The 144,179-nt window shown below is 41.4% G+C and overlaps 1 protein-coding gene across 1 annotated transcript; it reads left to right on the top strand.

Moving 5' to 3' along the window:
* The first annotated feature begins 23,893 nt into the window (after positions 1-23,893).
* LOC126106457 (zinc finger FYVE domain-containing protein 1-like) lies at positions 23,894-137,686 on the top strand. Its single transcript, XM_049912744.1, has 12 exons — positions 23,894-24,543; positions 31,462-31,746; positions 33,118-33,346; positions 40,965-41,176; positions 69,228-69,394; positions 87,749-87,886; positions 88,322-88,439; positions 97,207-97,380; positions 99,102-99,264; positions 110,933-111,097; positions 116,177-116,417; positions 133,987-137,686. The coding sequence occupies exons 1-11, from the start codon at positions 24,277-24,279 to the stop codon at positions 116,398-116,400; spliced, it is 2,142 nt and encodes a 713-aa protein (XP_049768701.1). The 5' UTR covers positions 23,894-24,276; the 3' UTR covers positions 116,401-116,417; positions 133,987-137,686.
* The last annotated feature ends 6,493 nt before the right edge of the window (positions 137,687-144,179 follow it).

Raw genomic sequence — 144,179 nt, 5'->3', positions numbered from 1 at the left:
CGTGCGTGTGATCATTGCTTGTACAGCCCTCTCGCAGTGTCAGTTTAGATTTATCTGTATGCGCGGTAACTGTTCGTTGCACATTTTAGTATTTGTTTTCACATCTTCGGAAGTACAACTTTTGACTACGTTACGATGATTTGAAAATGGGTCTCGACCTGAAACTAGTCATTGAATGATTAAAAAAATGGAAGATTTGCAACTTTGGACTGGGTTTTTGTTGTACTGATTAACAGAAGTTGTTGATCGACAGCTATTCCAGCGTGGTGGAAGTTTGTAAATTTAAATTTAGTAAATTATATTTTACTACTACATATTTCTCTGAGGAAAGTGGTAACTCTGTCGTCAGAAACTGTTGCCCTCTCGGTACCTGCTGGAGAGAATTGCGTGGACTCAAATGCTGAGGATGATGAAGAGGATAGAAATGTCGCCGCGCGGGATTAGCCGAGCGGTCTGAGGCGGTGCAGTCATGGACTGTGCCGCTGGTCCCAGCGGAGTTTCGAGTCCTCCCTCGGGCATGGGTGTGTGTGTTTGTCCTTAGGGTAATTTAGGTTAAGTAGTGTGTAAGCTTAGAGAGTGATGACCTTAGCAGTTAAGTCACATAAGATTTCACACACATTTAAACATTTTGATAGAAATGTCAGTGAGCAATGAGGCGAAGGAAAATGCACAATAGGAAAATATTAAGAAGACTTATAAAACTTTCCATGTTTGTTACTAATATATTTTTTATGTAATAAAGACAGTTTTCTAATAAAATTTGCCATTAAAGTTCCAAATGTTCACCGAAAAGGTTTTTTGTCCACTTCATTAGTTTCCTTTTGCCATATTGATTGCACCATTTTGAATTTTTCAGTTTTGATATAAAAATCATGATCAGAAGGGTCAGTAACCTGTGCAGCGTACTAATCCCCCCCCCCCTCAATTCTTCGTGAGAGCCGTGCGGGTCACTTTCGTTTATGTGCTGATAGCTGCTTCGCATTTGAATCTACATTAGGACGCTGCTGGAAACAACTGTGAAGTGCAAGGTAGAGAACGCTTCCCATTTTACCACTTCCCGTCCTGTTTGTTTGTGCGTTGGGCGACTTGTAGAGAGAGGACATTGTGTGACATTGTTGTAAATATTTCATCCGAAAATTACCTTCAGTAAAAAATGGTTCAAATGGCTCTGAGCACTATGCGACTTAACTTCTGAGGTCATCAGTCGCCTAGAACTTAGAACTAATTAAACCTAACTAACCTAAGGACATCACACACATCCATGCCCGAGCCAGGATTCGAACCTGCGACCGTAGTGGTCGTTCGGTTCCAGACTGTGGCGCCTAGAACCGCACGGCCACTCCGGCCGGCTTACCTTCAGTAGTTAATTAGGGAACCGACTTGTGAAGGTAACACCTGAGATCTGCTGGTGACAAACAGAACTGGACTTCGCAACTCAGTTAACGTAGAGCAGGCACTCAGTACTCACAAGGCCGTTACAAGTCACTATGGCTGTTAATAGGAATACAAATAAAGGTAGAAGATCTTTTTGTTTAGCAAGAACGACGAGAGACAGATTTCAGGTTACTTGGTAGGTCAACATGAAAATTTTATATACAGCACTGACAACGTTGAGCATCAATGGACAAAGTTCGAGAGCGTACGCTCTAGGCATGTATGTACCGGGCCAAGTTGTAAGGGACGGAAAAGACCCATCGGGCTTCGACAACTGTGATAGCAAGCTGCTACAAAACCAAAAAGAGCTTCACTGCAAATTTAAACATAACCAAAGCCTCACAGACAAACAAAAACCAAATGAAGACAAAATTAGCGCAAGGAGGACTATGCGTGAAGCATTCAGCGAATTCGAAAGTAAAATTCTGTCCAACGACTTGATAAGAAATCGTAAGAAGTTCTGGTCTTTTGTTAAATAAGTAAAAGGATCGAAGCTATCTGCCCAGACACTCGTGTGACCACAATGGAAATGAAACGGAAAATGCCAGAAGAGGCCGAAATACACTCCTGGAAATTGAAATAAGAACACCGTGAACTCATTGTCCCAGGAAGGGGAAACTTTATTGACACATTCCTGGGGTCAGATACATCACATGATCACACTGACAGAACCACAGGCACATAGACACAGGCAACAGAGCATGCACAATGTCGGCACTAGTACAGTGTATATCCACCTTTTGCAGCAATGCAGGCTGCTATTCTCCCATGGAGACGATCGTAGAGATGCTGGATGTAGTCCTGTGGAACGGCTTGCCATGCCATTTCCACCTGGCGCCTCAGTTGGACCAGCGTTCGTGCTGGACGTGCAGACCGCGTGAGACGACGCTTCATCCAGTCCCAAACATGCTCAATGGGGGACAGATCCGGAGATCTTGCTGGCCAGGGTAGTTGATTTACACCTTCTAGAGCACGTTGGGTGGCACGGGATACGTGCGGACGTGCATTGTCCTGTTGGAACAGCAAGTTCCCTTGCCGGTCTAGGAATGGTAGAACGATGGGTTCGATGACGGTTTGGATGTACCGTGCACTATTCAGTGTCCCCTCGACGATCACCAGTGGTGTACGGCCAGTGTAGGAGATCGCTCCCCACACCATGATGCCGGGTGTTGGCCCTGTGTGCCTCGGTCGTATGCAGTCCTGATTGTGGCGCTCACCTGCACGGCGCCAAACACGCATACGACCATCATTGGCACCAAGGCAGAAGCGACTCTCATCGCTGAAGACGACACGTCTCCATTCGTCCCTCCATTCACGCCTGTCGCGACACCACTGGAGGCGGGCTGCACGATGTTGGGGCGTGAGCGGAAGACGGCCTAACGGTGTGCGGGACCGTAGCCCAGCTTCATGGAGACGGTTGCGAATGGTCCCCGCCGATACCCCAGGAGCAATAGTGTCCCTAATTTGCTGGGAAGTGGCGGTGCTGTCCCCTACGGCACCGCGTAGGATCCTACGGTCTTGGCGTGCATCCGTGCGTCGCTGCGGTCCGGTCCCAGGTCGACGGGCACGTGCACCTTCCGCCGACCACTGGCGACAACATCGATGTACTGTAGAGACCTCACGCCCCACGTGTTGAGCAATTCGGCGGTACGTCCACCCGGCCTCCCGCATGCCCACTATACGCCCTCGCTCAAAGTCCGTCAACTGCACATACGGTTCACGTCCACGCTGTCGCGGCATGCTACCAGTGTTAAAGACTGCGATGGAGCTCCGTATGCCACGGCAAACTGGCTGACACTGACGGCGGCGGTGCACAAATGCTGCGCAGCTAGCGCCATTCGACGGCCAACGCCGCGGTTCCTGGTGTGTCCGCTGTGCCGTGCGTGTGATCATTGCTTGTACAGCCCTCTCGCAGTGTCCGGAGCAAGTATGGTGGGTCTGCCACACCGGTGTCAATGTGTTCTTTTTTCCATTTCCAGGAGTGTACTAAACCTCTTTTTCCAAAGCTGTTTCAGAGAGGAAGATCGCACTGTCGTTTCTCCTTTGAACTTCTGTATGAACAACACATAGACAGATATCAAAAGAAGTGACGGAGAAATAGAAATGGAACTGAAATTGCTCGACAGAGCATAGACCACTGGAGATGATGGGATACCAATACGATCATACATTGAAGCGCCAAAGAAACTGGTATAGACACGTGTATTCAGATACAGAGGAATGCAAACGGGCAGAATACGGCGCTGTGGTTGGCAACGCCTATACAGGTTGTTACAAAAAGGTACGGCTGAACTTTCAGGAAACATTCCTCACACACAAAGAAAGAAAATATGTTATGTGGAGATGTGTCCGGAAACGCTTACTTTCCATGAGAGAGCTCATTTTATTACTTCTCTTCAAATCACATTAATCATGGAATGGACACACACAGCAACAGAACGTACCAGCGTGACTTCAAACACTTTGTTAGAGGAAATGTTCAAAATGTCCTCCGTTAGCGAGGATACATGCATCCACCCTCCATCACATGGAACCCCTGATGCGCTGATGCAGCCCTGGAGAATGGCGTATTGTATCACAGCCGTCCACAATACGAGCACGAAGAGTCTCTACATTTGGTACCGGGGTTGCGTAGACAAGAGATTTCAAATGTCCCCATAAATGAAAGTCAAGAGGGTTGAGGTCAGGAGAGGGTGGAGGCCATGGTATTTGTCCGCCCAATCCATCGGTCACCGTATCTGTTGTTGAGAAGCGTACGAACACTTCGACTGAAATGTGCAGGAGCTCCATCGTGCATGAACCACATGTTCTAGCAGCACAGGTAGAGTATCCCGTATGAAATCATGATAACGTGCTCCATTGAGCGTAGATGAAAGAACATGGGGCCCAATCAAGATATCACCAACAATGTCTGCCCAAACGTTCACAGAAAATCTGTGTTGATGACGTGATTGCACAATTGCGTGCGGATTCTCGTCAGCCCACACATGTTGGTTGTGAAAATTTACAATTTGATTACGCTGGAATGAAGCCTCATCCGTAAAGAGAACATTTACACTGAAATGAGGATTGACACATTGTTGGATGAACCATTCGCAGAAGTGTACCCGTGGAGGCCAATCAGCTGCTGATAGTGCCTGCACACGCTCTACATGGTACGGAAACAACTGGTTCTCCCGTAGCACTCTCCATACAGTGACGTGGTCAACGTTACCTTGTACAGCAGCAACTTCTCTGACGCTGACATTAGGGTTATCGTCAACTGCACGAAGAATTTTCTCGTCCGTTGCAGGTGTCCTCGTCGTTCTAGGTCTACCCCAATCGCGAGTCATAGGCTGGAATGTTCCGTGCTCCCTAAGACGCCGATCAATTGCTTCGAACGTCTTCCTGTCGGGACACCTTCGTTCTGGAAATCTGCCTCGATACAAACGTACCGCGCCACGGCTATTTCCCCGTGCTAATCCATACATCAAATGGGCATCTGCCAACTCCGCATTTGTAAACGTTGCACTGACTGCAAAACCACGTTCGTGATGAACACTAACCTGTTGATGCTACGTACTGATGTGCTTGATGTTAGTACTGTAGAGCAATGAGTCGCATGTCAACACAAGCACCGAAGTCACCATTACCTTCCTTCAATTGGGTCAACTGGCGGTGAATCGAGGAAGTACAGTACATACTGACGAAACTAAAATGAGCTCTAACATGGAAATTAAGCGTTTCCGGACACATGTCCACATAACATCTTTTCTTTATTAGTGTGTGAGGAATGTTTCCTGAAAGTTTGGCAGTACCTTTTTGTAACACCCTGTATAAAACGGGTTGGGGGGGGGGGGGGGGCGTGAGACACAGCAAACAGTGCAGTATTTGGTGTAGCGAGGAAATGAAGCGATTCATTTGACATCCAAAAGTGCTTGATCATTCGCTTTCAGGCCAATGTTGGAGACATTTCCAAAACGGCTAAGTATATAAACCGTTTGCGTGCAGCCATGGTTAGAGTATATCGTATATGAGAAAATGGCGCTACTCAGAACCGACACTGAACACAGTTGACCGTCTAGATGAACCAGGAGGCTACCAACAGTGTCACCTCAACGACTGTTCAGCAATAACTGCTGCATATGGGCATCTGTAGCAGGTGCCTGATTCATCTGCCACAAAGGCTTGAATTTACACGCCAATGGGTGGCCTTTTCATATGAATCACGTTTTCATACTCCATCTGACAGATGGTAGTTAATGTGTATGGCCCTCCATCAATCGTTTCAAGGGTCCAGACCTGAGTAGGGTGTATTATGGTGTATTATGGTCTGGCCAATGTTTTAATGGCATTCCCTGAGTGGTCTTCTCATTCTGGGAGGCACAGTCGATCAACATAGTTATGCAGTTATCCTTGAGGACCATGTCCACCCCTACATGCAGTTTGTTTTTTCCTCAGCATGATGGCACCTACCAAAAGGACAGCATAACATGTCACAAAGCTCACAGTGTAATGTGCATGATTCGAACAGCACCAGAGTTAATTTATACTACTCACCTGGCTGCCAAGCTCCCCAGATTTAAGCCCATTCGAGAAGCAGTGGGACCACTTCGATCAGGCCTTTCACGACATGGATGGTCAACCGAGAAACATAGCGCAGCTGGTCGAAGCACTGGATTTTGCAAGGCTGCACATCCCTGTCAGTACCTTTCAGAACCTCACTGAATCTCTTCCTGCACATCTGGTGGTCACATTAATGTGACCAGACCATATTAAAACAACAAATAAATATTTTAATGAGTTAAAAAGGCACATTTCAGGACTGTGCCATGCATCGGTAAGGGGAAACTGCCCACTGAGGCTGAGAAGTGCACACGGAAAATACCCACTTAAGGGTTTAAGCAATATAGGGGAATCACCGGAAATCTAAATCCAGATGACTGTATGTGATCTGAACCTCGGTACCACCACTCATCAGTCAAGCCACTGTTTCTGTGTGCTTCGAGCATGCGATGACAGTGTTCCAGCACTGAAGGCAACATGCAGAAAGTGTCAAACTGGCATGCTTTTATCTGCAGAATTTTAATATTTCAGCGTTTACACAATAATTAGGAAGAAATATCGCTATCAACATTTTGTATATTGATCAGTAGTGAGCATGGTACAACATGTAGAATGTACTAGATTGATTCTGAACAAATTACTCTTTTAACAGTTTATTACAATAACAGTAAACTAGTTCAAAATTTGACACCTGGTTCAAAGGTTCCCTTTATAAAATTCAAATAGCCAAAGTTAACAATCACAGAAAAGAAGCTCACAAAATAACACTGCAATTAATCCTAGGCAAAGTTCGAGTCATATACTACCCTCACAAAATTGATTCAATACATAACCTCAGTGATATACTTTTAAGTTACATCCACAAAGTTTGTCAGCATATATGTGTATTTTTTAGCCTCAGTTATTCTGACATAAAAGAAACTTGTTTTTCTTAAAACAGCATGGCTGAAAATGAGAAATCTTAAACTGAAATAATATATGATGCCAACAGTAGCGTACAGCATTGACGTTATAATTAATAGCAATATGTGGCCACCTTCCATAAATTATGTAACAGATTAAATATTACACTAAAATACATATAGTAACCAGTTAATAAAATCTTACTGTATCTTGGAAGTACTCAGAACAGGTCAGATCCTTTTATTCTTAGCCAGGTAAAGAAACAATGAACTTATAATAAACATAAATGGTATTAAAAGAACATTAAGATACAATGTGATATTATATTCCAGGACACAACCTTTCATAACATGCACTGACAAGTAACACTGATCAGAACAGCCACTATGAAACTCAATGTTGTGACCACACCAAAATTTCTTCAGAACAATGCCCTTCAAATATAGCTGCAAATATCCTGAAAGACGTTTACTGAGATTCGCAGTCCGCACAGCTGTTCACTCACAAGAAAGTTCTGTCAGTCTCGGCTAGCAGCTATGTTTTCTTGAATCCGTTGCCACACCAGCTAGCCGTAAATGTTGCTTTCATGGGGAGCCCCGACAGAAGTCACCGACATAGCTCGCAGTTGTGCGCTGTGCTAGATACACAGCCCAGCAATAGAGGGAAGTGTGCACACACACACACACACACACACACACACACACACACACGTGTGCGCAACAGAAGTGAACTACAGTCCATGACATTCAGGATATCCGAAGCTGTATTTGAAGGACATAAGGACATTGTTCTGAATAAATTTTGGTGTGGTCACAACATTGAGTTTCATAGTGGCTGTTCTGATCAGTGTTACTTCACCAGCAACAGAAGTTAACCACAGTGCATGATGACATTTGGGTGCATGAGATTCAGGATATCTGAAGCTGTATTTGAAGATTGTTCTGAAGAAATTTTGATGTGGTCACAACATTGAGTTTCATAGTGGCAGTTCTGATCAGTGTTACTTCATCAGCAACAGAAGTTAACCACAGTGCATAACATTTGGGTGCATGACATTCAGGATATCTGAAGCTGTATTTTAAGGACATTGTTCTGAAGAAATTTTGGAGTGGTCACAACATTGAGTTTCATAGTGGCAGTTCTGATCAGTATTACTTCATTAGCAACAGGAGTGAACCACAGTGCATGGCATTTTGGTGAATGACATTCCTGCTACAAGCAGCAGCATCGGGCTACATCCTCCACTATCCTGTGTGGGAGCTACGAATTCCCACTACAAGATGTCTACAATAGCCAACCAGCTGTTTGTAAAGAGCGGTGCCTATAGACCATAGAATATTGTAGCTTGAGATTAAGGCAACAAAATTAGGGGGGAATCAAATAAGATGATAAAGGAGCACTGTGTATGTAATTCATAATGGGAGGAATCATCATGGAGAATTCATAATTTATTTGATCAACTATGAAGATCACCAGACAAGTATTTCAAATATGTGCAGATGAGCACAGATACATTAGAAATGGCTCTGAGCACTATGGGACTTAACATCTATGGTCATCAGTCCCCTAGAACTTAGAACTACTAAAACCTAACTAACCTAAGGACAGCACACAACACCCAGTCATCACGAGGCAGAGAAAATCCCTGACCCCACCGGGAATCGAACCCGGGCGTGGGAAGCGAGAACGCTACCGCACGACCACGAGCTGGGGACTACATTAGAACATCAATGAGTTAAAGATGAGTGTTTCTTATATGACTGCGTTATTAACCTAAATAGTCTACGTAAATAAACCATACAAAACTTTTGAAACAAAGGTAAAATGTTCTGTGAAATGATTTGTCTAAGAATAAGAAATAAAACAGATCAGAAAAACATTTGATGCATCTTATTTGCTGTACATGATTTCGAGCATCATTTACAGGCACATCAAATGTTTCTCTAATCTATTTTATTTCTTTTAGACAAATCATTTCACAAAAAGTATGATCGATTTCTTTTTCGTTTATATTTTATTTTTATATTTGATTCAGAAAGCATGATCTTATTCATACTTCATTTGCCTTCCTAGAATCTTATGTTCTCGAAATGCACTAAATTTAGTATTTGATTCAACAGAAGTCTTTTTTACAGTTAAATATCACACCAGTGTATCTTTCTAAGCGCAGAATTGCTAGGCCTTGAGGGAATGAACTTCTTGACACTGCATTTACATAGTTAGCAGCAGCTGTTCATGAAATATTTCAGTTTTCCCTGAAATCACTAAGCGTTCCTTTATTACCCTGATTGCTTTCAAATAATTAAATATTTGTTTGCAAAACTAGACATCGTGTTGATCAATTTTACATCCCATTTGTCCATTACCCACTCTTTGTTTGCCTATGAAAATTAGGACATCAGCGCATTGTGCAATTTATGGTGGGTCTTGTTTTCGCTCCACTCGGATATTGACCCAAATCGTTTCTTGTATTAACCATACGACAAAATACGTCCTTATCTTCGATATCTTGAACCGTTCATGAAATAAGACAATTTTAACGTCTACAGATTCCCAATGCATAGGGAAAGAACTGGGCTCAATGGGCAAGACCCATCCACCACGTAAACACTCCAAACTCTCGGGAATTATGAGACACGTCGTTCTCTTCTCAACTTGAAATACAATTTTGATATGTTGGCTACATTTCATACGTAGGAAATATGGCCAAAAGTGAACTATACACAAAATCTATGCCATGCGATTTTAGCTCTGCAAACTCTTAAGAATTTCGCGTAGTCGTTTACTTAGTTTCGTGCAGCACGAAACTGTGACAAATAACAAAATAAATTCTGTCCTTCGTCGAGTGAAGATATCGAGCTGTAAGATGCGAAATAATCAATTTTTTTCACCAAATGGTTTTCTTAAAATCGGATGATAAGTATTTCATAGCAGCCGTCGCATCTGCTCCAGCACTTTGCCTAGGAAACTCAAGCTGTCGCTGTTGTTTTCACTGTCACGGCTGCTGTATAGTCATCCGTTGTGACTTCACGAGGTTTCCTGCCTCGGTGGGACGCAGGTTAAGCAGCTTGTACTGCTGTTCCTACTGCTGCCTACGGTGTTTATTTCTTCTCATTTCGGATTTTCTTCTCGGTGTCACTGATTTTTGAACTTCGTCGCTTCTTTTGCTGCTGGTGCGTGGTCGCTACTCGCGCAGCATGTCCGGCCAGCGTGTGTGGTCGGCCGCCAGTACATCTGGTTGCCCAGGCCACTGACGAGTTGATTCTCGGACTCCCGCGTTATCGCATAGAATCGCGTTGCTGTTTGCCAGGTGCGTTGTTTTAGCGGCTGTATTCCGGCGACTTGGTGCAGTTCCCTCGTGAGGAAATCTCGTGGCAGTCGCAGTGGCAGCCTGAGGGTTTTGCTCCGCACGGTTTGGAGCATCTTCAACGACGTGTCGGCCGCGTTTCCTACGGCGACGTAGGACAACGCAGGCCTGATGAGCGTTAGGTACAGCGCCCTGCTGCAGTCTGGTGGTAGTGTCGTCTCTGGAATGGACAGCGAGTAAAGAAGTCCCATACTGGCCAGCGGCTCTGCCCACGCCTCCTGGATGTGCGCCTTCCCATCTGGCCAGTGTAACACCGAGGCACCGACCAGTGCGTGACCACGGGATCAAGCCTCCTATGATCTGCACTGGCCAGATGAACGCTGGCACCTTCTTCCACATGAATATCACCGCCGGGCTCTTGCTTGCGTTGAATTTGAGCCGACATTTGCTGGCCCAAACTTCGAATTCGTCGGAGGCGAGCTGCAGGCGGCGACACAGTAGTTGGGCGCTCGTGCTCTTCGCGAACAGCGCGGTGTCGTCCGCATAAAGCGCCAGGTTTACCATCGGCGTCTTTGGAACATCACCTGTGTAGAGGCAGTACAGTTAAGGGCTGAGGATGGACCCCTGTGGAACTCCCGCGTAGATAGGACATGCTGCTTACGTACCATCGACTCGCACGTGAAATGCGCGTTCTTGTAGATACGATTGGAGCAGGCGGATGTGCGACACTGGCACCCCGAGCACAAGCAACTTGTACAGAAGGCAGTTGTGCCACACACAGTCCAGAAGCACCTATGTACTCGTGACGTTGCAGCACCCACATCGTCTGCCTCACAAGCCGCAGCAGCTGCTACTGTGCCTAGTGCCCTTTGCGGAACCCGAACGGCTCGTCTGGAAGCAGGCCTTCTCCCTTGGCGGCGCAGTCTTCTCGCGCAAAGACGTTCGAAAATCTTCGATGATGATGATGATGATGATGATGTTTGGTTTGTGGGATGCTCAACTGCACGGTTATCAGCACCCGTACAAAGTCCCAGTTTTTTCATAGTCCAATATTTTTACACAGTCCAATCCAGCCACTGTCATGAATGATGCTGATGATCAGATGATGAGGACAACACAAACACCTAGTCCCCAAGCAGAGAAAAATCCCCAACCCAGCCAGTAATTAAACCTGGGACCCCATGATCCAGAGGCAGCAACGCTATAAAATCTTCGATATGGATGGCAGCAGGCTGATTGGTCTGTATCTGGGCTAGCCAGGTGGCCTGCTGTATCGATAAGACTCAAACACATTTTAATTCGAATGTCGCCAGTGGTAGCGCACGATAGCCTGTGATGTCGCCAACCTAGGACATTTCTGAAGTTATATCAGCAGTCCTCTTTTGTCGCCTGAAGCTGTCGTGTGCTGTCGGTTGCTTCTGTCGCTCACATAGGACGTGGCCTTAGCTATTTGTCAACGCAGCTACTTGTGTGTCCAAGTGATAACTGCAAGACCTCCCTGAGATCAATGGCTGTACCCAATGTAATAACGGCTCGTCTATAGGGATTGATTACGCAGTCGGAATTCCATCCAGAAATCACATTCTAATCTCCATCAACGTATACAAACATACTCCACGAGTCACCACATGGTGCATGGCGGAGGGTACCTTATACCACTAAAAGTCACTCCCTTCCCTGCTCCACTCCCAAATGCTGCGAGAGGAAAACAAATGTCTATGTGCCTCCACACAAGTCCTAATTTCTATTGTCTTTGCGGTCCTTACGTAAAATATACGTTGGCAAGTGTACAATCGTTCTGCAGTCAGCTGCTATTGACATTTCCCTAAATTTTCTCAATAGTGTTTCGAAAAAAATACTTCGTCTTTCCTCCAGGGAACCCCATGTGAATTAATGGAGCATTTTAATGGCACTTGTATTTCAACTGCACCTGACAGGAACAAACTTAACACCTCACCTCTAAACTGCTTTGAAGTCTTCCTTTAGTCTGACCTACTGGGAATCTCAAACACTGGAGCATTACTCAAGAATGGGTCACACCAGTGTTCTATATGTGGTCTCCTTTATAGATAAACGAAACATTACTAAAAATTTTCCCAGTAAACCGATGTCTACACAACTTAGATCACAGTAAATGAATGATCTTACAAAAAACCGTTAAAAATGAATTACAGTTAAATGGTTCATGCAATCTAGAAAACAAGGTACTGGATAATAGCTTAGGAAACTACATAGCTATAATCACTGAAATCCACATACACATTTACACATATTTTATTTATTTATATTTTATACATTTTTTTAAAATTCTGTAACTGTGTCAGATCATCATATTGTCCACAGTTACATAGTAAATAAATGCAGCATAGCAGTCCTTTTACCTCTCCCTGCTTAATCATGTAACATATCTCTGGCTTATTATTTAATTTTTAGTTTGTTTCATTATATACTAATTCAGCCAACATTAAAGACACTCATCATTTGAAAGTGGTAATTTACATGTAACCATCACTGAATAGTGCCTAAAAAGATGCTTCTCTTGAGCAGCAAACTATGTTGTTTTATTTGTTTTAACAACTTTTTCTTTGTTTTTTGGAATGAGTGTGCATGCACGAAATTCATGTTTTAATTGATTATGCTTAAACCTTTAAGTACAGAATGATTTGTGTGGTCTGAGGGAGACCAGAAGTGAAAGGCCTTTCATATAACATATGTGTCATATTTGTAGCTTACAAATATTTTGAATGGTGATTTATTTTATATATTTTATAAATTTTCGATGATAAACTGAGTGCTTAAAAAATGAGTGAGCAGTCGCTCCTGGTCATTCAACATCTGGCAATCAGTATTTATGGATTGGTCTTTAGGTTACATGTTGGCCAGTTGATAGTCCAATTTTGGACTTGTAAAATTGATATATTTTAGTCATCAATCAGCCTAGAGAAATCTTCCTTTCTTATTTAATAAAATTGCGAGCCAAGTGGCACTTACACTCTGAGAGCTGGCTGGAACTTAAACGTATCGTGAGCATAAAATGATGTGCCACATTGAACTTCAACTCATTTTGGTTCCATTTTGAAGTTAGTACTGGAGAGAGTGTAGGAGTCTACTAATGATTTTGTGAATTTTAATGTGTTGCTCACCATAGTGAACTTTACATATTTACAAGCTGGAGAAAATTTTTGTGTTTTGTTCAACAACATGGAACTCTATTTCTTGCATATTGGTGATGTTTAACTAGCATTTGTAGACTTTTGCTACCATTCTAATTATGCACTGAAGCGAACTTTTCTGTGGTCGAATACTATTATTATTTTATTTTCAGGCTTAAGCTAATTATTCCAAGACCATCATTTTAATGTTTTCATTGCTTTGAATGACTGAGTAAATCGCCAGTTCACTCAACTTAAGCCTATTAGTGTCATTTACATCAGTTATCTCATGCAATATAACCCTTTTTATTATTTTTTCCTTTCTCAGACGTTATGTCTGGTTAAAAATGGAAAGTGATGCAGACCTTGATCAAGCGTGACTTCCTTTTAACTATACGGTATATGTTACATTGCATTTAGGAACTTTCGGGTAATTGAACATGTATCAATAATTACAGATTTCTGTAGTTGTATATATACGTTTGGATGTAGCTGTATTGCCTTGATGTACTGGTGGATATTGTGTGGTATGACTCCTGTAGTTGATAGTATAATTGGTATGATGTCAACTTTATCCTGATGCCACATGTCTTTGACTTCCTCAGCCAGTTGGATGTATTTTTCAATTTTTTCTCGTGTTTTCTTCTGTATATTTGTTGTGTTGGGTATGGATATTTCGATTAGTTGTGTTAATTTCTTCTTTTTATTGGTGAGTATGATGTCAGGTTTGTTATGTGGTGTTGTTTTATCTGTTGTAAAAGTTCTGTTCCAGTATAATTTGTATTCATCATTCTCTAGTACATTTTGTGGTGCATACTTGTATGTGGGAACGTCTGGTTTTATTAGTTTAAGTTGTATGGCTAGTTGTTGATGTATTATTTTTGCTACATTGTCATGTCTTCTGGGGTATTCTGTATTTGCTAGTATTGTACATCTGTTGTGAGGTGATATACTGTTTCTATTTGTTGTTTGCAAAGTCTGCATTTATCTGTTCTGGTATTGGGATCTTTAATAATATGCTTGCTGTAATATCTGGTGTTTATTGTTTGATCCTGTATTTCAATCGTGAATCCTTCCATCTCACTATATATATTGCCTTTTCTTAGCCATGTGTTGGATGCGTCTTGATCGATGTGTGGCTGTGTTAGATGATACGGGTGCTTGCCATGTAGTGTTTTCTTTTTCCAGTTTACTTTCTTCGTATCTGCTGATGTTATGTGATCTAAAGGGTTGTAGAAGTGGTTATGAAATTGCAGTGGTGTAGCCAATGTATTTATATGAGTGATTGCTTTGTGTAATTTGCTAGCTTCTGCTCATTCTAGAAAGAATTTTCTTAAATTGTCTACCTGTCCATAATGTAGGTTTTTTATGTCGATAAATCCCCTTCCTCCTTCCTTTCTGCTTAATGTGAATCTTTCTGTTGCTGAATGTATGTTATGTATTCTATATTTGTGGCATTGTGATCGTGTAAGTGTATTGAGTGCTTCTAGGTCTGTGTTACTCCATCTCACTACTCCAAATGAGTAGGTCAATATTGGTATAGCATAAGTATTTATAGCTTTTGTCTTCTTTCTTGCTTTCAATTCTGTTTTCAGTATTTTTGTTAGTCTTTGTCTATATTTTTCTTTTAGTTCTTCTTTAATATTTGTATTATCTATTCTTATTTTTTGTCTGTATCCTAGATATTTATAGGCATCTATTTTTTCCATCACTTCTGTGCAGTCGCTGTGGTTATCCAATATGTAATCTTCTTGTTTAGTGTGTTTTCCCTTGACTATGCTATTTTTCTTACATTTGTCTGTTCCAAAAGTCATATTTATATCATTGCTGAATACTTCTTTATCTTTAGTAATTGGTTGAGTTGTTGATTTGTTGCTGCCAGTAGTTTTAGGTCATCCATGTATAGCAAATGTGTGATTTAGTGTTGGTATGTTCCAGTAATATTGTATCCATAATTTGTATTATTTAGGATGTTGGATAGTGGGTTCAGAGCAAGGCAGAACCAGAAAGGACTTAATGAGTCTCCTTGGTATATTCCACGCTTAATCTGTATTGGCTGTGATGTGATATTATTTGAATCTGTTTGGATATTAAGTGTGGTTTTCCAATTTTTCATTACTATGTTTAGGAACTGTATCAATTTAGGATCTACTTTGTATATTTCCAATATTTGTAGTAACCATGAGTGGGGTACACTATCAAAAGCTTTTCAGTAATCAATGTATGTGTAGTGTAGCGACCTTTGTTTAGTTTTAGCTTGATATGTCACCTCTGCATCTATTATCAGTTGCTCATTACATCCTCTTGCTTCTTTGCAACAGCCTTTTTGTTCTTCATTTATAATTTTGTTCTGTGTTGTATGTGTCATTAATTTTTGTGTAATGACTGAAGTTAATATTTTGTATATTGTTGGTAGTCATGTTATGGGGCGATATTTAGCTGGGTTCACTGTGTCTGCTTGATCTTTAGGTTTCAGATAAGTTATTCCATGTGTAAGTGTATTATTATTATTATTATTATTCAATTGAATTACAACTTGTTTTTATTTAAAAATTCATATTACATGCCAATGCTTCTATAATTAGACTACAGCATTTTAGGCTGTATCTTTTGCAATGAGTTAAGGAGCTGGGTATGAATGCAGGCATGTACAATTTGGCCCTATGTCCACGTGAAGCCAAAATTATAAAAGAGCCATATGTTATCCACTGTCTCTAGAGCTTAACTCACCTCAGGGATTTTATTTAGTAAACAGTATTAAGGCAAGTCCAGTAAAGAGAGATGAGTTGTTTGGAATCAGTTAGAAAATTTGTATTTTATCTGGAAAAAAATACTTTTTTGCCACTCATTTCACCAATTGAAGGGGTTGGAGATGTAGTCATAAGCCACATTCATCTAGTTTTGAGATACAGCAACTTGGAAGTTTCATGTGAGCATAAAAAAGTTGAAGGCAAAATAGACACTTCCTTTTTGCTTTTAATTATACTTTACTACATTGCAAACCTTGTGTAAAATACACTATATTCTTTCTGTTATGTAATATTAATTTGAGAATCATTTTAATTTATGATGTGGTCGAAAATGGCTTATGACTGTGTCTCCCTGAAAATAATTTGGAACACAAAATATGTTTTTAAGGTTTTATTTTTAAAATTATATAGCAGCTAGTAAATTTTAACAATTTTTGCATTTTCACATACACAGATAAGTCAGTCTAATAACTTATTTTACACTGTGAATGTGAAATCAAGGAAGTTCTTCTATGTCATCATCATTCACATTATTTACAGCACATGACCAAAACAAGCTTTGATATGCTGTAGGTATGTACGCAATAAGAGACAGTATGTCATCAATCTTTTTCTGATTAATTTCAAGTGGCTTTCTACATTTTGTTGGCAGCTGAAATATATCTGGTTCAGCAGGTCTTCCTTTCCTCTTGCTATGTAGATCCACTGATGTGAAGGTTCCTATATCTGAGGAGCAGTACTTCACACTTAGCGTGAAGGCATCTTTATACTCAAACTTAAATTGCATTGCTCCACTAAAACGAATGGGATATCCAGATCTGAATAGAGCATTTACCGAGACTAATAACTTCAGATCGCTCAAGCTTCTGAAGTCTTGTCTGTTCATTTTCGTCACAATGAAATTTTTTGGACTAGCAAATTTGACTGCTTCCGCACATTCATCTGACGTGTATACTATTACACGTCAGTTTCTTGCATAAATTTCAATGCGGCCAAAATCACAATCGCAAGGATGTCTAGTATGACCTACCATGGTAAAATAATGCTGCAGAGATTCAAATCTTTTGGTGGCAATGAGAGTCCTTTCCAGGGTAATAAGAGACCAATTCTTTGCCTGGCCCTTGCAGTTATTTGTAATTATGTGGAGATTTGTGGCGTGAGTATTAGTTACCTTCAAGTATTTTGATAAACAGCTCCCAACTTCATCTCAACCCCTTCCTCTGTCCATAACAGAAACAGGTGTCCCTTATTTGACCCACAATCATGGATACTGTAGTTACACATCCATATTTTTCTCTTGTAGAATGCTGGGCCAACTGTTAGATTTGGCGTGAGAAACGTTTGTTACATGTCCATTGCTATTACGTGGTGCTCTTTCACATTCTCTTTAGCCAGAGAAGTTAAAGACGCAATCATATTTTGCCCACTAACAGCCTTTCTTAGATGCAACTCACGTTGTTTTTTCCTTTGTGTAATTTCTTCTGCACATAATTTTGGGTTACTTGTCGTTGTTAGAAGCGCATCACATGTTGAACAGGTGTCGCTTTTCTGCCGTTTGGAGCCTGTGTTAAATTCGGACACAAAAATTGCCCTGAATTTGCTTTGTGATACAGTAGGGGCACCATTTTTCTTGCAGTATCCAGAGTATTTGTCCCGAAATAAGAATGTAATTGTGAGATCATATCCAAAATATACTTTTGGGGTTCTGCTGCCTGCTATAGTGACTGCTATATTTTGGTACAGCATTGAGGAAGTCTCTGACAACTTGCACAGTTTCATGTTGAAATTTATTTAGTTGATGGTCATGTTCGCCAGAAAGAAAAGATCACATGAGTTGATATTTCGTGTTATTATTATGCATCAACATTATTTTATTTGCTTAAAATGTAATATACAAACCTCTTCCATCTTCTTTTGGAACTGCGTGATCCAACTTCATTTGCTGTTGCAAATTCCTCACTCTTCTTCTGTGGTTCTGTAAGCCATGAACCCTGAGGAAAGCTTGCTTGCAAATTATGACTTCTATTCCATTTACTTTTACATTGTATGAAAATGTCACAACTCTAGATGAAATTTGCTTTGTAGTCTTTTTTGGATAGCTGTGAAAGAAAGAAATGTGAAGCAGAACAAGGTAAAGTAAATTTATGAAAAGTGATCCATTCATGTTTTAAAAAAGCGAAACGAATCTTCGCTTTTTGGTGCCATTTTCATACAAAACGTCAGGTAAGTATTCTGGGCATTAAAGTTTTCTATCTCCCGAAACAAGTGGAAAATATTTTCTTCTTCTCTGAATAGTTTCGTATAGCACTTACTTGAACAACTACAGGGACATCCCATAGATGCTGTCTTGTTGGTTTTAGAAGACACATACTGCTGACCGGCATTATGTAAACGTTTTTTCCGCTTATCAATATTACGCTTTCTTTTCCTTGAAGAGCTTGGTTTCTAGGACGACACTTCATTTGCTCTGCTTATTTCAAGCTGTAATATGAATAGAAAAATAGTCACAGGACTTCTGTGAGATATAGTCACAAGCTACAGAAATCATTACATGCCGCTGAAATGCCATTGATAATAAAAATATTCTTGCAAGTTTGTAGCCATGAAAACTATATTATTACCGCAATCAGTGTTCATTAAAATTAGACTCTAAAGTTTCTCATTAACGCAAAAGACGACGATCAACCGTGACAGCTATGTTACGAGAAACAAAGTCACAAGCCACTGATCAGTCATCACCAGGAAAAAAATATTTTTGTATACTTACCGAAACATCTTCTGAGCTAGTACTGTTGCTTGATGGACACCAAGATTCATCACCATCACTGTCAAAAGGATCAGAATCCTCATTTACACCTAGAATGTGTGAAGCACCTTCAGACGTTCATGAGGACTCAGCCATTTTGATGTGGCTTGTGACTATGTACCTTCTGAAAAACACCCCAGGTGGCAGAGTATAGAACTACAGTATGTTATCACCTGCCTCCTGTTGGAGAAAGAACTTCTTCAATCCAAGATGAGAAGTGCATCGTTAAGAACGTGATAGCGTGAATATCTCAATTTCGACTACAGTGTGGCTTATGACTACAGCTCTCTGAACCCTTCAGTTGTTTATTTTTTCAGTCTAGGTTTCATTTTATAACCGTACTATCCAGCAATACTGACAAAGATGTCATTACGCATAATGTTAAAAACTGAACCAGCAAAGAATTTGAAAATTTCAAAGAAATTAAGTCGACGCTAAATATATAAAATAATACATTCATAATTATATGACACTAAAATAAATAAATAACTAAGATGTCGATTTATAAATCGAGTAAAATTTAAAAATAAATTGATTGGGTAACCAGTCAGGTTTATCTGTTTCAAAATGTAAATAATTAGCAAAACACATGGCAAAAGTGTATTTTTCTGTCTAATAACATTTCATCAAACCCAAACTGTAATCAAAGAATATTAGTGTTTCATGCTGTTTGTTCGATGTCAGAGTTGAATTTTTATGAAAAATTAAAGTTTTGTGTGTTTATTTAATTCCTCTTGGCCAACATGAACTGGTATTTGTCCTCAGTTATCTTTTGGATTTCACTTGCTTGGAATATAATGTTAACACATCTAAAGATGTTGAGCAGATTCAACATACACTGGAGCAGCAAAAAATTGCTCTATGCAAATGCCAGGAAAGGTTCCTGTGACATGGGCAGGATCTGTTTCTTTCCCCATCCTTGCGATTCCGAGCTTACACTTCTTCTGTAATGACCTCCTGTCGATGGGACATTAAATTCTAATCTTCCTTTATTCAAACTCAACATAAGCAAGGCGAAGCAAACGTTTTTGAAATGATATGGAGCAAGTGTGATCATAACACAACCAGAGGACCGTCGCAGGGGGCTCACCACTCTTTGATGAGTTTGTGCGTGGCTACCACAGGGCCTTATCCTTTGTACCACCTCTTCCCTCTCCGTGCTGTATGTCTATCATTCTGCTATTCTTTTTCCCCTTCCTTGGGGAACATGTATGGGATGTCTCTGGGAATGTGCTCTGGGGTTTTAATAGCCTGACAGAACAGCCCCTTATCTTGACCTTTGCATAGAACTTAGTGGAAGTACCTTTGTGAACACTGATAGCTTTCAGTCTGCTCGTGGTGTCGGGTGTGCCTTCGTCATTGGGACTGACGATTTTCGGTATTGGCTTCTGGAACACTGCTCAGTATTTATAGCAGAGCTCTTCACCCTGTATCAGGCCATGCAGTACATCCAGCGATGCAGGCTTTTCAATTGTGTCATCTGCTCCAATCATCTCAGTGCCCTTCAGCCTTTGTGTGCTGTACACAGTCCGTCCCTTAGTGCGACAGGTCCAAGAAATCATCCACTTGCTCACTCTTGAGGGAGACACTGTGATGTTTATGTGGGTTCCTGATCACATCGGTCTGATGGGAAATGGAGGCTGCTTACACTGCTGCCAAGGCTGCAGTCCTCCTACCTCAGCCCTCTAGTCCTTTTATTCCTTCCAGTGATCTCTGTGTTACTGTCTATCAGCAGATGGTGTCACTTCGGCATCACTACTGGTCTTCCCTTCATGGGAACAAGCTCCAGGGAATAAAACCTCTCCTAATGGTTTGGACAACCCTCTCTTGGCCCTATCGACACGAGGAGATCATTTTAGCTAGTTAAATGTTTTCCATTCCAGTCTTTGATCACAATATAAAGTCCTTTGACAATGACCGGTTTCAGTCAGTAATGACAATCTTCAGATCTACATTATAAAAATATACATATAGTGGGCAGTCTATCTTTCAAAACAATACAATATTTCCTATCACGATATACTCTGATACAAACTGGGAATGTACAGATAAAATAAAGTAAGACATACTTGTTATACACCATGTCCTAATGTGATAAAGCCACAATGGCATCGTCAAAACATACAAATACACTCAGCGAAACATCGACATGTAGAACTAAAATATCGTGTAAAATAGGCCACATCGTCCACACAGTCATTTTGCAACTGGCGTTACTGTACAAACATACTGAAATGCAGTAACTACCAGAAATATTCTCGCCTAGATGCGTCATAGATGTCGCTGATGTGGTCTCAGATGTATTCTTCATTTACGTAGAAACCATAGTATGATGAAAATACAGTAGGTAAATTACATATAGCAGACTTTGTATTCACGACTGTGTCGCAGCTTGTGAAACATTTTAGCTAGGTTGTGTACTGGGCATTGTCCTTTTAGCCATCCCCAATTGCTAAGTGGTGATCCCCCACCACTCTGTGCTCATTGTCATTAACCTTTGACTGTTCGCCATTCCCTGACCGAAAACCCTTTTTTTAACCACTTACGTTCTTATGTATGTTTGCCGTCTGAGTTTCGCCCGTTACAACGAACGGCGCGCCAACTGTCGATTCGTTTTTAAGCCAGGTTCACACAGACGTCTAATGTGGCGCCACAGCTTGTGGCTTGTTGTAGTGATATCGTGAGCTTCCGCTCACACAGGATGCAACAAATTCTACATAGATGCAGATGAGAATTTATGAATGTTATAGGGCAGTTTATGGCCTTAGGGCTGTGACATGAGTAAAATGCAAGGAAGACAAACCCACATGTTGGACACGAAAATAGATTTCGGACAGTGATAAATCAAGGGAAAAGAACACATTCATAAAAGAAATAACACTCAGAGATGAAAGTGCTGCCTGCAATGGAAAACTAACTGACAGCTGGCATGTAAATATCATCTTAAGACACACCACCCATCCAAGATTTCAGAATCTTACAATATCCGTTGATATAACTAATGTTTAGTTTAACAGCTGTCACATCGCACTCTGGAGCTATTTCCTGCATATAATCCACAATTTGTACAATGTTTGGTCTCACAGATTACGAACTTCATATGACTCGCCTTTTTGGTTACATGTATTAACTTTATTTATTTATTCCTTCATGGGATATGTCATTGGTTTGTAAATATTGCTCACACACACACACACACACACACACACACACATACAGACACTCGCGCGCGCACACACTGCTGGAGAATATCACAAAAAAATGGTTCAAATGGCTCTGAGCACTATGGAACTTAACTTCTGAGGTCATCAGTCCTCTAGAACTTAGAACTACTTAAACCTAACTAACCTAAGGACATCACACACATCCATGCTACCGTAGCGGTCGCGCGGTTCCAGACTGTAGCGCCTAGCACGTCTCGGCCAACCCGGCCGGCAATATCACACATAAGCTGCTATTCTTGTAGTTCTAAAAGCTGTGAAATTGTAACTGCCGACCACTGTTTTCACTTTTTTCAGAAATAAAACAAAACCACATCGAAATCGAATGGAGTACAGGAGCAATCACTGCACGATATCGGCGACAGAATGCGCGTGTTTCGCAGTACTGTCGCCAGGGCTCTGTGATAGTAGGAAAGTGGAACAACAAAGTACAACCAAGCTGAACTTTTTGTGGTATGACAAAAGTTGCGTCTCTTACGTTGCGCCACTAAAAACTGCGAGTTCACACATCCAGCTGCAATGCGACTGCAATATGCCACTAGCTGTGGCGACGCTTTTGTTGAACCCGGCTTTACTTTTTATCCGTCGTAGCAATATGGCGAAGGACATTTAATCCTTAGTGCTGGACCTCTGTTGCATGTACAGTGTATTTTGTGGACCTTCCTCCATAAGGAAGTTCTTGTTGTTAGCTCTCTCTCCTTCCATCGATTGGACTTAACGTGTAGTCGCTTTTAACTCCTTTTCCGTGTTAGTGTCCTAAAGTTCTGGTATGGGCGCGTTGACCTTAATTGTTTTTGCGCCCTACAACAAAACAAACCAAATAAGCAGACGATATCGTAAAATAATGCATTTTTTCCTCCGCGTACAACGTTATCTCCAAATACGCAAAGTTTTCCTAATGGAATGCCCTGACGTACGTTTACCCGTAGTTACCTGATCTCGAGGATGTCATTAAAGTGTCGTGCTGTGGCCGTCCAGCTCGCCTTTTTACCAGATTTACTTTATTTTGTATATCTCAGCCGTAAATACGATCATAAATATTATCATTTTCATTTTTTAGTTGGTCATTAAATAAAGTCTCAAAAGATATTCGTAAGTTTATATAAATGTTTGTGGACAATTGTCATTCAATTAATATTGTCAGATTCATAAACGTAACTATTCGCGACGACAAGACCTGTTGTGTAATCACATCTCGATCAGTGAATTCGATTGCTCGATTTGGCGCCATAGCGCGAGAGCGGAAATGCCGAGTGGATTGGCTGACAGCTCGAAAATTCTTGTTTTGTTAGCATCTCATGAATGATCCACAGGCATGACACAGTCTTCTTTCTGCTGGTTTACATTATCTGATGAAAAGCTTCCTTTGATCAGGGAAATATATTTAGCATTTTGTTGAATATGAGCTTCAAATAGCTAAAGACAAATTCCATATTTTTTGTATTCCTGAACTTAAGCAGACACGTCCCTCAAATGCGAAATACGTTCGCAACAGATAAGTTGATGATGTCACATCAGTACAAAAACAGCCCTGAGATTCTCACATCTCTGTATTGGTAATGGGTGTATTTTCACTTGAAAGTAGTTCACAAGCTTCAATACTGCAGAAAACATCTGTTCGTCTTATTTCACCTTTTATTATTCTCTCGTACACACTTAATACAAAAATTGCGATTTATATCGTTGTTTATCCACTATTACGGTCGATTTTCATGTCGATCTGAAACACCGTGTTATTTTTCTTTTTCTCGCCACAGTTATTCAAAAACACATGATCGGACACAAGTCGCAAATAAAGAAATTTGATTATTAAATTAATTCGAAGATAGTGTTTAACCTGTCGTGACCAGAAGTTTCATAAGTATCCAAACCAATCTAAAGATGCTTAATCGCGAGGTGACAGGATACTAGCGACAAATTATTGCGCAACATAAAAGTAATATTTGATAAGGTGGAACTTACGGCTACTGCGCTTTAGACAGTTCAGAAAGACTTGAAACTCAATGGTGCTTGAGAAGTGGTCAGTTAGTGGCGTTATTTCTGAGAGGTGTCGTCACTAGTGAAAGTGTCTTGGTGCGGCTGGTTCCGTGCCAGGAATTCTGTTGTGCAAGTTACAGTCCTTGCACGCCAAGCCGCCTATTGTTTTTGACGGTGGCACATGGATGTGTTTGTAAATAAGCCGTCGATGGCGCTACAGGGAAGGCGAGGCCCGCTACCGGCCATCATGCAGTCTTATGACAGTCTCTCTGAAACTCAGGTAGTGGGAAACACGGTTAACCACGATAGCATAAAACTGTATCATCCCGGAACAGACGGCGTCACCATCACAAATCAGTTTACGAGCTTAAAATTAGGATCGCAGAACGACGATAATGCCACAAACGGAAACAGCTTCCTGCTCATCGACGACCAAGAAAATCTTCAGGTGAGAATTATGTTGAGTTACGTTATTTAAAAAAGAACTGTTTAAATACAAAACCTAAGATACCAGTTCAGTTTCTGTTAGCAATGTTTGCGTTGTTTCGTAAGCATATTCCTGGCAATCAACTTGTGAGAGTATCTGTAATTTTGTATCATCCTCTTTTTGTTTTCTCATTTCATCATTTGACCCAGGTAAACAATGTGTTCATGTGATGTGTCTACAGTAGACTTACAGTTATTCAGGAGGTGTGTACAGTAGTGAATGTTTGTATGTCTTCTGTTGCTATTGATAAAAGTAGGCTTATATACTATGTTCTATGTATTCATGTACAGGGTGAATCAGAAATGAGGAAAAATGTTCCTAGGAATGACACAAACCTTGAAGAATTTGTCCCCTCTTGGATTGTTTTGTCTACAGAATATGTAAAAAACATAAGCATTTAATGTAACACTCAAGGTGCATTACATTATGTATCAAAGTCCTTGTTTGCATCAGCCAGCAGTTGAAACGTATGGCATAAAACTCATCACATTGTGGAGTATCGATAATTGTTAGACAACTTGTGAGGAACATATTGCCAGCTGTGGCAGAATGAACTGTGTGTGGGGTCTCCTTTACTCCTTAATTATTTATGTCCTACCAGAACTGTCCTTACCATATTTGTATGAATGTGAGTAAAACAATATTTTGTTTGTAGTTTAGTGTGTGACATTTAAGTGTTTGACACTATTCATGAAGTATTTTCCCTCATTTATTGCTCGCCCATTATGCTGCTGCCTCCCTTTCATGTACACAAGTATCATGTACACCTGGATCATTCCACTGCCACTCATACCATTAGTTGATAGTTTCACATTTGTCTTTTTAATCGTGAATAAACTTAAATGAAGTAAATGCTAGGCTTCAGTGAAATAACCTTATTACTGATCAGGTTTGCTTAATTTTACTTTGTATTTTGTGTAGTTTACTTGTACCACATCGCGAATAGTATTAGAAAAACAAAACTGGCACTCATGTAACAGAAAAAAGATGTATGAAATCTCTTCTCAAACATAATCAAGTATTTCTGTTCTTGAATAATCTTTAGACATAAAGCTTTTTTTCCCTACACAGTCACAATGAAATACAGATTAATTAAATAGTTTTATTTTAAGTCCATGTGAAATAAACAGAATTGTATAATGTGTGTGTCGCTCGCATAACATAATTGAGAGAATTGAGGAAAATGCAGATATTGTATTTCCCAAATACAACAATTTTTTAGGAAATCTGTCCTTTTTTGAGTTGATCTTCCCCCATATCACTAGGCTTTGATAACGAATAAATTTCAGTTCATTTTTAAGAAAGGTGGTATGTATTTTTTATATTGGGTGCTTATTTAAAAACAAATTCTCAATTCATGAGTTTGTTCCCTTCTATATGTGTCTCAGAAATTTCAGTCGGTTTTACAGAGCATAAAATGTTGCCAACATAACTTTCAAACAGTTCTTTACGCACACAGACTTCCTTTTGTGCTGAATTTGGTAGAGGTTTTCATGCCACTGGCTGTGCCTTTACCAATAGAACATTGTTTCTTTTAAGGAAATAAAGTTTGGCTTTGCTCTGGTACATTCATTCCCCTTTTTTCCCTACATTCATTTTGCGTGGTGTTTGTTTTATTTGTACGTTTTGTAGTTTCCCTCTTCTTAAATTTGTCTCATTTTTCTCATTCACTAAGCAGAAGAGTATGACGTATTGTTAGCTTTTAGCTGAGGAAGAAAAACAATTGCTTAATTTTGTTTTCGTATCAAATTTTCCAATAGAACTCACAGAAATAGTATAGCTAGTGACTGTTATGCCCCTAAGGTTAATACAGCATCACTCACATTACATAACTGCAGTTTGCCATACCATTTAATAAAGATCATAAAAAGGTAATTATTTACGCAGATCATAAAAGATTACAGAAGCGTCCGATTCCACATATCTGCTTTGACCCATGACGTCACCAGTATGGAGGAAATGACCATTCTCAATGTCTCCAATATGACACCTATGACGTCATTAGATAAACACAACAACGTATAAAAACAAGAAACACATCTCCCTCCAAAAATATAACCAAACTAACAGGATTAGCTGGGAAATTGGGAGTTTTTGGGTGGGAACAAACTAAATTTAAACACACAAAATGACGACAAGAAACACACAATTCCCACATTCCACTACACTCACAATATCTACAGGAATCTGTCACTTCCCTACACCTACATAGCTCAACAGGAATTGTCGATACCACAAAATAAAAACCAACAATACCTCAAAATTATAACCAGACTGCAGCTCTTGATACCACAAAACCATTCTGGAAACATCCCCCAGGCTGTGGCTAAGCCATGTCTCCGCAATATCCTTTCTTTCAGGAGTGCTAGTTCTGCATGGTTCGCAGGAGAGCTTCTGTACAGTTTGGAAGGTGGGAGACGAGATACTGGCAGAAGTAAAGCTGTGTGTGAGGACCGGGCGTGAGTCGTGCTTGGGTAGCTCAGATGGTAGAGCACTTGCCCGCGAAAGGCAAAGGTCCCGAGTTCGAGTCTCGGTCAGGCACACAGTTTTAATCTGCCAGGAAGTGTCATATCAGCGCACACTCCGCTGCAGAGTGAAATTCTCATTCTGGTCCCATGAAGTAGTTTAGAAATTTCCTTATCTCTTAAAGTTTAGAAAAGAATTTCCCTAGCCCATCTACCATCCATTTAGCTCACCACATATCCCACCCACCTTAATTCTGCTTTCAATGCAATAATAAGTATGCCTTCCAATCCAGAGTATTCCCTGAGTCACTTGCTTGTTTTCCTGTGTCTCCCTAGAAATTCCCAACAAGAACTCTTCATTGCTTAATTAGCGACTGTCAGTTTTTGAATGGTTTTTGTACTAATATACCATATATTTAAATTTAAAATTAATTTTTGATAAACTTACTAAGTTTAGTGCAACAACTTCAAGCCATTTTTGCTGTTCTCTCCATCCAATACCTGTAACATTGGTTTTTTGTGGAATTCTGAGATTATTCTGAGTTTTAATATAATAAATTTCCTTGAGAAAGAAAAACTTCTGCCCACAAATTGGCATGGATTTAAAAAACATTATGCATGTGAATTTCCCTTCTTTCCACACGAAGCACAGATGAAGACCAATAGGCAGATTCCATATTCCTAGATTTCCAGAAATCGTGATACCCCACTGTGGCTGGTTAATGAAGGTTCAAACATACAAGAGTAGGTTCTCAGGTGTGTGAGTGGCTCGTAGACTTCTTAAGCAATATAGCTCAGTTTGTTGTACTGGATGGCGTTTGTTCATCAGAAAAAAACGTGTTTGGTGGAGTACCCAAGGGGATTGTTATAGGACTGCTCTCATTATTTATATAAATGATATGACAGACAGGATGAGCAACAATCTATGACTGTTTGCTGATGACACTGTAATGTGTGGGAACATTTTGATGTCGAGTAGCTCTGTGAGGATACAGGATGACGTAGATAGAATTTCTATTTGGTATGATGAATGGCAGATTATTCTAAATGTATAAAAATGTAACAAAAAAGAAATCATTTATTGTTCTAATACAGTATGACTAGTTTCGTGCTTGGCACAGCAACATCATTAAGAGATATGAAGTGGAATGAACGTGTAAGGTCGGTAGTAGGAAAGACGAATGGTCAACTTTGCTTTATTGTGAGAATTCTAGTAAAGTGTAGTTCATCAATAAAGAAGACTACATATAGAACATGTACTGCTGGAGTGTTTGGGTTCATCATCAGACCGGATTAAAGGAAGATACCAGAGCAATTCAGAGGCATGCTGCTAGATTTGTTACCTTTGGGATCAGTCATCGTGAGAGTATTGTGGAAATACTCTATGAACTCAAATGAGAATCCGTGAAGGGAAGACGAACTTTCTTTTTGTGAAACAGTGGAGAAAATTTAGAGAGCTGCCATCTGCAGCTGACTGTAGAATGATTCTACTGCCGCCAGCATACGTTTCATGCAAGGACCATGAAATCAAGATAAGAGAAATTAGGGCTCATACGTAGGCGTACAGTCAGTCGTTTTTGCTTCATTCCATGGGTGAGTGGAATAGTAAAGGGAATGACAAGCTATGGTACAAGATACCTTCCACTGTGCACCATACAGTGGTTTGTGTAGCATGTTTGTAAATGTAGATCAAGTCATTGTCTACAGATGCCAAAGTACAAAAATTATTGACATAGCCGTGGGACTGAATTGTTAATTTGTAATAAAATTTAAATATTTTGGCGATATCATAACATATGATTTCAATGAAAAACACATTTGGTGTAATAGAATAAACAAACTGATGAAACTACAATATATCAATAAAGTACATACAACAAAAAAGACCTATGACCAGCTGCAAAATTAAATCGCTAAAAACACTTACACAGTCAGAAATAACATATTTGAGTGAGGCCATTTTTGAAAAAACTAACACTGCTAAAATAGACATATTCTTCAAGATAGAAACAATGATAAGCAGAACATGCTTAAGCAAAAAATACCCAAAAATTGGACACTGGAAACTAGTTTCTAATGAAGCAGCGTACATAGAAATGGAACTATTAATGAGTGAAATCAGGAAGAAATGCATCTCAGTTTTTGGGTGTTAAAAACAGGACCACAGTAAACAGAATTATCGGTAGAATGACAGAGAAATTATAAAACTATGAAGACCAAATTAGATAGACTGTGGTAACAAGGGAGATATGAGGAAGCTACAAATTGCAGTAGAAGATTTAAGAAACAAATCAGGAAAATAATCATCTTGTGGTGCAGTTCTTCTTGTTGTCTCCGTGCTTGCTAAGAAAATGGGATGAGAAGTTCCGCCTTATGCAATACACCTTATTTCTTTTGTTTCACCCATACATGTTTCAGCACTTTTGTGCTATCATCAGTGGGTTCTATTTATTTTTAACTTACATTATATTATTGTCCTCTTGTTTTGGTAGCTGTTATGCTACACAATATACAACATGTCATAGTTTTGAAGTTGTGGTAGGTTTTCCTGTTTTGTTGGCGAAGTAAATGGGCTTACTTCTTTGCCTGTGTTCGTGTGGCAATGCAGTTTATCCAGGAAAAAGTAAAGTAACTGAAAAATAAACGGACTAGATTACACATAAAAATCAACATACAAACAATGGGAAGGATGATTTCAGACAATGAATGAAAATAGGTAACTGCAAAACACTGTGCATAAAACTAGCTTAGATATTCAAGAAAAGATCTTAGTTCCACATATAAAACTTGTAAGATACACTGTTGATACATTTTCGTTTTCAGACACATGACAAGCTTGGTTTTGAAAATCTTATTTATTTAATGAAAAACATTTTCAGCCGTTTTTAGTGTCCTGTTTTTTTTTCTCTGTTAGTCCAGTCATTGTGCACAACTTCCTCAAGTACAAAACCTCATCAAAGGGTTCCAAGGCCCCATTGGTAATTTGTACGATCTTCATTTCAATGTGTTGATTACACCACTATTTTTTCCTACTGAGGACCACATAAAATAATTATGTCTTCTTTCTTCTCTCCTCTCTTTCTTTCTTTCTTTCTTTCTTCTACCTATATAGGATTAGACTCTTCCTTTGTTTTATGCTGGAAGCCCATGAAACTTTTTACTTTTGCCCTGAACGTTTTCTTTCTTGTATTTCTTCCTCTGTTATTTCCGTTTTCTGTTTTAATGTCTTTGACCTATGTCATTGATGTTTTTTGGGTTTCTATCAAGGAAAATTAAAAATTCTTTTTTCCTCATTTTGTCAAAAAATTTTCAGTTCTTCCATAAATTTCTTTATTACTTCTGAATAGCCATTTCCCTTTGCCATATTTTGGTCACAAGATTTCCCTGATTATTGTCCTTTTTCTCTTTTTTATTACACCTAATTGTCTGTCTGTAACAAAAGGCATTCTGCAGCATAAAGTCATTCTACAGCATAAAGGCATTCTGGTCTAAAGACAGTGTCATAGTGTCAGAATTTAGCATTTATGCATATGCCCTCATTGGCTGAGTGGTCAGTGCAACAGACTGTCAGTCGTAAGGGTCCGGGTTCGATTCCCAGCTGGGTCAGAGATTTTCTCCACTCAGGGACTAGTGTTGTGTTGTCCTAATCGTCATCATTTCATCCCCATAGATGTGCAAGTCACCGAAGTGGCATCAAATCGAAAGACTTGCGCCCGGCGAACGGTCTACCCAACGGGTGGCCCTAGTCACACAACATTTACATTTTATTTTATTTATGCATAAAAATTTCTTGTTATACAGGTTTTCTGTTAATCGAGAAGCCACTTCCGTTTTCCTTGCCCTTGGTAAGTTAGCTTCTTTCTCCAAAGCATTTGGTCGTATATTTAAATTTTGTAGCCATTTTTATTCTTCCATAATCAATTTCCGTGTATTTCGGTACCTCCTTCGCATCTGTCATATACTCTGTTTATTTCTCCCAGAAGCTATACATAGTCTTGCTTTTGAAGCTCTCTTGCAGGAAATTCATCTGCATTATTGCATCTTGTATAGATTCAGCTAAAATAGCAAGGTCACCTTCAGAAGCCCATCAATTAGTTCTCTGATTATTCCTTTTTCTCCCAGCTATGATTCCTTAAAATTACTTTTTCTAATTTTTCCTGATTAACTTTTGCACTACACAATTGAACAGTGGGCACAGTCCATCTCCTTGTCTTACATCAGTTTTGATCTTGAAAGCCTTGGAGGTTTCATCTAAAAATTTGATTTTGCTTTTTGTATTTGTTTATAAATACTTTAGTTTTATTGCAATTGATTTTCATGTTTGTTTTCAAACTTGCTCTGTTAAGATATTTCCTTTTCTTATTGTATGCCATGTCTGCTCAGATTGCTTTTCATTGCAAAAATTGTCTGTTAGGTGACGTCCGCTGAACAGTTGGCCGGCAGATTAGGTTGTGGTCCTCAGGCAAGACTGAAGGTAGTGTCTGTCCTGGGAAATGCCGGAGATGGCAAATCTCACACGTTAAACCACACCTTCTTCTGTGGTCGAGAAGCATTTCGGACGTCGGAAGGACAGGACTCCTGCACGATGGGGGTGTGGGCAGCTCTAGAGCCTTCCGGCACAGCCATCTGCCTCGATACGGAGGGGCTGCTGGGAGGATCGGGCATGGATGAAAACAGGAGAACACGACTCCTCCTTAAGGTATGACGACATTGTATGCTTTCTTGTACTTTTTTTAATCAAACTTTTACAGTGTAGTAGTCTAATGCAACCATCTGATTACTTGACACAATAAAAATCATTGTTTGACAGTACCAAAAATTAAGTTTGAGATTTTCAAATCATTTAATTGGGAAAGCAAACCAATGAATATCACCAAGAAACTGAACTTCTTCATATGATATGCAGAATTACTTGATATTTTAAATGCTTAACTTTGGATGTAAATTGATTGGATTGTAGGTTTTTGTATGTTAATTAATAACCTGAGAACTATTTGTACTTGATCTTCTTCTTCTGGTTTCCAGGAGCACCAGTTACTAATTATGCTTTGGTATAAACATCATTTCACTCTCTATTCCGACAGGAAACACAATGGTTCTTTCAACAAGGCTGTCTGTCCTGTCCTGTCCTGTCCCTCTTTGTTAATATATACGTTTGTCACTGTAGTAACTGACAATTCATAGATGAGAGCAAAATTAACCTTGGACAAATGACTTACTAGCCCTATACTAACTCACTGTGTTGTTTCAATCATTATTGAAATTTTTTAGTGCCTGGTTCCAAGCCATCTTTATATGGTACTGTATCTGTACTAGTTCATGAAATAACAAATGAGACTAATGCAACAGGCTTACAACTGGTTCAAAGCAAACAGCCTGTGTAATACAGAACAAATAAAAATTACATAACAGATGCTATAAGCAGTGATCAGTTGCATACACCATGTGGAATTCCACATTTAAAGTTCCTAGGCATGCAGATGGGTTGTAACCACCACTACACGAGTAAGTTAACCAGAAATACTCAGTTCTGTATTGATACTTGGAAGTGGCTCTCATCATGTTGACATACTGAGAGGATTGTTAGTATAGTCTACAAATATTTAATTCATTGTGTAATCTTCTAAAACAGTCTTCTGAGGTCAAAAAAATATTTCTTCTGCAGAAGTGTGGAATAAGAATTATTTAATGAAGACCCTCCTCCATTGTGATATTTATGGAATACAATGTGTGAATGAGTGAATTAATCACTATCCACATTAGTAATAAAGTGTGATCGCACAGGGTGAAGAGATTTCTTATTAGGAGGCTATTATATAAAATTGTTGCAGCAGTGGTGTGAACTTGTTAAAATATGAGTATGCTGTGACCGCCAGTGAGGTAAGTAGTGGCAGTAGTCCATCAGAGTAATGTGTTTTTGACCAATGTTTTCTCTTTCTAAAAGTAAATTAATACACAAATTAAATGTCCATTTTGAAGTTTAACCAGACTAGGAGCACTGTCAAGAAATTTAATTACATACATGAAGTGAGCAGTGTGTACTGTTGAGGCAAATTGCGGTTCTCCACAGGTGCTGGCTGTCTCGGACATTGTGATCTTCCGGACGCGGGCCGAGCGCCTGCACAGCGACATGCTAGTCTTCCTGGGCTCCGCATCACGTGCCTACTCGCAGCACTTTTCCACCGCCCTCCAGGCGGTCAGTGGGAAGCTGCGCGCCCTGGGGGGAGCGTCGATGCCCTCCCTGGGACCGTCTGTCATCATCTTCCATGAAACTCGACACACCAGGCCCCTGCAGCAGAGTGAGTTTCAGAGCTCTGTAAGACTCAATGTATCGTCACCTCAGTGCTGCTGAGACAAGAGATGTGCTCAGAAATATGCAACATTTAGTTGCTTGTATAAGCAAATACGAGTACTATGTTAAGTAGATTTTTCAGTAAAAACAAAAAGGTAAAGCTGGTGTCAACACATTTTAGTGTTCCATACCCCTATCGGTAAATATGGTACCCTTGTAGAATCTCTTTGTTGTCTGTCTGTCTGTTTCTCCATCCGTCTGTCTCTTTGGCTGTTAAGATTCCTTCTCAGAAATGGATAGATGTTCCAAGCTGAAATTTGTCACATACTAAGGTATATTGTCCCTTGATAGTGTAAAAAATTTCGTCTTCTATGTCACTGTAATCAAAAGATAAGATAATTTATGTCACATAATTTTGATACTTCCGAACTTATTTGTTGTTGTTGTGGTGGTGGTCTTCAGCTCTGAGACTGGTTTGATGCAGCTCTCCATGCTACTCTATCCTGTGCAAGCTTCTTCATCTCCCAGTACTTACTGCAACCTATATCCTTCCGAATCTGCTTAGTGTATTCATCTCTTGGTCTCCCTCTACAATTTTTACCCTCCGTGCTGCCCTCCAATACTAAACTGGTGATCCCTTTATGCCTCAGAATATGTCCTACCAACCGATCCCTTCTTCTAGTCAAGTTGTGCCACAAATTTGTCTTCTCCTCAATTCTATTCAATACCTCCTCATTAGTTATGTGATCTACCCATCTAATCTTCAGCATTCTTCTGTAGCACCACATTTTGAAAGCTTCTATTCTCTTCTTGTCCAAACTCTTTACCGTCCATGTTTCACTTCCATACATGGCTACACTCCATACAAATACTTTCAGAAACGACTTTCTGACACTTAAATCTATACTCAATGTTAACAAATTTCTCTTCTTCAGAAACGCTTTCCTTGCCATTGCCAATCTACATTTTATATCCTCTCTACTTCGACCATCATCGGTTATTTTGCTCCCCAAATAGCAAAAATCCTTTACTACTTTAAGCGTCTCGTTTCCTAATCTAATCCCCTCAGCATCACCTGACTTAATTCGACTACACTCCATTATCCTCGTTTTGCTTTTGTTGATGTTCATTTTATATTCTGCTTTCAAGACAGTGTCCATTCCGTACAGCTGCTCTTCCAAGTCCTTTGCTGTCTCTGACAGAATTACAATGTCATCGGCAAACCTCAAAGTTTTTGTTTCTTCTCCATGGATTTTAATACCTAGTCCGAACGTTTCTTTTGTTTCCTTTACTGCTTGCTCAATATACAGATTGAATAACATCAGGGAGAGGCTACAACCCTGTCTCACTCCCTTCCCAACCACTGCTTCCTTTTCCTGCCCCTCGACTCTTATAACTGCCATCTGGTTTCTGTACAAATTGTAAATAGCCTTTTGCTCCCTGTATTTTACCCCTGCCACATTTAGAATTTGGAAGAGAGTATTCCAGTCAACATTGTCAAAAGCTTTCTCTAAGCCTACGAATGCTAGAAATGTGGGTTTGCCTTTCCTTAATCTATTTTCTAAGCTAAGTCGTAAGGTCAGTATTGCCTCACGTGTTCCAACATTTCTATGGAATCCAAACTGATCTTCCCCGAGGTCAGCTTCTACCAGTTTTCCCATTCGTCTGTAAAGAATTCGCGTTAGTATTTTGCAGCTGTGACTTATTAAACTGATAGTTCGGTAATTTTCACATCTGTCAACACCTGCTTTCTTTGGGATTGGAATTATTATACTCTTCTTGAAGTCTGAGGGTATTTCACCTGTCTCATACATCTTGCTCACCAGATGGTAGAGTTTTGTCAGGACTGGCTCTCCCAAGGCCGTCAGTAGCTCTAATGGAATGTTGTCTACTCCCGGGGTGTTGTTTCGACTCATTTATCAAAGCATATATGGTACTTTCTGTTGACATAGGGTCATGAAATTTGGTAAGAAGGTAAGTTTTACAGCACAAGTAAGGAAAAAATTGTTAATTTGTAATTATATCACATGCAAAAAATATGTTTTGTGGTATGTTAAAATTTAAACTTAAAATTGAAATATTCTCAAAAGTCTTGGAATTCTTAGGATTGGTGTCTTGCAGGTGTCAATATTGACAACAGTAAAAAACGCTCTAGATCCTCGATTTTTACGTATGCGGTTGTCAGTACCTGTAGGAAACCAGCAAGTCCTGCTGACACATTGCACCTGATTAAATCTGCGATCGGCCCGTTGCTGCCCGCAACACTCGATACTGACAACTACTCTTTGACTGTACAGTTTGCAGCCCGAGAACAATGACTTACATAATAATTATTTATTTTAGTCTTTACATCTTAAAATATTATCCTACATAGTTTACTGCATTACTTAAACATTTATTATTATTATTTTCTACTAATTGAGTAATGAGAAACATCTTCAGATATCAGAATAGTTGATAATTGCTCAGTGCAAAGTCTGAGCTCTGTGGCAGTTGGTCTGCTTGGTCCCACCCATAGGATCTGAGTAACTTGTGAATTCGAGCAACGGAATGCAGGGAAGTGCGATAGGAGCGCTGTTGTTCTCTATATACATAAATGATTTGGTAGACATGGTGGGCAGCTGTCTGCAGTTGTTTGCTGATGATGTCATAGTGTAAGGTAAGGTATCGAAGATGAGCGACTGCAGGAAGATAAAAGATCATTTAGACAAAATTTCCAGTTGGTGTGATGAATGACAGCTAGCCCTAAATGTGGAAAAAATGTAGTTAATGTGGATGAGTAGGAAGATCACACCTGTATTGTTCGGATACAGTATTAAAAGTGTGCTGCTTGACACAGTCAAGTCATTTAAATATCTGGCCATAATGTTACAAAGCAATGTGAGGTGTAATGAGCATGTTAAAACTGTGGTAGGGAATGCAAATGGTAGACTTCGGTTTATTGGGAGAATTTTAGGAAAGAGTGGTTCACTTGTAAAGGAGACAGCATATAGGATACTGGTGCAATCTATTCTTAAGTACTGCTCGAGTGTTTGGTATCTGTCAGATTGAAGGAAGACATCAAAGCAATTCAGAGGCGGGCTGCTAAATTTGTTACTGGTAGGTTCGAACACAACATAAGTGTTACGGAGATGCTTCGGGAACTCGATGGGGATCCCTGTTGGGAAGGTGACATTCTTTTCGAGAAACACTGTTGAGAAACTTTAGAGAACTGGCATTTGAAGCTGACTACTGAATGACTCTACTGCTGCCAACCTACATTGTGTATAAGAACCAAGAAGATAAGATACGATAAATAAGGCTCATATGGAGGCATACAGACAATTGTTTCTTCCTCACTCTATTTGCGAGTGGAACAGGAGGGGAAATGACGAGTAGTGGTGCAGGGTACCCTCCATCACGCACCAAACGGTGGTTTGTGGAGTATCTCTGTAGATGTAGATGTGGACTGCATTGGCTGCTCTGTTGTTTTCCCTGATTGTGTCTTCAAAATCTGACTGCTTCAAGACTTTACTGTTTTTGATGCAGAGTTATATGTAATCCTGTGGGACTGGAGGAAATGAGATGTGTTCAGAGTGCTGAATTCCTCATCTGTTCTGGCTCCCTATGTGCTCTGAGTATTAAGGGGAACAAAAGGGTGGATGTAGCAGCCAAGGAGGCGTGTCGCTGTTCCCAGATACTTCAGCGTGCCACAATCCTGCATGCTATTGCCTCAATGCTGAGTTGTGTGTTAATGGGAAGAAGAGTGGCTGGAAGTGGCAGACAATAATAATAATAATAATAATAATAATAATAATAATGGTTTATTTGTCCATAATAACTTTTACAGTCGTGGACATAGTCAGTCAGTACATACAACATTAAAAATGCTTGATAGAGTACGAACATTTAGCAATTAACACCTGCTTTAATTTTATTTTAAATATTTTTCCTTTTAACATTTTTATGGTATTTGGCAGTCTGTTGTAAAAAAATCTTCCAGCAGAAAATGCATTATGATCGGTTGCTTTTTTTATTTCTGAATTTTATGTGATAATCCTCTTTCTTCCTTGTTTATAACTATGGATATCACTATTTATTATACTGTGCTCCATATTTTCTTTTACAAACAGTGTACTCCTTAGAACATATAATGATTACACTGTTAGGATATTATACTTAATGAAGTATTCTCCACAGGATTGACATTTACTAATATTCGCTATTATCGTAACTGCTCTCTTCTGGGCTTTAAAAGCCCTATCCATGTATACTGTTGGTGCCCCGCCCCAAATCTCAATACCGTGTTGTAGGTGGGAGTGTATAATACCAAAATAGATTTGTCTTAAGACTGGTGACGCTATTATGCTAGAAAGGCATTTTAGCAGGTAGGTATTACACAAGATTTTTTTTACAAGTGTAGCTGATGTGCTCCTTCCATGTAAGATGTTCATCAACTATAATACTCAGGAATTTATGTTAAGTATCCACTTGTCTTGATTTGTAATTTAGCATAAACTCCATTAGAATTGTCTTTTCCTTATTTAATGCCAATTTATTTTTAGTCATATATTCTGTGATGAGGCTGGTGTTCTTCATATTATTTTGCACTGCTAGCTGTTTTGTAGGGCCCCAGCTTATGAAGGAGATGTTGTTGGCATAATTCACAAGGTCTGCATTTTTTGGAATTATTATATCATTGATGTACACAATGAACAGAAAAGGCCCAATAATACTTCCCTGATGGACTCCATAGTTCAGAATTTTATAAGATGATCTTAATGTTTGTATAAGTCACCCGGTTGTATGATACAACTTAACACATGTCTCCTGTCAGCAAGGTACGATCTTAACAAATCTAATGCCACTCCTCTGACCCCATAAGTTTCTAACTTATGTAGAAGAATGGAGTGATTTACAGTATCAAAAGCCTTAGATAGGTCTAGAAAGGTGGCAATAACTTTGTTTCCATCATCAAGTTTATTCAATACTGCTTGAATAAATGTGGCTATGTCTGTTGTTGTAGACTTGCCCTTCCTGAATAAGCTGCATCTTGTAAAATCCATGACGTGGCCATGACGTACCTTCTTCCAGCCACACAGTCAGGATGAGGTCCTCGTCACTCCTCTTCACATAGGCCAGAGTCATGACCCATGACTTCTTGCCCCCGTGAGAGGATCCTCGTCCATATAGCTCTGAAATCTGACAGTGGTAAAGTTTGCAACAGATGTGTTCTGTGCTGTGAAAAACTGCACATCAGTCTATGTGTCATGGTTGATGGGAGTTTCCTGTGTCTTAAACGTTTTAACCTTAGAGTGTAAACAGCAGAAAGTGCTGCAAAGATTGCAGCCTGTGCACAAGGTATGACAGTAGCTGTCTTATGTGAGCATTTCTAAAGCGATGCGAAATTTACACATCTGCAGCCTGTCGGTCCATACTTATAAGCTGCCATTTATATCTTATGCTATCTTACTTTTGTGTTCTGTGTGATTACAGTTACACGACACACAAGAATGCAGCACACTACAGCATTAACTGCTAACCATCCTTTCACACACATGGAATGAACTGAGGGAAATCAGAAAAGCCAAATCAGGATGGATGAACGCAATACAAATATTGTTACAGAAAAACATGTTGTACATTATAGTAACAAAGGCAGTTGGTCTCGCATTCATCCCATCAGCCATTTGACACCCACTGTTGGATAAAGGTCTTCTGGAGAATTTTCACGCATTACAGCTTTTCGCTATGTGCGTTTGTGTTCCCTATACGTATTATTTATATTATCTGCCTATCTTCGGTTAGCTCATCATCTCAGTCTTTTCTTATCTCTTGGAATCTTGCAGAGGATTTCAAAGTTATGGAAAGTTCAATTTCCATAACACAGTCATTTTAAGTGAAGCGTTGCTGGCTGATGATATGTGCTCCACGATAATTGGTAATTAATGGATCTGAGGGTGACCTAAAAAGTGTCTAAAACTGTTATCCACTAAAATAGAAAGTGACCTAGACTGTGCTTATCTTTCTATACATTGCAAGGGGGTCATGGTACCCTATGGACATTCTCTCTCCAGTTTGGATCTAGAATGTGACTTGAGCGTAAGACACCTTTCTTTCCTCTTGATTTTTTTTTTTTTTTTTTTACCCTCACCCTCAGGACAAAAAGATAAAAAGGAAATACTGCCTGCTCCTCTGTTATCAAACAGTGGCTACACTGACTGGTGTAGTAATGATGTTACAATAGATTTAAAGTTAGATTAGCTGCTTTGAAGATGATTAGTTCCAGCTCAGGCCTATAGGCAGCAGATAAACAGCACACTGAATTTTGTGGTCGCACAGAATTTACAGCGATCTGTGTCTGCACAAACTGACCGTAACTTATGGACTGACATTAAGAACTGTTCCTAACAGAAAATTGGAATTGGGCAGTGAGCTATGATTGGTCAGCTCAGTCAATACAAGTGTTGCTGATAAAGTGTGAGGGTCTCACTGTTGAGAAATGCTAGGTTTTATTTCTTTGTAGAGTCCACATTGAAGTGAAATTTTGTTCTGGAGTTATGTCCTTCATAAAACTGGGTAAAAGCCAATTCACACAGAATGTGAACAGAACTTCAGTCAACAGTACATCAAATTATGGAGTGTTCACACTAGACAGAACGTCAACACATCAGTTCATTTAGACCAGCACCAAACCAGTCAGAAGGTAGTATCAGCATTAAGGAACTAGTAGTGATAAAGTTTATCTTTGGCCAAAGCAAATTCCATAACAGATGTTCTTGATCAGTTTTGTATAGTGCACTACTGTGAAGTGAAACATCATTTCAAAACATGGACATATACACACAAATACAAACAGTATTTATAAGGGAGTAAATAGAGCCTGCTAACCTTATCGATTGTTTTTTTCCCCCAATCCAGCAATTAATGTTAAAAATAATTGTATTTTCCTTCACTAGAGCTGGCTTTTTCACTCAAAAAATGGTTATTTAATGAAAATTGCTTCATCTATTGATGTTCCTATTTATATATGTTGCAGGTGTCAGCTCTGTTGAGTTATTGTAAAACGTAAATCATTTTTCACTTCCCTTGAGGAAGAACATTCAATGTAAAAAGTATGCTAATTGCCAAGGAACACTTTGTGTGTCACGAGAAAAAGCAAAATAATTAAAATAAAGGCTCAAAATCAGAAAACCGACTATTAAAACAAGAGTGTGCTAACAAAAATTGGTTAACTTCCAACATCAGCAGGCGAAGACATTGTTCTCCCCACCAAAGTCAACATCAATACTTTCTTCTTGAGGAACCTTGACGCTGACATCCCATTTCAGCCCGTTCTGTTGTATGAATGCTTTGTTTTGAAAAGCATTGTGGAATAGTTTGACATTCCATTCTGTCTTGTTCCGTTTCATCAAATTGAAGCAATCTTAAAAGTTTCCACTCGGTGACAAAATGTGTTCCAGTAGTAGTGTTGTGCAATATATTTAAAGAGTGTGTGATCTTGAATTACTTTGGGTTTTCTGACTTGGTTGTTGAATTCTGTACACGGTTGTTACGGCCTACTGCACAGCATTCTTTCCCTATGTTTCTTTGTTCTACTTTCATTGTCCACTAGTTGTGAACAAAGCTCTGTGTCGTGCCCACAGCATTAGACGAAACCCCCGAGGACGTGCTGCGGACCAGGTTTGCACAGTGCGGCCTCGAGATGGACGCCTTCAGCTCGCTGCACTATGTGGGCATCCAGACGGTGAACCAGGCTACCGACTTTGGGCCCCTGAGGTTTGCCGTGCGGTCAGAATTAGACAACTCTTCTGTCAGGTCCCCACGGCCTCCTGCACTGGTCTTCTACACTCTGAAGGTAACATTTCTGTGCATGTAGTGTGCAATGATGAGCCTAAAAGACAAGTGCCAAACTAGGTCAACAAGATTAAGCTTTCATTGCATACTTATTATTATTGTTGTTGTTGTTGTTGTGCCTCTTTTCCTGGTAACTTTTAATCTTTGATTGGGTGATTGCCTATTGTGTGTTGTAAAGTACTTAATGTTGATTTTGTATTGCACACTGCCATTAGTATCTACCATGTACATCAGTTTAGTTATTTTGTTAATTCAAACATCGTATTCTGTAGACTGAATATGAGGGAGGAATTGCATGGCTGTGTAATGAATAACAAACTACGTTATTGTAGGGATGCAGCTTTGCCAGATGTTCTTTGTAGATTACTTTGATAACTATTAATCATTTTTAAATGGTTAAGGGAGAAAACAACAAATTGTGATATAGAGAAGGAACATAGAGGAAGCTCTGAGCAGCTTGTGGGCACTCAAATGAAAATTGAAGGTTTAAATTCACCTTTTGGATATGTTTTAATAGGGACTTAGATGTTAGCTGAGTACTAATCGAGGTTGAATAATAACAGTTATTACATACTACATGATAAAAGCTTCTTTCTCATGAACATTTTCTCCTGCTGTGCCAACAGGAATGCACAACACAGTATCTCGATGTTTTGTTTATTTAAAGAAAGATAAATGTGTGTTTTTCATTTAGTCTTGAAGTTAAAGATGTACAAAATTTTCTGCCTTTTCTCTCCAGGACTGTTGCTAACGTTTTTGCAATATTTAGTTAGTTTCAGGTTCCATGGATCATTTGCACCGTAAATTGTAATGTTGTACGAAGAGTAATTTTGTATTTACATTGCAAATTAATTTGTAAATGTGGCTGCACACTGAATATTTGTCAGCATTGTGTGCTTTTTTTGTAGATGGGAATTAGTAATTCTTACCCACCACCTTTTTCACATTGCAATATTATAAGTTGTTCTACAGAATAGTAGGAGTTGTCAAGGAGCAACGTTTTCAGTTGGTTTTAAAGTTTTACTGTGCTGTCTGTCAGACATTCTTATATCACTGAGTAAGTTATCAAATATTTATCACAGCATTGTGCACACTCTTTTTTGAGCTAAAGACAAACTTAATGTGGAGTAACGAATGTCATTTTTCTTTCTGGTACTGTAATTATCTACATCATTGTTCCTTTTGAACTGCAGTGGATTATTTACAACTAACTTCAGTTTCATATGACAACATTGAATGAAAATATGCGAGGTGTGTTGAGCTACTGATCTGTCTGCCCCAAAGACTTGCAGTGATTCTAAGCACGAATGTGACTGAACTACTAAAAGGACTAAAATGTTATTTTTCCATTTTAAATTCTCATCACTATGGACACCTAAGACTTTTGAAGTTTCCACTCTATTATTTCCCCATCATGTGTTATACTTATCACTGCTATTCTACCCCTGTATGTACTGAATTGAATACGTTGTGTCTTTTTAAAATTGACGGTGAGACCATTTACTGAAAACCAGTCAATGATATTTTTAAGAACACTGTTTACCATTTCTTCTGTTTCTGTATGTATGCTTGGATTGATCACAATTCTAGCGTCATCTGCAAAAAGAACTAATTCTGCTTATTGCGTATTAGACAAAAGATCATCTACACATATGAGGAACAATAGTGGGCCCTTGTTTGAACCTAGGGGATCCTGATATGTGATTTCTCCCCAGTCAAAACAATGTCCCTGGGATACATTGGTTGAATTACTAAGTACAGCTTTCGGCATTCTTTTGCTTACATATGACATTATCCATCAGTTGGTTACACCATTAGTTTCACATTGTTGTTGTCTTCCGTCCGAAGACTGGTTTGCTGCAGCACTCCAAGCTGCTCTATCCTGCGCAAGCCTCATCATCTCCGAGTAACTGCTGCAACTTACATCCTTCATCCTTCTGAATCTGCTTACTGTACAAATCTGTTAGTCTCCCTCTCTCTCTTTTCCAGTACTAAATTGGTGATCCCTTGATGTGTCAGAACGTGTTGTACCGACTAATCCCTTCTTCTTGTCAGATTGTGCCAATAATTTCTTTGTTTCCCAATGTTAGTCAGTACTTTCTCATAAAGCTCATAAAATTTTAGTTCATCTGTGAGAATACTGTGATCCACACGATTATATGCCTTATGTAGGTATCAGGACATACCAGTTGGCACTATTTTGATATTTATAAAGGAACTTCACTATAACCGTGGAAAGGTAACTTGTGCAGATTGTGTATCCCGTGCTTTAGTGATGGATACAACTGCCCATTTAAGAGGAATAACTAAAGCTCTGCAGGAATGAAGCCTTGTAGTACCTGGTCATACTTGAAGGTAGCGTGTTGCGTATCCCCAACAAACATTTATTCAAACAAAATTTAAGATAAGTAATTTCACACAGAATCCTGAACAGCACAGCTGATTGAACACTGATCGGTGTAACATTGAGGAACTAGGCATAACAAACTTCTGTAACTGAGCTCGCTCCCTTTTACAGCCTAGACTTTGTCATTTTCAATTATGTGTAGGTAAAAAAACAAAAGCGCTGGCAGGTCGATAGACACACAAATAAACACAAACATACACACAAAACTCTAGCTTTCGCAACCAACGGTTGCCTCGTCAGGAAAGAGGGAAGGAGAAGGAAAGACAAAAGGATTGGGTTTTAAGGGAGAGGGTAAGGAGTCATTCCAATCCCGGGAGCGGAAAGACTTACCTTAGGGGGAAAAAAGGACAGGTTTACACTCGCACACACACACATATCCATCCACACATACACAGACACAAGCAGACATTTGTAAAGGCAAAGAGTTTGGGCAGAGATGTCAGTCGGGACGGAAATACAGAGGCAAAGATGATGTTGAAAGACAGGTGAGGTATGAGCGGCGGCAGATTGAAATTAGCGGAGATTGAGGCCTGACGGATAGCGAGAAGAGAGGATATGCTGAAGGGCAAGTTCCCATCTCCGGAGTTCTGACAGGTTGGTGTTAGTGGGAAGTATCCAGATAACCCGGACGGTGTAACACTGTGCCAAGATGTGCTGGCCGTGCACCAAGGCATGTTTAGCCACAGGGTGATCCTCATTACCAACAAACACTGTCTGTCTGAGTCCATTCATGCGAATGGACAGTTTGTTGCTGGTCATTCCCACATAGAACGCTTCACAGTGTAGGCAGGTCAGTTGGTAAATCACGTGGGTGCTTTCACACGTGGCTCTGCCTTTGATCGTGTACACCTTCCGGGTTACAGGACTGGAATAGGTGGTGGTGGGAGGGTGCATGGGACAGGTTTTACACCGGGGGCGGTTACAGGGGTAGGAGCCAGAGGGTAGGGAAGGTGGTTTGGGGATTTCATAGGGATGAACTAAGAGGTTACGAAGGTTAGGTGGACGGCGGAAAGACACTCTTGGTGGAGTGGGGAGGATTTCATGAAGGATGGATCTCATTTCAGGGCAGGATTTGAGGAAGTCGTATCCCTGCTGGAGAGCCACATTCAGAATCTGATCCAGTCCCGGAAAGTATCCTGTCACAAGTGGGGCACTTTTGGGGTTCTTCTGTGGAAGGTTCCGGGTTTGAGGAGATGAGGAAGTGGCTCTGGTTATTTGCTTCTGTACCAGGTCGGGAGGGTAGTTACGGGATGCAAAAGCTGTTTTCAGGTTGTTGGTGTAATGGTTCAAGGATTCCGGACTGGAGCAGATTCGTTTGCCACGAAGACCTAGGCTGTAGGGAAGGGACCGTTTGATGTGGAATGGGTGGCAGCTGTCATAATGGAGGTACTGTTGCTTGTTGGTGGGTTTGATGTGGACGGACGTGTGAAGCTGGCCATTGGACAGGTGGAGGTCAACGTCAAGGAAAGTGGCATGGGATTTAGAGTAGGACCAGGTGAATCTGATGGAACCAAAGGAGTTGAGGTTGGAGAGGAAATTCTGGAGTTCTTCTTCACTGTGAGTCCAGATCATGAAAATGTCATCAATAAATCTGTACCAAACTTTGGGTTGGCAGGCCTGGGTAACCAAGAAGGCTTCCTCTAAGCGACCCATGAATAGGTTGGCGTACGAGGGGGCCATCCTGGTACCCATGGCTGTTCCCTTTAATTGTTGGTATGTCTGGCCTTCAAAAGTGAAGAAGTTGTGGGTCAGGATGAAGCTGGCTAAGGTAATGAGGAAAGAGGTTTTAGGTAGGGCGGCAGGTGATCGGCGTGAAAGGAAGTGCTCCATCGCAGCGAGGCCCTGGACATGCGGAATATTTGTGTATAAGGAAGTGGCATCAATGGTTACAAGGATGGTTTCCGGGGGTAACAGACTGGGTAGGGATTCCAGGCGTTCGAGAAAGTGGTTGGTGTCTTTGATGAAGGATGGGAGACTGCATGTAATGGGTTGAAGGTGTTGATCTACGTAGGCAGAGATGCGTTCTGTGGGGGCTTGGTAACCAGCTACAATGGGACGGCCGGGATGATTGGGTTTGTGAATTTTGGGAAGAAGGTAGAAGGTGGGGGTGCGGGGTGTTGGTGGGGTCAGGAGGTTGATGGAGTCAGGTGAGAGGTTTTGTAGGGGGCCTAAGGTTCTGAGGATTCCTTGAAGCTCCGCCTGGACATCAGGGATGGGATTACCATGGCAAACTTTGTAAGTAGTGTTGTCTGAAAGCTGACGCAGTCCCTCAGCCACATACTCCCGACGATCAAGTACCACAGTCGTGGAACCCTTGTCCACCGGAAGAATGACGATGGATTGGTCAGCCTTCAGATCACGGATAGCCTGGGCTTCAGCAGTGGTGATGTTGGGAGTAGGATTAAGGTTTTTTAAGAAGGATTGAGAGGCAAGGCTGGAAGTCAGAAATTCCTGGAAGGTTAGGAGAGGGTGATTTTGAGGAAGAGGAGGTGGGTCCCGCTGTGACGGAGGACGGAACTGTTCCAGGCATGGTTCAATTTGGATAGTATCTTGGGGAGTTGGATCATTGGGAGTAGGATTAGGATCATTTTTCTTCGTGGCAAAGTGATATTTCCAGCAGAGAGTACGGCTGTAGGACAGTAAATCTTTGACAAGGGCTGTTTGGTTAAATCTGGGAGTGGGGCTGAAGGTGAGGCCTTTGGATAGGACAGAGGTTTCGGATTGGGAGAGAGGTTTGGAGGAGAGGTTAACTACTGAATTGGGGTGTTGTGGTTCCAGATTGTGTTGATTGGAGTTTTGAGGTTTTGGAGGGAGTGGAGCTGGAAGTGGGAGATTGAGTAGATGGGAGAGACTGGGTTTGTGTGCAATGAGAGGAGGTTGAGGTTTGCTGGAAAGGTTGTGAAGGGTGAGTGAGTTGCCTTTCCGGAGGTGGGAAACCAGGAGATTGGATAGTTTTTTAAGGTGGAGGGTGGCATGTTGTTCTAATTTGCGGTTGGCCTGTAGGAGGATGCTCTGAACAACTGGTGTGGATGTGGGAGAGGAAAGATTGAGGACTTTTATTAGGGACAGGAGTTGATGGGTGTGTTGATTGGCTGAGTGGATGTGTAGGTGAAGGATTAGGTGGGTGAGGGCAATGGATTGTTCGGTTTGGAACTGGTATAGGGACTGATGGAAGGAAGGGTTGCAGCCAGAGATGGGAACTTTAAGTGTGAGGCCTTTGGGGGTGATGCCAAATGTCAGACAAGCCTGAGAAAATAAAATATGAGAGTGTAATCTGGCTAGGGCGAAGGCATGTTTGCGGAGGGAATGTAAATAAAACTTAATGGGGTCGTTGTGGAGGTGTTGTGAGGGTGACATGGTACTGGAAGGTGGAAAGTGGAACACGAGGCTGAAATGAAAATGAAAATAAATATAAAAATATATGGGGAGAGATAAAGGTAAAACTAGAAAGCAAATGGAGATCTGGTGTGAAAAAAGGCGAAAAAGGGTTGGTTAGAGCTGGGCTATGTTGATCCTGTGGTGAACTTGTGTAGGTAGATAATGATGTGCACAAAGGTTAGGTGGTTGTGTTGCCGCCAAAACACGTTAAAGGGTGGAGAAATACGGGAAAATTTCGAAAAAACTACGTGAGGATGTATTAAAAGGGTGGTTTGGTGGTGGCAGATTATGGAAATGAAGCTAACAATTGTCTGATGAAGAAATAATGACGTTAAAACCTGTGGGAAGCGGCTAAAAATGATCGATGATGTGAGAAAAACGGAAATGGAAATAAAGCAAAAGATATTAAAACTAGCCGAAAAGGTTGTTTAATAGCTGAAAGGAACTGTTTGTGAACTGGAAACGGTGGATTTTATAGCAGCGGTAGTGTTGAAAGCGGAAAAAAAAAATTTTTTTGGTTATGGTTTGGAAGTGGGTTACGTATTGTTACGTACTATTGAGTATATATCGGCGGGATAAAATTGTATACTGGATTACGGTAAAAAAGGAGAAGGTGAATAGAAAGTAAAACTGCTGGCAAAAACAGAAGGAGGAAATAAGATGACAGAAAAGACTACGAAATGTAACAGTGACAATAACAATAATGTTAACAAACGTGATTGTTGGATTCAAATTAATGATATGAATATAATAGAGGGAAACATTCCACGTGGGAAAAATATATTTAAAAAGAAAGATGATGAGACTTACCCAACAAAAGCGCTGGCAGGTCGATAGACACACAAATAAACACAAACATACACACAAAACTCTAGCTTTCGCAACCAACGGTTGCCTCGTCAGGAAAGAGGGAAGGAGAAGGAAAGACAAAAGGATTGGGTTTTAAGGGAGAGGGTAAGGAGTCATTCCAATCCCGGGAGCGGAAAGACTTACCTTAGGGGGAAAAAAGGACAGGTTTACACTCGCACACACACACATATCCATCCACACATACACAGACACAAGCAGACATTTGTAAAGGCAACTGACCTGCCTACACTGTGAAGCGTTCTATGTGGGAATGACCAGCAACAAACTGTCCATTCGCATGAATGGACACAGGCAGACAGTGTTTGTTGGTAATGAGGATCACCCTGTGGCTAAACATGCCTTGGTGCACGGCCAGCACATCTTGGCACAGTGTTACACCGTCCGGGTTATCTGGATACTTCCCACTAACACCAACCTGTCAGAACTCCGGAGATGGGAACTTGCCCTTCAGCATATCCTCTCTTCTCGCTATCCGCCAGGCCTCAATCTCCGCTAATTTCAATCTGCCGCCGCTCATACCTCACCTGTCTTTCAACATCATCTTTGCCTCTGTATTTCCGTCCCGACTGACATCTCTGCCCAAACTCTTTGCCTTTACAAATGTCTGCTTGTGTCTGTGTATGTGTGGATGGATATGTGTGTGTGTGCGAGTGTAAACCTGTCCTTTTTTCCCCCTAAGGTAAGTCTTTCCGCTCCCGGGATTGGAATGACTCCTTACCCTCTCCCTTAAAACCCAATCCTTTTGTCTTTCCTTCTCCTTCCCTCTTTCCTGACGAGGCAACCGTTGGTTGCGAAAGCTAGAGTTTTGTGTGTATGTTTGTGTTTATTTGTGTGTCTATCGACCTGCCAGCGCTTTTGTTGGGTAAGTCTCATCATCTTTCTTTTTAAATATATTTTTCCCACGTGGAATGTTTCCCTCTATTATATTCATATCATTAATTTGAATCCAACAATCACGTTTGTTAACATTATTGTTATTGTCACTGTTACATTTCGTAGTCTTTTCTGTCATCTTATTTCCTCCTTCTGTTTTTGCCAGCAGTTTTACTTTCTATTCACCTTCTCCTTTTTTACCGTAATCCAGTATACAATTTTATCCCGCCGATATATACTCAATAGTACGTAACAATACGTAACCCACTTCCAAACCATAACCAAAAAAATTTTTTTTTTCCGCTTTCAACACTACCGCTGCTATAAAATCCACCGTTTCCAGTTCACAAACAGTTCCTTTCAGCTATTAAACAACCTTTTCGGCTAGTTTTAATATCTTTTGCTTTATTTCCATTTCCGTTTTTCTCACATCATCGATCATTTTTAGCCGCTTCCCACAGGTTTTAACGTCATTATTTCTTCATCAGACAATTGTTAGCTTCATTTCCATAATCTGCCACCACCAAACCACCCTTTTAATACATCCTCACGTAGTTTTTTCGAAATTTTCCCGTATTTCTCCACCCTTTAACGTGTTTTGGCGGCAACACAACCACCTAACCTTTGTGCACATCATTATCTACCTACACAAGTTCACCACAGGATCAACATAGCCCAGCTCTAACCAACCCTTTTTCGCCTTTTTTCACACCAGATCTCCATTTGCTTTCTAGTTTTACCTTTATCTCTCCCCATATATTTTTATATTTATTTTCATTTTCATTTCAGTCTCGTGTTCCACTTTCCACCTTCCAGTACCATGTCACCCTCACAACACCTCCACAACGACCCCATTAAGTTTTATTTACATTCCCTCCGCAAACATGCCTTCGCCCTAGCCAGATTACACTCTCATATTTTATTTTCTCAGGCTTGTCTGACATTTGGCATCACCCCCAAAGGCCTCACACTTAAAGTTCCCATCTCTGGCTGCAACCCTTCCTTCCATCAGTCCCTATACCAGTTCCAAACCGAACAATCCATTGCCCTCACCCACCTAATCCTTCACCTACACATCCACTCAGCCAATCAACACACCCATCAACTCCTGTCCCTAATAAAAGTCCTCAATCTTTCCTCTCCCACATCCACACCAGTTGTTCAGAGCATCCGCCTACAGGCCAACCGCAAATTAGAACAACATGCCACCCTCCACCTTAAAAAACTATCCAATCTCCTGGTTTCCCACCTCCGGAAAGGCAACTCACTCACCCTTCACAACCTTTCCAGCAAACCTCAACCTCCTCTCATTGCACACAAACCCAGTCTCTCCCATCTACTCAATCTCCCACTTCCAGCTCCACTCCCTCCAAAACCTCAAAACTCCAATCAACACAATCTGGAACCACAACACCCCAATTCAGTAGTTAACCTCTCCTCCAAACCTCTCTCCCAATCCGAAACCTCTGTCCTATCCAAAGGCCTCACCTTCAGCCCCACTCCCAGATTTAACCAAACAGCCCTTGTCAAAGATTTACTGTCCTACAGCCGTACTCTCTGCTGGAAATATCACTTTGCCACGAAGAAAAATGATCCTAATCCTACTCCCAATGATCCAACTCCCCAAGATACTATCCAAATTGAACCATGCCTGGAACAGTTCCGTCCTCCGTCACAGCGGGACCCACCTCCTCTTCCTCAAAATCACCCTCTCCTAACCTTCCAGGAATTTCTGACTTCCAGCCTTGCCTCTCAATCCTTCTTAAAAAACCTTAATCCTACTCCCAACATCACCACTGCTGAAGCCCAGGCTATCCGTGATCTGAAGGCTGACCAATCCATCGTCATTCTTCCGGCGGACAAGGGTTCCACGACTGTGGTACTTGATCGTCGGGAGTATGTGGCTGAGGGACTGCGTCAGCTTTCAGACAACACTACTTACAAAGTTTGCCATGGTAATCCCATCCCTGATGTCCAGGCGGAGCTTCAAGGAATCCTCAGAACCTTAGGCCCCCTACAAAACCTTTCACCTGACTCCATCAACCTCCTGACCCCACCAACACCCCGCACCCCCACCTTCTACCTTCTTCCCAAAATTCACAAACCCAATCATCCCGGCCGTCCCATTGTAGCTGGTTACCAAGCCCCCACAGAACGCATCTCTGCCTACGTAGATCAACACCTTCAACCCATTACATGCAGTCTCCCATCCTTCATCAAAGACACCAACCACTTTCTCGAACGCCTGGAATCCCTACCCAGTCTGTTACCCCCGGAAACCATCCTTGTAACCATTGATGCCACTTCCTTATACACAAATATTCCGCATGTCCAGGGCCTCGCTGCGATGGAGCACTTCCTTTCACGCCGATCACCTGCCGCCCTACCTAAAACCTCTTTCCTCATTACCTTAGCCAGCTTCATCCTGACCCACAACTTCTTCACTTTTGAAGGCCAGACATACCAACAATTAAAGGGAACAGCCATGGGTACCAGGATGGCCCCCTCGTACGCCAACCTATTCATGGGTCGCTTAGAGGAAGCCTTCTTGGTTACCCAGGCCTGCCAACCCAAAGTTTGGTACAGATTTATTGATGACATTTTCATGATCTGGACTCACAGTGAAGAAGAACTCCAGAATTTCCTCTCCAACCTCAACTCCTTTGGTTCCATCAGATTCACCTGGTCCTACTCTAAATCCCATGCCACTTTCCTTGACGTTGACCTCCACCTGTCCAATGGCCAGCTTCACACGTCCGTCCACATCAAACCCACCAACAAGCAACAGTACCTCCATTATGACAGCTGCCACCCATTCCACATCAAACGGTCCCTTCCCTACAGCCTAGGTCTTCGTGGCAAACGAATCTGCTCCAGTCCGGAATCCTTGAACCATTACACCAACAACCTGAAAACAGCTTTTGCATCCCGTAACTACCCTCCCGACCTGGTACAGAAGCAAATAACCAGAGCCACTTCCTCATCTCCTCAAACCCGGAACATTCCACAGAAGAACCCCAAAAGTGCCCCACTTGTGACAGGATACTTTCCGGGACTGGATCAGATTCTGAATGTGGCTCTCCAGCAGGGATACGACTTCCTCAAATCCTGCCCTGAAATGAGATCCATCCTTCATGAAATCCTCCCCACTCCACCAAGAGTGTCTTTCCGCCGTCCACCCAACCTTCGTAACCTCTTAGTTCATCCCTATGAAATCCCCAAACCACCTTCCCTACCCTCTGGCTCCTACCCCTGTAACCGCCCCCGGTGTAAAACCTGTCCCATGCACCCTCCCACCACCACCTATTCCAGTCCTGTAACCCGGAAGGTGTACACGATCAAAGGCAGAGCCACGTGTGAAAGCACCCACGTGATTTACCAACTGACCTGCCTACACTGTGAAGCGTTCTATGTGGGAATGACCAGCAACAAACTGTCCATTCGCATGAATGGACACAGGCAGACAGTGTTTGTTGGTAATGAGGATCACCCTGTGGCTAAACATGCCTTGGTGCACGGCCAGCACATCTTGGCACAGTGTTACACCGTCCGGGTTATCTGGATACTTCCCACTAACACCAACCTGTCAGAACTCCGGAGATGGGAACTTGCCCTTCAGCATATCCTCTCTTCTCGCTATCCGCCAGGCCTCAATCTCCGCTAATTTCAATCTGCCGCCGCTCATACCTCACCTGTCTTTCAACATCATCTTTGCCTCTGTATTTCCGTCCCGACTGACATCTCTGCCCAAACTCTTTGCCTTTACAAATGTCTGCTTGTGTCTGTGTATGTGTGGATGGATATGTGTGTGTGTGCGAGTGTAAACCTGTCCTTTTTTCCCCCTAAGGTAAGTCTTTCCGCTCCCGGGATTGGAATGACTCCTTACCCTCTCCCTTAAAACCCAATCCTTTTGTCTTTCCTTCTCCTTCCCTCTTTCCTGACGAGGCAACCGTTGGTTGCGAAAGCTAGAGTTTTGTGTGTATGTTTGTGTTTATTTGTGTGTCTATCGACCTGCCAGCGCTTTTGTTGGGTAAGTCTCATCATCTTTCTTTTTAAATATATTTTTCCCACGTGGAATGTTTCCCTCTATTATATTCATATCATTAATTTGAATCCAACAATCACGTTTGTTAACATTATTGTTATTGTCACTGTTACATTTCGTAGTCTTTTCTGTCATCTTATTTCCTCCTTCTGTTTTTGCCAGCAGTTTTACTTTCTATTCACCTTCTCCTTTTTTACCGTAATCCAGTATACAATTTTATCCCGCCGATATATACTCAATAGTACGTAACAATACGTAACCCACTTCCAAACCATAACCAAAAAATTTTTTTTTTTTCCGCTTTCAACACTACCGCTGCTATAAAATCCACCGTTTCCAGTTCACAAACAGTTCCTTTCAGCTATTAAACAACCTTTTCGGCTAGTTTTAATATCTTTTGCTTTATTTCCATTTCCGTTTTTCTCACATCATCAATCATTTTTAGCCGCTTCCCACAGGTTTTAACGTCATTATTTCTTCATCAGACAATTGTTAGCTTCATTTCCATAATCTGCCACCACCAAACCACCCTTTTAATACATCCTCACGTAGTTTTTTCGAAATTTTCCCGTATTTCTCCACCCTTTAACGTGTTTTGGCGGCAACACAACCACCTAACCTTTGTGCACATCATTATCTACCTACACAAGTTCACCACAGGATCAACATAGCCCAGCTCTAACCAACCCTTTTTCGCCTTTTTTCACACCAGATCTCCATTTGCTTTCTAGTTTTACCTTTATCTCTCCCCATATATTTTTATATTTATTTTCATTTTCATTTCAGCCTCGTGTTCCACTTTCCACCTTCCAGTACCATGTCACCCTCACAACACCTCCACAACGACCCCATTAAGTTTTATTTACATTCCCTCCGCAAACATGCCTTCGCCCTAGCCAGATTACACTCTCATATTTTATTTTCTCAGGCTTGTCTGACATTTGGCATCACCCCCAAAGGCCTCACACTTAAAGTTCCCATCTCTGGCTGCAACCCTTCCTTCCATCAGTCCCTATACCAGTTCCAAACCGAACAATCCATTGCCCTCACCCACCTAATCCTTCACCTACACATCCACTCAGCCAATCAACACACCCATCAACTCCTGTCCCTAATAAAAGTCCTCAATCTTTCCTCTCCCACATCCACACCAGTTGTTCAGAGCATCCTCCTACAGGCCAACCGCAAATTAGAACAACATGCCACCCTCCACCTTAAAAAACTATCCAATCTCCTGGTTTCCCACCTCCGGAAAGGCAACTCACTCACCCTTCACAACCTTTCCAGCAAACCTCAACCTCCTCTCATTGCACACAAACCCAGTCTCTCCCATCTACTCAATCTCCCACTTCCAGCTCCACTCCCTCCAAAACCTCAAAACTCCAATCAACACAATCTGGAACCACAACACCCCAATTCAGTAGTTAACCTCTCCTCCAAACCTCTCTCCCAATCCGAAACCTCTGTCCTATCCAAAGGCCTCACCTTCAGCCCCACTCCCAGATTTAACCAAACAGCCCTTGTCAAAGATTTACTGTCCTACAGCCGTACTCTCTGCTGGAAATATCACTTTGCCACGAAGAAAAATGATCCTAATCCTACTCCCAATGATCCAACTCCCCAAGATACTATCCAAATTGAACCATGCCTGGAACAGTTCCGTCCTCCGTCACAGCGGGACCCACCTCCTCTTCCTCAAAATCACCCTCTCCTAACCTTCCAGGAATTTCTGACTTCCAGCCTTGCCTCTCAATCCTTCTTAAAAAACCTTAATCCTACTCCCAACATCACCACTGCTGAAGCCCAGGCTATCCGTGATCTGAAGGCTGACCAATCCATCGTCATTCTTCCGGCGGACAAGGGTTCCACGACTGTGGTACTTGATCGTCGGGAGTATGTGGCTGAGGGACTGCGTCAGCTTTCAGACAACACTACTTACAAAGTTTGCCATGGTAATCCCATCCCTGATGTCCAGGCGGAGCTTCAAGGAATCCTCAGAACCTTAGGCCCCCTACAAAACCTTTCACCTGACTCCATCAACCTCCTGACCCCACCAACACCCCGCACCCCCACCTTCTACCTTCTTCCCAAAATTCACAAACCCAATCATCCCGGCCGTCCCATTGTAGCTGGTTACCAAGCCCCCACAGAACGCATCTCTGCCTACGTAGATCAACACCTTCAACCCATTACATGCAGTCTCCCATCCTTCATCAAAGACACCAACCACTTTCTCGAACGCCTGGAATCCCTACCCAGTCTGTTACCCCCGGAAACCATCCTTGTAACCATTGATGCCACTTCCTTATACACAAATATTCCGCATGTCCAGGGCCTCGCTGCGATGGAGCACTTCCTTTCACGCCGATCACCTGCCGCCCTACCTAAAACCTCTTTCCTCATTACCTTAGCCAGCTTCATCCTGACCCACAACTTCTTCACTTTTGAAGGCCAGACATACCAACAATTAAAGGGAACAGCCATGGGTACCAGGATGGCCCCCTCGTACGCCAACCTATTCATGGGTCGCTTAGAGGAAGCCTTCTTGGTTACCCAGGCCTGCCAACCCAAAGTTTGGTACAGATTTATTGATGACATTTTCATGATCTGGACTCACAGTGAAGAAGAACTCCAGAATTTCCTCTCCAACCTCAACTCCTTTGGTTCCATCAGATTCACCTGGTCCTACTCTAAATCCCATGCCACTTTCCTTGACGTTGACCTCCACCTGTCCAATGGCCAGCTTCACACGTCCGTCCACATCAAACCCACCAACAAGCAACAGTACCTCCATTATGACAGCTGCCACCCATTCCACATCAAACGGTCCCTTCCCTACAGCCTAGGTCTTCGTGGCAAACGAATCTGCTCCAGTCCGGAATCCTTGAACCATTACACCAACAACCTGAAAACAGCTTTTGCATCCCGTAACTATCCTCCCGACCTGGTACAGAAGCAAATAACCAGAGCCACTTCCTCATCTCCTCAAACCCGGAACCTTCCACAGAAGAACCCCAAAAGTGCCCCACTTGTGACAGGATACTTTCCGGGACTGGATCAGATTCTGAATGTGGCTCTCCAGCAGGGATACGACTTCCTCAAATCCTGCCCTGAAATGAAATCCATCCTTCATGAAATCCTCCCCACTCCACCAAGAGTGTCTTTCCGCCGTCCACCTAACCTTCGTAACCTCTTAGTTCATCCCTATGAAATCCCCAAACCACCTTCCCTACCCTCTGGCTCCTACCCCTGTAACCGCCCCCGGTGTAAAACCTGTCCCATGCACCCTCCCACCACCACCTATTCCAGTCCTGTAACCCGGAAGGTGTACACGATCAAAGGCAGAGCCACGTGTGAAAGCACCCACGTGATTTACCAACTGACCTGCCTACACTGTGAAGCGTTCTATGTGGGAATGACCAGCAACAAACTGTCCATTCGCATGAATGGACACAGGCAGACAGTGTTTGTTGGTAATGAGGATCACCCTGTGGCTAAACATGCCTTGGTGCACGGCCAGCACATCTTGGCACAGTGTTACACCGTCCGGGTTATCTGGATACTTCCCACTAACACCAACCTGTCAGAACTCCGGAGATGGGAACTTGCCCTTCAGCATATCCTCTCTTCTCGCTATCCGCCAGGCCTCAATCTCCGCTAATTTCAATCTGCCGCCGCTCATACCTCACCTGTCTTTCAACATCATCTTTGCCTCTGTATTTCCGTCCCGACTGACATCTCTGCCCAAACTCTTTGCCTTTACAAATGTCTGCTTGTGTCTGTGTATGTGTGGATGGATATGTGTGTGTGTGCGAGTGTAAACCTGTCCTTTTTTCCCCCTAAGGTAAGTCTTTCCGCTCCCGGGATTGGAATGACTCCTTACCCTCTCCCTTAAAACCCAATCCTTTTGTCTTTCCTTCTCCTTCCCTCTTTCCTGACGAGGCAACCGTTGGTTGCGAAAGCTAGAGTTTTGTGTGTATGTTTGTGTTTATTTGTGTGTCTATTGACCTGCCAGCGCTTTTGTTGGGTAAGTCTCATCATCTTTCTTTTTAAATATATTTTTCCCACGTGGAATGTTTCCCTCTATTATATTCATAAAAAAACAAAAGAAATGAAATATGGAAGCTGAGTCCTGTGTAGTCTTCAAAAATTGCATTGTCCTGTGGTAATCACAGAGTATAAAAACAATGATTGACTAATTAATTTTTACAACATGCAAATTTTGTATCATAAGGCAGTATTTGATATTCCAGAATGAGATTTTCACTCTGCAGCGGAGTGTGCGCTGATATGAAACTTCGTGGATGATTAAAACTGTGTGCCCGACCGAGACTCGAACTCAGTAGGAGACGAGGTACTGGCAGAAGTAAAGCTGTGAGTACCGGGCGTGAGTCGTGCTTCGGTAGCTCAGTCGGTAGAGCACTTGCCCGCGAAAGGCAAAGGTCCCGAGTTCGAGTCTCGGTCGGGCACACAGTTTTAATCTGCCAGGAAGTTTCATATCAGCGCACACTCCGCTGCAGAGTGAAAATCTCATTCTGGAAACATCCCCCAGGCTGTGGCTAAGCCATGTCTCCGCAATATCCTTTCTTTCAGGAGTGCTAGTTCTGCAAGGTTCGCAGGAGAGCTTCTGTAAAGTTTGGAAGGTAGGAGACGAGGTACTGGCAGAAGTAAAGCTGTGAGTACCGGACGTGAGTCGTGCTTCGGTAGCTCAGTTGGTAGAGCACTTGCTCGCGAAAGGCAAAGGTCCCGAGTTCGAGTCTCGGTCGGGCACACAGTTTTAATCTGCCAGGAGTTTCATATCAGCGCACACTCCGCTGCAGAGTGAAAATCTCATTCTGGAAACATCCCCCAGGCTGTGGCTAAGCCAAGTCTCCGCAATATCCTTTCTTTCAGGAGTGCTAGTTCTGCAAGGTTCGCAGGAGAGCTTCTGTAAAGTTTGGAAGGTAGGAGACGAGGTACTGGCAGAAATAAAGCTGTGAGTACCGGGCGTGAGTCGTGCTTCGGTAGCTCAGTTGGTACAGCACTTGCTCGCGAAAGGCAAAGGTCCCGAGTTCGAGTCTCGGTCGGGCACACAGTTTTAATCTGCCAGGAGTTTCATATCAGCGCGCACTCCGCTGCAGAGTGAAAATCTCATTCTGGAAACATCCCCCAGGCTGTGGCTAAGCCAAGTCTCCGCAATATCCTTTCTTTCAGGAGTGCTAGTTCTGCAAGGTTCGCAGGAGAGCTTCTGTAAAGTTTGGAAGGTAGGAGACGAGGTACTGGCAGAAGTAAAGCTGTGAGTACCGGGCGTGAGTTGTGCTTCGGTAGCTCAGTTGGTAGAGCACTTGCCCGCGAAAGGCAAAGGTCCCGAGTTCGAGTCTCGGTCGGGCACACAGTTTTAATCTGCCAGGAAGTTTCATATCAGCGCACACTCCGCTGCAGAGTGAAAATCTCATTCTGGAAACATCCCCCAGGCTGTGGCTAAGCCATGTCTCCGCAATATCCTTTCTTTCAGGAGTGCTAGTTCTGCAAGGTTCGCAGGAGAGCTTCTGTAAAGTTTGGAAGGTAGGAGACGAGGTACTGGCAGAAGTAAAGCTGTGAGTACCGGGCGTGAGTCGTGCTTCGGTAGCTCAGTTGGTAGAGCACTTGCCCGCGAAAGGCAAAGGTCCCGAGTTCGAGTCTCGGTCGGGCACACAGTTTTAATCTGCCAGGAAGTTTCATATCAGCGCACACTCCGCTGCAGAGTGAAAATCTCATTCTGGAAACATCCCCCAAGCTGTGGCTAAGCCATGTCTCCGCAATATCCTTTCTTTCAGGAGTGCTAGTTCTGCAAGGTTCGCAGGAGAGCTTCTGTAAAGTTTGGAAGGTAGGAGACGAGGTACTGGCAGAAGTAAAGCTGTGAGTACCGGGCGTGAGTCGTGCTTCGGTAGCTCAGTTGGTAGAGCACTTGCCCGCGAAAGGCAAAGGTCCCGAGTTCGAGTCTCGGTCGGGCACACAGTTTTAATCTGCCAGGAAGTTTCATATCAGCGCACACTCCGCTGCAGAGTGAAAATCTCATTCTGGAAACATCCCCCAGGCTGTGGCTAAGCCATGTCTCCGCAATATCCTTTCTTTCAGGAGTGCTAGTTCTGCAAGGTTCGCAGGAGAGCTTCTGTAAAGTTTGGAAGGTAGGAGACGAGGTACTGGCAGAAGTAAAGCTGTGAGTACCGGGCGTGAGTCGTGCTTCGGTAGCTCAGTTGGTAGAGCACTTGCCCGCGAAAGGCATAGGTCCCGAGTTCGAGTCTCGGTCGGGCACACAGTTTTAATCTGCCAGGAAGTTTCAGTATTTGATATTGTTTTAAAACCCACCTTCCCTATTTTTGTTCTTTTGTGTGTGTGTATATGAAAATGAGAAACAATTCAAAATTTGGCAATCAATAATTTTTTCTTGAATAAAACAGCAATGCAGAAAAAATGGATTCATTTAATCTTCACACATAAGATTAAACATTCAGAAACACATATCACAAAAATCTGGAATCATTCCAAGCAGTTCGTAAATTAATGTAAATACTTCCATTGGTTTTCATTCTGACAAATGATGAGTGTCTACATATTAACTGTTGGAACTGTTTCATTGTAACTTTATTGTTCCATCAAACTATGTATTGTGCCATATGTTTCTGCAACGTGAATGATGGGAAACTGAAAGTAAGATAATTTCTAGTGCCAAAATCAGTTTGTGTTTAGTACTAAGTACGCTTATTCTGGAAAACATTAAAAATTATATGTATTGAAATTGATGACATTCCAACTCAAAATCATTTGCTGTAGGAGCCCTATCTTTATCATTCAGGTACAACAACAAATTGCTGAAGGTGTTAGAGAGCTGTGAGATAAAATTAAACCACACTCCTCACTCTGCATCACCCTCATGTTCTCTTGCTCATTAGATGTAGTCTCATAAAAAGGTCCTTCATCTGAATACATGCACAACACACAAAAATCCTTCTTGAAACCCAGGGTACAGAAAATGATTTGATAGCAATAACAGGGTGTATACGACCCGGGAAATCCGGGAAAAACCCGGGAATTTTTTCATCCGGGAGAAAACCGGGAAAAACCCGGGAATTTTTTAGTATTCCAGGAAGGTTTCATTGTGTTTGTTTTCAGTTAAATTTTTGTAATTTTGACTGGCAAGAACCGATACTCTAACAAAGGATATTACTGTATACCGCTATTTCAGAATAATACTGCAACAATAAAACATGAACGAGAGAAAAAACAAAAATAAAAACTTAAATTGCAAAGGAAATGCGCAGTATACAGCAACAAAACACATTGCTCTTACAAGCGTCTGCCAGCAGCAAAAAGTGTCAAAGGCTTTAGGAAGACTAGCCAATGTTCTGTAACAACAAATTGCCTCCGATGAGTATGACGTCACAACTGTTTACATTAGATTCGTTTTAGCAGTTACGAGCGGGATCATGCGCATGCGCGGTTGAATAGTACCTTCTCCCACTTCTGGCTACAGAAATGAGGCTGTTGGCTGTGTAAGCAGTCGCAGCAAGCAGCAAGATGCTACCAGGGAAAATTTTACTGGAGCGCCCAAGCTGCCAGATCCTTGCATGCTCAGTTCTAGGAGAGGGGTGGGGTGCTGGGGGGCAAATTCATACTATTGAGGGGGAAAAAACCTTGTTTCACAAAGCGACTAGCATCCAGTGCACATTAGTCTATCGATTATTCATATGACTTTGAAAGCATCCCTGTCGGTTTTTGAATATTTTTGAACACATTCTAAGTTGATTTCTGAATGAATCGTAAGTTGATTTGTGAATGTATGCATAGTGTACATGATGTCCCTGTCAGGGGAATAATCGCGGGATAACTAAACCGGTGATTCTGGTAGAGTTAGTGGAGTTAACGTGCGAATAAGCTTTGAAATTGGAGGAATAGTTACAGAATTAGTGATAACAAGACTGTTTGTTAGAAAGAGGAAGGAGAAGAAACGGGGACATCACATAAATTGTGGAACAATATGACGATTGAAAGTTTGTATAAAAATTTCGTACTACTACTTTTTGATCTCATACTTGAGAAACTGAAGCGTATGAATGAAGTGTGAAACTATTTCCTAACGTAAGGCTTGTTGCTTGTAGTAGGCCTAGTAGGCATTTGATATTGGTACTCTGTGAATTATATTCTGTCATTACAAAAAAGACCGTTTGTGCCAAAACAGTCTCGTTTATTTGAAGTGTATTACATTGTTGCAGTATTAGAAAGGCCGATTTTGTTTTATCTAGCAGAGAGTGACAAAATAGATGTAGTCCGATCGGAAAACCACACCCATCTTGGGTCCTATTTGCATTAACAGCTTGTTCAGTATTAGACGACGACATTTCGACTTTTCATGTAGCAAAACATTTGACGAACTTTGATGAGGTAATAGATTTTTTCGCAGAAAGGAAAGCATGCCATGTAAAGCTGTAGCAAGATTAGAGAAAAAAAATTCTAGGAGCTAAGGATTGAAGAAATGTCACACAAAGCAGCAAGTTGTTAGCTGATAGGGAATAAAGAGTGCAAATTTTCTGAAGAGTTCTTTAAAAATTTGATGGCATCCATTACAAAATATACACGTCTCAATTCCACAGAGCGAAGTACAGTGACGTGTGATAGAAGAATGCTGTGTGAGGAGGCAAGGCACTACACTTGGCGCACTTACGACGAAATAATGTGTCTTACATTTCCTTGAACACATATATTTTATGCATCAGACTCTTCAGAAAGATGTGCGCTACAAAATGAACATATTTTTGAAAATTTGATTTTTTAAAAATTTTTGACGTCCTATCTCAAACGCTCGAGGAAGTGGCGGGGTATTGCACCGGTTCGGAAATAACGTAGATCCGGGGCTGATGGACAGAGCATTCTGAGTTACAGTGGGGTAGTGGGTAGTCTCCACATGACCCGTGTTTACATTTAATGATTTTACTGTTTCCTCTTCGTTTACTGCTCTCACGTTAAATGAAAACAAAACAGATTTCTGATTTCCACCTTTCTGACAGTCAAGCATTAATTGCCTTGCAGAACAATGAAGTTACTTTTGTCGGTTTGCTAAAGAAATTTTCTTTTTAATTCCACACACTGTTCGCAGCATTTCAAGTGCACGTTTTCAACTTCTAGGACGTATGGCATTATGCCATAATAAAGAACCAAACGTGAGACAACACAGTACTGGCACTCCAAGAAAATTTACATCCCGAAAACCACATTGGAAAGCTTAATATCAGGTCGTGGCCTACTTAACTGGGAATATGGACATACAAATGTGTACATTTTAGTATGGGTCTCGAAATTCCGATTCTCTTGGGGTATCCTCTGATGTCTTGTTTCTCCAGTGATATAATGTATGATCTTTTAATGTCTTACACGTACGAACATACGGGCTCCCTGCAACATTGTAGCTGCGCAAGTGCGGTGACGCCTGTCATCTGGCGCTCTCTGGGAACTGCGGAAATGAACCTATTTCTAACAGGTCACGGGAAAATATTCCGAATGGTGGTTTGAAAAGCGTTACCATCAAAGTACCATTCTGCCAGTTACAATGGAGCTATGTGCGATAATGTACGATGAATTTATTTAATCACAGAGTATTTTACTCTCATTTAAAAATCAACTCTTTGATGACGAGCCATTTAGATGAATTTCGAGCCCAAAAGATCAGACATTTAAGTCATTATTAAAAATTTTCCGATCACATTTGTGTGATATATCTTAAATTGTAATACGCTCATACAAGACCAACATTGTATGTGAAAGCTTAGCTTCTCTTGCAGCGTATTAATCTTACAGACCAATATTATATGTGAAAGCTTTGCTTTTCGTGTAGCAACACTATGTATATTAATTTAAACCATTAACTTTTCCTGTTTGTGCATTCACGCTACTTAACAGTGATGTTGCTATTGGCTGACTACATCACGTGTCCTAAGCTCTGAATACCCGCTGTCATCGGCTGGCGAGATCACGTGACATGAGCTATGACTGGCTTACAAAAGCTCATATCAATATCGATTTCAATGCTTCGGAAAGTAACATGCGGTGTTTGGTGGAATTCGAATTTATACTTTCGCAATACGAAAATATGCAGCGTACATGTTGCTGCACATCAGAGATCTGTCCAAAATGCGTTTTTTCCCCTGTGTTTAGTTTTATAAAGCACTGGGAAATTCTACTCCGTGTATAAAACCATAATCATTCAAAGGACTTACATGGTTCAGAGAGAAAATATACTGTCACTTATGAGGGAAAAAAATATGTTTTCGCTTGGGAGAAAGTGTATTTTTAACCGGGAAATCCGGGAATTTTTTTTCCTTGTCCATGTATACACCCTGAATAACAGCCTTATGGCTGAGATTTGGATTCCAGGTTCTTCCAGTAATGAGCTGTATGGGACAGTAAGTTAGAGACAAGAGTTTTACTCAAAAGAAATACATTCACAGAAGCAAAAATGTTGTAACTGATTCTCTATAGCCATGGTAAGATTTCTTCAATTGAATTCACAAAATCACATAACTGTTTACTGTGTGTGTGTTTTTGTCTTGCACTGGAAGGTACAGTCTCGCTCATTCACTGATTTTCGAGATCCTTACAACAGTAGGTAGCTACATGTTGATGCCACATTTCTTGACTTTCAGAAAATCTTCAGTATAGTTCCGCACTAAACAAAACACTTGCTTACAGAATATTTGAACAGATTCGAGACTTCATCAGACTAAACATAATATTTACGAATGTCACATCCTCTGTGCTTCAAGGTCGTGTAGCTTGAATGCTACTATGAACAATATACAGTGTGTTTGACAATCCCATGTACAAATGAAAGAGCTGAGTAAAGGACAATGGAACAAGTGAATAAGCCTAATAACCATAGGTCTGCAAATGAATGGTTTCTGTGATACTGCCACATTTCGTACCTTGGCAACGCACTGTCCATGTGTACCTTCATTTCCTGCATCATAAGCTAATAGAGTATTTGGGTGATGTTCTGTGTGGTGGAAGGATGAATATGTGGTACATGTGTGATGGTGTACGAGCATACTTTTCATGTTTCTGGTGTTATCAGTTGTGGCTCACCAGTACTGTGACCTCCTAGATCCTCCAACTTGAACCTGTTGGATTTTTTTGTATGGGGATGGGTATTCCAGCCCTATCAATAGTGTCAATACTTTGGGAATGCATTGTGGGTGATTATTGATGCATTTGGGGCACACCTGGGATTTTGGAACATGCACGGGCACTGATGAGGAGTCATGCTGCAGCCTGTCTTCACATGAGAATAGTGGCCATGAGGAACACTTGTTGTAATGTGTTTGTCCTCAAGTGCATATCTGCAGGTTGGATCATCAGGGACTCTGTTACAAGGTGTTGATGTAACATAACATGTCATGTCACGAAAACCATTGGTTTCCAACCTATGTATGTTAGGATTACTAGTGAACTGACTAGTGAATGTCCTAATCTCCTCCTCCCCCCCTCCCTCACTTTTCCTCTCCCCCCTCCCTTTGTCCTCACCCTCCTCCCCCACCCCCTACCTCCATCTCTGTTCATCACCTTCCTTTTGCTCCCTATAAGTCTCTTATCACACACTTTCCTTATCCATCACCTCTTCCCTCGTCTCTTTGTCCATATCCTCCTTCCTCTTCTTTACATCCATCTCCTCCTCCCCTCACTCTCTCACATTATTTATTATTATTGCAAATACAACCTTGATTGGGAATGCAAATCACAGTGAATGGGTAAATCGGTTGCCAAAATTAGTATACGTGGTATGAGGGAGACCTTTCCAGCTGCTATATCTGTGAGAATATTGGCTTAATGACAGTATTTAGCTTGGTTTGAGTCTGCGAACAGGTGGGATTATAAAGTTAGCCATGAAAACAACTTTCCTGTTTTCTGTTAAAAAGGAAAAGAAAACCATGCATTTTCTTAACACAGCTTATTATATTCTTTCCCACAGCCAGTTTAATGGAATATGTTTATTGTATAATGTGTGTCTATATCTCCAGTGGTTTAGTCAGTCAGTTGATTGAGAAGGAATTCATCCAACTGAATCTTTACTTGAATTTGTGTGAACTGAAACAGAACAATTTAAGTAAGATCATGAAGTTATTGAAATGAAATAAATCAGAATTCATTGTTTTGGATTTATAGTAGAACATAATGAGAAATTCTTATTCAGTTTGCCCCTAAATGATGTCTACGCTCTCCTACAGGCCCATTGACTCGACAATCGTGTAGGTAGCCTGTACGGTGCGTACACCAACCAATATTTCAGTGCCTCACTGGTGGCATTTGAATGTTCGCAGCTCATCAAAGTACTACAAACTGATATGAATTCAATCTTTGCAACACACCAAAGATATAATCGCCATATATAATACACTGAAATATCACTTTCAATTCTATTTTTTTCTCTCAAAATATCAATATTCAATGTGGAACTGGTTGTTGTTACGAAAACATGTGACAGTGGAACTGTCAGAGTGCAGGCACATTTTTCATTGGTATTTTCATATAAAAATACCATCTAAATTTCCAAATCAGTCGACCTTTTTGCTAGTGGTGATCTTTCGTATATGTGTCAATTGATTTTTATTTATATAGCTTTGCTTGTTTCCTTGTCCATTACTCGGCCCTCTCATTTGTATGTATAGTAGTCAAACATGGTGTGTATAAAAACCTGCCAGGTAACATCTATAGCCCTATGTGGATGATCAGCACTTGATGCAAAGATTGACAGGTGAGACTTGGTATAACTTAATGTAATGTACATAATAGGTAAAAAGATCTAATATTGTTTTGCTACATAATTGACAGTCAGTTGCTGTAATCATTAAATAATTAGGAGTAACTGTCTACAGAGATTTAAAGCAAAACGGCCACGTAACTATCACTGGATGTGGGGGTAACCGATGCCAGACTTCGATTTATTGGAAGACTCCCAAGGATGAGCAATTTACTCATGAAAGAGGTAAAAAAAAACTTTCAAAGATGATATGCACACTTCTTTGTGGGTTCATTTAGTTAACAGTGATAAAGCCTTGGAAAGATATTTTGCACCACAGAGAACCTTATTTAAAAATTCCAAGAAACTGTGTCGAAAAACAAATAGAGAACATACTACTTCTGCTGTGGGGCATTCGGAAATTCCTGTTATAAACTTATGGGACTTCAAGAGGGGAGGGAGTAAATAATCTTCAGACTAGAAGGGAGGGAGCACATAATCTTTTGAATAGGAACCCATGTCTGGAGGTGTACCATTTCTGTTCTACAATAGTTTCAATTCAGATGTTTAACTTATCCACTTTTTGCTTGAGAAAGTGAATTAGGCATGACAATCCAGTTGTTAGGTAACAGTGCGAAAGGAAACATAATGAAATTTCTATTTATCATTTAAGCACATTTGTTTGTAGAAACACTTTAACGTTGCTTATTTACATTATTCCAAAACAAAAAAGAACCCAGTATACTTTATTTATGTACCCTACGATACTGATGCATTATAACAGTGGTTCAATGTGGCAACCACCAGAATTGCTACAGACATTATACCAATGAAGCATGTCCTGGAACACATTTTCCATCCCACCTGGGGTCTCTTCAGTTTCTAATGCAGTCGCCAGAACTCATGCCAGCAGATCTTCGTCTGTCTCTACAGGAGTCTCATAAATTAAACTTAACATATGACCCCCACAATAAGTGGTCCATAGGAGCTAACCTGGTGATCACAGTGGTAACATGGTTGGACCATCTCAGCCTATACATCTTCCACTATATCAGCTGCTGAGTAGTCTCCGAACCCCATGTGAGAAGTGAGGTGGTGCACCATCGTGCTGAAACATTTCCTGATGGACATTCAGTGGCACAGCTTCAAAGAACCATCCTGTCAACCCTACTGCACATCAGGACAAGACATTTCTCTTTCCCTCAGTGGAGGTGTAGGAGTTACACATCTGAATTGAGAAATCACCATAGAACAAAAACGGTGCATTTCCGGATGTTGGTTCCTATTCAAAATATTATGTACTCGCTCTCCTCTACAAGTCCTAGAAGTTTGCAACAGGAGTTTCCAAACGCCCTGTAGATTATCTCATATGACCTATATCTCACGTTATAAGTGCTGTTGAAAATAAAAATATAGAAATTCCAGTTCATATGGAAGGATGTTGACAGTATTCTGCCTGCATACCATCTGCAACCAAAACAGAGTAGGAAGAGAGGGAAGTGATTCTGGTAGAATATGTAGCCATCACCACACACTGTACCATGTTTTGCAGAGAACTGATGTAGGTATTGTAAGTAACAAATTTTATGTCTTCAAAAATGGAATAACAGTTTTGCGATAAGCAATTGTAGTCACCAATGTGTGTTGTCTTCTTCTTGCTTGTCAAAAGTGGCTGTGTGTTGAACTTAAGAACTTGAAGCTGCAACTTGGTAGGTTCCAAGAGAATGGCTAGCCATTTAGACGAAAATTTTATTTAATAGTCTATGTGTATGAAAACTACATATGCATAAATTAATTTCCACATAAATTATAGTTAATTATTACTTCAAATTAATTCTATATCAAGTACTGAAACCAGAGATTCAGAGTTCAGTCCTGTCATCGTTGCCACGTGTAACATAACTTTTTCTTTGTGTCAGTATTCTCTCTTTTGTCTTCTACTTAAAAATAGATACAAAATTATTAAATTGGTTAATGAATAATGTAGTCCATGCCAATGTGTTTCGAGGCTCGTTTATTTTGGCACATTTGGCAAATTTGTTTTAGACAGCTGAAAGTGGTATGGTGGCAAACATAAAATTTCTCAATTGAGTGCCTAGTTGATAATGAAGAATTCCTTATGAGAAAGATAGAAACTAAAACATTACATCAAACTACAAACTGAAACACAGCAGGTTAAGCTAGGGGGAGGTGTGATGTACTACAAGAGTTACAGTACAATGATCTGGCTGAAAACAGCTGGAAACAAATACACTGAGGTGATGTCATCCGGAGTAGTGCAGCAGCTCAAAGCCGTTGTAAGTCCCCTACAAAAATATTAAGCCGTGCTGCCTCTATAGCTGTACATAACTATAAAAGCATTGCTGGTGCAGGATTTTGAGCATGAACTGACCTCTCAGTTATGTCCCATAAATGTTCAGTGTGGTTCATATTGGGCGATATGGGTAGCCAAATCTTTTTCTTGAATTGTGCAGTATGTTCTTCAAACCAGTTTTGAACAGTCATGACCCCGTAACATGGCACATTGTCATCCATAAAAATTGAGTTGTCATTAGGGAATACGATGTCCACGATAGCTGCAAATGGTCTGTCAGATCAGAGGACCCAGTCCATTCCTCGTAAACACAGCCCACACTGCTGTGGAACCACCACCGGTTTGCACTGTGCCTTGTTGAAAACTTGGATCCGCAGCTTTGTAAGGTCTGCACCACACTCAAACACTACCATCAGCTCTTACCAACCGAAGCTGAGACTCATCTGACCAGGCCACAGTTTTCTAGTTGTTTGGGGCCCAAGCGGTATGATCACAAGCCCGGGAGAAGTGCTGCAGGTGATGTCGTGCTGTTAGCAAAGGGCCTTGTGTTAGTCGTCTGGTGCGATAGCCCAGTAGTGCCAGATTTCACTGCACTTTCTAACAGATACATTCATAATACATCTCTCATTCATTTCTGCAGTTATTTCATGCAGTGTTCCTTGTATTTTAGCTCAGACAACACTACACAAACGCCACTACTCTGTCATTAAGTTAGGGCCCTCAGCCACTGTGTTGTCGGTGTTGAGAGGTAATGCCTGAAGTCTGGTATTCTCAGCACACTTGACACTGTTGATCTCAAAATATTAAAATCTCTAGTGATTTCTGAAATAAAATGTCCTATGTGTGTAGCTCCAGTTACCATTCCACATCCACAGTCTGGTAAATTGCACATGTGTGGCCGTAATCATATTGGAAATCTTTCCTTTATGAATCACAAGTGTACAAATGACAGCTCCACCAATGCACTGCCCGTTTATACCTTGTGTACACTGTACTACGACATATCTGTATATGTGTGTATCACTGTTCCATTATCTTAGTCACTCAGCTTAGTGTATATTGCAGGATGGAGCACTATTTTGGCTAACTGCCTTGTTTTTCTATATAGTCATTTCCAGGAACAGAACTTTAGCATGCATTGCAAGGGATAGTCATAAAGTTGCAGTTGTCAGCTCAAGAAAATAAAGTGGCGTAGTTATTGTTGTGTTTGTTTGTCAGTACATGTTTACAGTCATGCCACAGCCTGGCATGGACAGGTAGCAACATTATTTTGTGGCTCTGGGAGAGGTGATAATTTAACTTTGTGTGTGTGTGTGTGTGTGTGTGTGTGTGTGTGTGTGTGTGTGTGTGTGTGTGTGTGTGTGTCCTATGCTGCGACATCAGTTGAATGCTGAATGCTACTGCTGTTTCTGTGTGACAGGTACTGAACGAGAAGTTCAGTGGAGAGATGGAGGTGCAGCCACGCACGCTGTTTCCTGACCAGTACTTCAGCTGCCCAGCCCGTTGCCTGTCCTGCGAGCGGCGCTGTGAGGCCGGCATGGGGCATTCCAAAGAGGGCCGGCCCCACATGTCATCTGGCCGCTGCAGGTGCATAAAATCTATACTACTATATAAAGACAAGTCGTAGTTTAACGTTGTTAACAAGAATCTCGACAGTAGTTTACTGATTTCCTTCAGGTTTTCAAAAAAAAATACCCTAATAAACATTCAGACGGACATAGGTTACATATTGTGTCACAGTTTAACATTTTACTAAAAATCTCCGTTCTTCACCGATTTACTTCAAATTTTCACATGATACTCTAATAAACGTTCAAAATGTTCATGCAAAAATCTGAAAATTCTTGACCAATTTGAAGTAAATTTTCACACAGTACTCTAAAAAGCAGTTGGGTGGACATAGGCTACATAATTTTAATGTATATATTATATAAATGTATACATAAAATATAAAAAAGGAATATTTTTTGCAAAAATGTCAAAAAGTTCTTGATCAGTTTTCTTCAATTTATTGCCATCTCTGCAATAAACATTCAGACGGACATGGGCTGTATATTTTTTCAAACAAAAATATACAGGTTACTGCAAGAGAAAAATATTGTGCCATGAAACTGGGTGGCTTAATTTTCTTTCTCACAGTCTGTTTTAACTAAAATATCAGGGAATTTAAGCCATTACACAAATTGTTTATCTTAAATATATTCTTTGTCCTTGTATACGATTTTAAACAAACTGTGTCTACACAACAGATTGCTGTTCACATTATTACTCACAGCCGGTTTTAACAGAAAACAGTAAAAGTTGTGTTTTTAGATTATCAGCTTGTGATTAGAATACTACTACTATGGAGTCTGGATCATCTGAAACTTTATAATCCTATCTATTTACAGTTTAAAACTTCTCAGTACACTTGTCATTAAAGCCATTCTCCTTACAGACCCATCAATTGGAGATGTCTCTCTCATACTCCATATACAAATGAACACATCAGATTTACCCATTCATTTTAAGTTATTTCATTTTCCAATCAAAGTTTCCTTTAAAACACCAATAAACAAGGCTCGAAGTTAAGAGAGAGTGGGATGACGAGGTAGACAGAGCAAGGGAGGAATAGATGAACAGAGGCAAGAGGGGGGGGGGGGGGGGGAAGTAGGAGGAGAATGACAAAGATTGGGGGGGAGGAGGTGATTAGTAAAGAGAGGAGGGGGAGGGGATGGACAGAGAGAGATGGGGGAAAAGGGAGATTAGGACATACATCCAAATCCCAATTCCTAAATATACACACATCAAAAAAAGTTTTGCATTACCCTAGTTCCCAGAACTCCTGAAGATAGACGTTGCCTGTGGATATTGTATCACAGACACAGTCCCTTTGACTGTTAGGAGATGTCACTAAACCTGCCCAAAGATGTAAACAACCATGCATGAGCAGCGCCTATTAGACGGAAGGGGTCCGACAGCCAATCAGTTCGTCATTGCACCAGGAAGGAGGTACACAGCTCATGTTGTCTGTATTTCAACCCTGCCTACACGGTCAATACCGCAAATTCAATCATGCCCACATTGTTACTTTATACCAAGAAGGGCTCTCAATAAGGGAAGTGTCCAGACATCTCGGAGTGAACCAAAGTGATGTTGTTCGGACATGGAGGAGATACAGAGATACAGGAACTGTCGATGACATGCCTCGCTCAAGCCACCCGAGGTCTGCAACTGCAGTGGATGACCGCTGTGGATGACCGCTGTGGATGACTGCAGTGGATTTTGGCTCGGAGGAACCCGGACAGCAATGCCACCATGTTGAATAATGCTTTTCGTGCAGCCACAGGACATTGTGTTATGGCTCAAACTGTGTGCAATAGGCTGTGTGATGCGCCATTTCACTCCCGACGTCCATAGTGAGGTCCATCTTTGCAACCACGACACCGTTCAGCGTGGTACAGATGGGCCCAACAACATGTCAAATGGACCGTTCAGGGTTGGCATCATGTACTCTTCATCGATGAGTGTCACATGTGCCTTCAACATGACAGTTGTCAGAGATGTGTTTGGAGGCAACCCGGTCAGGCTGAACACCTTAGACACACTGTCCAGAGTGTGCACCGAGGTGGAGGTTCCCTGCTGTTTTGGGGTGGCATTATGTGGGGCCGACGTATGCTGCTGATGGTCATGGAAGGCGCCATAACGGTTGTATGATATGTGAATGCCCTCCTCTGACTGATAGTGCAACCATATCAGCAGCATATTAGCGAGGCATTCGTCTTCATGGATGACAATTCGCGCCCCCATCATTTACATCTTGTGAATGACTTCCTTCAGGATAACGGCATCGCCCGACTAGTGTGGCCAGCATGTTCTCCAGACATGGACTCTACGGAACATTCGTGGGATGCACTGAATAGGGCTGTTTATGGACAGTGTGACCCACCAACCACTCTGTGGGATCTATGTCGATGCCTTTGAGGAGTGGGACAATCTGGACCAACAGTGCCTTGATGAACTTTCGGATAGTATGCCGTGATGAATACTGGTGTGCATTGATGCAAGAGGATGGTCTACTGGGTATTAGAGCTACCGGTGTGTACAGCAATCTGGACCACCACCTCTGAAGGTCTCGATGTACGGTGGTACAACATGCAATGTGTGGTTTTATTGAGCAATAAAAAGGGCGGAAATGATGTTTATGTTGATCTCTATTCCAGTTTCCTGTACAGGTTCTGGAACTCGTGGAACCGAGGTGATGCAAAACTTTTCTTGATCTGTGTAATTAAAGTAGTCTTGTAACCAAGGGCTTAAGTGGCTCATGCTTGCCTCAGCCTGTGCTTATTGTGTATCCTGTCACTTCTTCTCCTTCTTCTTGTCCCTTTGTGCCCACAATACCCAGCACCTTAGGTAAACTGATTTATGTATTCTAATTTTTGCCTTCAAAGGAAGTGGTCCAGTGGTAAAAAGCTAGACTCGTTTTTGACAAGATGCCATTTCAAATCCCCATCTGGACATGACTAGTTAGATTTTCTGCGATTACCCGGAATTGTTTTAAGTCAAATGGAACATGATTCTATATCTATATCTACATCTATATACATGCTGCACAACCCACCATATAGTGCTTTGCAGAGAGTACCTTGTACCCCTACCAGTCATTTCCTTTCATGTTACACATGCAAATGGAGCAAGTGAAAAACGAGTTTCTATATGCATTAATTTCTTTAATCTTGACCTCACAGTCACTAAGCGAAACCTATGTTGGCTACAGTCAGCTGCAAATGACGCATCTCGAAATTTTCTCAATAGTATTTTGCAAAAAGTACGTCGTTTTCCCTCCAGGGATTCCTGCTCGAGTTCGTGAAATATCTCCGTAATTATCACATGTTGATCAAACCTACCTGTAACAAACCTAGCAGCATACCTCTGAATTGCCCAGATGTCTCCCTTTAATCCAACCTGATGGGGATCCCAAATGCTTGACCAGTGCTCAAGAATGCACCTCACTCGTCTTCTATACACGGTCTCATTTACAAATCAACCACACTTCTGTAGAATTATCTCAGTAAACTGAAGTCAATTATTCACATTCCCTACTACTGTCGTTTAAGTGCTTGTTCCGTGTCACATCACTTTTCAACATTATGCTTAGATATTTTGTGACTGTGTCAAGTAGCACACCACTAATATTGTATTCAACTTTACAGAGTTGTTTGTCCTACTCATTTGCATGAACTTAAAATTTTCTAAATTTAAAGCAAGCTGCTGTTCACCACACCAAGTAGAAATACTGTCTAGGCCATCCTTATCCTCCTACAGTGACCCAACGATGATACTTTGTCGTTTAATACAGTGTCATTAGCAAACATACATTGCTGCTCACCCTGTCCTTCAGAGCATTAATGTCTATGGAGAACAAGAATAGTGCTACCACACGTCATTTAGATACTCGTGACGATACCCTTGTCTCTGAAGAACATTTGCTGTCAAGGACGTTGTGCAGAGTCCCTTGAAACGGCACAGCCAGTGTCCTTCCCCAGTTGTAGCTTGTGCTCTGTCTTTTAATGAGTTCATCATTGATGAGATGTTCATCCCAATTTTCCTTCCTTCCGTTCTTTCATTTTCCAATTTTTGCGAGTTCCTAGAAGTTTGTTTCTTATGCTTGTCTTTGCATCAACAAATTAACCTTTCCTCGACGCAAGAATCTCTGTCTGACCATTCCGTTTCAGGGTTTCTGTGTTTTCCACTAAATCACTTGAGATTCCTCTGACACAGCCTCAGCCGATATACTTTGTGTTCCTTATCCGATAGGGCTAGTGCTACCCGTCGATGCCCTCGAGTTGGTAAACCCCGAACACATTTTCCTTCCCCGTTCTTCCTGTATACCTGGATGTCCCAATACAAGTGCCAACATGCACACAACCAGGCATCTGCAAGCAATTGTGTCAAACAAACATTTCTAGCTTACAAACATAGCAGCCATTAGCTGAGTGTGTAGCACACAAGTCTTCTAATAATGTAGTTGCTGGTTTATCGCTTGTAGTGACATTTTTTTCTTTTTACTGTTATTTAAGTTCTATATTCATTATCAAACAGATGTGCAAATGCCTTATTGTTAAAAGAAAAAGTAGGTGCATCAATAATACTATGCTTTTTCCTTTACTATTCAAGTGAACTCCATGTCTGGTAAAACAGGCTCTATCAAGAGAGCGGACATCTATTAATATAACATTAGTGAACATCTTACATGTGTTTTTAAGTTTTTAATTTATTCTATGAATTTTGTTGTTTACGGGTGAGGATTCTGGCAGGTCATGTCTGTAGCAAAAGTTTGAGTATGATATTTGTATTAGAAGTAATAGATGTCTCAAGAGCTGTTCAAATATGTTTGCAGCTATATTTTTGGAAATGTCATTTGCTCCAGCACAAATCATTACGTTGCCCTGTTCAGTATAATCATTTTTCGTGATATTTCTCATCACTTGTTTCATATCAGCACCTGGTCTAATCGTACCTGTCACTGCCAGTGTGTTACTAATGCTTCTAAGTTCTTGAAGAAGTCCTTTCATGTGGTTGTCTCCATATACATTGATTTTTGTTGCTATCTTCCCAGTGAATAGTTTATATATACTTACACTTTTTGCATATGTTTTTGTGTCATTCTTCGTAGAGATATTTGTAGTATCAGTAACGGTATTGCTCATTTGTCAAGTTTTCATTCTGTCGTTCACTTCTAGTGGAGGGAAAGCACTTTTATCATTGTTCATTTTGCTGCATTTTTCTTTGAGCCCGAGAGCAGCAAATTTGTTCCTGACACTCAATACGTTTGCACTTTCGGTTTTATTTCGCCCAACATATAGTGAGGAACTATTTTTAGGTCGGCACCGTGTGTAACTGTGTACATCCGAATTGCTCAAATGAGAACAATCCTTAAGAGGCAGTTGCTTCTCTAAATTTGTACATTTTTCACTCATTGTATTTATTTTTAAGGAGTTGACTTCATTTTGCAGTCTTTTTACTAACTTGCCATTGTCCCTCAAAACCGTTTTAATTTCTCGTTGCCCCCAGGGGCTCAGCATTCATTTGCTGGGTACGGGCTTGGCGACCCCGGGGTTCCTGAGCTGGAGACTGGTAGGCGCCACCAGTCCCCCGTCACCGTAAGCTCTGAGCGTACTTCAGCGACCACCGTGCGGCGCGGCGGTGGAACGTTGTGTGTCTCAGGGAATGGGGATCTTGGCTTGACCGCCCGGATCGCGAGGATGGAACAAACCTCTATAAAAAAACCCTCAATCTCAAGGTGTGCTGCGCGCTGATGAGATGCATGGCTGTTGAGGTGGAACAGTCGATAGCGGGCAACCTCTGGGGAACCTGCCGCACCTCAGTTGTATAAGGCTTACCTAGGCACGCGGGGCTCTGTCTAGGTGGACTTCTAGTTCCCTAGCTGCTCGTGGGACCGAGATGGATCCTTCGAACTCCTCTTTTCTTCCTCCCAGCGGAAAGGGTGGGCCGCTGGAAGGTTCTAACACCCAGTCTCTTAAGAGGGCCCGTGTAGTCAGTCCCCCTGACTCCGGCGCTTCTTTGAAAAGTCCAGTCTTAGGTAACAGAATACATTCTGGTAATCCGAATGTGTTTCTCATTGTGAAACGGAAGGAGGGTAGTTTCGAGAAGGTTTCGCCCTTCTATATACAAAAGGGATTGGAGGGAATCTGTGGCTCCTTAAAATCGGTAAAGCGCTTACGTAATGGAACCTTGCTAGTGGAAACTTCCACTTCCCAGCAAGCCACTAAACTTCAGTCTGCTAAATGCCTTGGAGAGTATGCCATAGACACTGAACTGCACAGCACCTTGAACTACAGCAAAGGTGTTGTGACATGCCGAGATCTAGCTGATATTCCCAAGGAAGAACTGCAACGTGAGTGGGCTCCAGAAGGTATCGTTGATGTCCAACACATCATGAAGAGGGTTGATGGCACTCTTGTCAAATCCGACTCCTTTATTCTGACCTTCAGTAGCACAAAACTTCCTGAACATGTTAAAGCTGGCTTCCTTCGCCTTAGTGTGAGGCCTTATTTCCCGGCCCCAATGCGCTGTTTCAAATGCCAGCGTTTTGGGCATACCACCTTAGGCTGTAACGGCGAAGCGACTTGTGGAAACTGTGGTCTGGCTGCTCATGAAGGAGTTGGTTGCTCGCGTCCGGCACAATGTATTAATTGCTCTGGGAACCACCCTGTTTGGAGTAGGGACTGCCGCATATTTTTAGAGGAACGCAAGGTCCAGGAAATAAAAACAACCCAGCGTATCCCCTATGGTGAGGCCAAGAAGATCTTTAAGTCGATGCAACCTCCCACATTTGCTACATCTTTTGCCTCCCTGGTTCAGAAGCCTACTCCAAAAGTCGATGCCTCAACGCAGACCGAGGTGGTGAGTGTTGGCACTAACACCTGTAGCGGTCAGTGCACTTGCAACGCACCTAGTGTTTCAGAGCCAGTAGCCCCTACTCGAACGGCAGACAAAGGTACAGTGGCGAACTTGGGCCAGCCCCTAACGCCTCCAACAGCTGAGGCTGTTCCCAAACCCAGTGCGCCAATTCCCACTCCCACATCAGCTCCCCCAAAGTCCACCAAACCACAGAAAGCTACCGTCCAGCAGCAACAGCGCGTCAAATCCCGTGGTAAACCATCGGACCATGCGGATGTTGTTTTACGTGAGGCTTCATCTGACTCTTCCCCAGAGTTGATGGAGTACGATGTATGTGTGGGGCAATCATCTCGTCCCACGCCTGCCCCTACACCTGCTGCGGTCTCCCCGCCCCGTCGGAGAGACAGGATGAAGGTGCTACCCCCAACATAGATGGCTCCCATACTCCAGTGGAACTTGCAAGGGTTCAGGACGCATGTGGAGGAACTTCGTCTACTGTCTCAGGGTAGACCACTGTGTCTCTGTCTCCAGGAGACGTATTTCCATCCATCTTACTCCCCTGAGCTACGAGGCTACACACTCCATAAAAAGGACGACCTGCGTGGAGAGAGAGCTAGAGGAGGCGTAGGTATTTTCGTCAGGACGGACTACCACTCCTCGCCTCTCTCACTTACGACGACTTTACAGGCCGTCGCTGTGTCCGTGCACGTGCGTCATCCATTGACAGTATGTTCACTTTACTTGCCCCCACATGATGCTCTTGATGAAGCAGCCCTCACCGACCTTCTTACCCAGCTCCCCCAGCCATTCATTATTTGTGGTGATTTTAATGCCCATAATGTGCTTTGGGGCTCTGCAATTACCTGCCCCAGGGGTAGAGCAATTGAGAGGCTTCTCCTGTCATCCTGTGCCTACTTGCTCAATGGAGGACAGAGTACTCATTTCTCCACAGCGACTGGGTCGTTCTCTGCCATTGATCTCTCGCTTTGCTCTCCGGCTCTTGCCGCCAGTGCTCACTGGGAAGTGGTCGCTGACTTGCACGGCAGTGATCATTTCCCAATCTGGATTCACCTGCCCGATGGCGTGGGCCCCGAAAGGAGACCACCACGATGGGTGCTCAGTGGAGCTGACTGGACACTTTATAGCCAGTTGGCCCAATTCGACCACTGTGCGAATGTTGAGGTGTGGGTGGATCATATTACCAAAACGGTCCACCACGCCGCTGCAGCATCCATTCCACAGTCCACAGGCCACCGGAAGAGGCCACCTGTGCCTTGGTGGAGTGCCGAATGCCGCTCTGCGATCAGGACCCGGCGTGCGGCTCTGCGTCGGTTCAAGTGTCGGCCGACTGCTGAGCATCTTGCAGCCTTTCGGGTGGCGAGGGCAAGATGTCGCCGCATTATTCGTGAGAGCAAGAAGAGGTCATGGCAAACGTTCCTGAACACCATTAATCGTTCCACCAAAAGTTCCATTGTGTGGGAGACCATCAGGAGAATTTCTGGCAGAGGAGGGAGGTGCCCCATAGCTGCTGTACTGAATAATGGCACTCTCCACACGGATCCGCGAGACATTGCCCAGACTATGGCAGCGTATTTCGCCACAGTTACTGCAACAACCAGTCAGGATCCAGGTTTCCAGTGCCATAGAGCCGTTGCTGAGAGATGTAGTCTGGACTTCCATTCCACCTCTCATGAAGTTTACAACTGCCCATTTTCTATGTGGGAGCTGGATTCTGCATTGTCTGGCGCTCGTGACACATCCCCTGGCCACGACAGGATCCATTACAGTATGCTATGGCACCTCACAATGCGCAACAAAGAAATCCTCCTCGCACTTTTTAATGCCATTTGGGCGTCGGGTCACTTTCCTGACGCGTGGCGTGAGGCGGTTTTAATCCCTTTTTTAAAACCCGGGAAAGACCGCTCGAGCCCAGGTAGCTACCGTAGCATTGCCCTCACTAGTTGCATAGGGAAGACCTTGGAGCGGATGGTCAACCGCCGCCTTGTCTGGATGTTAGAATCCCGGCAACTCCTTAGTCGCTTTCAGTGTGGGTTCAGGAGGTTTCGTTCCACCTTCGATAACCTTGCCCTCCTGGAGGCGGCTATCCAACAGGCTTTCCTACGCCGTCATCACCTTCTAGGTGTATTTTTCGACATCGAGAAGGCCTACGATACTACTTGGAGGCGTCTCATCCTGGAGCAGCTTCACGAATGGGGTTTTCGTGGTTGTCTTCCTCTTTTTATTCAGTCTTTCCTCTCGCCACGATATTTTAGATACCGAATTGGTGACGTCCTGTCTGATCGCTTTGAGCAGGAGAATGGTGTCCCTCAGGGTAGCGTTTTAAGTGTGACTCTGTTTGCCATCGCTATTAATAGCATTACGTCCATAGTGAAAAGTCCTGTCCAGTGTTCTTTGTTTGTGGATGATTTCTCTTTGTTCTGCTCTTCTTCAAGCCTTGCAACGACAACCCGTCAGTTGCAACTTACGATTAGGCGTTTGGATGATTGGGCGAAGAAGAGTGGTTTTCAGTTTTCCACCGAGAAGTCTGTATGTGTTCTGTTTAACCGTTCTCGTTCGCTTTTAACCATTCCTGAGTTGCGCTTGAGGGATACTATTCTTACTTTTAAAGACACGGTGAGATTTCTGGGGCTCATTTTTGACTCGAGGCTCACGTGGTTACCTCATCTTAAAGACCTGAAACGGCGGTCGCTTCAGGCTTTAAGTATTTTAAAATGTCTTAGCCACAGTACATGGGGAGCTGACAGGACTTGTCTGCTCCAATTTTACAGGGCGTTTGTGCGGTCTCGGCTCGATTATGGGTGCACGGTGTATGGGTCTGCGAGGCCTTCTTACTTAAAAATGTTGGACGTTGTGCACCATGAAGGGCTTCGGTTGGCCACTGGGGCATTCCGAACTAGCCCCATCCCCAGCCTCTGTGCAGAGGCTGGTGAACCGCCACTTCATATGCGGCGACGGCTACTTACAGTGCGCCAGGCGTATAAAACTTTGTCCACACCCTACACCCCTGCATACCATACCGTTGCTCAGCCTCCTCTGGCACGATTGTTTCATAACCGGCAACGTGCGACGCAGCCCTATGGGATTCGCGCACAGGATTGCCTCAGTGCGATGTCTATGGCTGGTCTTCGTGTTTTACGTCGCGGTTGGAGCAGATCTCCACCTTGGCTCCTCCGGAGACCCAAACTTATTTTAGATTTGACTAATTTTAAGAAAGATGGCACACCAGATTTTACGTTCCAATCTCTGTTTTTTAACCTTCTAGATGTGCATCGCGGTTTCACTGTCGTTTATACTGATGGCTCCAAACAGGAGACTTTCCTTGGCTGTTCTGTGGTGTTCCCTGCTCATGTTACCCGGATTCGCCTCCCTGCTGAATATACCGTTTTCGCAGCGGAGCTCCACGCGATCCTGACGGCACTGGAGCAGATGAATCGAGTTCGGGGCGATCGATTTCTTCTCTGCTCCGATTCTCTTAGTGCCTTACAATCACTGCAGAACCTGTACCCGACTGAAGAGATGGTCCAGCTGATACATGACAAACTGTACTTGCTCCAACGGCGGGGTAAAGAGGTATCCTTCTGCTGGGTGCCTGGTCATGTCGGCATATGGGGCAACGAACAGGCTGATCGGGCTGCCAAGGAGGCCTGCAGAGAGCAGGATGTGGTCCAGTGTCCTATCCCCTTGCAGTCAGTCATCACTGCACTCCACAGGAAGTGCATGGAGTTGTGGGAGGACGAATGGCTGGCGGTGACGGCCAATAAACTGCGGTCGGTAAAGTCGACCACTCGGCCGTGGCGTTCCTCCTGCCGGCTGCTCAGGCGGGAAGAGGTGGCACTCACACGTCTTCGGATCGGGCACTGTCCTCTGACACATAGCTATTTATTACGGCGGGAGGATCCTCCGTTTTGTGATGCTTGTGGTGTGCCCATCTCTGTCCGGCACATTTTAACGGACTGTGTTTTATACCATGATGCAAGAGCAGAAGCACAAGTTGATGGGGATCTGCCCTGTGTTTTAGCTAACGATGAGACGTGTGTGTCTAGGGTTTTTAAGTTTTGTGATGTGTCTGGACTCTGGCCTAAACTTTTAGGCTGGCGGTCTTAGTGTATTGCAGAGTGGCTGACTCCTCCCTTTTTTCCTTGCGGTCAGCCAGCCACTTCCATCCGCTCCATTGTTTTAGCTCCCTCTACCTTTTTCTTCCTGTGTTGTCCATGTTTTACTGCTGACGCCCTGCTTCATCCCACGCTTCGGTGTGGGTGAGCACATATTTTTCAATGATTGTTCCCCGTGTTTTATGTTCCGTTTTATGTTGCGTTAGATGTAAATGTTCTGAGTTTTTCCTTGACACCCGTCTCACTATGATACTGAACGGGCGCTGAAGACCTTGCTGTCGTGCGCCCACAAAACCCTTCTACTACTACTACTACTAATTTCTCGTTGGCATGTTTTTGTAATGAGCTCTTGACATGACCACACAAAATTGTTTGTTTTTAAATTTTATAGACACCTTAGTGCGCCTCTCATGAAACCAAAAGCCACATACAGAGCACCAAATGCCTTTTACAACATTTTTTACGTGCATTTTACACATATTATCCATAACAATTCCATTTCTTTTAGGTCTTTCTTATTACAACAATAATCTTCGCCATCTTCTTCACCTGCACGAATCCACTATATTATAGGTGTGTCTCTTGCTTCAAAGCTTTTAGGTAGTGATGTTAGGTGATTGTGTAGACCTTGGAGAGACTGCATATCGATCACAGTACCATATAAGGAAGCTAGTAAAATGAGACATGCCCTGTCTGATCTGAAGTATCCAGAAACTCCAATGTAACGCAGAACTGACCGTTGGGTGTTACAAGAGGTTCACCGCCAGTATGAAAAGATGCGAGGAATATTCTTTGTCAGTAGAAAATCCAGGATGGAATAATGAAAAGCCTTTTGAATTAGACAACACACACACACACACACACACACACACACACACACACACACACACATTTTCCACATCCTACACACACATATGCTACCCTGCCTCTTCGTCTCCAAGTAACTACTGCAGCCTACATCCTTCTGAATCTGCTTAGTGTATTCATCTCTTGGTCTCCCTCTATGATTTTTACCTTCCACACTTCCCTCCAATACTAAATTGGTGATCTCTCGATGCCTCAGAATGTGTCCTACCAACCGATTCCTTCTTTTAGTCAGGTTTGCCACAAAGTCCTCTTCTCCCCAGTTCCATTCAGTTCCTCATTAGTTACATGCAGGGTGTATACGACCTGGGACAACCGGGAGATCCGGGAAAACCCCGGGAATTTTTTCATCCGGGAGAAAACCGGGAAAAACCCGGGATATTTTTAGAATTTTGGGAATTTTTCATTGTCTTAGTTTTCATTTAAATTTTTGTAATTTTGACTGGTAAGAACCAATACTCTAACTAAGGATATTACTGTATCCCGTTACTGCAGAATAATACTTCAACAATAAAACATAAATGAGAGAAAAAAATGAAAATAACTTAAATTGCAAAGGAAATGCGCCATATGCAACGACGACACACAGTGCTCATGCAAATGTCTGCCAATTAAAATTGTGTCAAAGGCTTTAGGAAGATTATGCAGTGCTTCATAACAACAAATTGCCTCCAACGAGTGTGAAGTCACAACTGTTTACAGTCGATTTGTTTTAGCAGTTACACGCGGGCTCATGCGCATGCGCAGTTGAGTCACGTTTGAGTAGTAAATTCTCCTGCTTCTGGCAACAGGAATGTGGCTGTTGGCTGTGCGAGCAGTCGCAGCAAGCAGCTAGATGCTACCGGGAAAAGGGGGCGCCAAATTCATATTCTTGAGGAAAAAAACTTGTTTCACAAAGCACCTAGCGTCCAGCGCATGTTTGCCTACCGATTATTCATATGATTTTGAAACACTTCCCTTTTGGTTTTTGAACACATTTTAAGTTGATTTCTGAATGAATCATTAGTTGACTTTTGAATGCATGCATAGTGGACGTGATCTCTGTCAGGAGAATCCTCGTCGCATCTAGAAATAAAATTTGCACAGACAAAAGGGGACAGGGCTATATGAGCTGAGGGAGCAAAGCCGATCAGATGAATGCCAATCGCTGTCTGATTATGTGGTTGATTGGGTTTGCGAATGGTAAGCATTGTTATAATTGCTAGGAAAATCCATAGATTCAGACCATCAGAATGGAAATAAACAACTGACAGGAATAACAGGTGAGAAAGATTATGTATTATCTTCTCGGTGTATCCAAGAAAATGAAATTTTGACAGAACATTTTTGGCCAAATCGCTACACTAGTAAGGACCAGTAGTACAGTCCCTGGTTAGCAGCCGCGTAAGTTCTATTCTGGAAGTAAGCGGAAAACGTGTTGCTCGAACACGTAATAACGCCTAACCGTAAAATAATCGCGGGGCAACTAAACCTGTGATTCTGGCAGGGTTAGTGAAGTTAATCGGCGAACAAATTTTAACAGTGGCAGCAGTAGCTACAGAATTGGTGATGACAAAATTGTTTGTTAGAACGAGGAAGGAGAAGAAACGGGGACATCACACAAATTATGGAAGAATAAGACGATCCCAAATTTATATAAAAGTTTCACAATACTACTTTTGGATCTCATGCTTGAGAAGCTGGTGCATATGAATGAAATGTGAAACTATTTCCTAACAAAGCTCTTTGCTTGTAGTAGGCCTAATAGGCATTTGATATTGGTACTTATTGGATTATATTCTGTCATGTTATAAAAATGTCCATTTGTGTCAAAACAGTCTCGTTTATTTGGTGTGTTACAAAATTGCTGCCATATTAGAAAGGCCTATTTTGTTTTATCTACCAGACAGTGACAAAATAGATGTAATCAGATCGAGAAACCACACCAGTCTAAGGTATTATTTGTATTAACAGCTTTTTCAGTATTAGATAACGACATTTCGATTTTTCATGCAGCAAAACGTTTGACGAACTTTGATGAGGTAATAGATTCTTTCGCAGAAAGGAAAGCATGCCATGTAAAGCTGTAGCAAGATCAGAGAGCAAAAAATGCTAGGAGCTAAAGTTTGAAGAAATGTGTAATTTCTGTCTTATCTCTTGTCAGTATTGGTTTTATATATGCTAAATTTAATTTTATGTCACACAAAACAGCAAGTTATTAACTAATAGGCAATAAACAGTTCAGGTTTTCTGAAGAGTTCTTGTTCTCTCGATTCCAAATAATCCCATCCGTTATTAATTGCGAGATTTTTTAAAAGAGGGGCAGGCTGTCAAACCGGCCGACTGGGAGTAGGAGAGGCATCACAGGACATTTCAATTTCCACTCTCCTGAATATACTTTGGACGTACGGTAGAAAAATGCTTTATGAAGAGGCATGGCGCTGCACTTTGGCATACTTAAGACCAAATAACATGTCTTATATTTCCTCGAACACATATGTTTTATGTTTCAGACTTTTCAGAAAGATGTGTGCTACAAGATGAACATATTTTGAAAATTTCATTTCTTTTTTTTTTAGTATTGACCCAGTTCGCAAACATCGTAGATTCAGAACTGATGCGCAGAGCAGTCTGAGTTATAGTGGGTAGTCTCCACGTGACCCGTGTTTACATTTAGTGATTTTGCTGTTTCCCCTTCGTTTACTCTCACGTCAAATGAAAACAAAACGGATATCTGTGGCCAGTAGCTATCAAGTGAATTAAAACACATCACATAATTACAGAAGGCTGAAGTATGTCAGTAGTTTCAGATTTTATTTTATTTCCACCTTTCTGACAGTCAAGCATTAATTGCCTTGTGGAACAATGAAGTTATTTTTGTCTGTTTCCTAAAGAAATTTGACTTTTGTTAACCTTTTCCGCAGAGGCAGTCAATATATTTGAAACAAAATGTTTAATTCCACAGTACTGGCTACTTTCAACTGTTTGCTGCATTTCAAGTGCACATTTTCATTTTCTAGCACGTATGGCATTATGCCATAGTAAAGAACCAAACATGATATAATACAGTATTGGTGCACCAAGGAAATTTACATCCAAAAAACCACACTGAAAAGCTTAATATCAGGTCAAGGTTTACTTCATTGGGAATCTGGACATATAAATGTGCCATTTAAGTATGCACTTTAAATGTGCACATTTTAATACGGTTCACGAAATTCCAATGCTCTTGCAGTATCCTCTGATGTCTTCTTTCTTTTATGACATAATTTATTATCTTTCAATGTTTTACACGTACGTACATACGGGCTACCTACGTCATGGTAGCTACCCAAGCGCGGTGTCGCCTGTTATCTGCGCTCTCTGGCAACTGCTGAAACGAACCTATTTCTAACAGGTCGCGGGAAAATATTGCGAATGGTGGTTTGAAAAGCGTTACTTTTAAAGTAAATATCCTTCCACGGAAGTTGAGCTATGTGCAAAAATGTACCATGAATTTATTAAATCACAGAGCGTTTGACTCTCATTTAAAAATCAACTCTTTGATGACGAGCCATTTAGAAGAATTTTGAACCCTGGAGATCAGACATTTATGTCAGTATTAAAAATTTTACTGGCACATTTGTGTGATGATGTATCTTGAAGTGTAACACGCGCAAAAAAAATCAACAGTATGTGCGAAAGCTTAGCTTCTCTTGCAGCTTGAGACCAATATTATATGTGAAAGCTTTGCTTTTCTTGTAGCAACACTATGTATATTAATTTAAACTATTAACTTTCCCTGTTTGTGTGTTCATGCTACTTAACAGTGATGTTGCTGTTGGCTGACTACATCACGTGTCCTATGCTCTGAATATCCGCTGTCATCGGCTGGCGAGATCACATGTCATGAGCTACGAACAGCTTACAAAAGCACATCGAAATCTCGATTTCAATGATTCGGAAAGTAACATGCGGTGTTTGGTGGAATTCCAATGTATGCTTACGTAATATGAAAATATGCGGCGTACATGTTGCTGCACATCAAAGATACTTCCAAAACGTGTCTTTTTCTCTGAGTTTCGCTTTTTAAAGTGCCAGGAAATTGTACGCCCGTGTATAAAACCATAACCATTCAAAGGATTGATAAGGGAAAATATACTGTCACCCGGGAGAAAGTGTATTTTTAACCGGGAAATGCGAGAAAAATCTGGGAATTTTTTTTTCCTTGTGCACATATACACCGTGTACATGATCTACCCATCTAATCTTCTGTAGCACCACATTTCGAAAGTTTCTACTCTCTTCCTGTCTAAACTATTTATCATCCATGTTTCACTTCTGTGCATGGCTACACTCCATGCGAATACTTGCAGAAAAATTTCGAGCTTAATAATAACAATTTTACAATTTTCTGTCCTTTTTTTTTGTTTCCTTTCTATTACTTGTATTGTGAAATCTTTCATCTTGCCAAATTTAATCCTTTAATGAACAAGTTTGAGAGAGTCAAAATATATGATGTAAATGGTCGTACCATTTGATTGCTTTGATTTAGAAGTGTAATATTTTTACACCACCAAAGGGCTGTTGGCCTCAGCCTGTGGCATACATTTCAACTTCATATGTCTACCCGTTCTAGAGAGAAAACAGATGGACAGACAGACAGTGTGATAATTTGTTTTCGTACGATGTAAATACAAATTAACAATTTTCAGATTTTTTTCCTTCGGTTGAAATGTGAAATGTTGCTTCATACCAAATTAACATTTCTCGGTCGACAAGAAGTAACGTGTAGGTTTTGATGAATCAGTTTTTGAATATCAAAATGTGTGACATAAGTGGCCGTGTATTTTGACTGCATTGACCGAGATGCTACAGTTTTTTACATAACCAAATATACTAATATGTGACATAAAATTTAGCTCAATGCGTGCACTCGTTCCTGAGAAAAAGGGTTTTGGACAGACAGACAGTCAAACAGACAGAAGGACAATAAAGTGATTCTATAAAGTTCCATTTTTACTGATCAAGGAATGGAACCCTAAAATGACCTGAAATCAGTGGACGGGATTGCTAGTAAGTTCCAGAGTCGTACCGGCGGGCCAGTTAGCACGAAGACTGCACATAGGGAGTCAAGTAGAATAATTGAACAGGTCCTCATAAGCCACTTGTTTCTGTAGTTTGCTGAGCACTGCTTGAGGAGATATGAAGATTGATGTCACTGGGCAGTGGCTGACTGGGAATGAGTGGTGACTCGCAGTATACCCTGTGGCAACCCAATGGAAGGGTTTGGGTTTGTGGATGTATGAACAATGTTGCATACCGTCACATGTAATCCCAGTAGTGAAGTATAGAAGACAGTTTTATGGTACAGGACTGTTTTTTATGGTTAAGGTGCTATCCTTTTATTGTGCGTAAGAAAACTGTAAATGCAGAAGGATGTCAATACTTTTTTCAACACATGCAGTAGAGAAACAGTTAGGAGTTGTTGATTGATTGTCTCAGCGTGACAGTGCTCCCTGTCAGAAAGCAGCATCTGTGAGACAGTTACTTGTGGACAATAGCATTCCTGAAATGGACTGGCCTGCCCGGAGAACTTGACCCAAACCCAATGGAACACTGTTAAGATGAGTTTCAACACGGGCTTCCCAGCATACAAATCACACTACCACCTGTCACTTCAGCTCTTGGGGATGAACAGAGTGCCATTCTTCCACACACATTCAAACACTTCGTCCAAAGTGTCGTTGGCAGAATTCGAGTTAACAGAAAGGCAGAGGAGAATGTACCCCTTATTAATGTCCACTAATAGTTGTCCGGTAGTGTGTGTCGAACAAATTCCTGTGTACTCTCATTCTGCCATTCTCCCTGACTTAACCACAACTAGCGTAACAACGCCTTTACCTATATAACAGGAATTCGGTGTTAACTTAGTCATTTGTCATTTTCGCTCTCCACCTCATCTTGCCTTTTTTTCTATCAGCTCCCTTTCTTTGTACTATTTATTACATTAACCTTCCTATTTATTATTTCTCTCACTCTTTTAATGTCTTTTCACTTCTCATTTTGAAACTTTTATCTCTGAACTGAAGCTGTCGCAGTGCTTTCCAGTCATTTTGAACTCCTGTTTGATAACTTTTCCTTTATGTTTTATCTTCTCTCACCCTCACAACATGTACATGTACGTCCTGTTGAACCTAGAGTCTGTGCGACCTGTTACCCGCACTTCTCCACTCTAACTTTCCCTGACAAATTCGTCTTTCCTCAGTAAAGAAGGTACATTTAGTTTGAAATGCTAGGGTTCACATTTTCTTCTTTAATGTATCTTTTAGCAGTACTAGGAATTGTGCCATTTGAGGATAACTATGGGTCAGTATTTGTGTCTGTAAATTTAATAACTTTCTCAGTTGAATTTTTTGTTTGATGCAGCATAACTTACTTCCTATGAGGAAATATTTCCAGTGAATATACCTTCATTCTTTTTCTTGTGTGTAAAAATGTTGTTGATGATAGAAAATTAAAAAGTATGACATATATGTGCAAAGTGAGGAAATAGTGTAACTTTTATTTGGCTGTGTTGCAGGTTTCAGCACCAGTATGAGAACTGCCAGTACATCTGCAAGATATGCTATGGCAATGGGATGGAAGTTATTGTGACCCCCTGCCTCACATCTACATCGGACACATCGTGGTTTGGATTAGCAAAATACGCATGGTCTGGGTACGGCACTTTCATTAATTGCCTTGGTATCAAATTTCTCTCTCTCTCTCTCTCTCTCTCTCTCTCTCTCTCTCTCTCCAGTCCATCGCTGTATACAACAATACTCATATAACAGAAGCTGTTGTGACTGAGTACTCAGGTACATGGTTTAAACATTTCTACCGTGGTGCATTTTTAAAAAAAAAATGTATTAGTGTTTTTTTGTCACTCTATATATTATGTAATATCTTGTACAATCTCAGGTCACTCTCTGAGTAGATTTCATTCTTTTATTGTGGTAGATTCAGTAAATAGCAATGTATCATGAAAATAGTTGATTTTTCCAGTAAATTAAATAAATTGTGCCTGCATCTAGTTAAATCACAGAGTCACAGAGGTCAGACACTTTGTTGACAGTTATGCATAGAGCTGACAGGTGATGCTGTGTGTTGACAGGTATGTGATAGAATGCCCAAATTGTGGAGAGATCTACAGGAGCAGGCAGTTCTGGTATGGAAACAAGAATCCGGAGGATGCGGCAGTTCGCACAGAGATACGGCACGTGTGGCCTGGGGTGAGTTGCCTTTCCAGGTATTGCTGTGTAGGTTTCTGTGAGGGAGGAGAAAGATAGCAGTAGTAGATAAATTTTTTTGATGGCATTGAGTCATCATTTCTGAGGAAAACTGACGGAGCCCACATTGGCAGGTAGTATAAGCCTGTGTAGCGATATGGGTGTTGCTCTGTTACAATATTAAGTGTTGTGTATACCCATATATCGTTCATTATAAATTGAAACTTGGGAGGTTACCTGTTCTTTAATGCCCGATCGTAACACGACACACAGTCAGTCAACATTTGATGGTTCACAGGCTGTCTGCACAGCAGAAGGTCATAGCAGAAGGTACTAACTACATAGGCAGCAGGGCAAGTATCAAATAACACATCATAAATTCAGAAATGTATTTGAGTGTATTCTGACAACACTTCAACGGAAAAAATTACTGTTACATTAGACACTCATACATGAGGGGCTGTTGCAAATTATTGATCGTTCATTATTGGACAAGTATGATCTTAATATTTTGTGATCTAGTAACAAAATGAACATTATAATTTCTGGACACACACTGTTAAAATGTTTCAGTGCGAGGCAAGTTCAGTCTGGTAATTTTATTGAAGATTCTCAATATACCGTCACACATCTTGATTATGATGCATGATTGAGTACACATTACCACTGCACAAGACAGTACTTTTCAAGTATTATTGTTATTGATTTCACGTGCCAGCAAAACATAAAATTAGGAGAACCATCACAATGGTTCACTATTCAATCCAACACTGTCTCATTACAGACTTGGACTTCACATGACAGACAGGAACATCGGCAACAAGGCCCAGCTTCAGTTACTGTGCCTCATACAGAAATTGCTGGCTACAGCATGCTGAATTAAATGTTCAAATGCCGAGCAAGGTGGAATGTCTGTACACTTGCAAGGTTGAAGGCAGATGAAACTCAGGACTGTGTATTCATAAATTGTGGCAGAGATTTCTAACTATGGATTCACCATCCAGAAATGCATTTATGCATTGAAAGTTATATGACCATTTACATCTCAACTTACCGGCAACTTTAAAAAAAAAATTAGCTTCTCTTAAAGTACAGTTCGAGACGAATCTAAGAGACTTACTAGTGGCCAACCCCTCCTGATTCATTAACGATTTTCTTAGGTGTGCCAACTGCTATATGTCTCCCAAACAATTCCACATAACAGTGTTACACGACCTGCTTCCTGTACAGGAGCAGCTATGACAGTTTTGAGGATGTAGAACAAAACCTGGAACACACTCTAACAACTGTATCAGAATCCTGCCGGGAAGTTTCTATTAAACCAACTCCCTGAAAGGCACAAGTCAGCACCTATATCCCGGACCTGTCAGTGTTACACTTCAGTGCAAGAAGACCTGTCATAAAGTAGCAGCAGGACACAGCATGCTGAGAAAATTGGCAACAATATGTGGAGAGCTTGTAACCTCCCCCTCACTTATTGACCTTAATGACAGTGAAAAATTAAACCACGCGCACCTAATGGAAATTTGGGAAAAGCAATCTTCACCGAAGCTAATCTGTCGGTAAAGAGGGAGGAAAGGGTTACATCTAAATGAAAGGAAATATGCAAATGAAATTGCTGGAAATTAACTTTGAAAGGGGGTAAAGTTAATAAGGAAAGTAAATGCGCGGTCGTTACATTAACATTTAACTGGCGTTATTTGAGATTTGGCAAAAATTACTGTCACCAGTCCTATGGACAACTACTATAATAACTGAAAAAGAAAGGTTATTGCACATATAATTAGCACTAAAAGCGTTGCAACTGAAGGTTGACACATGTAGTGTGAAAACTGAATGTTTGTCAGAAGTAATAAATTTCACTACACTCTGACTTAATTTAGCAAAAGAATTAATAAAACTGGAAAATTGAAAGTTAATTTAGTGACTGAAATTAATAGTGAACTTTGTTTCTGAAGCACTAAGAAATTCAATAAAATAAGGTCAGTCTTGGACTACCTCAACAATCATTTCAAAAGCTACTTGAATCTACGCAGTTTAGAAATAAGAGATTTAACTTTGAACTTTAATTAAATGATTCTGAACAATTAACAATAGTAAAATTTAGTACGTACCAAGCTGAGCTGCAGTCACAGGTAAGCTAAAATATGGTAACAAAACTCGCACTCTTAATTTGTGCTTGTGTAATCTAAATATTGTAGCCAGCTATGAATACCTTAACTGAACTTTGAAATTAAAGCAGTGAAATGGAATGATATTACTTTAATGCTGGCGTTCGAATTTCAGCGACACTCAGGTTTATTTTGGAAAAGGAAGGGACCCTGCTTGGTATTGCAATTGGGACAATGAGCAACAAAGGTTCATGTTAAGTTGCTGTATTTTGTTAATGGAATAGTTCGAAAAGCTGAGGTCTGCCATACAGTTCTAAAACTTTACGTGCTTCCAGTCTTTCTTGTTGGTTGATTGAAGGTTTGAAGTCGTCGGTCGAGGAGGTGGCGTCAGTCACTCATTGTCGGCCGTCGCTGTTGCAGAAGCTGGATGTTGGCACGCCTTCTTCTCGACACGGTCACCAGGCGAAACGGGCTCTTGATGTGTGCTAGCTAACGCTTCCCGTCCGCGACACCGTGTCAGAAACTATCATAGCAAGTCGAGCACAGTTACATGCTGCCAAACCCCAAAAGCGCGGCAACTCGCGGGAGCGTCACACAGCACACCTGCTCCACCGCCCTACTCCAGCCAGACTCCGCTCTGCCCGCACTCCACGCGGCAGAGTTAACCCTACCAAAGATCCTAAACGCTTTGGTTCTCCACACGACCTATCGATGTAATCGTTCGATAGCATAGTTTTCCCTAGGCCAGACCCAGTGTAAAAATACAAATAATATTTACAAAACAAACCAATTATACATCGACATAAATGCATAAATACATATATATAAATAGTAAAACAATTACAATATATAAAGACACAGAAATGTCACATCTTCAGGTAACAAAACAAGAAAAAAAATTTATAGTACAATAGAGGAAAATAGGAGGATATGCATTTCCGGCATTACAAGTTAGCCCAAGGAAGCTGAGAACAGCAGCTCAGACACTGTACTTATCCACAGCAGAATATGCCTATCCGGTGTAGTCCGGTTCAAAACTTGACAAAAGGTCAACTTAAAACTTAAATGAAACATGATTATTAATAACCGGTTTAGTGAAACCTTCAATAAACTATACAAAACAACCTGATTTGTGCACCCCAAAAGTCCCAAAGAGCCAGTCGTGAAATACTCAGCAGCTCACACATACTTTTTAATGATCACCACTCCCTGTAAAATTGGAAGACTAAAATCTTGGAAAAAGTTCCTGAAAGAAGAACTTTGCAAACATCCTAACAACTACCTCCACTAGAGGAGATAGTCAGCAGTGGGAACGTGAGATGGAAGCCTGAACCAACTCAGAATGGGCGTAGCCTGAATGAAGATAAACCTGACCAAGAAAGACCTTACAGATGAATATAGTGACGGAAGTGATTGTAGGGAATATCATGACATGGAAAATCATCTGACCTGTGCTAACTGTCCCAGTAAATGTACCATTCGTGACTTAAATCAGGGGAAACAGTAAATTGCTGGACATAGCGCCATTTTTGCTCTTTGGACATGAAAAACTGACTCTGCTCCTCTTCATAATTGACTTACATAAGTGAGGATTGTAAAGTGTGTGTGTGTGTGTGTGTGTGTGTGTGTGTGTGTGTGTGTGTGTGTGTGTGTGTGTGTGTGTGTTCACTATCTCATGCACAACACCTTGTGGCTTAAATGTCAATGCATTGTCAGGGGGGACTGATGACCTCAGAAGTTAAGTTCCATAGTGCTCAGAGCCATTTGAGCCATTTTTTGCATTGTCAGGGTAACACACATGCACAGGATGGGGGAGCGGCATATGGGAGGGATGCACACACAGTGTTAGCAACGTTTACCATACTGACCTGTTTCTGTGGTGAGTGCTGCAGTGCAGTTTGCCCTGACTATATGTCTTTGTCATCTGTTGATGTTTACGCGGTTGTGTCAGAATAGCTCCGTTTACGCGGTTGCTCTCTGAATAGTTCGTGAAGGAACCACCTGTGGATGTTGTGATGAGGTATTGACTCTCTGAAACTGGTTTGCCTGAGGAAACGTCATGTCGGATCTGGGGAGAGATGAAAGTGATGTAAAAAATCCATACACAAGGGATCGGTTCTTGAATGACCATGACCAAAAAATGCCACAGGAATTTCTTGCCTAGACTGAGGTCCACAGCCACTTCACACTTCAGAAAAAGTTGATGTGAGAATCGTTTGCGATGCATTATCAAACAGTTGGTATTGTAAGCTCCATTGGTGGGATTTCCATGGGAATGGTGCTCACTTCTGAGCCAGTGTAGATAAGGGAGTATTGATTTGTTGAGTGGTCTAACATGTACAAATATCTGGACACAACAGTTTGTAGAGGTATGAAATAGAACGATCACATAGGCTCAGTTTTAGATATAGCAGATTGCACACTCATTGGCAGGATACTGGAAAAATACCATCAGTTTGCAAAGGAGTCTGCTAACAAGCCTGTCGTAGAATATTACTTGTGTGTGAGCCCCACATAAATATGTTGAACTGAGGATATTGACTTTATACCCAGGAAGTTTGCACAAGGCATCACAAATTTGTTTACTCGCAGCAGAGTGCCACTGAAATGCCATAAACTGAATTCACAGATGTGTGAAGGTAGATGCCGATTAACGGGTGAAAGCATTCTTACAAAGTTTCAAGAAGCAGTATTAAGTGAGGAACCTAAGAATACACTTCCATAGAGAACTTAAGAATGATTCAGACTTATCACAGCACTTTCAGAGATATTAGATGAGCTGTCATTCTTCTTGTGTTCTATATGTGAGTGGAACAGCAAGAAATCATAATAAGTACTGCAGTGGAAATCACCCTCTGTCATGCACTGTTAGGTGGTTTGTAAAGTATGAATGTGGATGAAGAGTGACAAGCAAAACATAAGCATAAAGGTAATCTGTCATCTACGATTTAGGTGGATGAATTACAGTTGCATAGGACTCTTTCAGTGAACCTCATTGTGGCATCTGCCTTTCTTATACTTTTATGTTATTATCTCACCTTAAATTCTTCATATTCCATACACACAGTTATTTTGCAGTAAAGACTCTTTCCAGGGATTTATTGGCAACCACGTAATCAAAAAGTAGTGGGTCCTTTTGTGCAGTATGATCGATTTGTTTGGAAAATGAACAGTACTAGCTGTATAGCTGTTTGGAGTTGGCCTGACCGTACTTCCATATCTAATATTTGCATCTATTAAGAAGGGTGAACAGAGATCTATCTACTTGGATGTCCTCAATCCAATCCCAAAGTTAATTCAGTATACTATAAACACAAATTTTGTTCATTAGACAACTGTGAAAACTGAATCAAATGCCTTCCACCTCCCTTGCCCCCCCCCCCCCCCCCACCCCTCTTTAAATATCATTATACAACAGCAAGTGAATTACATTCCAATTTACCATGAACCCAGAGGTAAAGGTGATCACTGGCATGGAACACTGTGCAAATGTATCCAAGTAACAAAGGTGAAGGTATCTTTGATTTGTCACTGTGAAACGACATTTAAGACTAGGAGGAACTGTACTATGACTCAGTCACAAACTAACTTCCAAATAATACAGGGTGATCAGTCCTTAACGCAACTGCCTGTTATGCATTTTTTTGCTTTACTGGTACCCAACTAGTGGTGGGGAGTATATTTCCCCTCCGCTGCAAGGTCTTTGTTTGTGTAGAATTGTTGGGATACTAACATGTTTCTTATGCGACAGAATACAGTGAATTGAATGAAAGTGTTTACAGAGAAATGGTGAAATATAAGTACTCTATCCCACTCGAAGTATTAATGTGTATTTCATATGTGCGTACAGAATCGGCATGCACTGTAAGGAGATTACTTCAAGAAGAATTTCCAGATGTTCAGGTTCCTAATCCGAGTAAGATTCATTTATTGATAAATAAATTTTATGAAACGGGAAGTGTTCTTGACAGGAGACATGACAACCACATCCAGTACTCACAGAAGAAACTCTCGATAACAATGGGCATTTATGTGCTTAATCATATGTTTATTTGATGTAAAGAAATGTTACCATAATGCTGCCAGATCCTTATGAATGAATTAACATATCAGCTACACAAAGTGGACCTTGAGTATTCAATGAAATCTCTTTCGAGTGGACTACTTTACTGTTCAAAATCTCACTTGTTGCTGAAATGACTAATTGCCTAGTATTACCTTCTCCCTTAGTTAGAAATTATTCTGGAGGGATTGATATATGAAGTGTTTTGTAAATGATAGTCTAAGCTATGCTAATTTTACTTTCCACGATTCACCAAGACATTGCAAGAGCTGTTGCAGGTCCTGTTCGTTTTGTTGTAATGCCTCTAGATGACAGCATTGTGCTGAATGAATATAGCTTACTTCAGTGAATTTAGTCAATTGTTAAAAACCAGTGGGAAATCTGTGTAGCATCAGACGAACAGTGTGTGCACACTTTTAAGGAAAGCACAAAGAGTGTTTGAGACTAACTGTTGCAGCAGTGTGTAACTGCATTTATAGGATACAGAAGTCTTTTTTGTCAGTTCATATGTATTGTAGTCATTAAGTAGTAGTCATTTTGTGATAGAATGTGTTACAATTAGTCTTTTTCGTCAGTTACATCCACCCAAATCAAAGACTTGAACCTAGCACCCACAATTTTACAAAACTCAAAATAGCAGTCCATTTGTGTGTTTTCAACTGCATACAAGGGGTACTAAAAAAACAAATTATTTTTTTAAAAGCTATATATTTTTAAATTTTTTACAAAACTGCCTTATCCCTCTCAAAATACTCTCCATTACAACTAATTTATTTGTCCCATTGGTGCTTCCATTGTTCAAAACACTTTTTGTGGTCATCTTTAAAAATGGCTGACAACTCCTCCCTCATTTTTGTCTTGGATTCTTCAGTGTTGTGAAATTGGTATCCTTTCATGCCCTTTTTCATGTGTGGAGATATGAAAAAATCACACAAGGCTGGGTCAAGCAAGTAAAGTGCATGGGGCAGCAGAACCATGCCACTTTAAGCCAAAACAGAGACGATTGTGTGTGCAGGTGCATTGTCATGGTAGAAGAAATCTTACGTTAAAGTTTGCTGAACTGAGCTCCAAGATAACCCACTAATCTCAGACAGTTGTTCAGTTGTCTGTTGACGGTCTGTGAACACATGATCTCGAATTTTGTCAATATTTTCTTCAATTCGGGCAGTTGATGGATGTCCAGAATGAGGTCTGTCATCGATCGATATGTCACCATTTTTAAATCGAGCCAACAACTATTACACTCGAGGTTTTCCCAAAGCGTCATCTTGGTAAGCTTGTTTCAACATTTAAACTGTTTCAGCAGCACTTTTACCAAGTAGAAAGCAAAATTTCAGAGCTGCACATTGTTCATTTAAACTTGCCGTAATAAAAACTGAAACAAAAAAAAGAGCGCTAGCAAAAACAATCACAACAAGTGAACAGAACAAGCAAGGTCGACAACACAGGTGGTACTGAACTGGCAATGAGTTGTGCTGTACATGCCTGCAGCAGATGCAGAAGGAATATGAATCTTGAAAATTATCTGTTGAACTTTAAAATCTTATATCATTTTAAGTTTCTAATTTTTCAGGTTTATGTAAATTATAGTAGTATAAAGCCCCCAAGTACAGGGATGTTCCAGACAGTAATGATCTACTTTTTTCTCAACTGCCAACAATTTTGCAGATGAAGAGCACAAAGTGTGTACTCTTTGAAGTTTCCCAAGTGTGTGACAAAATTTCCATTTCCTCCAATAATGTAGCTGCTTCAGTGTTTCAAAATGGCACCTGTAAATGACATGCATTACAAGCAGCGTGCCTTCGTTGAAACATTTGTGTGAAGTGTATGGAGCACGAGCTGTTGTCAAGAAGACGTTCGGTTACTGCACACAGACGGTGAAGCCACCAGAAGGCAGTTTGATGGAATTCCACTGTTTGCAGCAAGTTGGGGAGACTGTTTGTAGCTGTCACACTAGACACAGTGCAGCATGCGGATGTTTTCATTCGCAAGGATCGACGCATTATGACTTAACAGTTGGCATTGCTGCTGTCAATCAGCAAAAGAAGTGTTGAAGCAATTAACCACACTCTTGGATAGTCAAAAGTGTGAGCGTCATGAAAAAGGGTTGATTAGTGCTATTCCACCCGCTCTACAGCCCTGACCTAGTTCTCTAGGACTTCCATTAAGGGATAGCATTCGTGGAAGACATTTTGAGAAGTACACAGTGGAGAAACGGCTTCGTGACCAGAGCAAGGACTGTTACCGATATGGCATACATGCCTTTGGCTGTTGCCAAAGAAAGGCCATATGCCAGAATGAGATTAATGTGGGAAAAAAGGGGTGTAGATAAAATATCATTGGTTCATTGTGTGATTTTTATTAGATGGGATAAATAATTGTGAAAGAAAAAGAATGTGGAGTATTACTTTCTTGGTGACCCTCATCCGCGTGTGTGTGTGTGTGTGTGTGTGTGTGTGTGTGTGTGTGAGAGTGAGTGAGTGAGTGAGTGAGTGAGAGAACAAGCTAGTGAAGGTATTGTGCACACAATTGAACTTACACACAGGAATGAAGTGTCATTTGTCTTAGTGTGTAGTAACAGAAGTCTCATTGGCAGGGTACAGGTGGTAACCTCATCGGCACACAGAACGCCGCCCGCAAAGTCCTCGATGGTGTTAACTACATATCGGAAGCAGTGGCGAGTGTCGGGTCACCGCCTACACGGCTCCTCTCCTCCTGGGTCACAGACCAGATTGCTCCACGCTATTGGAAGCCTAACAATGAAATAAAGGTAAGCAGTTGTTGTTAATGTGGCCATCATTCACATGAGCCTCATACTTTCTGAAGCTTTGATCGGACAGATTTCTTATATGTGTTAATTATTGTAGGCTTCTCTGTACACTCCATAAGGATAACAGTCAGTCATTTGTGTAAAATGTTATGAGCTGGAATTTTCTGTGAACTGTCTCAGACATTGCTGTGTAAGCTGCAATATTCTTTTGAAGGAAATTAAGCAATTGCAAAAGCATAATGATTAACTTATATTCAACTAATATGAGTAAAGAGTGTTTTACATAGCTCCATCAGTTTGGATAAGGAATATCGTTCCGGTTGCAGATAAATCACTGCTGGTAGAACACAGGATTTGATACTGGGTCCACTGCATTCTCAGTTGATGTAAATTATCTTCTCATTTGTTTTTGTATAGTAGCAATAGTTCTCTTTGCTGACATTGCAAGTAATACGATGCAGTCCATTAACATAAGTAATTGTACATATACTGTTGGTTCAATTATTGATTGATTTTCTGTAAATGACCTGTCATTCAGAAACATTGAGTTTCGTACAGTTCTTTACGAGATAGAATGGAATTTTTGGAATTCTGTGAATCACAGGATAGCATTGAGGAAAGTAAAAATTAAAACAGAAGTTCCAAATTCCTGCATGTGCACATTGATCAACATGTTAAATCAAATAGCATATTGTAAAAGTATACTGCAACCAAGCAAATATGCTGCCTTTTGTTGTTGACTTCTGCAATCAAGAAAATATACTGTCTTTTGTTTTTGACTTCAGTGATAAAAATTTCAAATATTTAATTTATGTACTGGATTGACAGTAATCTTTGTTAGACTGTAAATAAAATATTGGGAAACTGAAAAAAATTTATTAGAACCGTTTTAGAACTACACTTTTGTATTACTGCTGTACATAATCATTATTCATATTTGAATATCTTAATTAATCATAAAGTACTGTCTGAATGAAATTTGTCTGTCTGAGATGGCAGCCACCTTCTGGCAGCAGCTTGAAGTTTTTCATCAGATTCAAAATGTTGGGAGCAAAGCAACATTTCATGTGCTCGGCAAGTCTTGATGTTCAGTAGATCTTCAGAAATATCTGATATGACCTGATACAGAAGTTATTGCATTTTCTAGGCAATTTGTGGCCAAACATTGTTGTGCAAAAACACAACAGTGGTGGTCAAGAGACTGTGATCTGAATGACTTGCTTCTGTTTTCTAAATGTCTCACAGTAGGCTTCAGAATTCATTAGCCTGCCTTGTACCACAAATGAGATTCCTTTAGCTTATCACCAAATGATAGCCATAACTTTCTGGCCTGAGGGAGTTGGGAATTCTTTTTGGTTTGTTTGAGCAGGGTGGTATGAATGCTGTTGGTTGAGTCTTTTGGTTATCAAAAAGAAGTTTTGGAACTCAACAAGCACCAAAATTCTGGTACTCCAATTATTTAGGTGCAGTCTCATTCAAAACACACAAATCTGAGGAAAGTTGTCCAGTGGATGAAATATAGTGAAATACAGATTTTCATGATTTTTTTTTTATTTTATTAGCTCCATTTTGAAGCTTTTTGAACTTGTTTACTTGCCCTTCTGTTGGCTATATCAAGGCATGTTAACTGATGTCAATGTGGCTCTTCCCTATTTTTGTTTTCATGTTTGTCTGTATTCTCTGAATTTTAGTAAGATATTCTTACCTGTGTGTGCCACCAGGACTGCAGCAACTGCCACACAGTTTTCGAGATGGGCGATACCAAGCACCACTGCAGGGCGTGTGGCGAGGGGGTGTGTGAGAACTGCTCAAGTCATCAGATGGAGGTTCCAGAGCGGGGCTGGCATTACCCTGTCCGGGTGTGCGATGAGTGCTACAGTAAAGGTATGTAAACATCTGCAAAGTGCAGCTCCTCACTGTGCCCTGTGTAGTGAATCCAGGTTGTTACATGTTCGATGTTCAGGGCAGTCGAAACTGACTAATCTATGAAACAGTCCTGCAATACAGACATAACTTTTAAACATTATGTATCTACTGTCACTTCAACCATTCTTCTCTATTTTCTGTTGCCCTCGTTACTTCTTGTTAATTTTGACACTGTGTTGCCTACAGTAAATCGTATTTCATTTTCTGTCCATTTTCTTTTCTCAAATATTTACTTAGACTGTATTTGCTAGAACTTATTGCACCTAAATAAATGTTCAGAATTTCATTTGCCTTTTCTAAATAGTTACTATAATTTTTTCAGTCATTGGTTTCTTTCAAGCAATTTTCATTGCAGTTTCTTTCTGCGTTTTCCAAAGCTACATTTCCATCACTTCTATGCACTTCCTGTTTGTCTTCTATAGTGTCCAGTTTTTACAGCCATACACAAGCACTTTCAAAATAAATGTTTTGACGAAAATTGTCCGTGCTCTCTTATTCTGTGCTGACTGCCTTCGTTGATTGGAAGCACATTTCACTGTTGGAATTCATTTATCTTACTTCCACACTCCCATCTCTTTGCCTGCTTTAGTTAAGCTAACTAAATAACAAAATGTATCAATCTTTTCTATTTTACTTCTTTCAATTTTTATGTTAGGTGTCTATCATGCATTTGAATTTTTAAAATATTAATCTTAAGTTAATTCTTTTTTCAGAGTGGGTAAAGGATGTGTACGGGTACAAAACTCCAAAATTAAAGTAAAATGATCATTAAAACTTGACAAAAACTTTGGTCTGTAAATTGGAAGTGGAAACCCATATTCACCAACCTGTCAGTACTTGAAAATCTGTAGTAAACTATTTGTCTGCTACCACTAACAAGGGGAGGGCACAGGATGGGTCTCACTGATTTGGCCCAAACTGTGAGAGTAGAAGCAGGCAGACGATCCTTAAACTATCTAGAGTGTCTCACCTTAGTGGGACATCGGACAAAGTAAAGATTTTAGAGCAGAGTGTGACAGAGTTTTGGACGGTGGTGGTGAAGTAAGTGGCATGGGTCAAGCACACGGACTGGTAATTCGGTGACTTTGGTTTGATTCTTGCTGCTAACCCCCCCTCCCTTTGCAATGTTAACCTATTAATTATAAAATTTAAACAGTTCAGTTGATATACATGAAATTAATATCTGCATATACATGATTACTCTGCAAATAACACTTAAGTGCCTGGCAGGTGGTTCTTTGAACCACCTTCAGACTATTTGTCTATTGATTCATCCTAATAGTGCATGAGAAAAATGGACACTGAAATCTTTCTGTACAAGCCCTTGATTTCTGGTATTTTATTGATGACCATTTCTCGTTACATTGGTTGGCGACAATTGGCTATCTTCGCCTGCAGAGAAGAATGTTGCTGATTGAATTTTCTTGAAAACATCTCTCAGTGAAAAATGCCTTTGTTTTAATGGTTGCCACCCCACTGTAATTACTGTATCCTTGACACTCTCCCCTCTATTTCACAATAATACAAAATAGACTGCCCTGCTTCGAATTTTTTTATGTCCTCCTTCAATCCTATCCACTATGGATCCCATAGCGCACAGCAATAATCTTAGAAGAGGACGGACAAATGTAGTGTAGGCAGTGTTTTTAGCAGACCTGTTGCATCTTCTAAGCCGTCTGCCAATAAAATGAAGTCTCACTGGTTGCCTTTCCATACAACATTATTTATTTGATCATTCCAGTGTATGTTTATATTTAAAAAGGAATTGTTTTAAATGATTCATTTGTGATGTAATTTCAAAAATTTTCTGGGATTTTGTAACGGTCTCTACAGCTGTGAACAGTGTCTCGTTATGTGTCTGCGGTGATTTTTCCTTAAAAGTTTATTAGTTTATTGAAAAACTTAAACCTGACAAGAATTTTCTGCCAGTGAAATAATTGCCAAAAACAACAAAATTTGGTGAAGATTTTAAAAAATTAAAAAGCTCAGTGAAATAATTGCCAAAAACAACAAAATTTGGTGAAGATTTTAAAAAAATTAAAAAGCTAACTCTCTCTCTCTCTCTCTCTCTCTCTCTCTCTCTCTCTCTCTCTCTCTCTCGCCCGCTCCCTCCCTCTCTCGCCCGCTCCCTCCCTCTCTCGCCCGCTCCCTCCCTCTCTCGCCCGCTCCCTCCCTCTCTCGCCCGCTCCCTCCCTCTCTCGCCCGCTCCCTCCCTCTCTCGCCCGCTCCCTCCCTCTCTCGCCCGCTCCCTCCCTCTCTCGCCCGCTCCCTCCCTCTCTCGCCCGCTCCCTCCCTCTCTCGCCCGCTCCCTCCCTCTCTCGCCCGCTCCCTCCCTCTCTCGCCCGCTCCCTCCCTCTCTCGCCCGCTCCCTCCCTCTCTCGCCCGCTCCCTCCCTCTCTCGCCCGCTCCCTCCCTCTCTCGCCCGCTCCCTCCCTCTCTCGCCCGCTCCCTCCCTCTCTCGCCCGCTCCCTCTCTCCCTCCCTCTCTCGCCCGCTCCCTCTCTCCCTCTCTCTCTCGCCCGCTCCCTCTCTCTCTCTCTCTCTCTCTCTCTCTCTCTCTCTCTCTCTCTCTCTCTCTCTCTCGCCCGCTCCCTGTCTCTCTCTCTCTCTCTCTCTCTCTCTCTCTCTCTCTCCCTCTCTCTCTCTCTCTCGCCCGCTCCCTCTCTCTCTCTCTCTCTCTCTCTCTCTCTCTCTCGCCCGCTCCCTCTCTCTCTCTCTCTCTCTCTCTCTCTCTCTCTCTCTCTCGCCCGCTCCCTCCCTCTCTCTCTCTCTCTCTCTCTCTCTCTCTCTCTCTCTCTCTCTCGCCCGCTCCCTCTCTCTCTCTCTCTCGCTCGCTCGCTCGCTCGCTCGCTCGCTCTCTATCTATCTATCTATCTATCTATCTATCGCTCGCTCTCTTTCTCTCTCTCGCTCTCTCGCCCACACTTAATTTTACTGAATGCCATCCTATTTTATTTGTAACAGGTTCCTTCTTCACCTACATACTTGGACGACGGCAATTACAATCCTAATGAATATTCCTCCCATAATTTTATGTCTTTGGCTGATAAGGAGAAAGTCATCAGTTTTCCTGATGATCATCCAAAATGGAAGTTCCCATCATTAAAAGCACAATTATCAATCTTGAAGGAAAAAAAAAGAGTATTATCTTCAAATTTTGAGGAAAGAAATGGAACAAAGTGACACTAGTAAAGACAAAATTGCCTTCATCAGTTCTGAAACATGGAAAAAATTTCAGGGTGCGGGAGACTCTTATGAACAAGTGATGACAAGAATATAACAACTGTGGGAAATGGCAGTGGTATTCCCATAATTGTAAGGAAAATTTTAGTTTATTACTAGTGGTACCTTGGTAAAGAGCTTCAAACATAAACGCAACAGTGAAAAATCACTACATTCGCCTTTCAGAAATGATGTCGTAACTTTGTAAGAAGCAGCGTAAACAGCAAAGAAGTTTTATATGCAGATGACACACAATGCCAAACTTCAGCCTTGATCACATAATTAACAATGACCAGACTGATGCCAGTATGAATCAGTGTATAACAGGACACTGGATTAGTTAAAAAACTCAAACTCTTCTAAACCACCTACACTTATACAGTCCTGTACAGTTTAACACTTCAGGGAAACTGTTACACCATGTATTTTTATGTATGGAAGAGCGTGCTGACAAACTTGGTCCTTGAGCTACAAACTGTTACACCATGTATTTTTATGTATGCAAGAGCCTGCCGACAAACTTGGTCCTTGAGCTACTAGTGGGGGGGCTGTGTCAGCTGCTGGTTCCACACAGCCAATGATGGAGCAGTGGCAGATTGCATGTTGTTATGCAAGAGATGAAAGAATGCCATCACATTCTCACATCTGTATATTTGTGAAATCTGTGTGTTCAGAAATAAAGGAAAAACACCTGTGTTCTCAAGTCCTATCATAACCAGAGCCTTGGAAATTACGACGTATTTGGAAGAAACACCCAAATATCTACATCTCTACCTATACTCTGCAAACCACCGTGGAGTGGTCCCATTGTACCAGTTATTAGGGTTTTTCCCCATTCCATTCATGTGTGGAGCATGGGAAGAATGATTGTTTAAATGCCTCTTTGTGTGCTGTAACTAATCTGATCTTGTCCTCACAGTCCCTACGTGAGCAACACATAGGGGATTGTAGTACATTTCCAGAGTCATCAGTTAAGCCAGTTCTTGAAATTTTGTAAGTAGTCTTTCTTGGGGTAGTTTACATTGATCTTCAAGAGTCCACCAGTTCAGTTCTCACCATCTCTCCTACAGGTCAAACAAACCCATGACCATTCATGCACGTTTCTCTGTATACGTTCAATATCCCCTGTTCGTTATAATTTTTGTGGATCTCACACACTTGTGCAATATTCTAGAGTCATGTGAGTGATTTGTAAGCAATCTCCTCTGTAGACTGATTGCATTTCCCCTGTATTCAACCAATAAATTGAAGTTTGCCACCTGCTTTACCTACAACTTAGCTTATGTGATAATTCCTATTTCATATCCCCCGCCCCTTCCCCATGAACCATGGACCTTGCCGTTGGTGGGGAGGCTTGTGTGCCTCAATCATACAGATAGCCGTACCGTAGGTGCAACCACAACGGAGGGGTATCTGTTGAGAGGCCAGACAAACGTGTGGTTCCTGAAGAGGGGCAGCAGCCTTTTCAGTAGTTGCAGGGGCAGCAGTCTGAATGATTGAATGACCTGGCCTTGTAACACTAACCAAAACGGCCTTGCTGTGCTGGTACTGCGAATGCCTGAAAGCAAGGGGAAACTACAGCTGTAATTTTTCCCGAGGGCATGCAGCTTTACTGTATGATTAAATGATGATGGCGTCCTCTTGGGTAAAATATTCCGGAGGTAAAATAGTCCCCCATTCGGATCTCCGGGCGGGGACTACTCAAGAGGACATCGTTATCAGGAGAAAGAAAACTGGCGTTCTACGGATTGGAGTGTGGAATCGGGCAGGTAGGTTAGAAAATTTAAAAAGGGAAATGGATAGGATAAAGTTATATATAGTGGGAATTAGTGAAGTTCGGTGGCAGGAGGAACAAGACTTTTGGTCAGGTGAATACAGGGTTATAAATACAAAATCAAATAGGGGTAATGCAGGAGTAGGTTTAATAATGAATAAAAAAATACAAGTGCGGGTAAGCTACTACAAACAGCATAGTGAACACATTATTGTGGCCAACCAGACGTTGTACAGAGATTCAGGGAGAGCATAAGGGAACAATTGACAGGAATGGGGGAAAGAAATACAGTAGAAGAAGAATGGCTAGCTTTGAGGAATGAAATAGTGAAGGCAGCAGAGGATCAAGTAGGTAAAAAGACGAGGGCTAGTAGAAATCCTTGGGTAACAGAAGAGATACTGAATTTGATTGATGCAAGGAGAAAATACAAAAATGCAGTAAGTGAAGCAGGCAAAAAGGAATATAAACATCTCAAAAATGAGATCGACAGGTAGTGCAAAATGGCTAAGCAGGAATGGCTAGAGGACAAATGTAAGGATGTAGAGGCTTATCTCACGAGGGGTAAGATAGATACTGCCTACAGGAAAATTAAAGTGACCTTTGGAGAAAAGAGAACCACTTGCATGAATACCAAGAGCTCAGATGGAAACCCAGTTCTAAGCAAAGAAGGGAAAGCAGAAAGGTGGAAGGAGTATATAGAGGGTCTATACAGGGGCGATGTTCTTGAGGACAATATTATGGAAATGGAAGAGGAGGTAGATGAAGATGAAATGGGAGATATGATACTGTGTGAAGAGTTTGACAGAGCACTGAAAGACCTAAGTCAAAACAAGGCCCTGGGAGTAGACAACATTCCATTAGAACTACTGACAGCCTTGGGAGAGCCAGTCCTGACAAAACTCTACCATCTGGTGAGCAAGATGTATGAGACAGGCGAAATACCCTCAGACTTCAAGAAGAATATAATAATTCAAATCCCAAAGAAAGCAGGTGTTGACAGATGTTAAAATTACTGAACTATCAGTTTAATAAGTCACAGCTGCAAAATACTAACGTGAATTCTTTACAGACGAATGGAAAAACTGGTAGAAGCCGACCTCGGGGAAGATCAGTTTGGATTCCGTAGAAATGTTGGAACACGTGAGGCAATACTGACCGTACGACTTATTTTAGAAGAAAGATTAAGGAAAGGCAAACCTACGTTTCTAGCATTTGTAGACTTAGAGAAAGTTTTTACAGTGTTGACTGGAATACTCTCTTTCAAATACTGAAGGTGGCAGGGGTAAAATACAGGGAGCAAAAGTCTATTTACAATTTGTACAGAAACCAGATGGCAGTTATAAGAGTCGAGGGACATGAAAGGGAAGCAGTGCTTGGGAAGGGAGTCAGACAGGGTTGTACCCTCTCCCCAATGTTATTCAATCTGTATATTGAGCAAGCAGTAAAGGAAACAAAAGAAACGTTCGGAGTAGGTATTAAAATCCATGGAGAAGAAATAAAAACTTTGAGGTTCGCCGATGACATTGTAATTCTGTCAGAGACAGCAAAGGACTTGAAAGCAGTTGAACGGAATGGACAGTGTCTTGAAAGGAGGGTATAATATGAACATTGACAAAAGCAAAACGAAGATAATGGAATGTAGTCTAATTAAGTCGGGTGATGCTGAGGGAATTAGATTAGGAAATGAGACACTTACAATAGTAAAGGAGTTTTGCTATTTGGGGAGCAAAATAACTGACGATGGTCGAAGTAGAGAGGATATAAAATGTAGACTGGCAATGGCAGGGAAAGCGTTTCTGAAGAAGAGAAATTTGTTAACATAGAGTATAGATTTAAGTGTCAGGAAGTCGTTTCTGAAAGTATTGGTATGGAGTGTAGCCATGTATGGAAGTGAAACATGGATGATAAATAGTTTAGACAAGAAGAGAATAGAAGCTTTCAAAATGTGGTGCTACAGTAGAATGCTGAAGATTAGATGGGTAGATCACATAACTAATGAGGAGGTATTGAATAGAATTGGGGAGAAGAGGAGTTTGTGGCACATCTTGACCGGAAGAAGGGATCAGTTGGTAGGACATGTTCTGAGGCATCAAGGGATCACCAATTTAGTACCGGAGGGCAGCGTGGAGGGTAAAAATTGTAGAGGGAGACCAAGAGATGGATACACTAAGCAGATTCGGAAGGATGTAGGCTGCAGTAGGTACTGGGAGATGATGAAGCTTGCACAGGATAGAGTAGCTGGAGAGCTGCATCAAACCAGTCTCAGGGCTGAAGACCACAACAACAACAACAACAACATCCCTACAAAGTGTTACACCTAGGTATTTGTATGAATTGGTGATTCCACCTGTGACTCATTGATATTATAGTCACATGATACTGCATTTTTGCCTTTTGTGAAATGCACAATTTTACATTTCTGAACATTTAAAGCAAGTTACCAATAGCTACACCACTTTGAAATCTTATCAAAATCTGACTGAATATTTATGTAGCTTCTTTCGTACAGTGCTTCGTAATCGATAACTGCATCACCTGCAAATAGCCTGAGGCTGTTGTGTATATTGTCCTCAAAAATCATTAATACACAACATGAACAGCAAGGGACCCAACATACCTCCATGGGGCACATTGGAAATTACCTCTACATTTGAAGACAACTCTCCATCCACAGTAACCTGCTGCATCCTCCCTACCAAAAAATCCTTAGTAAAGTCACTAATTTTCTTTATAGTCCCTACTACTGCTCTTTTGACAATTAGTGTAGCTCTGCTACTGAATAAATGGTTTTCAGAAATATGCTACCTGACTGCCTTGATCCACGTCTTTGATTATGTCATGTGAGAAAAGTTTGAGTTGGGTCTTGTTTGATTGATGTTTTCAGAAACTGTGCTGGTTGGCATTCTGTTTTTTTGTTCAAGGGATCTATGGTAGATCATAGTTGGAGGAGGGGCGAACCAGCCACAAATTCAGTATGGAGTCTGATAAGGATTCCATCGGGCCGCAGCAAATTGTTCAGTTTCAATGATTTCAACTGTTTCTCAACACTAATGACATTAACACTTATTTCACTTGTGTTTTCATTGGTCCGGGGATTAAATTGGGGCAATTCTCCTGGGTTTTGATTTGTTAAAGAACATTTGACAAGAATTTCAGCTTTTAGTTTGCTACCCTCAGTTTCAGTTCATGTCTCATTCGCAAGTGATTGGGCCATAACTTCGGTTCCACTAACAGCTTGTACACATGATAAGAATTTCTTTGAGTGTTGTGAAAGCTCACTAGACATTATTCTGCTACAGTTGTCATTGAAGACTTCACACATTGCTCTTTTGACAGCCCCAAATGTGTTTCAGCATCACCCTAACTATATTAGTACACTTTGTTTTATAAATATTATGCAGCAGTCTCTGGCCCCTTAGATGTTTCTTTACAGTGACTGTATGTCATGTTGAAATGATAATTAAATCAAGACCCTACACTGTGGTCAGGCGTTGATATACATCAACCAGGACAGTTGAAAATGTGTGCCCCGACCGGGACTCGAACTCAGAATCTCCTGCTTACATGGCAGATGCTTTATCCATTTGAGCCACCGAGGGCACAGAGGATAGTGTGACTGCAGGGACTTGTACCTTGCACGCTCCCTGTGAGACCCACATTCACAACTTAATGTCCACACACTACATTCGTAGTGCTCCTACCCATTACACTCATTACTCATGGCAGACAATGTTACCGAGTCCTGTAAGAGTTCGGGCAATACATGTGCATCAACACAGAAGAAGGACGTCAATGTCCGGTTAGTCGTAACCATATGAAGATGGTATCTGTTCTTTCGGACGTGTCCAAAAGAACAGATACCATCTTCAAATATGTTTGGCATGTTGCTCCCCCCCCCCCCCCCCTTCCCTCCCCAAACAGGAACTGTTCTCCTGAGTACATATCTATCTAGAGCATGGTCAACTATTCTTTCAAACTTGATCCATAGTTCCTAAACATGCTCCTCTGCTGTGCTGAAAGTTTCAGGTTTCTCTCATAGATATGATATTACTGATTTTTTATATACTTTACCTGACATACATACCTGATACATGTTTTAGTTGTCCTATGTACTTTGGTAATCTTCGTTGCCACAACTGCATCGTGGTCACTGATACCAGTTTTGATGCAGACATCCTAGAAGAAGTCGGGTCTATTTATTGTCATGAGGTCCAGTCTATTTCCATTGTGTGAAGAGTTCCACACTATCTGTTCTAAGTAGTTTTCAGAGAATGTTTCAGTAATTTCCCAATTGATTGTTGCACAATTAAAGTCTCCATCGATGATTACAGTATGATTTGGGAGCTTATTTGTAAGTGAATTGAAATTTTCTCTAAAATTTTTGGTTACATCAGGAGAGGAATCTGGGGGTATTAGGATGGTCCAATTACCATTTTATGCCCACCCTTGATTCTGAGACTTGCCCAAAGAATCTTACATGCAGCTTCAGTTTCTATCTTAGTGGATTGAAGTTTCCTGTCTACTGCAATAAATGCTTCCCTTCCTTTGCGGTTAGCCTTTCCCTTCGATATACACTTACATTTTCCCTAAAAATCTCGTTGCTGTCAATTTCAGGTTTCAGCTAGCTTTCTGAATCTAGTAGTGTGTGAGCTTCATTGCTTTGCAGGAATGCTTCAAACTCTGGCAATTTGTTGTGAATGGTTCAGCTGTTAACTACTAGGATTTTACTACTCTCACCTGTGGTGGACAATCCTTTGTATCTTACACTAATATTTCTGAGTGTCCTACAGCTGTCATTATCTGGGCTGGATGGAGAGTCGCCTAATGTAAAAATCCCTTGCATCCACCTCACGCACAGTCAGCTACCTGGGTAACAGCCTCTGATGTGTATTGCACACCTGACCCGTGTAAGGGGGCCCTACAGTTCTCTACCCTGTGGTGCAAGTCCAGGAAGTGACAGCCCTGCTTGTCACAGAATCTTTGAAGTATATGGTTCAATCCTTTCACTCTACTCCGAAACAGGGGCCCACAATCAGTTCTGGGGACAGTGCTGCAAATTGTGAACATCATTAAGACTCTATGTGCAAGACCGGTCCTCTCAACCTTCTCTGCCAGTTGATGGAATGATCAGAGTATGACCTGGGAGCCTAGACGACAGGCAGGGTTTGTTCTAACGTGTGACACAGTCTGCAGTTGGGTGCAACCTGTTCTCTCAGTGGCTGCCAGTTAGTCTGTTCAACATGTTGAATGATGCCCCCAGGCATACATGCTGAGTGCACCTGGTGGTCTTTCCTGCCCCTTGGTGCCAATTCCATACATGGAAATTATAGTTGTGACAACCAAGATCATGAATTTCACTGCTGCTCGTATATAGAAATACATGGAGTCTTTTCTTGCCTCTCATTGGTTAGACGAGACTTGTCATCCAGATAATGATAACAGTGATGGTGGGGGTGATCTCAGAGATGATTGGCTTAGTTAGTAAACAAAAAAAGAAATGAAGATAAAAATTAATGTAAACAATTTTTCTTTTTGTTTATTTTATTTCTCCTTGTATTATTAAAATGTACACACCAATAAATGACACAAGTGTACAATAGCTATAATGTTCACTTTTTAGGCAGTCACTTTATATCAATAAAAGAGTTTGTAATTTTCATTAGAATAAGTTAAAAATAAACAATTTTGTGACGAGCCTTTTGAAGAAAAGGGGGGGGGGTGCTTATATTCAGGTAAGTATGGTATACCTCGATTCATTCCACAGCCTTCTTGTTGTAATCTGCAGAACACAATGAATGAATTATATGAGGGTAATCCCAAAAGTAAGGTCTACTATTTTTTTATAAGTACATAGGCCTGTTTATTTCTGCAGTGGTTTAGATCAGTTTACAGCTTGAACATTTAGCTATTTTTCGACATAATCACCATTTCTATTGACGCATTTTTGTAGACACTGTGGCAGTTTTTGTATGCCCATGTCCTACCAGCTCTCCGCCAAGCTGTTTAAAAAGTTATGAACCTCTTCTTTCACCTCGCCGTCGGAGCTGAATAGCTGGGACCACAATTAATGTTGACAGGTACTGTGAGACTCTGAAAAAACTCAAATGGGTTATTCAGAACCGGTGAAGAGGAATGTTGAGCAAGGGTGCACACATTCTCCGTTACAACGCTCGCTCACTCATCGCTCGGCAAACCGTTGCTCTGAGTGTCTGCAACAGTTTCAGTGGAACATAATCACCCATCCACCTTATAGTCCTGACTTGGCATCCAGTGACTATCGCCTGTTCCCTAGGTTAAAAGAACATTTGGTCAGAAAGCGATTCAGCTCCGACGACGAGGCGAAAGAAGAGGTTCATAACTTTCCGAACAGCACGGCGGCGAGCTGGTATGACATGGGCATACAAAAACTGCAACAGCGTCTACAAAAATGCATTGACAGAAATGGTTATTATGTCGAAAAATAGCTAAATGTCAAGCTGTAAACTGATGTAAACCATTGTATAAATAAACAGGTATATTTACTTATAAAAAAGATAGGAGTTTTTACTTTTGGGATTACCCTCATAGTTTTCTTTGACATGTACAGTATAGAATGAAGACAGTGGGCTGCACTGTGCTACTGTCGTTGCAGCTCAGAGTGAGAAACAGCAGCAGCCACAACAGCAGCAGCGAGCTCCACAGCAGCAGGCTGTCAGCCAGTCGGCCGAGGAGGAGGCTGAGGTGCGTGCCCGCAAGGTGGGAGAGGCGGTCATCAGCACCCTGAGCAGTGTCGCGGCAGTGCTGGAGTACCCGAGAGGTCAGTGTCTCGAGTCAAAGCTTGTACAGTTAGTAGAAAGCTTTTTAGAGTTGGCACGCATGTGAACCACAAAAAAAAACTAAGAATATAAAAAAAGGCTTCATCGTGTGGGGTGAGGCTTTCAGTATTTAAAATGGCATTAGTTTTACAGTTTGCATATTTTTGTATCTGTAGTCCAGAGACTGGTTTGATGCAGTTCACTGTGCTATTCCATCCTGCACAATTGTCTTTATCTCTGTATAATAGTGCAGCCTGCATCCCCTGGACATTCTTGATATTTTTGAGCCTTGGACACACTCTACAACTTTTCCATCCTTCATTTCCTTGCATAACCAAATTAACTGTTGATTAATGCTTAAGAATGTGTCCTATCAAACTTAACCCTTTTATTGGTCATGTTCTGCCAAAATGATATTTTCTTCTCTGTTTGTTCTGTGGGTCTTCATTGATTACCCAGCCTAACATTCTAATCTCGAACATTCTTGTGTAGCACCATATTTTGAGAACTTCTGTTGTCTTCACATCTCTACTGTTGTCGTCCACATTTCACTACTGTATTAGGTGACACTCCAAACTAATTCTTACAGGAAAGCTTTCTGGTTGTTGCTGGTCTGCATCTTATATCCTGTCTACATTGGCCGTCATCAGTGTTTTTGCTGCCGAAATATCACAGCTCTTCTACTACTTTTACTGTATCATTTCCTGGTCATATTACCATAGTATCACATAACTCAATTCTACTATACTCAATTACATGTCATACTTTTATCAATATTTGTCTTATAATCTCTTTGTAAGACACTAATCCTTTGCTGCTTTTTCTACGTACAGATTGGACAACATGTCTCATTCCCTTCTTAGTTTCTGCATCACTTCTGTATCCAGTTCTTGTAACTGCAGTTTGGTTTCTGTACAATTGCATATAGCCTTTTGCTCCTAATATTTTACCCTGATAACTTCAGAATTTCAAATAGTGCATGCCAGTCAACTTTGTCAAAAACTTTTCCCAAATCTACAAATAGGATAAATAAGGGTTCTAACATAACTTGCTGGAAGGATAGGAATTCAGCAATCAGTCACAATCCCATTGGTTTTTTATTATTCGAGCATTGTTGAGCTTTCAGATGTGAATAGCCGTCTTCAGTTTCGTATGAAATAAGAGTTGGTGATAACTTGTTGGGACAATGTTGCCTCACATATTAATACATTTCTGCAGAACTGAAACTGATATTTCTCCAGGTATCAAAACCCCTTTATATATCATTTCAAAAAACTACACTTTCATTGTGATGTCATCATTGCTGCATCTCAGTCAGTAAAATGACAAATACATTATACGGGAGATGCAACAAAACACAATTAAGCATTTCTGAGCACAACAATGAGTTTTATGGTGGTTTGTTTTCAAATTTGTGTCACTGAAGCAGTCATTAATGTGGAGTCTTCAAATGTGGTCAGTCACAAACCCCCAGCCAGAGGAACCATGTAGCGTACTGAATTTTACAGTCACGTGTTGGAAGAATATTGAACAGTGATTTGCAAGGTGGAAATGACATCCAACATTGAAGTATTCGTGAAAGTTGAAGTTTTATTTGAATCTTGTGGTATTATGATGCAATAATACCTTTTTGAAAATGGATAGAATAAAAGAATGGCGGACTCGCAAACCATTGTGATGAACTTCACGCATCCAATCATAAAATGTTTGGACAACACGGTTATGGAGTAACAGCAATTAGTATAAATTAACTTAGTATTAAGAAAACAGTCTTAATCGCATTTTTTATTTCTTTAGTGCCGACTGGTTTCAGCCCATCGCAGGGGCCACTTCAGGGCGAACATATGGTCGATTGCTGGTGGCGCAACATCTACCGAGGTCTCCTGCCACACCTTAGTAGAAGTGACGCCACCAGCAGTAGACCGTATGTTCGCCCTGAAGATGGCCCCTGCGATGGGCTGAAACCAGTTGGCACTAAATAAATAAAAAATGTGATTAAAACTGTTTTCTTAATACTAAGTCAATCATAAAATAATACTAGTGATGAAACAGCCTATCATCGGCAAGTAGGAGGGTGGTTATTAACAATCTAAAGCAAAGTGGCTGGAGCCTGACAGCACAATCACGATACTTCCTTTGAACGATGTTACAGCAGACATTTGTATGATTGAAGACATTCCTAGCAGTAACGGCCTGTTGTACTTTGTCAGTCTCTGTTTGCAAGTCTGTGCATTATTCGTGTACATCAGGTACGAGCTTCACAAGCACCTGCTGATTTCTTGACCACTTATCTTTCATGTACACAATCTCCTCGCTTTGAGCTTATTTTTATTACTACTTAATTTAGTGAACACTATGAATTCTTTCAATCTTTCCGTTGCTCATTTGTAATTTAAGCAAGGCTGGATTTAATTTCTTTCTATTAAGCAAGAACTTTGATATGTAAATCTGAATGTTTGTGTAAATTATGTCAGTGTATCCCTAAACTGCTTCTGAAATTTAAGTGCACTCTTCTTGAGTTGATTTTCTAACCTTTCAAGCCTTTGATTATTTTTATTTCATTCTCATTTCAGGTTGTGAGGTAATTAAGTGGTTCTTTGGTTCAGATGGCTCTGAGCACTGTGAGACTTAACTTCTGAGGTCATCAGTCCCCTAGAACTTAAAAGTACTTAAACCTAACTAACCTAAGGATATCACACACATCCATGCCCGAGGCAGGATTCGAACCTGCGACCGTAGCGATCACGCGGTTCCAGACTGTAGCACCTAGAACCGCTCAGCCACCCCGGCCGGCCAGTGGTTCTTTGTTGAATAGTTTATTCCCAGATTTTGGTTCATATTATTGTTTATTTGCTTCATATACTCAAACAACTGACTTAAGATCAATAGTTGCCTATTTCTGCCTGTAGATATGGTTGTTTTCATTGTTGAGTTTGTTACTGGTTTTCCCAAGTTTGTTACTACCACAATTTAAGTTACTGTTATTTAACAGAATTCCTGAACTGTTTTCAGAGTCAACATTTACAGCTGAATTGTCTTGCATACTGATATCTCTTACACTCATGATATTATCTTCACTGTTAGCATTCATTGTTAATGATATCACTCGACCTGTTATTTCTATAAGTTATACCTGCTCACAGTTTATAGTTCACAGATTGTCATTCAGTACCCTTCCCCTTATCGCATATGGATTGTTTAATCACAATTGTTGTTTAATGATTGGCTGGACGATGTTCATTAAGCACGATGTATGGACATGCCACTATTTGTTTATTCAGTCATCTGTCAAAAGGTATTACTGAATCATGTAATTAAATCGTGCCATGAGATTTGAATAGAGCTTCAACTTTCAATTTTTTTTCAATCTTGGACAACATTCCCTATGTGTGAATTACTGTTCAACATTCTTCCAACACACGACTGTAAAATTTAGTACTCTTCTTGTCTTTCTCTGAGTGGGAGTTCACGACCGACCACATCTGTAGATAGCATATTTATGACACAAGCGCTGGCAAGTGCATGAAAGCAAGCAACCGTTAAAATTGGTGTTGAGCCCATAGGAGCTTAACTGCATGTTATTGCACCTCCCAGAGGTTGTATTTGTTCTTGCATCAATCAAGATACAGAAACAGTGACTGCACATACCAAAAAAAAAAAGAAATTGAATTTGACCATTTATGAAAATCAACCTGGTGGGACAAATGTGTTCTACAAAGCAAAGTAAAATTTTTGTTCGTAGAGAAGAGAATCGAAGGGTTTGAGATGTGATGCTATACCAGGATGTTGAAAATTGGATGGATTGATAAAACATGATGATGATCTTCACTGAATCGATAAGAGGAACATATGGAAAATACTGACAGGGGGGACAGGATGATGGGACATATGTTAAAGCGTCAAGGAATAACCTTCATGGTATTAGAGGGAGCTGTAGAGGGTAAAAAATATGTGGGAAGACAGAGACTGGAATACATCCAGCACATAACTGAGAACATAGGGTGCATGTGTGCTACTCTGGGAGGGAAGGGTTGTTACAGAAGAGGAATTTGTGGTGGGCCACAATAAACCATTCAGGAGACTTATGACCCCAAAAATAAAGCACTTTATCAGAATGCTAAATACACAAACAAAATAACGAATCAGTATTAAACATATTTATTCTCATGACAAAGAAAACCATGGAAAATCCCATACTAAAAAAATCTACTCACCAAGCAGCAGCAGAACACACACATAAGACTGTTGTGCTCTACAAGCTTTTGGAGCCAGCAGCTCCTTCTTCAGGCAGAAGGGTTAAAGGGGAAGGAAGAAGGGTGAAGGAAATGGACCTTTCCTTCTCATGCCGTAAGGTAAGTCCTCCCTGACCTGCGGTTCTGGGTGACTTTCCCAAAATGTACTCCTTTCCCTAGACCTCTCCAGACCTTTTCCTTCACCCTTCTTCTTTCCCCTTCAACCCTTCTGCCTCAAGGAGGAGCTGCTGGCTCAGATAGCTTGCCAGTCACAAAAGTCTTTTATGTGTGTGTTCTGCTGCTGCTTGGTGAGGAGATTTTTTTTTTTTTTTTATCTATCCAATTGAATACGGTCTATAATCTCTAAGGAAACATGATTACTCATTTTGGACATTCTTGGAATGGCGAAGGTGATGATTTAATTTGGTGTACAGTGCCACCTACGTACCCACCCCACTTGCTTTCTCACAGCTTTGTATATATCCGTAGTATTTTTCACTGAGTTTTTATAGTTTTTTTTACTAGAGTGCGGTATTAGATGATTTGGGACATGCTACATCTCAAAGTTCAAAACTATGTATTACTGTAGTATATGTTCCATCAGACACAAAAGTGTTAAGTGAAACACGGACCACTTTATATCCAGTTTGAGGTAGTGACACTACTTGGGGATCACAGGGGTTGACTGTTCAAAATTACTTCTCTCAGCATTCAGCTATTGGATATAGGAGACAGGCTGAATTGGCATCACCTCATTAAAGCTGCTCTGTGAGCAGTGTTAGATATACTGCCATACATGTCATCTAAGACAGCTATTGGGTCGATGACTACGATGACTTGTTTTGGCAGACCTGATAAAAGAGAGTGCCCGGCCGAGCTACTGGCAGCCGGATGGAGAGGCGACGGGTTGCAACTGCTGCGGTGCCGCGTTCGGTCCACGCCTGTCGCTGCACCACTGCCGCGATTGCGGTCGTGCTGTCTGCCGGGACTGCTCGCAGAGCCGACGGCCTGTGCCCATCCGAGGCTGGGACACGCCTGTCCGCGTTTGTGACTCGTGCATTAAGAAGGCCTAGCAGGACGCTGACATCAGGTAATTTTAACACGTTTTCTTGTTCTCATTTTCTGCTCTCGCTGTAGCGAGTGTCTTTTTCATTGCTGCTAATAATGAAATAACATACCAGTTTCACAAAAAAAAGTGCACATCGGAGTTAAATTTCAGTTGGAGAGAGGATTAAAGTCCAGGAAGAAGAAATAAAAACTTTTAAAGTTTTCCAGTGGCATCATAATTGCATCAGAGACAGTAAAGGATTTAGGAGAGGTATTGAGCAGAATGGATAGCGCCTTGAAAAGACGTTATGAGGTGAACATTAACAAAAGTTAAACAATGCTAATCGAATTTATCCAATGTAAATCAAGAAATTCTGAGGGAGCTATATTAGAAAGTGAGGCACTGAAGCTAGTAAGTGTTTTCTTGTTTGGTCAGTGAAGTAACTGCTGATGGATGAAATAGAGGGGATATATGACAGTCGCCCAGAAAATAATGCCTTACTTTTTGTCCCTTCAACATTTATTCATTGTGCAGTGCGAAGCTTACAGACTTGAAAGAACGATATTATCTACACACCCTAATTTTCCTTGTAATCAGTACTGTGGCCTCCTTCCAGTTAGAAACAAGGATCTACGTGCCCTATCGGCACCAGTCCTTGTTCTGGTAATTTTTTCACTGTGCGTATCCTCATCATCCTCAAAATACCTTCCACAAAAGCTGCCCTTCAGTGGACTGAACAAGTGGAAGTCCGAGGTAGTTAGGTACAGAGTCATAGGGTGGACAGGGTAACAATGACATGTTCAGAAGTCCTCGGACCTATGTGCAGTTATGTTAGCTGAGGAAAAATTGATAATTTTGTATTTAGTCTGTCTCAGTTGCGTGAATGTGCAATTTATTGCTCATTCTCAAACCACACAACTTAGCTGTAAGTAGTTACACAGCTTGATGCCAAACGGCACACACTGCTTCATACAAGAAAGGCAAATGGTGAACAACACAAATGCTCATTGGTATGACAACCTCTGTGTAACTGTTTCACCTGAATGACACAATCACATTGTGAGACTTTTCCAGTACAGTCATGCTGCTGCTCGCCCATCGCTATTTGCTTATCCTTGTGTAAAGACTGTGTCAGTCTGTCCCTGGTTAGTATACCAGAAGATTGTGTCTCAGCTCTGCACAATACGACACACATCCACACCAGAATGAGTTCCCAACAGCAGTGAAGCGGATGCCCCCTAGTACCGAAGTGTGAGCATGTCAGTGTCGTGGACAACATTACACCCTCCTGAGTGTGGACCTAAAATGCTAGCACAGACAGAACATTCCCACTTGGCTAGTGTGTTCTCCTTGGTGTGTTTTCATGTGGGCTTTCAAACACTGAAACCTACACTGTGAAAAGATCTCAAGTGGGTGCAAGCCCCTCAAAACACATTTCTGGCCGTGTGTCCGTACGATCTTTTCTGCTGGAGGGATAGCTTCGTGCAGTTTGTCCCCATTTAGCAAAATCACCCTGTTTATATGTCTGTAAAGTTCTGGTTTAAGGTGCAGTAGTTGTTGTTAGAGCCTTTCCAAATGTTATGTTACATGATGTTTGCTTATGTCTGCCCACAATAGCCATCTGTGTGCACTGTGAATTGTCAGCTTGTGTGGTTGGTTTGTTGGTGACCCTAATTACAATGAGCTGTTCCCTGTGTGGAGATCTCTCATTTGACATGATTTGCATTGACAACTAGCTGACAAACTCAGTATTGCGTGCATATTCATTTTACAAATTTTCTATTAGAAATGAAATCTTACATGTACTCCTGCAGTAAACTGGGTGTGAGCTGATCCCAGACAGTTTCTGTATGCTGGGCGCTGTTTCTTTGTTTGTCTACAGTGCCACTTTGTAAATATCACCCTGGCAACGTAACTTCACAGCTCTATTGATGGCTGTTGTTTTCACCTGCAGCAGTTTGCGCTTGGCAGTTGGGAGCTATCGAAAGAGCTGCAACGTGTTGGGGATTTCCTTCAGTTGACTTGACTGTTGTAGTAGTAAAGAATAAATGTATTAAAACTTCATGCTTGATGCAAGATGTTTTTCACACATTTCGATGTTTATGACATCATATCTCGTGAACTGTGATAGATAGGTGGTTCTTAGTAATGCAGTGGTCGTCGTCCGCCAGTGATTGATACAAATACAAAGTTTGGTTGATATCGGTTCAGTGGTTTAGGAGGGAATCTCTCTCTCCTCTCTCTCTCTCTCACTCACTCACTCACTCACTCACTCACACACACACACACACACACACACACACACACTCAGTCTCTTTTATATTATGTATGGATTACAGCATACGAGCAGTCTTCGAATAACAGCAACACTAGTTTAACACCGACGTGCCCCATATTTGTCTCATCACATCACTTGTACTTTGTGCTTGTTAACATTTTCAATATTTCTTTCAGGTTATGAGTTTTCTGGATCAACCATGTCCTTTTTTGTGACAGAGCACACTGCTAATATGTTTTCACTGGAATGTGATAGAGCATTGTATCTGAAGTATATTTTATGCTGTTTGGTTATTTTTAATTGTATCGGCTAATACCAGCAAGATTGTAAGTAAATATTGAAATCATGAAACTTGAGTCAATAATATTGTATCAAAATGACCTTCACTTAAGGTAATGATCAGTACATAGCTTAACACTTTCACTGCGGCATCGGTGTAGGCGCGCACCTCTCCAGTGCGGGCCGGTAACGCTCCGAAACGGCAGGTACCGCTCGTAACCGACGCTCCTAAGCACACCTGAGCTACAGGATGACGTCAAGACCTTGTAAGATCTGTAGGATCATGTTCTATACCGACTTAATGATGACACCTTAGATGCATTACTTCAAATAAGCTTCGACTGTATTGTGGTCATGTTTTGAAATCTGTTTGCTGTCTGACACCTATAGGGGTCACACAGGCGTCATTCAGATGTTCATTAGCCGCCATTACGAACAATATACATTCGATAACTGACCACACAAAACCAAAGTTTACATGCTATGATGCTAGCTTAGACACTGCAACTAGACTGAGTAATCCGATAGTGAGCGCGGACGCTTATAAGCGTCAGCTGCAGCGAAAGTGTTAACAAAGAATTTTTAAGAGGGGCAAGGGAGGGGGATGGGACCATAGGTGGATATCGATGTGGAAAAGATGCTTAAGGAACGATAAAACACTAGCAAAGGAAGAAGGGATGTAGTAGATGATAGAAGTAATCTCATGATTAAACACACACTTAGACTCCTAGGTTTGCATTCTGAAGTAGTTCCAAAGCAGACTTAAAAGTGGTAAATATCTTGTTTATATCCCTACTAATCACTCAACAGCCCCTTGCGAGGGGGATTGCTTAGAAACAAAAAGCAGCGCAGCAGTGTGATCATAACATTACCAAGAAAGTTTGGCACAACAACTTCATATGGGGAACAATGTAAAACATTCCCAGAGATAATCTTTCACTCTGCAGTGAAATACATACTGTTTCAAAACTTCATGACTGATTAAAACTTTGTGCCAGACTGGGACACTTGTCCTTCATGAGGAATGCTCTGGGTGATTGAGCTACCTGAGCATGATCTCTGGTCCTCACAGCCTGTATTCTGTCAGCACTTCCCTCCTACTTTCCAAACTACATGGAAGTTTGCCCCACTCAGGTGGTGTTTTAGGAAGAAAGGATGTTGTTGTTGTTATGTTCTTCCATGTGAGATGTGGTTTGATGCAGCTCACCATGCTGCTGTATCCGGCGCAACCCTCGCCATCTGAATAACTTCTGCAACCTACTACACTCATTTGAACTTACTGTATTCGGGTCTCGGTCTCCCTCTTCAGTTTTTCCGCCCTCCCCCCACACACCAAATTGATAATCCCTTGATACATCTGGATGTGTCCTATCAACCGCCTTTTAGTCAAGATGTGCTATAAATGTAATTTTTTTTTTTTACAGTTTCATTCAGCACCACCTCACTGTTTATTTGATCTACAAATCCAGCCTTAAGCATTTTGATGTAGCTTCTTATTTCAAAATCTTCCATTCTCTTGCTGTCTGGGCTACAAATCATCCACATTTCACTTCCACACGATGCCTCCAGGAAAGACTTCCTAACACTTAAACCTATGTTTGATGTCTCTTCTTAAGAAACACTTTTCTTGCCATTGCCAGTCTATATTTTTTGTCGTCTCTGCCTTGGCCGTCATCAGTTATTTTACTGTCAAAACAGCAAAACTTGTCTACTACTTTGTGTCTCGTATTTTTTAATCTAATTCCCTCAGCATTGCATGATTTCGTTTGACTGGCTACATTTCATTACCTTCATTTTGCTGTTTTAATGTTTATCTCATATCCTCCTTTCAATATTCTGCCCACTCCATTCATCTGCTCTTTCAAGAACTTTGCTGTCTCTGTCAGAGTTACCAGGTCATCAGCAGACCTCAAAGTTTGTTATTTCTCCTCCCTGAATTTCAGTTCCTTCTCCAAATGTTTCTTTGGTTTTCTTTACTGCTGGCTCAAAATGTACAAATTGAATAACAACTCTCACTCCCTTCTCAACTTTCCATGCCCCCAACTGCACTGTGATTTCTGTTAAAGTTGTAAATAATCTTTCAGCCCCTATATTTTATCCCTGATACGTCAGAGCTTGAAAAGTATATTCCAGTCAAGAAAGGATATTGTGGGGAAATGGCATAGCTACACCCTACTGTAGATTTTTTTTCTGGAACTAATCCCTTGGCTGTGGCTAAGCCATTTCCCTGCAATATCCTTCAGTCCAGCATAGTCTGCAAGAGAGCTTCCATGATGTTTGGAAAGAAAGAATGAGGTACTAGGCAGATTTTTTCTGTGAGGGTAGCTCATGTGTTGTTCCTGTGTAGCTCAGCTGGTAACAGCATTCTGCAATTGTAATGACACCACAGCAGCATTCAGGCTTAGAGCCCCAGTCCAACATCAACTTTTAATCTGTTGAGGAAGCTTCAGTGTAGACTGTATGTGAACACACAAAACAGGAAAATCATTTGGTGTAGATGAGATGAAGGGAGCAGAACTGGGAAGCCTTGAGCACAACTTACAGCAATTAACATTTTAAAAATGATATTCTCTCATTTCAGGGTACATTGGGAGGTAGTGGAACTCTCAGTGAAGAAAATCTCTCACTTTAGTGTGGTAATGGATCATGAAGTGGGTTGAAAGATTTGTTTGTGGACTAGGTTGAGGGGTCAACCATTTTTTGACCCTATCATAACAGCGACTTGTTTTTAAAAAATTTATTAGCTTCTTTGATCTGAGGTGTAAAATTAAGTGATGTCAATTTTTTTCCCTTTGCCAGGCTCCAATTGTTAAATAAAAAGTCATGTCTAACACATTTAGCCCCTGTGCGATTTTCAAGTAATCATTGTGTACAGATAACTTGCAAAATGCATGTAAAGCTCATTTACATCTGCATATGTATACAAATGTATCAGCTGCTCAAGAATATTCTAAAAATCTCTCTCTCTCTCTCTCTCTCTCTCTCTCTCTCTCTCTCTCTCTGTGTGTGTGTGTGTGTGTGTGTGTGTGTGTGTGTGTTTTACAGACCTGCATTGCTTACTGTTAAGTAAATTTCACAGAATGTGCAGACAATTAACACATTTGTATACAGTGCCTTATTAATTTGGACTGGATTTTTGTTTTTCTGAGTTGTTGTGCATATTGATCATTTTTAAATGGTTGACTGTATGATTTTCGTGACTTGTCAAGTAATGACAGCCAACTAAAAGAAAGATAATGCCCTCCATGATATGAAAATGACTGGCAACTGGTTCATCATGAAATTAGATATACCGTGTCAGTGATTACAGGGTCTCAAAATAACTAGATAATAATATAATAGAGGGAAACATTCCACGTGGGAAAAATACATCTAAAAAGAAAGATGAAGAGACTTACCAAACAAAAGCGCTGGCAGGTCGATAGACACACAAACAAACACAAACATACACACAAAATTCTAGCTTTCGCAACCAACGGTTGCCTCATCAGGAAAGAGGGAAGGAGAGGAAAAGACAAAAGGATTTGGGTTTTAAGGGAGAGGGTAAGGAGTCGTTCCAATCCCGGGAGTGGAAAGACTTACCTTATGGGGAAAAAAGGACAGGTATACACACACACACACACACACACACACACACACACACACACACACACACACACACACACATATCCATCCGCATATACACAGACACAAGCAGATATTTGTAAAGGCAAAGAGTTTGGGCAGATGTCAGTCGGGGCGGAAGTACAGAGGCAAAGATGATGTTGAAAGACAGGTGAGGTATGAGCGGTGGCAAATTGAAATTAGAAATTAGCGGAGATTGAGGCCTGGCGGATAGCGAGAAGAGAGGATATGCTGAAGGGCAAGTTCCCATCTCCGGAGTTCTGACAGGTTGGTGTTAGTGGGAAGTATCCAGATAACCCGGACGGTGTAACACTGTGTCAAGATGTGCTGGCCATGCACCAAGGCATGTTTAGCCACAGGGTGATCCTCATTACCAACAAACACTGTCTGCCTGTGTCCATTCATGCGAATGGACAGTTTGTTGCTGGTCATTCCCACATAGAACGCTTCACAGTGTAGGCAGGTCAGTTGGTAAATCACGTGGGTGCTTTCACACGTGGCTCTGCCTTTGATCGTGTACACCTTCCGGGTTACAGGACTGGAATAGGTGGTGGTGGTGGTGGTGGTGGTGGTGGTGGGAGGGTGCATGGGACAGGTTTTACACCGGGGGCGGTTACAGGGGTAGGAGCCAGAGGTTAGGGAAGGTGGTTTGGGGATTTCATAGGGATGAGCTAAGAGGTTACGAAGGTTAGGTGGACGGCGGAAAGACACTCTTAGTGGAGTGGGGAGGATTTAATGAAGGATGGATCTCATTTCAGGGCAGGATTTGAGGAAGTCGTATCCCTGCTGGAGAGCCACATTCAGAATCTGATCCAGTCCCGGAAAGTATCCTGTCACAAGTGGAGCACTTTTGGGGTTCTTCTGTGGAAGGTTCCGGGTTTGAGGAGATGAAGAAGTGGCTCTGGTTATTTGCTTCTGTACCAGGTCGGGAGGGTAGTTACGGGATGCAAAAGCTGTTTTCAGGTTGTTGGTGTAATGGTTCAAGGATTCCGGACTGGAGCAGATTCGTTTGCCACGAAGACCTAGGCTGTAGGGAAGGGACCGTTTGATGTGGAATGGGTGGCAGCTGTCATAATGGAGGTACTGTTGCTTGTTGGTGGGTTTGATGTGGACGGACGTGTGAAGCTGGCCATTGGACAGGTGGAGGTCAACGTCAAGGAAAGTGGCATAGGATTTAGAGTAGGACCAGGTGAATCTGATGGAACCAAAGGAATTGAGGTTGGAGAGGAAATTCTGGAGTTCTTCTTCACTGTGAGTCCAGATCATGAAAATGTCATCAATGTCCAGGGCCTCGCTGCGATGGAGCACTTCCTTTCACGTCGATCACCTGCCGCCCTACCTAAAACCTCTTTCCTCATTACCTTAGCCAGCTTCATCCTGACCCACAACTTCTTCACTTTTGAAGGCCAGACATACCAACAATTAAAGGGAACAGCAATGGGTACCAGGATGGCCCCCTCGTACTCCAACCTATTCATGGGTCGCTTAGAGGAAGTCTTCTTGGTTACCCAGGCCTGCCAACCCAAAGCTTGGTGCAGATTTATTGAAGACTCACAGTGAAGAAGAACTCCAGAATTTCCTCTCCAACCTCAATTCCTTTGGTTCCATCAGATTCACCTGGTCCTACTCTAAATCCCATGCCACTTTCCTTGACGTTGACCTCCACCTGTCCAATGGCCAGCTTCACACGTCCGTCCACATCAAACCCACCAACAAGCAACAGTACCTCCATTATGACAACTGCCACCCATTCCACATCAAACGGTCCCTTCCCTACAGCCTAGGTCTTCGTGGCAAACGAATCTGCTCCAGTCCGGAATCCTTGAACCATTACACCAACAACCTGAAAACAGCTTTTGCATCCCGTAACTACCCTCCCGACCTGGTACAGAAGCAAATAACCAGAGCCACTTCCTCATCTCCTCAAACCCGGAACCTTCCACAGAAGAACCCCAAAAGTGCCCCACTTGTGACAGGATACTTTCCGGGACTGGATCAGATTCTGAATGTGGCTCTCCAGCAGGGATACGACTTCCTCAAATCCTGCCCTGAAATGAGATCCATCCTTCATTAAATCCTCCCCACTCCACTAAGAGTGTCTTTCCGCCGTCCACCTAACCTTCGTAACCTCTTAGCTCATCCCTATGAAATCCCCAAACCACCTTCCCTACCCTCTGGCTCCTACCCCTGTAACCGCCCCCGGTGTAAAACCTGTCCCATGCACCCTCCCACCACCACCTATTCCAGTCCTGTAACCCGGAAGGTGTACACAATCAAAGGCAGAGCCACTTGTGAAAGCACCCACGTGATTTACCAACCGACCTGCCTACACTGTGAAGCGTTCTATGTGGGAATGACCAGCAACAAACTGTCCATTCGCATGAATGGACACAGGCAGACAGTGTTTGTTGGTAATGAGGATCACCCTGTGGCTAAACATGCCTTGGTGCATGGCCAGCACATCTTGACACAGTGTTACACCGTCCGGGTTATCTGGATACTTCCCACTAACACCAACCTGTCAGAACTCCGGAGATGGGAACTTGCCCTTCAGCATATCCTCTCTTCTCGCTATCCGCCAGGCCTCAATCTCCGCTAATTTCTAATTTCAATTTGCCATCGCTCATACCTCACCTGTCTTTCAACATCATCTTTGCCTCTGTACTTCCGCCTCGACTGACATCTCTGCCCAACCTCTTTGCCTTTACAAATGTCTGCTTGTGTCTGTGTATATGCGGATGGATATGTGTGTGTGTGTGTGTGTGTGAGAGAGAGAGAGTGTGTGTGTGTGTGTGTGAGTGTATACCTGTCCTTTTTTCCCCTAAGGTAAGTCTTTCCGCTCCCGGGATTGGAATGACTCCTTACCCTCTCCCTTAAAACCCAAATCCTTTTGTCTTTCCCTCTCCTTCCCTCCTTCCCTCTTTCCTGACGAGGCAACCGTTGGTTGCGAAAGCTAGAATTTTGTGTGTATGTTTGTGTTTGTTTGTGTGTCTATCGACCTGCCAGCGCTTTTGTTTGGTAAGTCTCTTCATCTTTCTTTTTAGATATAACTATATAATAAAGTGAATATAGTAGAGGGAAACTTTCCACGTGGGAAAAATATATCTAAAAACAAAGATGATGAGACTTACCAAACAAAAGCGCTGGCAGGTCGATAGAAACACACACACAAAATTCAAGCTTTCGCAACAAACAGTTGCTTCATCAGGAAAGAGGGAAGGAGAGGGAAAGGATGTGGGTTTTAAGGGAGAGGGTAAGGAGTCATTTCAATCCCGGGAGCGGAAAGACTTACCTTAGGGGGAAAAAAGAACAGGTATACACTCGCGCGCACACACACACACACACACACACACACACACACACACACATACACATACACATATCCATCCGCACATACACAGACACAAGCAGACATTTCAAAGTGAAATTGTGTGCGTATGGAATAATGGCCCAATAAAACTACCAGCTCTTTCTGTTTAGTAGTTTAGAATTTTCCCATTTCATCACTTTTTTATGATATTTAAACCTATAAATCCAGTTAACCAATCAAGTAAGAATGATTTATTTTTTAATAAAACTGCACATGTGCCTGGAAAATAGTTCCCACTGTGGAGTGAGTCACTGATTGTTTCTTCTAGTTTGTGAATGGAACCAACAAAAGTTTTCTACACCTTAATGAGATATCATTGACATGTTGCTGCCAAAAAACTAACCAGTTTACTATCTTTATTTCTTGTTCATTTGTTAATATCAGCTGGCCAGTGTGGCCGTGTGGTTCTAGGCACTTCAGTCTGGAACCACGTGACCGCTACGGTCGCAGGTTCGAATCCTGCCTTGGGCATGGATGTGTGTGATGTCCTTAGGTTAGTTAGGTTTAAGTAGTTCTAAGTTCCAGGGGACTGATGACCACAGATGTTAAGTCCCATAGTGCTCAGAGCCATTTGAAGCCATTTGTTAATATCACTGCTTGACAATTGCTACAGGACAATGAAATTTTCATATGCATCATTATGTTACAGCCACATATTTCCTTGAAGTTATTAGTACTGTGAAGCAATCTATCTCAGTTATACACATAATAGCAGTACGAAGTCCAACTGAAAAGACAAACTTGATGTGTTGAATTTTTAACCCCAAGACACTGTCAGGGGTGAAGGAAGTCGTTCGTAGTGTTGTATTTAAGAGTATGGTGAGTACTGCTGTTGGATATCACTACATGGTGTCACTTGGGTGACAGTTGGTCAGCTTGAGATGAATTGGTGTCACCACATTTCACAATATACTCTGTTGAAATCCATAGTCGGAGACCCGTATGGTGCATTCCACCAATTGCAACACACTGTCATTTTTTAAAGTGTGACATAATTATCAAAAATTGGTGATACAGGATTGCAAAGGTATTTTTTCATTGTTTGTTAAATGACCAAGTTAGTTACACGCTGTGGCTGATTTCAGCTTTCTGTTGCAGCTGTCTTCTCATGTAAAAATAAAAGAAAAATATCTTCTGAGCATAAAAAGAATGGAAAATCCAGGATGGAATAACAATAATATAAAATGTTACGTTGCAGACAGGTACAATTAAAAAAAACACTTACACAAAGCTTTCAGCCACAGCTTTCATCAGCAAAAGAGGAACACACACCATTCATACACACAGGCAGCATTCAGAAGATTTTTTTTCGCTTAGATTTAATGATGAAGATGACTGCAGTGGACAGCTGAAATCGTAGTATGTAACTACCTTGTGATTTTTGATGTTCATTGAAGAATTTAAAAAAGCTCACTGTCATTTCCTAGTCGAGAAGGCTCACAGTTGTGGGCAACTGCAACATTCCCAGAAGAATTCTGGTTCAGTATAACATGCAATTGTTGTCACTGCTGGGTGTGGAGAAAATGGGGAATGTGTTCCCAATCCCCCGCCCCCCGGGGCTCGCCACTCTTTGGCAGGTTCATGCTTGGCTACCACACGGCCCCAGCGTTTGCAGCATTTTTTCCCTTCCGTGTTGCATGTCTATCCTCTTGCTATTTTTTTCCACTCCCTTGGGGAATATGTCTGGGATATTCTTGAGAATGTTCTGTATTCTGTCACTGATGTACAAATGGTCTCACATTTCTTTTTCGCTCCCTTTTCCTTTCTTTGTTTCCCTCCTTCTCTCATTCCTCCACTTCAGCATCTTCTTCCCCCCTGCACGCTCCTGAAGGCCGACACACGCGCCTGATGCGTAACAGGTGACTGGGTAACGTGTAATTCCCAGCCACGGGTCGACAGGTAGGGTTCGCACGTACCCTCTGGTGCAGGCCAGGACCAGGAAGAGATGATTGCCAAGTTGTAACCTTCCCAAATTGCCAATTGGTCCCTCCGTCAGGTGCTCGGGAGGTATGACCTGAGGTGTGAACAATCACCTAAGGCGGCTGCGTCCCCTGGTGAAGGGGGCCCCCTGTTGGAAGGAGCAGCCACCAGAGGTACTGGCAATTGTGGTGGGATTTCCTCACAATGAGTCAATCATCTTCCCACTCAACTTCAACAAAACGTAAACAAGGCTAATGATTCGAAGTCCCTTCCTGCTGCACCAAGGTTCCTCATGGTCTCACGTACTCAAGACGGTCAGTCCTTCACCACGGTAAATCCGTTTATTATTCAGAATTATGTAGATGCAATTTCTGGCCCCGTGATATCCTGCTGTCATTTACGAAATGGCCACTTCTGATTCTCAAGCACAACAACTGCTTCATGCCTTGCTTCTCCACAGTTACCCTGTTCGTGTCGAGGCCCAAAGAACTTTGATTTCTTCCCATGGTGTAATGTACACCAGGCTGCTCGACGGCCTAACCGAGACCGAAATACAATCTTACCTCTGATTGTCATTGCCGTTCATCGTGTAATGAAAAAAGGTAGATTCCTCCTTAGTGCCCAACCGAGCTGTGTTTCTCACCTTCAATAGAGTGGTGCTTCCGTCCACGCTCAAAGCAGACAATGACATTATCAAGGTCCAGCCATACATTCCGAACCCGATGCGCTGCTACCAGTGTCATTGTTCTAACCACACTACAACGTGTCACCTGTGGTAGGGACGCGCACAAGGGCGATTGTCCACCTCCTCCTTCCCGCTGTATCAACTGCAATGGTGGCCATGCCGCCTCCTCTCAGTAGTGTCCAGTGTATCTTGAGCAGGCTGTTCAAGATATCCGGGTAAAGGAAAATGTGCCTTATCCAGTTGCTCGTAAGTTAATGGCTAGTCGCAAACCCTGTGTTCTCCTGTCTGGTACCTATAGTTCTCAGAATGAGAGTTTCACACTGCAGCGGAGTGTGCGCTGATTTGAAACTTCATGGCAGATTAAAACTGTGTGCCAGACCGAGACTCGAACTCGGGACCTTTGCCTTTCGCGGGCAAGTGCTCTACCATTTGAGCTACCCAAGCATGACTCACGCCCCGTCCTCACAGCTTTACTTCTGCCAGTACCTCGCCTCCTACCTTCCAGTTCCCAAGTTCGAGTCTGAGTCTGGCATACAGTTGTAACCTGCCAGGAAGTTTCATATCAGCGCACACTCCGCTGCAGAGTGAAAATATCATTCTGGAAACACCCCCAGGCTGTGGCTAAGCCATGTCTTCGCAATACCCTTTTTTTCAGGAGTGCTAGTTCTGCAAGGTTTGCAGGAGAGCTTCTGTAAAGTTTGGAAGGTAGGAGACGAGGCACTGGCAGAAGTAAAGCTGTGAGGATGGGGCATGAGTCGTGCTTGGGTAGCTCAGGTGGTAGAGCACTTGCTCGCGAAAGGCAAAAGTCCCAAGTTTGAGTCTCGGTCCGGCACGCATTTTTAACCTATAGTTTTGTTCTTGTTACCCCTCGCCCCATGACGGACGTGGCTACGCAGATATGTAACCTCCAATTCAGCTCTGAGGTCGTGAAATCGCCCAGTGTCAATGTAGCATCACCATCCCCCCCCCCCTCCCCCATCAAGCTGTGCAACAAGCCATCAAACTCTTGCCTCAAGGGTCGAAACCACCTTCATCTACCCAGAAAGGCTCGAAGAAGTCCTCCAAAGGCAAACGGTCTTCTCCTTCGCCACCTCGAAGATCCTCTTCGATGGTGTCGGCACGTGATACCTTAGCCCGGCCATCCTTGGTGTCACTGGTGTGCACCAACAACTGTTTTTTTAGCATTGGACTCCCCAGACCAACCGAACAAACAAGCTGATGCTTATATGGACCCATGGAGCACGATCCTCCTGTAGCAGCTCCTCTTCCCCAGCTGTCACCCAGCAGCCGCCGAGGTGGCACCCTGTCTCATCATTATGACTCTCTTCCAATGGAACGTTTGCGGCCTTCGGTCCCACAAAGAGGATTTATGGCTGCTTTTAGTGTAGCAGCATCCCCTTGTACTCTGCCTTCAGGAAACGAAAGTGCGCCCTCACGACCGCTTCGAGCTTTCACATTTCTTACCAATTCGTTTTGGCCTTCCCCCCCTGAGGTGGGCAGTCCTTCTCATGGGGGTGTCGTGCTGCTCATATGGGATGACATTCATAGTCAGCCCATTTCACCGACTACCAGTCTTTAAGCCGTGACACTTCGCCTTCTCCTTTCCCACTGGATTTTTTCTCTCTGTACTATCAGGCAGCTACCTCCCATGTTTTTGCTACTCAGTGACTAATGCACATCATTCCATTTGGGATTCTCTCAGGACCTGTCAGAGAGGTGCCCTCTTGGCTGACCTCCTTAACCAACTTAACCTCTTCTGACTTAACACTGGAGCACCCAATTTCCTTTCTGACTCCTTGCACACCTATTCCCATTTGGCCCTATCCTTTTGCACTGCCCAGCTTGCCCTTCGTCTAGAGTGGTCCATTCTTTCTGAGTCCTACTCAAGCGACCATTTCCCATGTGCTCTCTGCATGCGTGCCCAAATGGTAGCTCACTAAGGCTCACTGGCAGCTTTATCCCTCCCTGGTGACCTTCGAAGAACAAGATTTCCCCAGTTGTGATGACCAGGTGGACTATCTCATGTCGTGTCCCAGTCCCTTGGCGGACGCAGGCATGCCACGACGCAATTCGTGCATGGAGACGTACTCTCCGCGTTCTTAACCGCCACCCTACGCCGGAAAACTGCATTCATTATAAACAGATGCAAGCAAAATGTCGTAGAGTTCTCTGGGATAGCAAAAGGACTAGCGGGATTTCATTCACTAGTTCTTTAACAGTTCCACACCTTCCTCTGTCGTTTGGGCCAACCTCAGATGGCTCTCTCGAACCAAGATCCATTCCCCAATTTCCGGCCTGACAGTAGCTAACAATGTCGTTGTGGACCCTATTGCCATCTCCAACACCTTGGGCTGCCATTTTGCAGGAGTTTTGAGCTCTTCCCACTATCACCCTGCTTTCATCCATCGGAAGTTGGTGGAGGAGGCTCGGGCGATACCCTTCTCTTCTCAGAATCATGAGTGCTGCCTTCACTATGCTGGAGTTCAGACACGCTCTCAGTTCATCCTGATCCTTCACCCCAGGGGCCAAACGCCATCCACAGTCAAATGGTGCAGCACCTTTCTGCTTAACACGTACAACCACACCTGGCTGAGGGCACATGTCCTGGACGCTGGCCTGAAGCCACCATCATACCCACACCTAGGCCCGGTAAGGACAAAAACCTTCCTTCTACCTACCGCCCCATCTCTCTTACCAGCTATGTCTGCAAGGTGATGGAACATATGATTCATGCCTGGCTGGTGTGGTGGCTCGAGTCTCGCCATTTACTAACGAATGCACAGTGTGGATTTCGAGCATGTCGTTCTGCAGTTGACCATCTCGTTACTTTGTCCACCCATGTCATGAATGGTTTTCTGCGGAAATCCCAGACTGTGGCCATGTTACTCGATTTGGAGAAGGCCTACGCCACCTGCTGGAGAACTGGTATCCTCCATACTCTTTACACGTAGGGCTTCCATGGGTGCCTGCCGTTTTCTTTAGGCATTTTTACAAGACCGAGTTTTCAAGGTGCTTGTGGGTTCTGCCTTGTTGGACACCTTTATCCAGGAAAATGGTGTGCCTCAGTGTTCCATCCTGAGTGTCGTCCTCTTTGCTATCGCCGTTAACCCTATAATGGCCTGTCTCCTGCTGGGCATCTCCAGTTCTGTTTTTGTAGACGATTGTGCCATCTATTGCAGTTCTTCATGGACCTGTCTCACTGAGCAGCATCTTCAGCGCTGTCTTTGATCGTCTTCACTCCTGGAGCATCGACAATGGCTTCTGCTTTACCCTGACAAAACCATCTGTAAGAATTTCTGGCGGTGCACTTGGTTTCTCCCACCATCTCTACATCTTGAGCCTGTTGCCCTTCCATTAGTTGAAACTACAAAATTTCTGGGGCTCATGCTCGATAGGAAACTCTTGGACTTCCCCTGTGTCTTACCTGACAGCCCGCTGTAGGAGATCGCTCAATCTCCTATGTGTCCTCAATGGTACTTCCTGGAGTACTGATCGAACCACCCTCCTCCATTTGTACTGGTCCCTTGTCCATTTGAAACTAGACTATGGGTGCTTTGTTTATGCATCTGCAAGCCCACCCCTCTTCCCGCCGTCTCAACACTATCCACCATCATGGCATCCATTTGGCCACGGGCGCCTTTTACACCAGCCCAGTTGAGTGTCTGTATGCTGAAACTGCTGAACTACCACTGTCCTACTGCAGTGACTTTCTCCACAGCAGATATGCATGCCATTTGTCTGCCATGCATGGCCACCCCCTATGCTTCCTCCTGTGATGATTCCTTTGATCATCAGTATGGGGCTCGTCTGTTACCTCCTGGAGTCCGCTTTTGCCACTTGCTACAGTGGCCTAACTTCACACTACCTTGAACTTTCCCAGTGGGTGTGAACCCTTCACCACCTTGGCTTTGTGAAGTGGCCTATGTTAACCTTGGCCTTCATTCGCTTCCCAAGGACACTACTCCAGCCAAGGTATATCACCTCCAGTTTAATGACCTTCGCGATAGTACCTTTGTCTACACTAATGGCTCTCAGACTGGTCATGGGGTGGGGGTGCCTTCAACAGCCGAGCTCTTCGCCTTGTATCAGGCTACGGAGTACATCTGGCATCACAGCCTCTCCAGTTGTGTCCTCTGCTCAGACTCACTCAGTGCAAAGTCTATGTTTGCTTTACACTCCTCATCCCTTAGTGCAGCGGGTCCAGGAAAACTGTCACTTGCTCACTCTTCATGGAGCCAGTGTCATATTTCTGTGGGTCCGTGGTCATGTCAGTCTGCCAGGAAAAGAGGCTTGCTGATGCTGCTGCCAAGGCTGCAGTCTTCATTCCTCAGGCCGTGAGTACCTATATTCCCTCCAATGATCTCTTCATTGCCATCTGTCAGGAGGTGGTGTCCATTTGGCATTGCCAGTGGTCCTCCCTTCACAGGAATGAGCTTTGGCTTTTTAAGTTGGTCCCAGCACCTTGGGCGACCTACTGTTGGCCTCCCGCCAGGAGAAGATTATTTTAACTCGGCTCTGGGAGAAGATTATTTTAACTCGGCTGCGTATTGGGCACTGCCTTTTTAGCCATCGTCATTTGCTGAGTGATGCTCCCCTACCACTTTGTACACATTGTGTCCAAATTTTAACACTCTGCCACTTCCTGCTGGAATGCTCTTTTTTTTACGTTCCAGCTTGGGTTTGCCATCTGCTTTATCAGTCGGTTTAGCAAATGAGGGGTGGGCTGTCAACCGCATTTTACTTTTTATCTGCTGTAGCGATATGGCGAAGGCCATGTAATTTTTAGTTTTGGACCTCCGTTTCTGTATGGTGTTTTTTAGCCCTTTTTGCATGTGCCTGTTTTTAGCTGTCTCCTATTCTGTCCACTGGGACTGACTCCTCTGTGTGTTCGTGTTCTACAGTTTTGACTTGGGCGCGTATGACCCCAGTTGTTTTTTGAGCCGCAAAGCAAAGCAAAGCAAAACAAAACAAATAGTACCAATTTAAGAGACACTGAAGCACAACAGTTAGGGTAGATGTGGAGTCACCACAGTCTGGTTGGATGTTTTGACTAATTAAAAAAACATAACTACACATCTCCACAGAAGAGCTGGGAAAGGTGAACTGTTGTACAGGGAATGTTTTATATTTTTCTGGTAGAGTGTACCATTAATTTTTATGAATGACAACAATCATCTCAACAGAACTGGCCATATAGCCTGAACAATAAAACATGATAACATGGAGTGAACATATAGCCAGTCCCAAACCCTCTAGAGCATCTGTGGGATGTTCTCAGAAGACATTCTGTGCAGAAAATTTTAACCTTGCACGTCGTGAGGGAGGAACACAAATGTACTGCCTGGTACTACCTATGTTAACAAAGGCTATAACACAATATGGAGTGGTTCCTTAGCAATTATCAAGCAGAGTATTTGTATGGAACATTATTAAATGCTGTTCTTTATCTTTTCAGCACTTTGCCATTTACGTCAACAATGCTGCTACACTATACGTGGGACCGACGGTTGCATGCTTTCTCCACAATTATCTGTTATAACCTGAGGTTGTGTACTCCATCAGAATTGTTTCCAATGCAGCTTTCTTTGTGAAAGCTAGAGTAAAGCTACAGTATATTATAAAAGTACAAAAAAAAAATCAACTACATGATGTTCACAAATAATCAAGGGCGTACTATGTAGTAGCTAGTTTATATTGTCCCGTAAAAGTAGTACTCCTCCTAAAGAAGAGATGTATAACCAGAGTTTACTTCTGTTTGTGCTGTTAAAAGAGAAAGAAGTGTTAGACTCTAAACCTATAGCAGACTATACTAAGAAGTTAACATTGTTGAACTGTTACTTATATAACATCACAAGATTTTAGCCTCATGGAAATAGAAATTTATCTCTATTTTTATATATTGAAGGATAAAACATGAAGATATGAAAGTAAATTGATATAGTTAAAGGAACAAGAGTATATCAGTGGCATATTTACAAAAATATCTTATGCAAATGTATTTCGTATTCATTTGTCTTCCATTTATTGCACAAGTTCAGTTTCCATCTTTTTGTGCTGTTTTAGTAAGCACCCTAAACTAGGCCAGCTCGTGTTTCTTAGAATTCAGTGCCAAATAGTCTCAGGCATGTCTGAAAAATTCCCACGTACTTCTTCCTTGCTTGTAATTTTGTGTGGGTTGCACCGTCTGGTGGACACTGGCATATATTTTTGCTCACTTTGTAAGAATTAGGTGCCATCCATGACACTGACTGTTGTACTGTCAGTGTGTTGGGCAGGGCAAAAAGAAAGAAACAAGTTCACATAATTCAAGGAAGGTATGGCAGAAGACCAAACACAGAAATTCACACAAGATCTCTGGAATCTTAACTGATGTTACAGTCATTCAATACGAGAAATGCATATCACTAAATGTTATCAAAATTCTTGCCAAGCACAACACTTTACTGTATGTAGATTCAAAACCAGTAAGCATGAGATTTTTAATTTCAGAAATCATACAAGGGGGATCACCTATGGTGCACCTGTGAAATGGAAGAACATCCATCTTCTTATCAATGCAATGATGAAGTAGGTGTTTTAATATCACAATTTGTGGTGACGTTGATGAGGTGAAGAATGTACTGTCTCCAGTCCTCATCAAACTGTAGGATTAGCCAGTGTTGTAACATTTTAAGATGTTCCAGCAGTTCTGTTACATTCCATAAAAATAAATGGGCCATATACCATTCTTTATGACATTGCACAGCATACTGAATTTTGGCAGATCTCTAGGTTCCCCATATCTCATATCATGGTGATTTACTTTCCCTTTCATCTGAATTGTATCTTCACCAAAGAAACAAAATTATCTGGAAAACTCTCATCCTCCTTGTCACTGTGTTATTTTGTGTAAGGCTATGTAATAACTTTGACTGACACAGCCTAAAATTAATTTGCTTATCAAAAAGGATACCACGCAAGTTTCCAGAGGAGCTGCATTATGCATCAATTCTGCAGATTTTTTTGTGTAGACTTCCCTGATTTATTGCTTACATAAAGCAGTACATTACACTTTTGTTTATGCATAGGTCATGTCTCTTCACAATGTTAAAGAACCATCATTAACGTCATGGCATAGAGCTGTAATTATAAAACATGCAGTTGGGGTTGTACAAATGCAACCAAATCCATTTTTGCCGGTTCCAGTACACATTATGCTTGCTACAGATAATGTGTTAATTTCTCTCTCACATGATCATAGTGTTAATGTCAGAAGCACTCCTGTCATGTCAGTAGCATGCAAATTACATATAAAGCTTCCAGAGGTTTTGTTTAGAGTGGTACTCTGTGCAATCTTCTGTTGTACTTACTCAGTTGTGATAATTGTTTCATTCTTCTTAACTGATCCTATATAAAGACATCATTGTGGAACAGAGGGGTCCAATTAGATTCTATGCCCTGATACAAAACAACAAATTATCTGCCATTTTATAAATAAAACGAGATTGTTAGAACAGTGGTAATACTGAGTGCATTTGTGTGTATCGTGTGGTGCAGTCTTTTGCGTCTGGAGATGAAATTAAATGATGAGTACCTCTTTTTGCTGGTTTCTCTTCTGAAGAATTTATCAACATATTTTTATAAGTAGCATTAACAAATGATGAAGAATATACAATCTTCGTAATTTCTCTTGAAGGGAAGCCTTGTGAACCCTGTGTGTGGTCATGAAGGCTGTAGGTATAGATACATTATTTGCAACAACTGCTAGGTTAGTAGTGTCTACATAGTAAATGGACCTATTGTTTTTTAATACAATGAGGAGTTCTATATATGACTACTTCATTGTTGGAATCATTATTTGATATGAACAGACATTTCTGCATGTTTCAAAGAAAATTGTTTAAGAGATGCATAAGATTTTAAAAGGTAAAGGAACCTTCACTTGTCTTTAAATTTTTCTGTGTGTGATTCTTGAAGTGTGATTACTTTCTCAAAGTAAGGATTTGAAAGTTGATTGCTGATAGCTCTGGATTGTTGTTTGTATTGTGGAGGTGATCAGAATTGTAAGCTCTTGCCGAGTAGGGTGTGGCAATTTTACTTTGTCCAGTATATGTCTTTCATTTGTAATACAGAAAAATTTTCAGTTACTTGAAAATTCTGTCAGATGAGTGAAAGGTGTAATCTATGTACTAATGAGATGTACTCACAAACCAAAGTAATTGTGAAGAGAAGAAAGAGCTAGCTTGCTTGCTATGTAGTTGTTTGTGTAAAGACACTGTGTTGAAGATACGTGGAACCATTCCATAATGCCTAGTCCTTCATAGTGTGTGAATTGCCATTTTAATAAATTACTTTAAGCATTTTCTTAAGTTCCTTAAAAATGTGATGATACTTTTGTTCTGCGCATTCATTCAGCTCGCTTAATATTTTCTTGGTTTTGTATCAGGCATTCTCTTATTGAAACATATATAATTTAGTGTTTTCCACTGTTGAAAAGTCAAATGTTTGTTGCAATCGGTTTTCCCAAGGGCCACATATTTATCACAATGGAGCATACAATTTTGTATCAATACATTCCTTTCTCTTAGTGGAGAAACAGTAGAAGTGTTGCATATCATCAGAAATTGCTTCAGGATATTAATTATTGTGGTGATTAACATTTCACCACCATAATGGAATAATTTTGTAGTGACATCAGTTGTTCTCAAATCCTCAAGAGCTGTGCACTGTGCACAGGATGTCCCACATATTGTGGGCCATCATAATATTTATCCTGCATTTCCTGTTGCTACCTGTAACACTTTGTCTACCATGGTATTGAAGCTACTATAATATTTAAAACACCTTATACTGCTCTTTTACATGTAATGGCATCTGAGAGCTTCTACAGGGAAGTGCACAGTCAGTGTTTAAAGTAACAACTCATCAAAAATAATCAGAAACGTGCAATAAATTAACTCCCAGACTGTCAGGAACTCTCATCATCAGAAAATGTAGAGGTGGGAAACATGTTTAGCAGGTTGTATGATAGAGCAGTCATTAACATCTGAACATGGATAAATTTAAATTTAACAAATTAATCCAAAAGAAGAATTATTATCAGCGTACAAGCAAGTGAGCAACACGGTGTAAAGAGCTCTTATGGAAGCTATTGGCAGCCTGAGAAACAAGCAAAGTGTTCCACTTGGTGGGTGCAGGGACGCCAACAAGCATTTAACAGGTACTTAACATTTAAAGTGTAGCATGTTTCTGCATCTCTTGAACAAAAAATAACATTGCAAATATTAATAAATGCCATATCACCGCACACTTCTTTTCCTGAGCTTTCAAATGCCATTACCTCAGTAGATAATGTAATAAATAACTGTTCCATTACAGTTAGGTTTTGGGAATTAAGTCCTTGAACAACATTTTAAAATTTTCCATTTTACTGAATAATGGCCTTGAGGAACATCAATTGAAAGTCAACTTTTTCTTGTATCATGAACTGTGCCATTACTTTGTTAAAACTGAAAGCCTTCATGTTTTCTTCCCATCTCCCCCCCCCCCCCCCCCCCAAATGCAAACAAACACACAAGTTAAATGAAGCCTGCCGCTACAGTGCTAACAGCATTTCTGTGTGCTACCATCATCAGCACATACTACTTACACCAACTCTGCTACATACTTCATACTGATTTGTGGAAAGGAAATATTAAGTTAGCATAGGTTTGCAAGAGCTTCAGGTGAGCATATTAGTTACTCTAATTTAGCACAAGGTCTACATATTTTAATTTTTTTGTGGTATCATGTTCCCCTTTTTATCTTGCATTATCGTATGTATAATTTTTAAGGCTTTGTGTAGTTACGTTACATGGCTACTGATAATTATTTCTATGTGGATATATTGCTCAACCTATAGGTTCATTTTGTGAAGTTCATACCATGTCCACCTGTTTGGTCATAATAGTAATAAATTGATTTTCTCAACAAGGACTTACCTATTTCTCCATTAGCTACTTTGCTCTTTATTCTTTATGCATTGTTTTGTTACTATTTCTCTGTTGGAGAACCTGGTGGGTTCTAGTATCTAATTTTCATTTTCATTTTTAGAAGTCTGAATCACATCCTTGTTGCCAAATCATCTCTGGCTTGATGTTAGTTATTCACATATTCACTGTTGTCTAAAATGTAAGTATGAATCTTTGTCAGCTTTTGTTATATTCATCATCTTCCTTGTCTTCTGCCTGTACCCAGAAAACAAAACTAATGCAACTTGAGGACTTGTACATGATGAACAACTTCTGGTCCAACACAGACTATCCCCAGCAACCTCATATAGCTCAAATACAGAAAACAAGTAGAACACATCATCTTTTCAAAAGGCAAATGCTGTCTATGGCTTGTTTCTTGAATTCCAAACTGAGACTGCATTGTGCCAATGGGTACATCTTGTGGCCACAAAAAGAAGTGGTCCACAAATACATGCAGTAACAGGCAGACAAGTAGTTTTTTTTAATTATATATTTCAGCCTAAGATCACACAAAGGGAATCATCAACAGTTTCAACTTACCAAGTTTTCCTCGGATGATCTATTTAAAAAGAAAAGGAAGATAGCAATATATACACACAAAATTCAAGCTTTCGCAATAAACAGTTGCTTCATCAGGAAAGAGGGAAGGAGAGGGAAAGACGAAAGGATGTGGGTTTTAAGGGAGAGGGTAAGGAGTCATTCCAATCCCGGGAGCGGAAAGACTTACCTTAGAGGGAAAAAGGGGACAGGTATACACTCACACATACACACATATCCATCCGCACATACACAGACACAAGCAGACATTTGTAAAGGCAAAATGGCTGCTTGTGTCAGTGTATGTGCGGATGGATATGTGTGTATGTGCAAGTGTATACCTGTCCTTTTTTCCCCCTAAGGTAAGTCTTTCCGCTCCCGGGATTGGAATGACTCCTTACCCTGTCCCTTAAAACCTACATCCTTTCGTCTTTCCCTCTCCTTCCCTCTTTCCTGATGAAGCAACTGTTTGTTGTGAAAGCTTGAATTTTGTGTGTATGTTTGTGTGTCTATCGACCTGCCAGGGCTTTTGTTGGTAAGTCTCATCATCTTTGTTTTTAGATATATTTTTTCCCACGTGGAATGTTTCCCCTCTATTATATTCATATAATATATATGAACAGCCAGTTCAACTGATGAGTCACTATTTGACATTCATGTTTGTGTAGTTGTATATAGAAATTTTCCAGTATTTTACTCTCCCCTTTTTTTTCTATATTTTTAAAGAAATCATCTGATAATGACATTATAACAAGAGAAACTGCTAATGATACCCTTTAATTGGACAGATAAAAAAATCTACTCACCAAGTGGCAGCAGAACACACACACATAAGACTGTTGTGATTGGCAAGCTTTCGGAGTCAGTGGCTCCTTCCTCAGGCAGAAGGGTTAGGACTGGAGAAGTCTAGGAAAAGGGGTACATTTTGGGAAATGTCACCCCAGAACTGCGAGTCAGGGGAGACTACCACACAGGAAGAGAAGGAAACAGTCTTTCCTTTTTATCCCGTATGGTAAGTCTCCCTTGACCCGCAGTTCAGGGTGACTTTCCCAAAATTCTATCCCTTTGCTTAGACCTCTCCAGTTCTTTTCCTTCGCCCTTCTCTCTCTCTCTCTCTCTCTCTCTCTCTCTCTCTCTCTCTCTCTCTCTGTCTGTGTGTGTGTGTGTGTGTGTGTGTGTGTGTGTGTGTGTGTGTGTGTGTGTGTGTTCCCCCCCTCGCCACTTGGTGAGTAGATTTATCTATCCAATTAAATAATTTTATCAATAATTGTTTTTGTTATAATGATACTCCTTGTGTGATGTGAGGATACAACATATAATTAACATTTTTTAAAGCCAGTTAGTGTTTTACTAAGACTCCACCTTGTCTTTGTGTGTAGGATTTCAATTTTTTTCTGGCAAGCAAGGTACATTTTATAGTACGTTCCTTAAATTTTAATAATTTCAATTTATTTACAAATGACTTATCTCGTTTTCATCAGTAGAAGTATTTATCCTTAAAGTGGTTATTCATTGATATGATGTTCTGAGTGTAATTGAAGCTTGTAATGCTGATTTTTCTGTCATTGGACATTTGCACTCTGTTTGTCGTGTTGACTGCTACATTACCTTTACCATTAGTATTTCTACCTTTGCATCTGCAGCAAAGTGGTATTCAGCTCAACATCAGTATCTAAATTTTTATTAGGTGGGCCATCACAGTGCCACAGCAGAGATGAGGAAATGCTCGTTTTATCACCTTTATTTGATTCAAGAAATGTCACTCTGAGCAAAATACCTTCTGAATTACAATACCAACATTTCTTTCTCCAATTTACCTTCATTGAAATCTAAAGAGAATAGTGCGATGAACTTCTTTGCTTTCTGGTCCCTGGTAAGATCATAAATATTGCACTTTTCCTGAAATTTGGTTCTACTACCATATTCTTCCTGCATATTTCCTGGGACAATGGTTCTTTGTATCAGCTACCCTTTTTAACTGAGGTTGGCAACTGCAGTCATTTGGATTGTAGAAATCATATATTGATTAGTCAAGATTCCGTAACACTATGCTGATTATATTTATTTTAGTGAGAGGTTGTGATCTTACCCAAATAAAAAGTTTAGGAATAGTCTCGCCTGAATTTTTGTTCTCGTCAGTGTTTTAAACACACACCCTCTAAGCAGATTCCCATTGGTATCAAAAATAGGGGGAAAAGGAGCTTTTGAGGAACATGCATGCATTCTCCTCTCGTATTCTTTTCACAGTAATTTCTCTCATCATGTTGGGGTCATAAAAAAGACCTGCTGTGGAGCCTATTTATGCGGTGGCAAGTTTATTTCTAGTATTTTCCACTTTGCATTTGCTGCTTTTACTGGTAAAATTTAAATATGAGTTTTCCTCCCTTTACCAAAACGGTTATGGTTCCTACACAGCTTCTATTTATTACATGAACTGCTACAATGTGAAAGCACCACAGCCCTTGTTTGACCCAGGTTTCATCATTTCCCTTAAAATTTCAAAGTCAAAAAGCAGTTTGCAGCTGCTAAAGAATATTCATCATCATGTTGGCTTTCAGTTTAGCATCTTAATGGTCAATACAAACTTCAATAAAATTCATGTTTGAATGTCGTAAATTAAGTTACAAACAGTAATTTAAGAGATAAAAGGGCTGTGCTTACAAGCAGAAATCAACAACAAATTGAAATAATGATATGAACAGTGAAATCAAAGTCTTGAGCCATTACAACTGTAGCCCCCTCTCATTAATATTATAAGAAAGGCAGGAGTCAGACAAAATAATTTTTTTCTTCTGTTTCTACAAAGGAAACGATTACATGAGGGAGGAGGGGGAGGGGGGGGGGGGGTACTGTTTCTTGTTTGATTCTAGTAAGCCTGGCCCTTTGACATATTTGATAAGGTTTTTAATGATAAATCTAACTCTTTCTATGCAGTGGAATGTGACTGACTAATAAGAAGACTGATTTTGTAGTAAGTTGTTTCCCTTGGTTTTTGGAGGAGAGAATTAGGAAGAGAAGATAATCTTTTCTCTGACTGGATGTAGCAGGGTCTGCACAGGTATACTATAAGAAATGCCACAAATTTTATGTGATGATAAGAGTGAGGCAGCTCCTCATTTGTCACTTGTGGTGCTGTTTGTTATGTAGATGTAGGCCATAAGTAACAGCTGGTACATGTATGTTAAAAAGAAGAAGAAATAAATGGAAACATTATTTTAATTTTCATTCTGTGTTTTTCTTTCTATTTTTGCTACATGTTTAGTTCAAGATTGTTTTCACATTTGTTCATATGTAACTGATTTGTAGTGAAAATAACTGCCTAATTACAAAAGAACACCACATACAATCACACTAGTTCTGCTTATGTTAGAAATGTGTTTTGCTAGTTACCTTATATCCACATGCACTCACAGTGGACAATGTGCAACATTGATTAAATTATACATACTATGAGGGGCCAACACTTACATATGCCAACCTGACAAGAAGTTGGTACATTGTTTCAGTTAAATTACATAAGCTACAAGTTATATTCAGAGCAAATGGCTTTTTCCCCTAACTGACAGCTGGGATGTTTTTTTTAATATTGTGTGTACCAGTAGTAAGGGCCACACACATTTAAGTGTAGTTATCTAATGGTGTTTAACTTAGTATGAAAAAATTGACAAAACAATAGATAATTGTACAAAAATAAAATTTCTATTCAGAAATTTCTTTAATTTTGAATGAGACTGCTGGATGTACATGAGTTGCAATTCCCATTACAGCAAATAGTAAGAAAATAAATAACAGCAAATGTAAATTCTGACTCACAGGTTCCATCTTCAAGGGAGAAAAGAGGAAATGGTTAGGAGAAACTGGATGGGGAAAACTGAGGACAAGGAGGAGGGGGGCAGGGGGTAGAGAGAGCAATCAAAACCTATGCTAAGGAGGAGGGAAGAACCTGTGGTAATATTTATTTTGTTGTTTCTATGTACTGTACTCAGTGTTGCCTTTCATGAAAGCTAGTACAGGTCAGTCAACCCCATCTCTTCGTGGATAAAAAAATAAACCAGATAAATACTGGCACCTATTTAAAGGCTGAGGAAAGAAAAATAGTGTGAACCAATCACTCTGATGAGAAAAGTAGTTTCATAATTGTAATTATTTTTGGAATAGGAGTAGCCCAGAATACTCATTATCACCTTACATTCAAATTTAGGTTGAATATCTGTCTACATTTTACATCATTAGATAAGTGATCCAAGATTTTGATGCCAGAATAAATGTTACTCACAAGCAATCATTAGATTAGAAAATCTGGGATTTATTACTCACATTTTCCACGTCTGTTGAAAGCCTGTTGAAAATGTAATAAACAGGAAAACCCAAAACCTTTCTGTAAAATTTTAACTAAAGGGCTGCCCAAAGGCAATTTTTTTCTGTGTAGTGTTCACTGAATGATTGTTTCAATCCCTTAATCACAATTAGTGTCGTGTGTGCAGACTTAAAATCCTTAAATGAATCAAAAACAGTCTAGATAATGTCAACAATTTGCACAGTCAATTTGAAGATATATTTTTTAAGAATCTGCATAATGTATCAAGAGAGCTACTCCAAAAAATTATTACACTTCAAAACACAGTGAAAATAAATAAGTTTTCAAATGTCAGTGAACATTATTCTTATGGTTGAAGAAACACAACTCAAGTTTCTGCAAAAGATCTTGAATGACGTATTTCCAAGAGTTTAAAATTTTCAGTTCCACTGTTTATTTGATCATATTTTGACTATAAAATATGGGATGGCATACGGCAAGTTACATTAATAAAAGTGATGTCAAACTATAGCCTCGCCTCTGTAATTTGTCACCACCTGCTGATGTTACATGCTATCATTAACATGTTTTCCACATCTTTGACAATGACACTCGAGTCAGATAAAATTAAAAATTGTGTGTCATGTTTAGTGGTAGGTCATCAGTATACGTATAGAAAAGCACATCACCCTGACTTTTTCCCATTTGTCAATCCTGGAAGACCCACTTCCCATTTTCTTGACATTTAAGCAACTGTTGAGCTTTTCTCCTCGTTTCATGATGCTACAGTAATATAATCCACTATCTGCACAAACCGCCAAA

Source organism: Schistocerca cancellata, chromosome 10 (assembly GCF_023864275.1).
Source record: "Schistocerca cancellata isolate TAMUIC-IGC-003103 chromosome 10, iqSchCanc2.1, whole genome shotgun sequence".
NCBI classification, from domain to species: domain Eukaryota; kingdom Metazoa; phylum Arthropoda; class Insecta; order Orthoptera; family Acrididae; genus Schistocerca; species Schistocerca cancellata.
This window is presented reverse-complemented; position numbering and strand designations above follow the sequence as displayed.

Bases quoted from the DNA above. Each gene is read 5' to 3' on its own strand.
- LOC126106457 (XM_049912744.1), top strand. From the start codon at position 24,277: ATGGATGTGTTTGTAAATAAGCCGTCGATGGCGCTACAGGGAAGGCGA. The intron at 97,381-99,101 runs GTAAGCAGTTGT...GTGTGCCACCAG, and splicing joins AGCCTAACAATGAAATAAAG to GACTGCAGCAACTGCCACAC. The intron at 99,265-110,932 runs GTATGTAAACAT...CTGTCGTTGCAG, and splicing joins CGATGAGTGCTACAGTAAAG to CTCAGAGTGAGAAACAGCAG.